At 40.1% G+C, this 144,179-nt stretch overlaps 6 protein-coding genes across 16 annotated transcripts; 2 read left to right on the top strand and 4 right to left on the bottom strand.

Moving 5' to 3' along the window:
• Positions 1–26,354: 26,354 nt before the first annotated feature.
• Positions 26,355–48,354, top strand: ppp2r3b (protein phosphatase 2, regulatory subunit B'', beta). 5 transcript variants are annotated; one of them, XM_044013749.1, is made up of 15 exons: positions 26,355–26,528; positions 27,974–28,367; positions 37,189–37,374; positions 37,757–37,860; positions 38,520–38,622; positions 39,963–40,037; positions 40,182–40,268; positions 40,579–40,735; positions 41,329–41,377; positions 41,481–41,570; positions 42,220–42,395; positions 43,961–44,079; positions 44,173–44,279; positions 45,294–45,335; positions 46,937–46,999. In XM_044013749.1, exons 2-14 carry the CDS (start codon positions 28,014–28,016, stop codon positions 45,310–45,312), a joined length of 1,626 nt encoding a protein of 541 aa, XP_043869684.1. In that variant the 5' UTR covers positions 26,355–26,528; positions 27,974–28,013; the 3' UTR covers positions 45,313–45,335; positions 46,937–46,999. The 5 variants fall into 5 exon arrangements, with proteins under 5 accessions (XP_043869684.1, XP_043869676.1, XP_043869669.1 ...); XM_044013741.1 differs by lacking the exon at positions 45,294–45,335 and having other exon boundaries at positions 43,961–44,073; positions 46,937–48,354; XM_044013734.1 differs by lacking the exon at positions 45,294–45,335 and having other exon boundaries at positions 46,937–48,354.
• A 122-nt stretch (positions 48,355–48,476) lies between these two features.
• On the bottom strand, positions 48,477–65,378 carry si:ch211-269e2.1 (cohesin subunit SA-2). Of its 2 annotated transcripts, XM_044013718.1 has the most exons (32): positions 65,247–65,378; positions 63,648–63,743; positions 63,453–63,540; positions 63,000–63,164; positions 61,917–62,013; positions 61,733–61,809; positions 61,578–61,649; positions 60,925–61,129; positions 60,685–60,830; positions 60,511–60,584; positions 60,283–60,406; positions 60,027–60,125; positions 59,001–59,080; positions 58,819–58,926; positions 58,605–58,725; positions 58,365–58,482; positions 58,114–58,217; positions 57,591–57,683; positions 57,367–57,453; positions 57,011–57,211; positions 56,225–56,301; positions 56,022–56,109; positions 55,832–55,912; positions 55,320–55,412; positions 54,974–55,148; positions 52,528–52,664; positions 51,846–51,947; positions 51,576–51,727; positions 50,489–50,617; positions 50,225–50,406; positions 49,601–49,676; positions 48,477–49,498 (listed from the first exon to the last, which is right to left on the bottom strand). In XM_044013718.1, exons 2-32 carry the CDS (start codon positions 63,695–63,697, stop codon positions 49,360–49,362), a joined length of 3,540 nt encoding a protein of 1,179 aa, XP_043869653.1. In that variant the 5' UTR covers positions 63,698–63,743; positions 65,247–65,378; the 3' UTR covers positions 48,477–49,359. The 2 variants fall into 2 exon arrangements, with proteins under 2 accessions (XP_043869653.1, XP_043869659.1); XM_044013724.1 differs by lacking the exons at positions 61,917–62,013; positions 63,453–63,540; positions 63,648–63,743; positions 65,247–65,378 and having other exon boundaries at positions 63,000–63,054.
• Positions 65,379–65,999: 621 nt separating this feature from the next.
• Positions 66,000–69,955, bottom strand: si:ch211-218d20.15. The gene is made up of 8 exons (XM_044049620.1): positions 69,515–69,955; positions 69,122–69,240; positions 68,421–68,481; positions 68,266–68,333; positions 67,847–67,949; positions 67,214–67,332; positions 66,975–67,120; positions 66,000–66,882 (listed from the first exon to the last, which is right to left on the bottom strand). The coding sequence occupies exons 1-8, from the start codon at positions 69,573–69,575 to the stop codon at positions 66,774–66,776; spliced, it is 786 nt and encodes a 261-aa protein (XP_043905555.1). The 5' UTR covers positions 69,576–69,955; the 3' UTR covers positions 66,000–66,773.
• A 949-nt stretch (positions 69,956–70,904) lies between these two features.
• On the bottom strand, positions 70,905–83,330 carry med14 (mediator complex subunit 14). 2 transcript variants are annotated; one of them, XM_044019006.1, is made up of 29 exons: positions 82,884–83,330; positions 82,392–82,418; positions 82,164–82,269; positions 81,403–81,576; positions 81,142–81,271; positions 80,890–81,018; positions 80,651–80,758; positions 79,703–79,835; positions 79,414–79,564; positions 79,208–79,319; positions 78,683–78,808; positions 78,401–78,479; positions 77,913–78,072; positions 77,567–77,758; positions 77,073–77,207; positions 76,906–76,982; positions 76,633–76,793; positions 76,324–76,470; positions 75,760–76,004; positions 75,083–75,352; positions 74,476–74,719; positions 73,875–73,997; positions 73,489–73,668; positions 73,125–73,363; positions 72,825–73,004; positions 72,512–72,619; positions 72,131–72,256; positions 71,834–72,023; positions 70,905–71,702 (listed from the first exon to the last, which is right to left on the bottom strand). In XM_044019006.1, the coding sequence occupies exons 1-29, from the start codon at positions 83,057–83,059 to the stop codon at positions 71,629–71,631; spliced, it is 4,302 nt and encodes a 1,433-aa protein (XP_043874941.1). In that variant the 5' UTR covers positions 83,060–83,330; the 3' UTR covers positions 70,905–71,628. The 2 variants fall into 2 exon arrangements, with proteins under 2 accessions (XP_043874941.1, XP_043874947.1); XM_044019012.1 differs by lacking the exon at positions 73,875–73,997.
• A 2,125-nt stretch (positions 83,331–85,455) lies between these two features.
• Positions 85,456–118,954, top strand: usp9 (ubiquitin specific peptidase 9). Of its 5 annotated transcripts, none has more exons than XM_044047989.1 (48): positions 85,457–85,924; positions 90,288–90,562; positions 91,815–91,960; positions 92,537–92,616; positions 93,177–93,289; positions 94,465–94,683; positions 95,416–95,531; positions 95,639–95,890; positions 95,984–96,119; positions 96,215–96,367; positions 96,825–96,929; positions 97,091–97,297; positions 97,390–97,526; positions 98,101–98,139; positions 99,354–99,487; positions 99,612–99,702; positions 100,444–100,557; positions 100,663–100,891; positions 101,156–101,251; positions 101,375–101,586; positions 102,278–102,518; positions 102,773–102,922; positions 103,106–103,226; positions 103,330–103,460; positions 103,791–104,069; positions 104,203–104,328; positions 104,485–104,622; positions 105,019–105,185; positions 105,317–105,425; positions 105,541–105,687; positions 105,834–105,980; positions 106,075–106,282; positions 106,372–106,592; positions 108,144–108,331; positions 108,413–108,586; positions 108,705–108,846; positions 108,942–109,698; positions 111,116–111,239; positions 111,324–111,549; positions 111,670–111,799; positions 111,936–112,121; positions 112,418–112,638; positions 112,726–112,814; positions 113,049–113,205; positions 114,009–114,221; positions 114,893–114,922; positions 116,221–116,319; positions 116,847–118,954. In XM_044047989.1, exons 2-48 carry the CDS (start codon positions 90,455–90,457, stop codon positions 117,090–117,092), a joined length of 7,854 nt encoding a protein of 2,617 aa, XP_043903924.1. In that variant the 5' UTR covers positions 85,457–85,924; positions 90,288–90,454; the 3' UTR covers positions 117,093–118,954. The 5 variants fall into 5 exon arrangements, with proteins under 5 accessions (XP_043903939.1, XP_043903924.1, XP_043903945.1 ...); XM_044047997.1 differs by lacking the exon at positions 85,457–85,924 and adding an exon at positions 85,974–86,014; XM_044048004.1 differs by lacking the exon at positions 114,893–114,922 and having other exon boundaries at positions 85,456–85,924.
• Positions 118,955–122,543: 3,589 nt separating this feature from the next.
• Positions 122,544–125,693, bottom strand: rpl8 (ribosomal protein L8). Its single transcript, XM_044019624.1, has 6 exons — positions 125,670–125,693; positions 124,928–125,066; positions 124,684–124,825; positions 123,342–123,560; positions 123,145–123,260; positions 122,544–122,741 (listed from the first exon to the last, which is right to left on the bottom strand). Exons 2-6 carry the CDS (start codon positions 125,063–125,065, stop codon positions 122,583–122,585), a joined length of 774 nt encoding a protein of 257 aa, XP_043875559.1. The 5' UTR covers position 125,066; positions 125,670–125,693; the 3' UTR covers positions 122,544–122,582.
• Positions 125,694–144,179: the final 18,486 nt, after the last annotated feature.

Here is a 144,179-nt window from a genome sequence, read left to right as displayed (position 1 = left end):
CAAGGCAGACCAAATCTAATTAATGATCATTAAAAGTTAAAGCAGCAGAAACGGCTGAGTCAATTTCTGCTACTGTGGTCTTAAGGCCTGATGACTCATGCACAACCATGCGGCCTTTGTTTTTTTGAGGAAGTCGTAGTGTTGCTCTGTGTGCAATGATGTGCTCGTGTTCAGAGAGAGTTCACAAGGACAAACCAAACTGAGCCATATGTCCAAACACTCTGCACATTAGGCAGCAAAATCTCTGCTCATCTATCACTGCCTTGTTTGAGTGGAGAGAGACTGGGCGACATATTGCAGCAACATATTGTTGGAATACCATCACACACAGAGAGGCCAAAGTGATATTTTTGTACTGGTATATCTATATGCCAGGCTCATATAACATCAACATACTTCTTTTGTGTTGTTGTGAAATGTCAGCCCTGTGTCCATTTGTTCTCTCTATTTGTCCTTTCTGTCCCTGTTAGCCACCTCCAGCCATCTGTGGCCCTTTCTAACCTTTGACCTATAGCAAAGGTCAATGCAGGTCAGGCGTCTCACGTTTGGTAATTGTTTCAGATAACAGGCAGTGACCGTCTCTTTAAAAAAAAAAAAAAACTTTTAAAAAAAAAAAAAAAAGCTTTGTCCTCACTGGCTGTGCAACTATTAACTGATTTCACTTTTAACAGTGGTTAAAAACATCTTGGTGATGTAACCATAATGGCTCGGCTTGGCTACACGGAGTGTTTCTGGTCACACTCTCAAAACAGAGATTTTAATAAAGTTGACAAATGACAAATTACATTAGCTGCACAATGGACCCAAAAAAATGTCTAGTCATAGGTATTGGAGCACTCTGGATACTTAAATAATCATCAGGGGGTTGCTCAAGAAGACGGCTATCCAATCTGTAAAAAGTCGCTGCTAAGGGTCCAATACCTTAGAGTAGAAGGTGATACACTATGATAAGTTAAAGAATAATTACTGTCAAGTTGCTTTATGATACACTGAAGCGTGAATCGAACAAAAATGTTTCACTTATAGTCAAGAGTAGTAGCAGTGAGTTAAGAGTCAGGGATGTTTTCTGCACATTATAAACCAACAGCAGCAAAGTTTGAACATTGCACCTAATGCTCTCCGAAACGACACTCAATCCCCTCTCGGAACAATACAATAACATTTTTGATGGTACAATTATCGTCTAAGGAAACAATGGTTTCAACGTTTTTCCTCAGACAATAACTGTACCCTCAAAATCCGCAATCATTGCATCCCTTGTGCCCACTTTCACAACATGCCGTGAATTCTGGTGATTAACATTTTACAGGATGGTGGGTCACAAAAAGTTTGTTCCATCCTGACCAAAGTAAATACCTAGAGAGCAAAAATGACTGCTCAGTGCAAGTGGAAGTATCAGGATATGCAATATGGTAATCAATCTACAAGAGGGAGGGAGAGGGGCCATGAAATCTGTGTTGTTATACAACCAAACAGAAGCCAAAACAACTCAGCAAAACACCACGGAAAAGTTGTCCATGGAAATTAGACAAACAAGCAGCCATACACCAACGAGGGAGCATGCTCAAGGTTTTCTTCCTCACTTGTCGGTCTTGCACATTTTGTTTTTCCATCACCTCTTTGCTGCCTTCCCTTTTTAGCCTTAATTTGTGGTTTACAAGGAAAGGCTAATCACTTGTGAAACAGGGCGTGTTATTTTCTTGCCCAGAGTGTGAATCCTAAGCAGGCCAGTCGCCCGCTCTATTGCTCCATCTCTCCGCTGGCTGAATCCTAATGGCTGGATGGAGGGAAGGAGCGCAGGGAGCGGAGAGAGAGAGAAAGGCTGACAGCGGGGCTTGACATGGGCATTAAATCATGCCCCGAGGAATCCTCCATCCACAGGCTCCTGACAGCCGCGCTGTCATCACGACCAGGCCACTTCCTATGCCTCTTGACAACACTGGAGCAGAATTAGTCAGAGCATCAGATGTAAATTGGCGCTGTTCAAGGATGATAATGAGCACCAAGATACATGTCGGTGTCACTGACGGGACGCCATCATGATTGGCTGTCCCTCACACCGCGCTCCATTAGGCCTAATGGTATTCAGGCCAGGTATGGGCGGAAGGCGCAAGCAGAGGGGAGCATGGATGGACAGGGAGAAAGTTTTGTGCCGTGATCAGTTTGTTCCATTTGTGCGTTGGTTTGTGTGGTCAGAGAGGGGCACGTTTACACAGGGTCCAGACACGCTCTACATTCAGCTGTCTTCTGTGTGTCTCTCTAAGATAATTCAACACTCACAGTTTAAATATACAAAAAATAATATGTCGGATACAAATGCTATAGTTTTACATATCACCGTGCCACATACTACAAACCTCCTGCCTGAGCAAGAGTGGCACAAGTCCTATCCGAGTCTGAACTCACATACACCAAGTCACTTCCAAAAAGATTTCAGCCCATTCAGTAAAACTCTTGGCTCGCTTGGTTCCTGTCTCTCAGTGCAGTATGTGTGCATGCAGTGTGTACAGCTTGCTAACATAATGCAGTAATAGTTGCCAGTGTGCCATTTTCCCTGCCCATGCTGAGGCTGAGCCAGCCAGAGCCGAGCCTGCCCTAGATGCATACATTTCCCATAATGAGGCAGGTGGCCTCGACAGACGGCTCGGTCGTGTGGGTGACACCATGTACACCGCAGCTCTGGGCATCTGACTGACAGACAGTGCCAGTCCTTTCCCTCCTCTGCTCTCTCTCTCTCTCTCTCTCTCTGTCTCTCTCTCTCCTCTCTCTCTCTTGCTGCACCTCTTTTGCTCTTTCTTCTCTTGCACAGTTCCTTTCTCTGAGTTTGTGCGAGTCTGCGCGTGTGTTTCTGCTGCTGTGTTTTTTCACTATGGGGTCTGGGTAAATTCCTCCGCTCCGTGGCAATTTCAAATGAAGATAGCTGAAGGTCATTAATTGAAGTGCCGCTGTTCTAACAGGGTAAAACTCACTGTAATTAAGAGTGAATAAATAATTGATTATGTATATTTTCTTTTAATTGGCTCCTCGTTACCCCTCTACATGCTGAATGCAAATTGATACTGGGAGTTAATTATCATTTCACTATGAAGTTAGCAGTATATCCAGAGAAATGTTAAACATTAACCACCAAGGTCCCACCGTGGCCATTTCAAGGTCAAGCCTCGCCCCCTTTTTTCCCAAAAATTAGCAGAAAATGAGAGGAGTGGTCAGGACATGCAGTGATACAAAATGCCCTGCCAGCCACCTAATTTGGAGTATTTAGCAAACTGGCATAGGAAGCAGTAAATGGCAAGGATTAAGCCAGAGGCCCTGAGCAAGAGGACCTATTAACAAGGATTCCCCAAGGCCTAACTAAAGACTAAAGATTAAAACTCCAATCTCAATGTAAGTCTAGCAACAGAAGCTGCTAGCTGGCTTTAAAAAACGGAAAGACATCTTTATCTTGAGATAAAATTACTGTAAGCCAGACAAAGTATTAGATATATTGATCAAAAGTGAGTCTGAAGAATTTAAAAAGCAAATGATGACTATTCAGACAGGTATCACAGGTGCCTATTGGACATTATTTTCCTTCTTTTTTAAAAAAAGAAAGAAAGAAAAGAAAACCATTTTGGAAATTAGCTCAGAGCAGAAATAATTGTTAGCTCAAACGATCTGATCAAAACTATGTTGTGGATGGATTTACAATGAAACTGTTGATTGTATGGCAAGACAGGATTGTGTTACTGTGTCTGATATACTGACGAATAATTATTCTGTTTGACCTAAATGTAAAGCTTCACTAATGGGAATTGGCAATAGCTGGCAATAATATTGGAAGATACTGATGGCTTTGGGTGGAAATGGTGACAGTCTGTTTCATGATCCAGCTTTACTTATCAATAATGCTCTACATGTTTACACTGCAGTCATATGCAAAGTATCATTTTGCATTAATTTAATATACCTGGCATACATCCAGTCCCTGGTATATATACTTAGGAAAGGAGGAAAAAGCAGGGTTTTCCTATTTTCTTTTTTCATTATTACTAACAGCCTCTGATGCAGGGGTGTCCTAACCTTTTAAGCAGGGCCAGATTTGATAATGGGAAGATTCCCGAGGGCAACTGGTCCATTCAGACCTTTTTTAAGAGTAAAAGTTACATACAAATGCACTGTTTTTTTAATAATAATTGTATTCTCCATGTCACAATTATGAGGAGTGAACAAAAGAAAATAAACTTGCCTTTCTTTCACATCTGGAGTCAGATAACATCCTTACCAGCTGAGCTAATGGGGATGACATGTGACCAGGGCCGATTTTCTGTCCCAGTCCGTCCCTGGCCATAAATAATACATTAGAAAACAAAATCTTCATGCTGTGTAAAATCTGACTGAGGGGAGTGATTGTTATTACAAAGAAATGAACAAAACTTACTTTTTTTCTTTTTTCATTTTTGACTAAATAAGTACAGACGGCAAAATCATATATACAAATCCCCAAAACTGAATACAAACATCTTAATCACCACTGAGTGCTGCAGTGTACATCTGAGTTGTTGGCCGACAATAAAGTCAAATCAAACACTTTCTGTTAATAATGCTGGATATTTCTGATCACTATTATGTATTGTAGGTTTTTTTTTCTCGTGAGTTCATCACAAGTTCAAAATCACAGTTTAAATCAATGCAATCATCAAACCACAAAGAGTGTTCTATATTTGTTTTTTCTGTGTCTTCTATGCAAAATTAAATAAAATGTAATAAATTCATGTTGGATACAATTGAATATCTTTCTCAATCTTGCATTGGAGTATAGAGTGGTTAAAGATCCAGTATGTAGAATGTTGGGGGTCTATCTACAGAAATTGAATACAATATTTAAGAATTATATTTTCATTACCTTACAATGATCCCTTTGTATTACAAAAGTGATTCTCTACCACAGTCCCCATGTCTGCCAGGGGATATAGTTGGTTGAAATTTACAACTTAACCCCTAGATGCCACTTAAATATTAATCTGATGCTGTCCTGAAGGAATTACATCGCAAATCAAATCACAATTGCAAAACCTGTCAGCTAAATCATAGTTACAGGATGCTCCCCAAATTGTTCAGCCAAATTTGATAACATGAAAACAGACTCATGATTGCTCAAGAAGGTATTATGAAGGGGACCTTGATACTGCGGCTCCACTCCACGATCACTAATGCACAGTCAGTGCTCAAAAGAAATACATACACACTGATTACCTGATGATGACATTATTTCTATTTTAAATCTAAATATTGCTGGGGGGCTTTTTTGTGAGGCTGAGTGAGTGAGCGAGTGAGAAATAGTTAGTGAGAGAAAACGAGCAGAAATCCCACACTTTTAACGTGTTGCTTGCTCAGGCAGAACAGAGACAGCCGTCGCCTTGTGTGTCAGGCTCCCTTAATGGAGTCTTAAAGTGTCCAGCAGTGAACAAAGACCAGAGACTCCTCTTCACAGTGTGTCTGCCTTACAGGACCCCAATCTGTCTGTCTGTCTCACTGACTGAGGTGTCCTCTGACTTGCCTGAATTAATTTTCTACAACAGGCCAGGCCTAGGGCAGCTGTGTCAGCATTTCATGAGCATGGCAAGGGCTGCGGATTTTAGCACATCTGGTCTATAGGCCTGAATGTACTCTGACAGTCCTGTCAGAGAACTAGAAGGCAGAGATGCTCCTCTGCTCCACTTACAAAAGCCGGTGTGATCAGCTGCCTCTCTGGAATAGCTTTCAAAGTATGGAAAAGCCAAGAAATGCTCAGTTGTGCAATGTCAAACATTGCAGCGATATTACAGAGATACAGAAACAGATTCACAAAGCAGCTACGAAATAACAGAATACTATGTCTAGGACTACAAAATGGTTAAATAACAATCTAAATGAGTCTATTTGCACTTATTTTGGCAAAATTCATGACTGCCTGTAAAATGAAATACTATCTCTGTTCCTAGAAAGACTACATTACAATGTTTGCAGCAGAAGACACCTGTGTTGTACTGTAGTGAGCAACATATTTTTCTTCTCTCTTCTTTTTTTTTGTTTTTGGATGCGTTGTTTTCATCTTTGAACGCTCTTTCCCTAGTGTCCTCCCGCTGCTTTCTGCATGTTTAATGTATCAGTCATTCAGGTGGGGAGTGACTGGTATGGCATTGTCTTTTAGAAGCGAAGCACTCTCTGTTTTCCAACTGCTGCTCCAGGTGTAACTGAAATTGACACGTCTTTCGATACATGCAGGAAATATGTTATTGGAAGAGACATCTTTTATTCTCGAGAACTTTACATCACACAGGATCTTGGCCAAGTGCTCTGATCTGAATCCCTCTGTAAATAAATAACGGGGAGGGGAGGGCTGCACATGTATGAGTGCAAGTAAGTGTCTTAAATAAATAAGTCCAAAGTCAGATCGATTAACACAGAGGAGCAGAAGTTTACTGTGGAAACTAAAACAAGAAAAAAGTTCTATGGCGCAACAACAATAGTAAAACTATATCAAAAGGAGGACAGTGATCATTCATGTTGCTGCTGTATATAGCATACAGCAAATTGAGCTTAAGTTCAGACTCAAAGAGGCAGTAAACTTTGTATAATTCATGTCTTCAGATTTAGAGATTGCAGGAACACTGCAGGTGCCACAAGTGAACATAAACATCCATTCGTCCTGTATCTGTACTGTACTCCAGCAAGGCCCAATCCCAGCGGATACAGAGTGAAGGTCACCAACCTCTTACAGGGTCAAACATACAGAGAGTCTCCCAATAACATAACCCCAAACCTACACACGCCAGGTAGAACATTCAATTCCTCACAGAAAGACCCTGGTCTAACCATGATTCCAATCAAAAAACCTCTTGCTGTGAGGCATCAGTGCTAACCACCCCACCACAATACCTGCTGTAGACATAAACATGGTATACAGTAGGAAATAATGGATTCAGACGAAAATGCTAAAAGAGGTCAAAAGGCAGGAAGAGAAAATATCACTCTGCAAACTCTGTATATACAGTATATTATACTAATGTTCAATTCCTTAAACATACTCTGAGTGAGTGTTATCAAAGCAAGATAACTTGCCTTGTTTCATGAAGCCACATGTGCAGCACCCCCAAAGTCACTGTTGTTCTCTGGGCATCAATAGCTTCAGTGCCTTGGGCTCCAGCCCAGACAGGCAAACACCTGGATCAGGACCTGAGCTGCTGAGACCGAGGCAGGTGAAGCAGGCACAAAATGAGAGGAAGCAATTCCTGGAAGAGTGACACTGCTTGGATCCACACACTGGTTTTCATCCCAGGATGTTTTAACATAATGGCATTCAGTGGAGGCACACTGGCTTCTATTACAGGCACGTCCCTGTTGGAATGTATCAGATCTCTTCCGGATGTTTTCTGGCCATGATCATCTTCCTTAGATGTGTTCTTTCTGGCCTAGTGAGTGTGAATTTATCTTGGACCAGCTTGATACATTTGAACGCAGGCTGAGGTGTTTGAACTTGAGTGCAGTTTGGCTTGGACCAAGGTCTCAGCTCAGTGTCATATACACACACATACACGACACACACACACACACACACACCAGTTTTCACCTCTCTCCTGATGTCACTCCCTCTGCTCCCTTGCGGCCCTTCATCCCTTTGTTGGAGTATGCATAACTGAGCCAAACTGAGATGCTGATACAGGAGAAACCTGTGCTATCCTTTTAATGAGTACACAGACACACACACCCACACACACACATACTTTCCACTGCTTGGCTATTAGGCAGGAATAGGAAAACTATTTGAAAGTGAATTTTAGATATCCGGTCGCAAAGCTTTGCCTGGGAGTGGCAGCCAAGCAGAGGTGCAAGCAGTGCAGGCACGCACACACACACACACACATACACACACACACCTCACTGTTTCGGCTCCAGTTGCTCTCGCACACAGCATGGATGATCAAAAGAGGCCAACGACTGCCGACCATTATGCCAATGACACTTTGAGTAAGAGTCCAGAGAGCACAGCGACATGACAGCCATTAGGGATTGAAAGTGGGACTTTAAAGGAGGGCTGAAGGATAACTGTCAGTGCAGAATCAAAGGCAGAAAGTGAAATCTTCATAATGTATTGCACTGGAAAATTCCTGCTCAAGCTGTCTCTCTCAACCGTCCGCTCAAAAGTATCCCATACACAGCTTTGCCATTCAGCGCCCCCCAAAAAACATGAAACAGCCAAGAACAAAGGGTTGATGAGGGGAGTACAGAGACTGGCACTCTGTAAATGAAAGCGAACAGCGGTGGGGGCCATTTTGCGGGTGGTAGACAGATAGATCATTAAGGACTGGACTGGGTTACAGTCAGAGCAGAGGACTACTAGCTAGCAACTCCAGCACTGCACCTCTGTTTCCCTGTAGCTTAGATCCAGCTGACAAATGTGACTGAACCAGTATGGCAGCACAATTACAGTTAATGGATCACACTCTGTGACAGTTACAAAGAGGTCTCAAACTTTTGTCAAAAGTGCCAACAGACACTTAAGTCACTACACGTCCAAAATGAAGTCTGTTTAAAATTGCTAGAGTACTCGAGAATCAATAAGCTGTGACGAGGCTAACTGCCGATTTCCCAAGTCTGATTTGTCCAATCATTGTTAAAAGTGACACACCAAGGGCAGCTTGTGTGCGCTGCTTTAGTGCTTTTCTTTGGCAAAAATCAATGCCTGCTGCTGGCACTGACCAAACATTCTGCTGCTTTCCCAGCTTGGCAAAAAAACACTTCTAATGTGTCTCTCTGTCACATAATCAAGGATTTCACACTCTTAATCTTTGATCTGGGAGAACCCTCTCTGATGGGAGAACCCTCACACTGCTACCTCACACACACACAACCAGTACCCACACCCCTCTCAGATCTCTGATCTCCCTCCAATTAATGATGTCAAATGAGTGTGTTTACAGGCTCATTAGATTACTGCTGCAGAAGTAGAGCACCGCCCCAATGCACACACACACACGTATGCACACACACACCAAGACTCTCCCTGTCTTGACACAGCGCTTGGATGGAAGCCTAATGGCAAAGCACCAAAGTGCTACTGCCACCACATAGCCATAGCTGTGTATGTGTGTGGTAACTGAGCCATGATGGCACAAGTCCGGCACACACTTTCTCTCTCCCTCCCTCCCTGCCTCTCTCTCTTGCACTCTAAATGTTCAACCCAGCTGGACCAGTTTGGAGGCTGTTCAGGGACAGTTAGGCTTCAGCCAAACAAATCCCCTGAAAGGCTCCAAGAGCCCAGAGACATAAGTTGAGGCCAAAGCCTGAGGACACACTGACAGGTAAGTGAGTCTACAAGGAGTCACAAAAACAAAATAGGATGTGAATATGAATGTGAGTACGTACGTGTGGATGGATATATCTATAGATGGATAACAAAAGTAAAAAAATATAGAAAAAGCTGCACATCTTACAAATTCCACTCCACAGTTATTCATGTTTTCTTAATCACTGTTCTCTTCATAACAGCTTCTTACCATACATAGCAGCGTGTAGCCTTCAAAAAGACCTAGTGCTCAGAGCTGTGGACACCATGCAGCCTGGGATCATCCAGTGCCCCCTACTGGGCTGGAGGTCAGCTTCAACCCCCGCGTGAGTGAGTGCCACAGGCCCACACTCTCACCTTAGTGTTCACAAAGGGGCTGTATCAGGCTCGTGTTTTTCAACCAGCGGTAATTAAAACACTAATGAGAAGAGCGTGAATCACAGTGTTACATGCAGCCAGGAAGACAGATTTGACATGCTGCTTCAATTACAGAACAGCCTATCTTTGTAGGGCCCAAAGACTAAAGGATGAGAGAATGAGGCATGTAATTCATATTTAATATCTGCGTCTATGTTTCACAGCACCTAGCAGGCCACTGGTGACGTAATCACCTCCTTAATTGGGTAATAATATTGTTAATGCATGAATCATGTCATGCAGCAACATTTCCCATGAGAAAAAAGCTTGAGTTAATATAACAAAAGCACAAACTAGTACCAGAGTACAGTGTTGTTTGAAAAAAATTGAGTGTGAGTGTTATTTATGGTTGCAGTGGATATGAGTTTGGCAGTTTTCTCCTGGAGGAATTCAGCTAAAGAAAGCATTTCTTGACAGCGTGTGTGACATGGTGACCTCCGCTAGAGTGACATAACCTGTGGCAAAGAGTGCTGGCTCAGCAAACGCCACAGTAAACAGTCACTCAAAGCATCACAGTGCTCACACGCCCTGAGGAAAACACTCACACACACACACACATACAAGAGGTGTCAGTGACAGTGACAAATACCTCTTTCAGATTTCACACTCAACTGGTCTACACTTCCACACAACCACACTGGGGGGGATTTGCGCCAACAAGGTGGCACACACACACACACACAGATCCGGAGCTGGTACATTACTATTCTACTGAGGTTTAACAGCACTACCTTCTCCTCCCTTTGGGAATTCGACAGGCAAGGAAAATCACTGCATTTCCTTCATACACACCACACACACACGCACAACACAAATCCACAATTTTCCTCTTCTGTTACCTTCCATCTTCCAGCCTTCTACCCAAAATTTCCAAAGAGTCCTCTCAGGCTTTATCATATTAGAGCCATTACTGCAGAGGCTTTTTTTGAGCCTGTATGTTTTATCTCGGGCATCTTTTTTCTATCCTCTGGTCCTCTCTTATCTCGTTACACACTCTTCAGGCTTTGTGGTTAAATTATGTATTAAGGTCAATGTCAAAACACGGAAGATGTGTAATCTGCAGGGAGTTTCCTTTTATTCATTATTACAGTGAAGGCTGAGCACAACTGTCAGCCAGCCACGGTTGTGCTCAGCATGGAAGCTTATGTGCTCAGCAGGGCCCCACCAAGCCTCTCTCCCTCACTCTCCTCTCCCCTTCTCCAACTCTCCCTCGGCTTCCCCCTACACACACCCTCTTCATCCTTCTCCCCCTTCTCCTCCTCCTTCTCTCTCTTCCCTCACCCGACGGACCCCTCATAGATTTACACGGCTAACCCACCTCACTTTGGGATCTCCCTGTTCTACAGTGCCAATCTGAGAGCTGTCAAGTGCACCTATATGGCAGTGTCATACATCTGAAGGAGAAAAATGTGCACGCCGGAGACCACGAGGGAGAGAGGAGAAGGGTGGGGGTGGAGGGTGCAGGGAGAGAAGGTGTGTGTTGGGGTAGAGGAGGGGGCTGTTGGGGTAGAGGTTTGTGCCATGCCATCCGCTTGTAGTTTAGGGAATTTGTCTAAACTGGAATCATGTCAGGATACAGCGCGGATATGCCAGACACTGTCTCACCCTCCCATGTGTATCCACACTGGTGCAAAAGTGAATGAGAAGAGGTACGATAGAAGGAAACATAGACAAAAGCATAGGGAGAGGTTGTCAACGTCTTATGCTCTTTGTTTTAATTCAAGGTAAAATGACGTTATGTGTTGACAGGACAAGTTACCATTATCATCTCCTTGGCTTCTGCAGTCCTCCACAGGGATTTGGATCTGGGGGGTTTGTGCTTTTCCTCTCTCCTGTCTCGCAACAGCTCAACACTTGACCCCTTGTTTTCTCAATTGCTGTCAGTCAACGTCAAAGCTCCTTTTCTGTGTCAGATATATCCTGACAGCTGTAACACAGCCAGCTTTGAGGTGTGCCGGACGCCTTTAACCTCACCAAGCTTGTAGATATCATGCTTTAATGGCTCACCAGGGCAGGAAACAGTTTGATAAATCTGGTCCAGCTTTGTCCCAGCCAGTGTAATTATCTTCCAATTAGATAAATGCAGTTAGTCCTCCGTTGCATTTACAACACTAACCGCATTCCTGGGAGGTGACCACTCTGTCATGTTAACCGTTGATGTAATTATGTCTCCAAGTGATAACAGTATAACAGAAAGGTAATATGCAGATTTACGTTACATCTAGGTATGGTAGATATGGTTGAACGAGCAAGAACATGTTTCTAAGGGGAGCAAAGAAAACAAAGTTTACAAGAAAAACGGCACAAGACAGACAAACAAAGCAGATAGCCAAGGTTACCGCAGATTCTTTAGTGAGTGATGGAGAGAGGTTAATGGCACCCAGACGGGGAAACAAGCAAGCCAAGGCTGGCTTTCTTTTGAAAAAGCATACACCCTCTCGCACAGTCCCTCATCTCTCTCCCCGGGTTGCATCTTCTCTCTCTCAACCTCACGTGTTGTGCTTAGGAAAATGCCTCCTGACTGGTGGGCCTAATTACTGGCTCCTCACTGACCCAGGCCGGGCTGAAGCCTCGTCAGAACACTGATTCAACATGAGCCCCGCACCGGCCAGCACCTCACACTAATGAATACTAATGAATAATTATCACTGGCTGGTTGGCGCGCCGGCCCACTGCAGGGACACATGTTAACACACCCGTTTGTGCAGCTGCAGGAGATGTATACAAGCCCTTAGCCCAGAAAACAGGCAACTCAGTCCATGCACAAGGCTATGCAGGAATGTGAAAGACTCCCAGAAGGGATGTAGAGAAAGCAGAGAAGCCCTCAAGGTTAAACAACAGCAACACTGACCTCTGTGAGGACTGTTTTGATTGTCTTGGTCTGTATAACATTGTATGCATATCAGAGCATGCTATGACAGTTGCTATAGGTTATTCGGACATTCAGAGGCTTTGAGCAGTAGCTCATTTGGTGATATATGAGTCAAGGGGCAATTTTTTGTCCCCTTTCCACCCTTAGACCTGAAGTCAGCAATGATCGCAGTATGTCAACGCCTTGTAATGGCATCAGAAAATCATTAATTGACAAGGGACAACATTAAAGGTCAGGTATTACGTCGTGCAAATATGGTTGTATCACTTCTTTGTAGCCTTAATATGGCTACCATCTTCTACCACCATGTACAACAAACAGATGTGCATTTCGTTTCAGGTTTCAGGTTTTGAAATGGAACCTGACTATGAAATTATATAAACCAATGAAGAAGAGGCAGTAAACAACTGAGAGAGTGCAGAGAGATGTGAACAAGTGTTTGCATCCTTTCTGGTATGCCCCTGACACACTGAAAGGGAGGATGACTATAGTAGTCCTCGGTTTTCTTGCACTAAAAAAACATTAGATGTCATTTATTCTTACATTCTTTCTTATTCTGAACCTTTACGTTTCTGGTTACATTTAAACATTATCATGTAATACATATACCAACAAACTCTGAACTGCGAGATAATTTTGTATCATGAGTATTTCTATTTCAGTAGAAATATAAAAGAGCAACAGATATCAACATTGAACTGCCATGTTGCCATTTAAGTTGTGCTTGTTCCATAGTAACAACATCTCCAAAATATGGCCATCACTGCTACCAATCACAAGATTTAAACCAACTAGTTGTTGTTCGCATCAGCCTAAAATGTTGGCTAAGGTATCAATCATCAAACAGCATGTTTAAAATGAGTAACATCAACCTTGTTCTATGTGTGTGTTCTCATTTGCATGTCTGTTTGTTTGAGGTTTGCACCAGGATGACCAGTATTTACTGCTTTGCACACAGGATGCCTCGGTAAAAGGCAACGTGTAAGGAGCCATTATTGAACTGTTGCCCTCAGGCAGGCGCTACAGGTCCATTAGAACCCGGACCAACAGACTGCGAGACAGCTTCTTTCCCCAAGCCATCACCAGACTGAACTCTCATGCGCACTAACCCCCACCCCCCGCAACACAACACACTACCTCACCCTGTATTATTAATTCTGTGAATTGTTCCTATAATACTGCATGGCATTGTCTGATTGCTTGTTGCTGTCGCTATTTAGGATTGTTTGCCAGGCAAACATATTTATATTTATGTCATATTTATGTTTATGTTTCACACCTGCGGAGAAGCGTCCCCAATTCCGTTGTATTTTTACCTGCATAATGACAAATAAAGGCTATTCTATTCTATTCTATTGGGACTTTGTAGCAAACCAGCAGTGCTGAATCAGGTGAATAGAAATAATTTACTAAAGATAGAACCAGCAATGGTGTCACTTGCAAAGTACGCAACCATTTGAAAAGGCATCTGCTATCACTAGTTAATCGGATCAATCCAAAACTCCTTTTAATTGCATGACGTACAAAAAGAAGACCTCAGATCATCCTGAAAAAGATAAGAGAGGTCGCCCAGAGTAGCCTGAACACAGAGTAGCCTAAACATGGCTCCTGGGAGAGAGTCACCTGCAGCAACAGGTCAATTTGCACCATAAAATGGTAAAATACTGCTATGTTATATTCAACTAAGTCATGAATTTAATCATATGTGAGAGAAATTGAAAAGCAAACACAAGACAATGAAATGGAACAGGCTCAATCTGTCACACCAACACTTTATCCACACAAACTTGAGAGTTGTAGTATGCAGGTTGCTGCAGACATTCTTGCCACTAAGTTGCGACTTGTGATTTCTGTGTAAATAATAATGTGTGATGTCAGGTTTATGTATCGAGTTCAAGTTAAATATTTGCTTCCTGCAAAACATTCCCTTCTCCTGTGGTTCTATTCATGATGCCGTAACAATTAGCCAGCCCTGACCTGACTTTCATCACATAACTGTTGACTTTAAAGTCCCCTAGTGCAACCCCTAGTGTCTGAGTGTGTGTACTGTATATGGGAGTGTAAGCACACTGGGGTTCCCCCCCCCCCATGTGAGGAACCTTCTTGGTGTGTTATTTTTCTCTCCACCGTTTGTTCTTTTGATCTGCGTGTACATTATCTCCAGCTCTTTGAATTTCAATTTCACTGTCATGTAAGCTCTTTTCATCACAGCCGACGGTTGCATCTCTAATAATATTCAACTTTTAGGTCACAGTGGAATGCTAATTACATTGCTATTTTAATTAATATGTCCCTGCTGGTTTCCATATCAAATCAGCTTTAACACTGTATTGTGCACTTTGAGCCAATAAATTACAATGAAACCCCAAAATAAAACCACTTCAAAAAAGGAGGGTTTTTAGGTGTACAGGAGCAGCACTCGTTTGAACTGTGTTTACATAAATTGCTTATTGTAGTTTAATAAACTGCATAATATTAAGCATAATGGGGTGTGTTTCAATAGTGGATGTTCATATTTTCTGTAGATAAATCAATACATGAACCTACTCACAGGATAAAAGCATAACTTAGCTGTTATTTTCAAGGGCAGTGCAGTGTTAAGTGTGTTTGAAACAGAGGGATGGAAGTGCAGGTGTTGTTATATTACAGACTGTGAGAGCTGAAACTGCTGCTGCTGCTGCTGCTGCTGCTGGCATTTAAGGACTTAAAAGTGCTTCGCTTTCCATCAGAGTGTCATTTGTCTGTCAGCATTTCTGTCTGTGTGCACATGCATATATAAGTCTGTGTGTGTTCTTGTATGGGTATCTTTGTGAGGACCATGAAACTTATAAATCACAGGGAGTGAGGACATTTTAGGAAAGTGAGGACAATTTGGCAGTTCCTCACCTTTTGTGACCCCCTATAAGAGCTTTGTGAGGGTTAAGACTTGGTTTTAGTGTTAGGGTTAGAATTCTGTGTGGTCGGACATTTAATTGTGATGGTTAAGGTTTGGATAAGGGACTAGGGGATGCATTATGTCAATGAGTGTCCTCACTATGAATGCAAACATGTGTGTGCAACTGTATTTTTTACCTGTTCAGGACCTTTCTCTGGCATAAACACTGACCCTGTCAGGACCTGTAGTCCTCATGGAGACCAAACCTGGTCCTAATGGGGCAGAACCTAATAGAATGAGAAATGTTGAGATTTGAATGGTGGTAAGATTAGCATTAACGAGTTAAGGTTAAAGATAACGCTTTGTTTAGGCTGTCCAAATAAATGGAAGATTAGGCAAATTGGACACTCTAAATTGACCGTAGGTGTAGGTGAGTGAGAGTGGATGGTTGTGTACCCCACCTTTTGCCCTATGTCTGCTGAGATTGGCACCAGCGACCCCCTCAACCCTCATGTGGAGGATAAAGTGGTAGACGATGAGTGAGTGAGAGAAATAAATGGAAGTCAATGCAGTGTCCTAAGAAGAATAGTTGTGCAAACCTTGACTTTCTATAGGTATGAGAAGTAAATTTGCTTTAAAACTATAATTGTGGTGGTCCTCACAAGGATTAAGGAATAAGGCATAAGGACTTGTGCATGCGTGTGTGTGTGTGTGTGCATGTTATACTATCATACAAATGAATTGTCTTGCCACAAGCAGACTATTTACCTTATAACACATTATAAGACCTGCACACAAATGAGCAAACTGCTAATATCTGAGGATTATTCTTTATCTCTAATTCTACACATTTTCTAAAAGAAAAAAAGGCTGTGATTAAAGTAAGGTTTTTGAGCCATTGTGTTCATTTCTATTATGCTGAAATTTCCATTACTGTAAACTTCTTTTTGGACCACATTCACAAACTGCTACTTTCTGCACATCAGAACAGGAGAGCTTTTGCACACTAACAAAAATTGGAATTCATGGCGGGGGGGGATGTTTATTATACTTTAAAATGAAGTGATTCGCATTGCACTGCCTGCGAGGTAATTAATGAGGGGAAATCTTGAATTAAAGATGTAAATCCTGACACTTTGGCAGGGGGGCCGGTAAGGGACAGTGGTCTCCATGGTCTAGATTATTCTTAGCATATACCAATTAACACCATGTATCTTCTTTTATGTTCACTTCAATTAAGGGCCTTTACAATTTTTAAGTTCTTTTCTTCTCAGTCGTTAGAGAATGTCAGAGAGACTGATCAAAGGCATTAGCTGCTGTACACGCACCATAGGTAATCTGCTTTGCATAAAGAAATCTGCATATTGCTATGAAGGTTTTCATTTCAGTTTGCAAGAATTACTGAGCCAGAGATGCTGTATAGTAGATGGAGATGGGGAGGCATGACTGCACACATGCACACAAACACACCATGCACTGAATATTCTAACTTCTCTGAATCTTAGAGGATTTTGAGTTCAGCACCATGGTGACAATATCAAAGATTAAAGTGAATCTGAGTTTTTTGGTTTCTATTTGTTGTTTCAGCTTTCGTTAAAGGAGGAATTGAGGCTACACCAGACTTCTGCTATCAGCTGTATAACTCAAAAAATAAAGAGAACTATTGTCATTAAAGAGTGAGTAATGCCACCCAGTGTTTTCAGATCCTTAAGCAACCACACTGCGATTAATGTGGGTGATTTTACTACAACCATCTTACAAAGCATTACTTCTTCAACAGACCTGCAAATAAGACAAGGCCTAATATCCTTCTCTCCTGTAGCCCACTGCTCTTCTCATTTGTTTTCTTAGCTTTCTTTCCTTCTTCCTCCTTCTACCGTCTGTGTTCAGTCCACTAGGGCACATCGGCATCACAATTTTAAACTATATCATTTGCATATTGCACAGGCTGCAATATTTGTTTTCTATTTTTTTCATTGTTCTATGTTCTAAAACAATACAAACAGTAGAGGTAAATGGTTGATACCTAAGTTCTCATTCTTGCATTAGAGCACCTATATCATGTGATAATGCTCAATCACTTTTCTTTTTTTTTTCATAAGAACTGCAAATTAAATCGCAAACACAAGACTGTGCATTGTCTACCTCTACACCAGTGTTGAAACTCGCAGTGAACAGATGCTGGGAAAACAAACAAACAACCTGTTTGTTTGCGATAATCACTGCTAGTTAATTCCATTACACTGTCAGATAAATCAATGAGCAAATGAACTGTCCGGCTTTTAGGAATAGCCCTCCACTGTTGTATTCTATTGATGTTCCACATAAGAGAGTTCTGGAGATATTGAATGCTCTTTAAGCATAGTGCTGACATCATAATAAAAGGCCACCGTGATCTGACCGCCTGTGCGGTTTGGGAGCTTAAGGCTAAAGAGACGAACGGCCTCTGAAGAAGAAGAAGAAAGGCAATTTTCAAAGTCAATACTGCAGCCAAGTGCTCTATGTGGTTGCATTTAGTGCACATAATGAAACTACAAATAGCCTCTTAAACAAAACACACAATGGATATACTAATACGAAAATGGTGCTGTAAAGTCACAATAATTATACAATAAATGGAATGATAAACAATGTGTTCAGTGATTTTTCTTTCACACTAATAGTGCCCTTGACTTATTTAGCAATATTTCAGTTAAACTGAAGTCTTTTCTGAGCTACAAAAAAAATATCAGATTTGTCGGCTATATATTCAAATTGACATTGCATAGAGTTTATTTTTAAATCTACTCAAATGCACTTTCACCTCAGTGAGTGTGCATCAGCATCTGACAGTACATTTAATCCATTGTTCATGACTTCATAAAAAAAGATAAGGGTTGGCAAACTCAAACATCAAAACATTAAGTTGGGTGCTATGTCTGTGTAGCTGTGTGTTTTCATAACCCGAGTGTCTCAAAGCATTATTAACAAATATCTTTCGCTCAGCCTCGCTATTCCAGGGCCAATGAAAGCAGGATAGAGAGGCTGCACTTTGGCTCATAGAAAGCATGCACAGCACAGACAGCCATCTAGTGTTGGAAAGGAGCAGATTCATGAATCCAGTGCAGAGGGAGAAGGCACTTCATTGTAGCCAGTACAATACGTTTAGACCATCACTTGGTTTTAAGGGCCGCTAAGGAAGGATGTTTTGGCTGGAGCAGATAAACAAACAAAAAACACTACCACAATAAACTAACAAAGCCTGGATTATATACTTATATATATATATATATACTAGTTATTTGTCGTATGTCATCATTATACCCATATTTGGTTGACGGGAAAAAAAACTCTGTAACTGCACTTTTATTCTCTAGAATGAGGCATAGGAGGTAGGCTGATGGTCAGAAATGTGTCTTTTCAGCCCACACAGAACACAGCGCACCATGGTTTAGCTTAATAGCTAGCCTGCTGCAAGAGCTTAACCTCTCCCAGGGATACGACTGGAATAACAAGGCACTGACTCAAGAGAATGTGTCCACCTCTTTTACGAGAAACCTGTCGTCCCTTTCACCTCGTAACCCCGTTTGCATTACAACCGCAAACAATATGTTTCTCTTAATGTATGCAACCCAAATAAACAAAGATTATAAACAAATGTGTGCTATTGTGTGTACATTGGGAACATGAATATGTATTTGCTGAGTGTTCAAACAAAGACACAAAGGGAGGCCCAACCTGTTGTCGGCTCAGCCCCTTTTTTCCCTGCTGTGAAAACCCTGCTCCCTTAATAATCACACATCATTATGACAATAGATGTTAGGCAAAACACATAAGCCACGTGCAAATCACACAAGGAGACAGACACACATGCAGACAAACACATAAATACTGTACACCATGCATACAATCACAGACTGCTTCATTTTATGCGAGAATAACTAATTCTGTCCTATTCAAGATCTAAAAGAAAAGCGCCCAAACACAGTTTTCTACGTCACACCCTGTTTTCCATGCTGCTGTAAAGGTCTTTGCCCCTGCAGTCACACACGTGTGGCTCTGCCTCCGCGGACTTATAATCTAATTGCTTTTCATTGATCCTGTCAGATCAGGTGCCTTATGTTCATTCTTTTCTGACACTGTCTCCCAAGTACTTCTGCCAGCATTAATCTGAGAAGTGTGCATCCTTTTCAGTGCTCATAAAACACCCTGGCAGAACAACAGCGAAACTGCGGTGGATTGTTTTCACACTGTGTGAAAGCTTTCCATCAAAAATATCTAGGTTTTGCGTGTGTGTTTATGTGCTTACACATGTACGTACATGGAACGGGATATCTCCTGGCCAGCTGTCAGCTCCCATGCAGGCCAAATGGTATTTTCTAGCTTTAAATATGTATTTAATGCATTGTGAACACGCTGCAACACTGAGAAGCTTCATTACCTAAAGATGAGAAGAGAGTTTGTGTTCCTTGGACAACAGAGAGCACAATAATGAGTCTGCTTATGTTGGAAAACAGACAATGAGGCTCATCCTGGAAGGTGAACCAAATCAAGGATTTTGGACAAAAATCCCAAAGCTCCTACTAAAGATTAAACGATGTCAGGATCAGAAGTGAAAGCCGATGTGTTGGCAGCCGTTGAACTGCAGGGCTTCTGAAGGATATTACAGATAGTATGACAATTAATGGACAACTCATAACTCTGAATGTGCTTTCTTTCTCTTCTTTTTTCCTTAAACTGAACTATAGCCATGCTTCTGCACACTGACACACACACACACACAATTCATCATCTCCGAGAAGCTGTATTACAGCATTGGTTTAATATGCAGGCCAGTTCTTGGTGGTATCAGATCAATGGAGAGTCTCAAATCAGACACAGCCGCTGAGACAGAAGAGACCATTATTGGCGCACATTAAGAGAACACTTTCTTTCCCCTTAAAGATCACAGTTGTTCTTTTTTTAATGGAACTATTGGGCAAAACTCAGCTGTCTGGTGATGCTTATTAAAAATATTAATGCAGTTTGTTTGTGTTTTAATTTTTTGGTCCTAATTGTGGGATAGGGTTACTTTGACAGTAATGGCCTACTTGCAGTAACAAAATGTGTTATTATAATAACCCATCTCTGGAAAGATCGGAAAAGGTAGCTGTGACTGATCTTTCAAAGAAAAAGGGGGGTGCTTTTAATACTTTTTTTTATTCCAAGAGTGACTCTGAGAATCTGTGGTCTTTTAGTCATTTACTGCACATTTTGTTCATATTATATATAAATTGCTTTGTTGTGGGTGTAAGTATCAGTTAGGGAACTCTTATCCTGAAAGTGTCCTTCCTTCTGCATGGCCTACAAACAGCTCACCCACACTCTAGTTTACCTTATAGTCTAGTGATGCAAAATCCAAGGCAATCCTGATCTACTTATCTCCCTCCATGTACACTGTGTTTCATATGTGGTATGAGGAGTCAATCCTCCGCACGGCTGCCGACTCCCTTCGAGCCTTTCCCTTGCCTTTTCCCGTACATTATTCAGTCTTTTCCTGAAGTAACAGCCACCCTCTACATGCAGATGTGCCAACCACTAACACACCACACTAATGTGATGTAAAAATGAATGATGAAATTCAAGGAAGCCAAATGAAAGCGAAACCAATGTGTGTTTATGTGTGTGCATGAGTGTGCGTGTGTGTGTGTGAGAGAGAGAGAGAGAGCAATGTTAGCCCTGGTGTAAGCTTGTGTGTGTGTGTGAGCAATGTTAGCCCTGGTGTAAGCTTGTGTGTGTGTGTTCAAAGGTTAGGCCTTGGGTGATGGAGAATAGGATTCCCTTCCCTCCTATACGTACAGGATAAAAGCCAGCTGTAATGACCTTGGTATAATGAAGGCCTTGCTGATTTCCATGATTTTCTTGCTTTCATGCCACAAATCTGCTATTCTATAGGAGGGGCAGGAAAGAAAAAGAGAGCTTTGTCTGGCCAAACATTAGCCGCCAAAAACATTTACCAAGGATCCAACACAAAATCTTGTTCCCATGTTCAAGTCATTATGTGAATGATTATTATCTCGAAGCAAATTTACAGATGAAACACATTTTTCTTAATGGGAAGGTTTTTTTAGGTGACTAATTTCCATGCAATTTCCTTAACTTACAAAGTTATTTAGAAAGTGATGTAATTCTTGTTTCTTTTTATCTTGAAAGTACAGACAGCATGTTGTCTAAGGCTGCTCAGCGCAACTAATATGGCACAATGAAAGGCTTCAAAAGAGCGTTTCCACTTGGAGCTGATGTAGTGTTGTGGCTGACCTCCAAATATGATTAGACTGCAGTAAACAAAACAATAGCAAACAATAAACAACTGGTAATTGGTGTCACCCTCTGTTCCAACAGATACTTTCTTGATTTGCTATGAATTATGAGCACTAATGTTCCTGTGCACCATGATCCTGTGAGGATATCAAAATGTCCCGTCTCAGTCTTCATGGGTTTGTCTCATTAAAAGAAAAAAGGAGGCAAATATGGGAAAGTGATGTACAGTACATTCATCTAAATAACTGAGTAAAACAAATGATTATTATACACAAGTGAATAATGTTAATGTGTGTGCATGTCTGCCTATGGGTAAGAAAGGGAAAGGTGCACATAGCCTTGACTCATCCCAGGTGAAGTGTGCCCTCTACAGGCAGCTGTCGCACACTCTACATCCTTGCATATTGACTGTACTGAATGTGTCTCAATACTAATATGGGGGAAATGTGCAGAATTTGTGAAGCACATCAGTGATTAAGTTAAAAATGTCTTGAGAAATGTCAAATAGCACGTTGATTAATCTGTCCTGCATCCTTGAATATAAAGGCATCCTTGCCACCAGGTTTTCCTGCTTGAGCTCTCCAACTCCATACATGCCACCTCTTTCATTAATATGTGATGAGAAAATCTCCAATGGCCCCAATAGGCAGAGGCATTGTTTCTCTTTTAAAGTAATCTCAAATGGAAGGAGCAAACTTCAGAGCCTCAGTGAAGTGTCTAATGAAAAAAGTCTCCTCCTCTGCGGCTGCTTTTCGCACAACGTATTAAGAATCTAAATGTTGACTGAAGACAGTTTGATTCTCTGTCTGTGATTTTTCTCAAGGAATAAAAACTGTGTAGCATGTTTACAGCGTAGCCATGAAAGAACTATGAGAAGACTCATCACTACCCGATGCCATTTTGGGAGGCGGAAAGTGAGGTTCACACCACAGTTCGTATGAAAGCAGTATCAAACAGAGAATGTTTAAGACCAAGATCAAAGCCATTTCTGGTCAAAAATATCACTGGACCAGTAACATTCTTTTAAAATTGCTGCTTTATGTTTGCAGTTACTTCAATAATGTCTGGCTATTATTGGAAATCAGGGAGGCGGGGAGAAATATCTACAAATCTCTTCTGTCTGTTCATTTTGCAATAGCAGTGTGTGCTGATGCATAGGCAGCGGCAAAATACAAAAGTTGAAATGACATCTCTGGACCACGGTGGTGGCAGCCTGTAATGGCCAGGAAATTATTTTTATCGCTCTGAGCTGTGCAAAACAACAAATTAAAGATAACACATTTCCAGCATCTGTTTGATAGAAATGTAACTAAACAAATACCGTAGGAAAATGTGTATTTGAAGAAGTACACAGTACACGTTTGCTTATAAGAATAGATTTTGTATATATTCCCGAAATTGCATTGTTTTTACTGATAATATTCAATGAGCAGGTCAGCACATTTTACAAAAAAATATGAATAATGTTTCAATGGGACAACAAATAAAGCATGTTATGTAAAAGCTCAATGGACTTCTTAGTGAGTTTTACAATTTTTAAACAACTAGGTTTACTCCTGTTTTCTGGATAATTTTTGTTATCTCCACTTTCCTACATTAGCAGTTAGCACTGCTGCAAACTTTCAGCACAGATATAAAAAAAAATCCTATGATCACTAGACTTAAGAATACATATATAAAAATGTCTGTCATTCAATGGAAAGGAATTTTTAATTTGCCACAAAATATAAAATTTAATCTTGTGAGGAATAATAGAAAAGTTTAACCATTTTTTGAGATAAGCTGTGAAACTCCCCTACAGTATCACACCTTAGAGTTTTTTTATATCCAACTAAAATGAATTTGAAACCTTTATAAAAACACCTATCAACTCAATAATCTCACATGTGTATAATATAACAATCCAAAGACAAAGACAAATTATAAAACAGTCATTCTGTACTGAATAGAAATAAATTCCAGAATAATCTGTATATACTGTATGTTTTACATTTATCTGTATTTAATCTTGACTCTTAAAGTGTTCAACTTTGCATTTTTGTATAGCTTATAACTATCAGATGTGTTTTTTCTGAAAAAGAGGACACTAGATGTTTGGTTTGTCTAATCTTGTACAAAGTGAGCTCAAACACTTTATCATATAACTTTGATGTGAAAGACCAATAAAAAGCAAAATTGAATCTAATTTTAAGTCCAAAAACACCAAAATCCCTATGTTCACTTATAGATATTAAGACTTGAAATGAACCAGATACTCTCTGAGATGACAAAAATCTGCCAGAGGAGTAGTAGTAGTTTGTTTGAATGTAGAAATATAAGCATTATAGGTCATAGGGTAAATTATCTTAAATAACACAATCCATCTATGTTTTATTTAATTAATTTAGTTATTACAAACAGATACACTAAATAGTACAGTTAGGTTCTGTAAATTCTTAAAAAGCATTCCATTCATGATGAACTTGATCTAAATAAAAGTAATATGAGAGTCAAAGTTAATATGAAATAAAGTTTACAAAGTTGCACCTAAACTTCTCTAATATGAAACCGACATAAACTTTAAATAACCATGGTTTATTGCCTAATCTACTATGTGCATAGAATATGGTACCATCCAAATAACTCTCTATAGTACACAGCTACAGCACAACACTTTCAACTTTATTCACTCTCCTTATTAGAGCAGATTGCTTATCGCCTACTTCACAGAGCACCCATATAACATAGCTGACAGCAGTAAGGGAGAGCTGCACACATGAACTCCTCACTAACACTTTCCTACACTAACCAGCTGTCCCCCTGTGGTTTCAGCCTCGGCCAAACCTTTGAAATGTCCTTCAAGGCATGAAAAAACAACATGCACATTGCTTTGGGTAAAATCCTATTTGTACACTGTAATTACGCTTTGAAAAGTAGCAAAGTTTCAAGTTTCGAGACCTTTGCTTTTTAGGCTCGCTGTTCTAAAGAATAAAAAGGTTTCTCATTAAGTTCGGCGCCTCAGACAACTTTGAATGTTTCAGATTTGATTTACTGGTGTTACCCAGGGAAGCAATCATGAAAATTCAGTCAATATTTCATTTTTTTTTTTTACCACTGTACAGCCACCATTCAGTTGCTCATAACAAGCACGCTACAAGCTCCTATTGGGTGTTGTAATGATTGAAATAGCAATTAAAAAGTGTCTGACATCACTCGTGCAAAGACACATATCAATTAAGTTCTTGTCAGGTCATTTTTACTGACTTTATCAAGAATTGTCATTGTTTGATGCATAATTGTCTTCAAAGATACAAACAGTATAATCCCTTGTGTCACATCGAATTTATAAAATATGAATTAAAAATAAATAAAAACAAGCAAAATAATTAAACACATTTTTTTTTACTAATTTTACGAACTAATATTTTTCTACCTGAGAATATCAGTTTTAATTTTACATGTTAGTCACTCAAGTGCAACCACACTGTGTTTCCTCATCAACTACATATACATTTTTATTTTGATTATTTTGCTTCAAGTGTCTGTCAAGATCTGGTGACAATTATTTAGACTGACCTTTCCTTGTGTTGTTTGATATCTATGCTGGGGATGCAGTGAGGGAGCCATGATGACACTGACCACTCCTCCCTACAGTAATCAATAAATATGTCCAACTCCATACACACCAGTTGCACAGCCCAGCTGCTTTTAAGATTGTGGGCACGAGGAGAGAAAGGAGTAGAATCAGGCACAGCTGTATCATTGTTAATCATGCAAAGACAGTCAGGATCAAGCTCATAAGCGGCTAAATTGAACATACAGGAATGTGTTTTCTGCAAATTAGTGCTGCAGAGATGACCAGCTCCACTTTTGATTGTCAATTGCAAAAAGCCAAACAATCACAAATTAACATACAATGGAGATGGTAATCAGAGATTAGAGGAAAACAGCATGCATGAATATAACTGTGCTTCAACAAGCAAGTGCCTTTGTTGTTGTGATGTTGTATTGCACTGTATTATATTATTGTATTGTAACTGTGGAATAAAGATTTCCACATTGTAAAATATAAATATAACACACAATAGATGATGGTCATTTCTCAGTCTAAAACAATTGGTATTGAAGTGTTTTTATGAATGAAATATTGAGACTCATATGTAAATTTTAGCGTTTGTTATGGGTTTGCACCACTTACCACTTTCCTCTTCTCCCCTGTGGTGAACAGGTTGGTTGGTTGAATAGTCCTTGCCTTATCTCAAGCTTAGTAGCTATTACCTGTGGGCAGAAACATAATACATACCTTTATGGTGTGTCATATTCTATTTAGCTTTGGTTGGTTGGGTGATTTGCAGTTGCCACATTAAAACAATATGAATTAAGTGTTATCACAACGCAAAAACACCATCCAACATTTTCAGTACACTACTGTATACAATTTATATTCAATAAAACACAAAATGCATTTTACAAGCAAGTTATATTCTCAAATGGGATTCACACAGCATTAATAAATCAAACATTCACCATCTGTAAAACTATGTGAAGAAACCGCTACCACCGTTGTGGGATCACAGATGAACTCCCTTGCGGAAGATCTCGCGTTATTTCTCTGTGGTTACCAGGGGAACGTGATCCTGAAAAGTTGCCCAGCGAAATGAACACAGGAGATACCACAGTCTTTAAATACGTAGTTAATCAACAGGTATACATGGTCCTACGTAACACAACTACTCTTAAGAGGAAAGAATAAATGTAGAGCAATATCGACGCATCTGGAATTACTGTCCATACACTGCAAGGTTAGTGTCGTATTTACTTAGTAAGCTAACGTTAGCTTGCTAAAGCTATCGTAGCTAACACACTCCTAGTTTGTATCGAACACCGAGATAACTAACTATATTCACCCCGATTGGTCTAATTTGACCGACAGATTTACACAACGTCAGTTTATTACTATCTGGCGTTAAACCGGTTTGTGTTTGACGGCGGAGTTTAAGATTATTGCTAACATTACACGGCTCGGTGGTGTTTCACGTTTACTCTACAGTGGGTATTTGGGTAAAGGCATTGACAGTTCGCGCTAAAATTCGTAACGTAAGCGAGTATTTGTTGTATAATCAAAATAAGGGTGACTGTCCCCAAACTACTGAAAGTGCCGTTTTCTTTTTTATCAATAGGTGACACTGCATCTAAAGTAGCCACCTTTTACAGCGTCTGCTTTTGCTGTATTTATTCTACCAGTATTTATACAGCCATGGCTATATGTGTACATTAAAATATAAAAAGCTGCAACAATAACAACACGTATAATAGATTATAAATGATGAATAACAAAACAAAAAAAACAAATATCCAAATATAATCCCAGACTTTTTAGATGGGGACTCATTTTTCAAAGATGACAAATCCTTGCAACCCACTTTATAATATAATTAATGTCAAAAGCAAATTTGTTCTGCGTAACATAGTGTTTGCTGTCCATTTTAATGCATTTCCTGTGATGTTTTGCATATTTCATGCCAGTGCTAATGATAACTTAACAGTAACCAACAGTAGTTAATTTATAGTTTTTCTGTTATGCTACCTTCTGCTCTTCTTCCTTACAGAAATGGCAAAATAAGGGTTTGACTTTTAACACTATACAATTATCAATAGAAAATGTGGTAAGCATAAAATTAACTTATGTGGAAGTGAAATTATTTTTAATAATGAGTGAATTCAAACAGTACACTACATGATTAACACATAATTAATGTAGATATGATCCAATGTGAACTGACAAACACCATGCTGAAGGCCTGTGTGTTCATGGTGTGAAAATAGATGGTACAGATGGAGTTCCTGGGTGTATGTTACAGAATGTGCAGGCCACATCACCTGTATCTCACCAAAATGGCTTTTGCAATCTCTCCAAAGAATTATTGTTAGGATGAGTCTGTGTTTTGTCCCAACAAATGTCCTGAACCATGTAATTTAAGATTGCAATCACCTGTGGAATATAAATACAGTACATTTGAAACGGCTGCATATATGTATATTGTTTTTGTAAGCAAAAAACTGCAGGTGTGTATAAGAAAGTGTACAGTACTGGTTGTAAACAAACACGTGTGATGTTGGGCTATATAAGTAAAGGAGACTTAACAGGATTTACGCTTAACTTAAAAACACTTGAAGAAGCTGGCCTGTAAATACAGAGACAAGGGTGAATTGCTTTGATGTTAACCATCCTTTCATTTTTGCACAGGTTCAATTGTCAACATTCCCAGTAAGTGATACTGTGTACAATGCCATCTCCACAAGTCCTCCAGCCAGTTCTTCAAATGAAGGTGGATGAACTCTTTCTCAACTGGTTGAGTGATCCTGCAACACAGTCACTACTCAAAGATTATCTTGACCTAATTAGAAATGGACAAAACATTGAAGTGGGCGATGGGGATGCCGAGGTCAAAAGTTCACTGAGTTTCAGGGACAACAACAATGTGGCATCACAAAAGAACCTGGCAGAGAAGAAGCCCACTGCCCACTGTACTCCCTCAAGCCCGACATCAACCAGTACTCTCCCCTCGGGGAGTAGCAGTAACACCAGAATGACAGGACCTAATGGCAGAGTACTACGGAAGTCTGTCAGCACAAAAAAGGTAAGTCAGCCCATCCAAACACTTTGGAAAAGTTCAAATAATGAGCATTTAGGGCCCATACACACAAGAACAAGTTTTACCCTTAATCCAGCTAGACATCACATTACAACTAGCTTTGTGCACATGCTCCACATCTTCTCTGTTCTTAGTGTACTTCTGTGGCAGTGTTACAGCACCTCATACAGGCCTGGCATTTATCGTACAGTACTTAAAGTTGTTTTGTGGGGGTTTGTGTGTATTAAGACATTTCTGAAACAATGCTGTGTTTATGTAAACTTTTCCATATAGGGAAGTTCTGTTTCAGTGTGAATTGCTCTTAAAAAATAATGTAAACACTTATGTGATTGGTCTTCATTATCAAACCTTATCCAAATTATTATGAAAGAGTTTGACAGGTTTGAACAAGATTTAGTCTTAAGCCAGCACCCCTCAGGGTTTTCATCTAAGGGTAGTGTATTCAATGTCAAAATCCAAGGTGTAGCCTGGTGTTCCACCCTTTTTGTGTCACCTGAGGTAAATGTAACTTAGAGTGTGTTGCAACTTTACAGTTTACTGGCCTGGAATTAATTCCATGGATTAGGCAAAAAGGACTGTTGAATTTGAAATTTTGCACATTTGCAAAAAAGTATTGAGTTTTCCTATTTTTATTTTAGAGATTGAGTTTGCTGAAAGATTTGAAGGTTATTAACAAGATTAGTGATCGCTGGTTCACATCCTGGTTTGGGCAGTCCAAAGGCATGCAGAGGTATATCGGACACTCTAAATTGACTGTAGGTGTAAGAGTGAATGGTTGTTTGTCTTTGTATGTTTGCCCTGTGATGGACGAGCAAATTATGTCAACTGGCATTAGCTTCAGCCCCCCAGTGCCCCTCATGTTATTGGATGAAGTAGTAGACTATATATCACTATAGTAGTGACTATATAAATGAATTGCTTTCAGCTGCTTTTCTTGATCCTGAAAAAGTTAAAATGTGACCACTGTGTGAGGTTACGTTGATGCTCATACTTTTCTCGGTGCATGTCATCATACCATAACATCCAACAGTCCAGTTAAAAATGTATGTAATTGATTGATGAGTTACAGAGATTATTCTTCTTCTTTGGCTTAATCGACACAATGGGGGCTTGAGTCAGTTGATTCAGTCAATGCTGATTTTTAAAGTTTCAAGTTTCTTAACACTGGTCCCACTTTTTTCTCTGCGATCTTTTTTTCCAGGCAGACCACAAGCATCAAAAGCAATCGGAGATTGTCCACTATGCACTGTCATAGTGGAGTCCCCATGTCTGTAAGGATATGTACAATTATTCATCAAATATTTTCCAAACAATCCGGCCTCACCCATGAGTTAGTGTGGTATGAGATGTAGGAGTGTCTGAACCTAGCCTATCACTGTCGCCCTTCATTATTCCCGTCAGCCTGTGCTTCAGAGCTTGTTATGCTGTGACCATGAAGCCTATAAATGTGTAAGAACTTGGCTTTGGGCTGTTTGATTATAAAAGAAAGAAAACCAGCAGCACAAAACTGGTTATGAGGCCCAAAGTTATTTGAATATCTGATTTAAGGATTCTCTACTCTATCAAGATGAGAAGTGCAACACGACTGCCTGGAATAGTTATAGACTGTGGATATTAGTGAGTGTGATGACAGTGAGGCAGCCAGACAGCTGGTGGCACGTGCTCTTTGAGGCCCCGCCTCCTGCATGTTGTTGACATGTTAAAAAAAAAAGCATTGGGGAGGCAACTGTTCCCTGTCTCTCTCTCTCTCCGAAGCACTGATACTGCAGAAATTGACCCAGTGTTGGGCTCAGAACATGGTATACTGTATGTTTCTTGATGATTATAAGGGGTATTGATGTCTTTTTCAGAGTTATGCATACAACCACGCGTAGCCTACATGAATGTTTAAGTCACTATAACATTAATATGAATCATATCCCAAATTGAAGTGCCCTAACTCAGATAATCACCTTTCAGAACTTTTTGTCCAATTAAAGGTCTATCTTTTCTATTCTTTACATACCTAAATAGATCACAAAATGTACTATTTCTTATCTTTTAAGTTGTTTATGTTAGAGTATTTCACGTCAAGGTCAAGTTACAAACATTTGTTGCTAAAATAGCCTGACCACAAGATGTAGACGGAGTAAAAAAGGAAACCATTGGCGCAGCATGCTGGTCCCCAATGGAAGGTTTCATCGTCAGTGTTTGTCACTGAAGAATGGCTTTGATTCTTTAATCAGTTTTTTTTTGATTGACACTTGAAAGGCTGGACAGATAAACATCCCGATTTCTTCCTTCCTTTTTCTACTAATGCCACCCATTATTAAAGCAACTGGTTTAATGATTTAATAATACAGTCTGTGTAGTCTGCTGTGATGTGTCATGGCATTTGTCCACTCTGTGTCACTCATTATTGAAGGGAATGTGAGGTTGTATAAAGTAATACTTCTATTTTAAGACAACAAAATGAATTCCTACGTACAGATGCATTCTTTGAAGGATTATTCAAAAATTCAATTTATGTCCGACTGATGCAGTCTAGAACAGCTGGTCCGACTTTGACATCAGACACTGATATAGATAGCCTTAGTTCCCTTGTGTTGGCATCAGTTACCCAGAACTCTGCAAGTGAGAGGAGATGTGGCAGCACATTTATCCTATGTGTAATTTACTCTGACGTTGCCACCATTAGATGCTTCTCATTGTCAGAATATGTTGTCATTTATCTTTTATTTACTCTTAGTACAGTAAATATCACCCCACTAAAGATGTTTAGCTTTCAGTTCTGCTGTCCTACTTGCTTACTTACTAAACGCTGTAACAGGTGACATACACAGCAGTTTGAGGAAAATAGAGCAGCAGAAATAAGTTTCCTTTGAGAGTTGACTTTTTCTTCTGTTACATCTACATTTAAGTTCAATGGTTATTTCTCGAGATGTCTTTTTATAACATGCTTAGTTGGGCTCAGTAACAAAAGCTATTTGAAGCTGGGGGTCTAGGGTCGTGTTATCAGTTGCTTGCCTTGTCAAAGAGTGAGCGAGTGTTTAACTGTTTCCCACAAGTGCTTTATTTGTTGTGCCTTGGCAGCTTGTATGTTAAATGTATGATTGCAAAGTTTGTGTTTTGGCATAGAATCTGCTAATCTAGGCCTATTTGAACCATGGCACAAAGAAAAAGAGAGATGTCGATCCATGCATGCATTTATTTTCCTCATCCAAGATATCTTACTTGTCCCAATTCATCTGCTGTTTGTGCAACTTCATTAATTTATAGTTATATTGTGAAATGAGGTAAATACCTGAAACCTTTAACTAAAGCCACATAGCGTCCTGCTTGTTCATTTTATAGCCACATTATTTGGGATTTATTTGAAAATCCTGGAAACGAAACATTGATTTTTGTAATATTACAATGGTTATATATATATATATTATTTTTAAATTTTTGACCTTCAAAAACAGCTGTGACTAATAAATAACTAAACTTTGAATATTTAGTTAAATATGTGTAATAATGTGTCGGGGGTGTCTTGTGAGCGCTGCTTATCTCTGCAGCTTCCTTCTTTAGTGCTTTGTCCCCTTTGCTCCACTTCTGCTTACACATAGACTACATAGGTTTTTCAACAAACCTCTAAAGAGACAGATAGGCAGGTGCTTTTGCACCATTACTGTTGCTCAAGTTAGCAGATGTGCACATACCATGTTCTGTTTTGGATAAAAGTCTTGTTTGTGTTATTTCTTATATGTGCAGCTTCTTCCTTTGGTGATCTGACCATTTGCTCCACTTCTAGTGACATGTACTGTAGAGGTTTTCAGCAAATAATTCTGATGGGTTGTGCTTTTGCAATATTGCTTTTATGCAAGGAAGTTGATTTGCACACATCATGCTTTATTTGTTGGCCTTCCCTGAGCCCACTGTGTTGTCAATCAGGCTTGTTTTTGGCTCACATTCGCATGTATTCCAAAATCCCCTTCTCAGACGTCCAGTTGTGATGGATTGAGCTAGAGCTTTCTGGGTTTTACAGTTGCATGAGTTCTGTAGCCATGCTGTGACTTGGTTGTAGCTCCACTCCAGGGTCGTGATAAGTTCACCTCTGGATGGACATAGTGTGGTACAAAACTGGTTCAATCACTTCAGCAATGCACACAGTGAACCCAGCCAAACATATCATTTGTGGGACACCACGTACACCATGTATGCTCATATTGACAGTTTGGCAGATGGGCCCTTAGGGTATTTTTGATCAGGTTTCCCCCCACCCTTCTGGTATTTCTCTCCACTGTAGTTGCCATCCGGCCTTGCTTGTTGACTCTTAAATAGCTCAGTTTTAGAACGGCACAGAGCATCACTTTTTTAAAGTCAGCTCACTAACTCCAGACAGTGTGCTTGATAATCACATCAGTTGCATAATCAACAAAAAAAAATACCAGACACATGTTTCTGTACAAATTAGACTTTTTCAATAATAGAAGCAAGCCTAACCCTTAAATATTTCCTGGTTTCTTTGCTCCGTGTAACAGAGAAAACATTAAAACTGAATAATTTTGGTTTGTGGATAAAAATCATTTCCAGGTTTAGTAAACGCCCGAAGATGATTTGGTTAGTGTTGATCATTGTGGTGTTTGTCTATTTGGGTTATATAAAAGGCTTTTGTGCTGATGTTAGCCATGGCAAGAGGAATAATGGTTTTGGTTGCGGATCCACCTATACACCTGCAGTTTTATATTGGTCTTGGTACTGTTGGCACAAACAGCTTATCAAGCATGTGCAGTGTCCTGCGTGGAGGATAACAGGAAACTGGGTTGAGCGTAAAACAGTGGAAAAACGTAGACATTGTGATCCTGTCATCTAAAAATAATATGGGTGTGCTTTCACCTTCCGTGGTGCAAACATCTCTATTCCATTTCTTTTTAATTAATCTTTACATCCGGTGGTGATGCTATAGGCATACAGATGTTGGGCTTTTCCTGCCTACAGTCACTGTTGTAAAGGCAAACTCAGAGCTGTTAGATCAGTATATTTATGTGGAATTGATGTAATTGCCATGCTTGTAGGACAGCAGCAACCAGATGCAGGTGTTTATTTGTTTGTGGACTAAAGATGCATTCTTGTTTCTCCAGAGCTTGTTTCTTAGCTCGCCTGAATGGGCTTGAGCTTGCTGGTGCTTTTAATAGTCACAGACTGGTTCGGTCATCGTTCTTTGAATTTGACATGCACCCCCTCCCGTCCTCCCATTGCCCATCAACTATAATAAGATATGGAATGGCTGGCAGCCCAAGCTTGCAAAAGGAAGGCAAAACAAAGAACACTATAAGATATGATGTAGAATAATTGAATATATTGTCTGTAGTTGTTGTCTGTGTATTATCTGATGATTTGACCTTCACTCTTGTTATCTATTATTGAGTAGTAATACCTTAGTTAATTGTTTATTGGCTCACACCTCATATTTTTTTCTCCCAGCTGATGAATTTGATTTATACTGTTAAACAGAGAGTTAGTAACAAATATAACTAATTCAAATAGTTAGTTATGTATCTCAGCTGACAGGGCTATAGGTTCTGTGGAGGATAAAGCAGTAGAAGATGGATGGATGGATAGTTATGTATCATTGTAGCTTTCATTAAAGTCCATTGCTTCAAATGTCTGGATGAACTGACCAAAAGAACAGATTTGTCCATTTTAAGGGTTCACAGCATAAGCAAAACATTCTCTGAAGTATATGATTGCGTGGGAGCGTATCAGATATGAAGCCAGTGAACATGAGCACCGTGTCATTGTGGTATTGAGGTGCATCCTTCCTTTGGCCCTGTGGCTGCTGCAAGCTGCAACAACAGGTCTGTCTCTTTACATAACCATCCATGAGCATGGAGGAATGCAAACTGGAAAGAGCAGATCCATTGCCACACACCCCTCCCATCCCACACATACAGTACACCGAGTGACTCCCACACACTCAGTCACTTATTATCTTCCCAGCAACTTTAGGGCAAGGGCTCCCTGACCCTGTGCTGTTTGTGCATGTGTGTGTGTGTTGTGTAGAGACTGAGACAGAGCACCAGTCAGAGCTGAGATTGTGCGACCAGATCTGGAATGGGAGAGAGAGCCACAGTTGCAGCTGCTCACTTGCATTAAGAGGCTCTTGCTCTGACAGAGGACAATCACAGGGACACAGACACACAAGACTTCCACTGTTGCTGCCGCCTTTTGCCTACAGTGTTGACTGCAATTGAGTGCTTTCTAGTGGGAGGAGGATAACACCGGATTGAGTGTTGTGCTTGTATGTTTTCCCCATCCTGTCTGGCGCAAGGATGAGGATGAAGGAGCTGTCTCTGCGTCAGGACCCTGACCTGAGGAAGGAGTTGGCTCTGCTGGCACGTGGCTGTGACTTTGTTCTGCCATCTCGGTTTAAGAAGAGACTCAGAGCTTTCCAACAAGGACAGGCAGGTGTTTGTGTCAGTGTGCCTTTAATTAAACAGACGTAGCTGGCCTGTCAGCCAGTGAGCAAGTCTATTAATGTGCACTGGTATTTGTGGACTCAATGTCTTGGCATCCAAAATGCATTGTGGAACAGGCCTGCTGTTATGTGGACAACATATTCCTCACTGTTGTTCATTACAGAGAGGCGCTATAGGTATTATATGATATGGGTCAGTTGCATATTGGGGAGGTGAGGACAAATGAGAAGATATGTCTCTCTCTCAAGACGTACTTACACACTGCTGCGTCATGTGAATTGTGACAGTTGTGCTGTGGTATCTGCTCATTACCTGTTATTTTGTTGTATTTCATGTCTTATACAAAGAGACATGAGTTGTGGGCCCTCATTATACTGTTGGTAAGATGTTTCATCATGTGTGGTATGTTGGTATGTATGCTCACCGTCGCCTCTCAGACCTCATCATTGTCGTTGTGCAAAATGTCATGTGGCTTACCAGTTGTGCTCAAGAGCTCTGCTAGTGGTTAGCAGGAAAGTGAGGGAGAGAGAGGAGGGACAGTGTGGGTCAGGGCAACAGGAGATGTTTATGTCCTTTTATAGCCATGGCTGACACCAACACACTGGGCAGAGAAGAGTAGAGGATCACCAGCAATTATCATTCAGCAGTGTAAAATGAGCAGATTACTGCTGACAGAATACAGTTAAGCATTTTCAGTCCATGCTGACACCCACACATGTTGAAATGGACATGGATAGATTTAGCCCTGTTATTTCAACCACTACACAGACCTGACGTTATATGTAGAAACTCTAACGAGAGGTGTGAACAATGAGAAGAATGTGTTGAGCTAAAACAAACGGCAAAATGAAATGTATACCTCTTATGAAAACACTGGGTGTATTTATGTGAGAACTAAAAACCAAAGAGAGAATTGTCCACTCTTGTAAGTAGTTTTTGAATATGAGATGACGTTTGAGAGAAGCACACGCTCAAGCTGTTTTTAATAACTGGCTAATATGAGCAACATATTGTGTCCTCAGGCATTCTGACTTGTTATATGTGGCCTTTGAAATATCTTCACTGATTCATTTCCTACACTGCCTGTTTCACAGCAAGGCATGCAGTGTCATTTCTGTCAATTATTATGATCTTGTCATTGTCGTGTCAACTGTGCTCAATTGGTACGTTAAATCATAACAATTCGATTTATCATGAAGGCCTGGGAGTCTGGAACCAGTGGGGCATAATGTTTTTGTTAGGAAGCATTCCAGCTCTGACTGGAAAGCCTTCATGTACAAAGCTGGTATTTTTAGGTACTAGGTTAAAAGGACATAAATACACAGATGTGTCATGGTTCCTGTGTTAATAAGAGGTGTGGCATTTTGGAATGACACCGTTCCACTTGGCTAGAAATTAGTTGAACCAATACAGAGTGTAAATATTTGGCTCCGCTTTGTATATAGTCATGACTCCAAGTTAGTGAAGTCCTTTAGACATGACTGTAGCTGCAGTTCAAAACTAACATACACTCCTCAGGAACATTATCTAAACCAGTCATTGCAAGACACTGGCTTTGGTCATACAGATGAGCATGGGTGATCACCAAAAAGTTACCTTTTTGTCAGCCTTGTACTTCAGATGAATCAAATAACACAAGGTTTAAATAAAGTTGTGATGTTTATCAAACATCTTGGAAATGTGTGGTTACCAATTGAAAATTATGTTTAGTGTTATGTGTCAGAAATGCTACATTATGTACAGCTTTGTTCTTGTTGTGATTTAATGCTAAGAATGCTGAATTTTATTTAGCTGATGAACATAAATACTGGTCTGTTTTTAAGTAAAATGTTATTTGTGTCTAAAACTAAACAGAAGTAAGTTGTTATCATGTTAGAGCCACCATTTTGTTCCTAATATGTTCTGCTGTCAAGAAATAACTAAATAATTGAATATATACAAACATGTTCAAGTACTTTTACTGTGAGTGGATTACCACATATAATGTTTTCTTTGAATGAGCTATATCAAGTTTTGCTGTTTTTTCTGCCCTCAGATTTGTTTAGATATAATTTGATACACAGGTAATGCTAACAAGTTACTCACAATACTGGCTTACAATCATAGCTTTCAGCAGGTTTTTGTTGGGTAAAATATTCACCACTTATTATGACAGCTTAATTTAATCTTAATTGAAATCTATTACAGAGTGACGATCCAGTAGATGCTAATATGTATCATAGACATATCATTTCATTCATGGACCTTCGGGTTGAGAGGTGTGATTTCATGGTTACAGCAAACTTGAGCTCATGCACTGCTTCAACTGGGAAGTGTTTGCTAACATTATTGGCTAACAGTTTATGTCTGTGTGTTTGTCTCAGGCCCAGGTGAGGACGGAGGAGCCCGTCACCACTGCGCTCAGTGAAAGCATTCCAAAGTTTTACTTCCCACAGGGCCGGCCCCAAGCCAACCTCAACATCGACGGTCTCATTTCCAAAATTGAGAAAACATTTTCCCAATTTCCAAATGAAAGGGCCACCATTGAGGACATGGGGCAGGTTGCCAAGGTGAGAATGTGATTTGTAGCATGGAGATTCAGCTGCCACCCAGCAAATTATTTTCATTAGTGCCATTTAGCTCCTGACTTAACCAATGTTTGCTGATTTTGAAAACCCAATGGAAAATATTATCTCCTACTCCTCAAGGAAGGTAAGCACTGGCCTGAGGGGAACCTAAGTGAGTGAAATGACAGCTAGATTTCCTTAAGGAAGTTTTTTAAGTGACGCACCACTGCTTTTGAATCAAAACAGAGTGGTTTGTTATTGTGCCATTAATTTCTGCATTTGCATGTCACACATGTTAAATGCTGATCTATTAGTTCATCCATACACTGTGCCATCTCCTTAATATCTGCAACCCACATTACACCATCTCTCCTTGTCTCCTCAGGCCTGCGAATGCCCTCTGTTTTGGAAAGTGCCTTTGTTCAACTCGGCTGGGGGTGACAGGACGGGCTTCGTGTCCGTCCACAAGTTTGTCGCTATGTGGAGAAAGTAAGACAATAGATCCTCTTGTTCTCACTAGACCACTGGTACACTCTCTCACAGCCAAAAGGCCCATACAGTCTCCTCGGGACAATGATGACCACTTGGTAGGGATCACAGACACTGCATGCAGTTTTCTACTACTATTATCTACATTTTCCTTTTTATTCCTTAACAAAAATCATTGATCACTAATCCCTCACCAACACTCAAAGGAGATAGTCTCTGCGAATAGTACTGTATATAAAAGAAAACATTCATTCATTCATTGTATTTCTGTGTGAAACTGAAAAGAATGCCATTGGGCAGTTGTAATGGTGGCTGCACATTGTGCGTTAAATGCGGTTGCATCTTGTAGGCATGGTCTTGTATTAATGTATGAGCCTCCAGAGAACTGGACAGACCTGGCCTTTGAGCCCTTCTCTGATGAGAGGCCACACCACACACGTGCATTATTTTCACATTGCTACCATAACACTCCACACTCATAATCACCAGGCTGTGATACAGAATCCTAATTTCAGAATGTATTATGCCTGCACTTACTCTGCTATATGGAACACTTTAAAAGTTGCGTTTCCAGAAGAATGATTAAAAAAAATGGAGAGAGCGTACGCGCGAAAGAGGGAGTAACCTCACAACCATCTGTTCTCTCTTTTCTTCTCCAGAATTCTGCAGACCTGTCACGATGACGCTTCTAAATTTGTGCACCTCTTGGCCAAGCCTGGCTGTAATTACCTGGAACAAGACGACTTTATTCCATTCCTGCAGGTACTGGCTGCAGCACACCCAGGGAGTGGGCTGAACTTGGCAATGTGGGATGGCAAAATTATATTGGCTTGGGTGGTACGATCTGGACTTGTGCTTTTCATGTGGCAGAGAACTAATTTAGGGATGTTACTGTAAGCTGGTAATATAGTGTGGGAGTTTACGGAACCAGTGCAGGATTCAGGCTCAGCAGAAATTAAACAAGGGGAGATGGAGATGAAAATAGATCTCATGTCATACACATGTTATAGTCCCAAAATAATCCCAGGAAAAACCTGCTCTCATATTCATCAAATTATTTCCTGAGCGTAACGTTGTTGACCATTCTCACCATGTGGACCTGCTGTGTTGGCTGTTTGTATTTTCCCTTCACCTGATAATGTGTTGGTTCTCCACACTGACCCCACCCCACACCTGATTCATTTTCATGCTGGCAGCAGGAGCAGCCCGGACACCCGTTAGCATACCAGCAGAGATGCCTTGTGGCACTTACTGTTTAATTTGTATGGTTCCGCGCGGTGAATTGCCTTTGACTGTTTTGATGAATGAAAGGAGGATTGCAGTGGAGTAGATTTGACTGTCCCCGCCTGTTTCCTGTGCTCTGTGATTTATGTGTTTCTCTATGATTTAATTTCTCACAGTAAGAGTCAAAGAGGCACGACGGCTGCCCTGAAATAAGGCCTTTTAATTTCATTGCCGCCTTCGTATTTATGTCAACAATTCTTTCCTCTGGCAAAAGAGAAAGGGGGTAGAATAAAGAAAAGGCATGAGATAGTTTGACGGTAAGAATATAACTATGGTTCATTCGAAATGCAGCACCACCCCCTGTGTCTTTATGGCTTGAGGAAGGAGAGAAGGTTACGAGCAGTTACTATCAAATGTCCTTTCACTGGTCTCCCACTACTGCTCTGTTAAAGCTGAAAGGCTTTTGCTCATCCCAAAAATGTTTGAACTTGTTTTTTCTGACGTCAAAGAAACATTTAAGTTTGATAGCCTCCCCCTACAATGCTTGGATCCATTACTTTACATAGCACAATTTATAAAGCATATGGTATGAGAAAGTGATATAGATTGACATTAACAACTGTTTTCATTTATATTCTAGTCTGAATGTCATGTGTTCTCTCGAGCAAAAAAAGAGACAGATGTGGTTTTTGTCTTTTAACTCCTCTGTAATTGTAGCTGGAGAATTCAGCTCAACATATGCATTTGTAGTTGTAGATCAGCATGTCACTGAGTTGTTGTTTTGCATTTCTGTTTATTAGTTTTGTGGGCTGTGTTTTGGAAAATAGGCAGACATGCAGTAGAAAACAAAGTGAGCTGAATTTACTTGATGTTTTCAGGATGTGGTGAACTCGCATCCAGGCCTGGCCTTTCTGAAGGAGGCACCAGACTTTCACTCACGATACATCACCACAGTATGTCACCATTATACACATGTCATCGCATTAATACAGCAAAACTGCAGATTGCCAGTCATTAAAATGAGACGACGCAATAGTTAAGTTTTGCCCGTGCATTGGTTGAATTGTATGTGATCAACTTGTCAACTGTTTTCCCAGGTGATTCAGAGGATATTTTACAATGTGAACCGGTCGTGGACTGGAAAAATAACATTTCATGAGCTCAGGAAAAGTAACTTTCTTCAGGTATCTGACTAAATTTATTTATTAAATGTATATTAATTTAAGATTTTACTTTGAGTGTCTGTCTGTTATTTAAAAATATATATAGTTTTGAGTGTTTTTATGAAATGTTTTTATCTCTCAAATCTATAAAAAAAAATATGTATTAACTTTTGGTTGCATTTTAAAATGTTGTTCTTTTGTCTCTATGCCGAACCATTTTAGTTTGCCCTAAAAAATTGATTGAAAAATGTATATTAGAAGTCATCTATAAAATAATAGATATCCAGAAAGGTAGTCTACTTTAACTGACATTTTTTTCCTACTGTGCCAGAATGTGATGCTGCTGGAGCAGGAAGAAGACGTGAACCAGTTGACTGAGTTCTTCTCCTATGAACATTTCTATGTCATCTACTGCAAGTTCTGGGAGTTGGACAAAGACCATGACCTCTACATAGACCCGAGGGACATGGCACGGCACAATGACCAAGGTGCAAAATACACAGCCCCACTTTCTTTGAAGAAATATTCATCTTATTATATTATTCTTGAGTGAATACTTAGCTGGAATCCACTTAACTCTACGGTCATAGTTACAATTCTTCAAAGTTACGTAACTTACGTCATCGTAAGCACAGTCGATACATAAACAAACTACGTGTAACTTAAAATAATTATTTGTACATGATTCAGGAAAGGTCCTTGATGCCTCTTCCCCACACACTCCACACCACATGTTCTTGGTTGATGGTCTGTGAGTGAGGCAGGGGAAATGAGATTCAAGATCAATGAGAGAGCACCATATTGTATACTCTGCTCCAATGACGCCATGTCTGGAACAATTTCTACCACTATATGGTCAAAATTATGACTGTAGGATTTATAGTATTGTCAAGATAAAAACAATGAGCTGCACTCTCCAGTCTGGATTTACAGTCTGCGGGAATGGATTACATGTGTTATGAAAAAGTTTTACATTAAGTGAGAGCGCTGTTGTCTAAGAGAAAAATGATAATGTTTTTCCCAAAAGTCTGGATTGTAAATAATCTTTTTTTCTTTCTTTCTTTCTTTTTCTTTTTTTCAGCCATATCGCAGAAGATGATAGAGAGAATATTCTCAGGAACAGTAACAAGGCAAGTCACCATGTCTTAGAGTTTAAATGATGCTCATTAAAACTAGCAAACATGGTTTAAAATTTGGTTCCACTGCTGGTTTTAATACCTTTTATTTCTCCAGGGACAGACGGGTGTATAAGGAGGGCAAGCTGAGTTATGCTGATTTTGTCTGGTTTCTCATCTCTGAGGAAGACAAGAAGACTGACACCAGGTATGTAGACACACACACACACTGCATCCAAATTTACTCCCAATTTACTGTCTACTACACATACAGTCCAGCATTTTTTAACATTCTAAGCGTGAGCATCGTGCTCTGGATAACAAAACCTCTCTCATTGAAACAATGGGCTAGTTGCCACGGGAATGCTAATTACTTTGCACCAACAGTGCCACAATACACATTTTGAACACATGAAAATGACAATCAAATGACACTATGAAACAAAATGACACGTGTCACTACATGTCCAATATCTGAACTCACTTTTCCTTACAGAGTAAAGTATTCCGTGTCTACGGACCTATTTAATGAGGTTATTTTAACCCGGCACTGTAGGAAAAGCACAGGTGTAAATGATCAAATTAACTATGGCGGAATTTTATTTTGCTGCGTCACTTTCAAGGTCCTGAAACTAGAACTTGTTCGCTGTCAAGTGTCACGGTTTACAGGGGCATTTGAATAGAACAGCGCCGTCATTAATGTTATTACTAACACCTGTGCTTTTCCTACAATTACTACTCAATGTGTCTGCTGAAAAAGCCTACTTTTCTACGCCAATTACATGGTGTACTTCTTTGCAGCCTTTCAGTCTAACACGTTCAACTGCCTGCCCGCCGCTTCTTTTATCTGTGTCCAGTATAGAGTACTGGTTCCGCTGTATGGACCTGGATGGGGATGGCGTGCTCAGCATGTACGAACTGGAATACTTCTATGAGGAACAGTGTCAAAAGCTGGACGCCATGGCCATTGAGCCGCTTCCCTTCGAGGACTGCCTCTGCCAAATGCTTGACCTTGTCAAGCCTGAGGTCGAAGGTCAGACCCTTTTTTTACATTTGTACACACTGTTAGGTTCACACTCTGAGTGGGGCAAGTTCCACCATTTCCACGGTGACAGTGACGCACACATGTTCACATTTTCAGCCCAGGTCATTGACCATTAGCTGAGAGAACAGTTATACATAGATGAGGAACTGACTGACTGATGTGGACTGACTGCTGCCAGCTGCTCATGTCAACAAATTCCCTTCAGCATTTAGCTTTTCCACTATGCCATTTGAAAGACACTAGTCAATGTTGAGGGTGTGCCTGTGTTTAGTATTGATAGCCACAGCAAGAATGCGACCCTCAGTTGACCTGGTGGTCAGTCGAGCTGTGTGATATAACATGTAATTTGAGCCGTAACAGCTTCTTTACAGTATTTGAGGCTGATATTGTACTCAACAGTTAAAATAACCTTTATAGTTTGAGCGGATTGATAACTCTGTTAAAGATTCACATTCAATTAAACGTTCTGAATGAGATTTGGGCCGTGTGAGTTGAGAGATGTTGCATCTGATGACAAGGAGCAAGCACAATATGCAGATCAGAAGAGTCTGATGGAGGTTTCATAAACACGTAAACAGATTCCACTGTCAGTAGATTTAGAACTTTATTCTTTCATCAATCAAAAGTCTCTTTTCTGCGATTTCAAAAACAGAATTTAGGATGTTTGACTGCTTCAAAGATATAAAAGCACATCAATCCATCGTAGGCATCACACAGCAAGTTATCTGCCGGGTGTAGAGATTGCCTTAAGATTTTATACAGCTGTTTTAAAATATATTCAGTAGATGTACTACATATAGTCCATTTAATGTGAAAAAATAAACCTATTAGTCTGTTCAAATCTTGGCACAGGCCTGAAACATTAAGTAAAATTAATTGTAGTCTTGTACCTAAATATTATTCTCTTGTGATGGTGTATTATTTACATAATTGGTTGTTCTTTTCTTATTATTATTATCATTATTATATATTTATTTATATTTGGAATGTGAAGGGGTAGTTTTCATATTTTTTGGCAGAAAAGGGGTAATTTTACTATTCTGATGAGTAGTCCATACTTTTAATGGTAGAAATCCAAAACACATCCTGGAAAAGGCTTCATAAATACAGACATGTTGGTCACTTTTCTGTTTCAGTCTTTCAGTTGAATAAATTGCGATATTTTTTTTTTCTTTAACTTCCACAACATAAACAATGTTAACGACCTCATAACTTGTCACGTACGATTGAGTTTATTGGAAAAACGAGCGACAGATGAATGGACTCATGAAAGTGATCATTAGTGTCAGCTGTAGCTTCAAATATTGTGCGCTAACTGCTTTTTATTTTCATCAGTAGTTGGATGAGCTTAGCCCCGATGTGCTGCCAACCCAACCAGACCCAGACATGAATTAGCCTTTAACCTCAGACTCATTTTCAATGCTTAGATTGGATGGAAAAACCAGGCAGAAAAGTCTAAAGTAGTTTATTACTACCTATGCTATAAATTATGTGTCAGTAAGTAGGTCTGTGTTTAAAAAGCCATCTGAAGTGACTGTCTTAACATTATCCAGGTAAGATCACGCTGCGGGACCTGAAGAGGTGCAAGTTGTCCCACGTCTTCTTCGACACATTCTTCAACTTCGAGAAGTACCTGGAGCACGAGCAGAGGGACCCGTTCTCTGTCGTAAGGGTAGGGAGGGTTAAATCCTGATGGGATGCCGCCAGATGTGAGTCGACTCTGTGGAATCATGTGGATCTTGTAATTTGTCATGTGTTTTTTAAGGAGGTGGAAACAGACGGCCAGGAAGTTTCAGACTGGGAGAAATACGCCGCAGATGAGTACGACACACTGGTGGCGGAGGAGGCTGCCAACGAGCAGTGCAACGATTTGTAAGTCTGATTTTACTCCATGGTTATGTCACATGCAGCTGCAGATACAACTAGGGATGGGGCAATGCACTGGCAAAGTTGTCGATGGATTGTGGTGATTGTTTATTGTCAGGATACCTGGGAATGGAAAAAATAGAGGGACTAGAAACTCACCAAACACACTTTTAGGGATTTATTTTGAAGTGCAATGTAGGCGGAAGCTGCATCTTTCCAGTCATTCTTTGTAATTCATAATAATTTCTTTGTAACATTAGTAATATTATTTTTGTATTGAGAGCTTACAGATACAAACAAAATAAAGAAATAAAGATGAGCAGAAAGCCATGCTCATTTATGAATGTAAAAACAACTTTCTTTTTTAAAATTTACAATGATCACAATAATATCATGAATCACAATTATTTTGGTCAGGATAATCACGATGGGACATTTTTATATATCGCCCCATGCCTCAATATAAAAATGTACTGCTGAAAGTATGATTTTATCATAAATAGGAAGACAAAAGTAAAAATCATTCTCTTTAACTGCCACCACAGTCTTTAGAAAATGAAGAGTATTAAAGAAAATGTTAGATTTAAGAGAACTTCATGATGACTGAACAGAAAACATGGATGTGAACACAACTCCTGATTAATGTTTTGGAGTGATTGTTTAAATGTACAGATAATAAGATAATAATTCGTGAGCTGATGCAATAATATACTAGCTATACATATATATATATATATATACATATGTATTTATACTAATATACAAATCTTCATCATCAATATCTAAATGTGGAAATTTCTAATTTATTCATATGTCGTTTCTTTTTCTTTTACATATTACACATGTGAAGCTCAGGTTTAATCAAAACTTCTATCATGCCGTCAGACAGTGACATTTGCCTACATCAACACACACACACAGTAATATTTAAACTGAGGATTATGTTCAGCGCTCGAGTCCGTGTACGTGAGTCAGTGATAGAAGAGGCCGTTGACGGGTGTGTTGTGTGGTGGTTTTTAGGAATTCCACCGACTCCTAAAGACAGACGTCTAACCAGAGCAGGTAAGACACATAGCGTAAGCAGCAGGGACTGTGTTTCCTCCACCACCACCACCTCCTCTTCCTCCTCCTCTCTGGGCGAGTCTAGTCCTAAACTCACTCCTGGCTTCAAACCCAAACCCAACCGGTCTTAGCATGATGTTGACAGAAGATAGTTTTTTGTCAGTCAGTGCAGTGTCATGTGTACGTGATATCATATCTTAGAGCTGGGAGTCTGTTTCTGAACCAGACAGCGTCTGTGTTGTTGTTTTTTTCCTTTATCTTCTGCACAAAAAACTCCCGCACCATCTCTGTCCATGCCTTCATGTGGTGCTCCTGTGGTCGTGCATTCTGGTTTGCAAAAAAAAAAACCCTGTGTAATATTTTGACATTTATGAAATACAAAGAATGTTTTCCTCTTTCTCACCATGAAATTGACTGTAGGGTAAATATGATTCTATAACCGTCAACAACTAAACAATCCCTTCCTCCCAGTTCAGGATCATTTTACTTGATGCATCTGTCCTCACACCATATATGTGAAATCCATTTAAAGCACAAAAAGAAACGTGCTTTTATTTATTAATAAAAAAAAAGATGTAATATGTAAATAAATATATCAAATAACTAAAAACATTTCAAATGCAGATTTAAAAAGTACAAACTTTCAAAATGTATAATGGTCTAAAGCTATAAAAGAATCCCATGTGAAAGTCCAACATCAGCACCTTTAGTCATTACAATGAATGTGATATTCATCTGTTATCCACAGGAGGTTTTTGAACAATATGTAGCATATTAATCAACAGATGGAGGATGTTGGTGGATTGTATTTTGTTATGTTGTGTTTAGACGGAGCCACTTTGTGCTTGTGCTAAGCTACGCTAACTGGCCACTGGTTGTAGCGTCATATTTGCAGTAGAGACACGAGTGTCGTCAATCTTCTCGTCTATATCTGAGCAAGAAAGTAATAGAAAGAAAATAATTGTATTTCCTAAACGTCAAACCATTCCTTTTATGGAGTTATCCTTCAAGAAAAAAGTATTCTTGGCTCTTGTTTTGTTTTTTTATGACCTTATCAGCCATTTTAAACATCTCCATGTGTTCACTAAAATATTCTTTTATTTGCTGTAATTTTTCCATTTGTTCACACTATCTGCTACAAGATCCCTTCTTAATGTTCTTCCATTGAAAGAAATGGGGAATAAAAGCCACAGTCCTTGTTCTATTGTGAAGTTTATTTGGCGTAAATATGAGCCTTCAGCAGAGTTTTGACAAATCAAGTGGGTATTTTACTGTTAAAAGTGACCGTCCTCTCTCCCTCAAGTCTCCACAGACAGACAGAAGCTAAGAAACAGCCATTTTGTCTTGTTACAAAAACTGAACGTTTGCAAGTCTCTCTCTTGATTTGTGCAACACGTGCAGCTGAAGCCTCAGATGAACTTCAGATAAACTTTGGCGTGCATCTCTGTGGATTTATTCCTCCTCTTACTTACATTAGCAGTGGAAATGGAAGGGGATCTTTTCAATGGTTATTTAGGAGCAGTGCTCACATGAATACCTGACTGTTGATCAATACAGTTTTTTGACTGATGTATCACTGATCTTCTCCCCCATTTGTTTAGGTATGAAAATCCTTGTAGCCCGTTGGGGCAGTACATCTCCACCGGTCTGAGAAAGAAACACTTCTTTGAGATCCCCATTCCACACTTCGACGTGGACCTGGACGATGAGTATGAGGATGACTATGAATGACCCTCAGTCCTGTAGCGTTATCTCGCCCCCTGCTGAGCAAACTGCGCTTCCAGAAATGGATCATAAACAAAGGTGTTAGCTACTGCGTCACATTAGGGATGAACTGAGACAAAAACTCTGTATTGTCTCGGTCTGATACTGGTCAACATTACTAGATCAGAGAAATAAAAATGTAAAATCAGACACTATCCAAAAACCCTAACTATCACATACATGCTTCACTAAGCTCAGTCTGTAAAAATGTGGCTGTTTAATTTTTTCTTGGAGTGTTATGTTTTAAATGGCTGGCTGTGACTAGGTGGTAAATGCATCATGTTGTCAACAGCTAAGTAATTTAAACGATGATAAAATACTGTATCAGAGCAATATCAGTATCGGGAGATGCTCTACTAGGTTGTGATCTCGGTATCGGTCAAGAAAAAGTGGAATGGAGTCACCTCTCCTCTCCACAGCAGGTCGGGGATTTGCAGCTTCAGGCTCAGTTTCTGTCCTGCACATAAATACACACCACATCAGAGAGCAAGTGCAAAGCCAGGAGATACAGTCAGAGGTCTGGCAGAGTAATGGACACTTTATCACACACGTGACTAAGAGGAGATGTGAAGTGGCCTTTAGCAGAAGGCAGTTCCTCGCAATACTCAACCAAATGTTTTCATATTCTCACCAGTTGTTGACTTCATGGCGTGACAAGCAGCACGTTTCTAAATCCCTCCTCGCACACAAAAAAGCAGGGGATGTCGTGTTGTGCATGTGGAGCTTTGTGTTGTTTTCTCTGAACACCAGCGTTCAATTTTTATATTCCCATGAGTTAAAACCATGTTCTCTGCACACACTGGAGCATCCCGTGTCATCTCAAGTCATTGGTTAATTCTACATTCCAGTGATCACAACGGAATGTTTTTTCTCTGAAGCTGTAAATTCATTCATGGTTCTTTTGCTGAAATGAGCGGTCACTGTAAATGCTAGACAAGCCACCGTTGTTGAGTCTGCTGTACACACAGATGTGTATCCATTATGACGCAGACTTCGTGTGTGTGTGTGTGTGTGTGTGTGAGATGAGGTCATAAATTATTAGAGATGGATTTATTAAGAACTGTAAATATGTCTTTGGTGCTTGCTGTGTTGTAAATGATTTAGGCAAGTGTTATAGACAGATTCTTTTTTTTCTATGTCATGAAGTAAATAATTTGAATGTACTTTGACAGAACAAAAGGAACCAATTTTAAAAGTGTTTTGTTTTTCGTTAAATTAATAAAGCCTTGGTTAATGGAAGAGAAAAGAAAACAGATGCTGCACTTTAGTTTGATTCATTTGGTAAAAAACACGTTCTTTCAGAGTTGACTGTTGGATTTTACGTACAGTTAATGTGTGTCCACTCCACATGGAACATTTACAGAATGGAAAACACACTTTGTTGTTGATGCTGCACACAAGTGTACACACATTTAATTCCAAATCATAACGACATACATCAGAATTAATAGAACCCGTTTTGTAAAATGTCTTCTTTAATATGATATGGTACAAGGAGTTTAGATAAGTGAGCATGTAAAAAAAAAAAAAAGACCAGCCATTTCCTATAAGGAGTAATAATAAAGAAGCAGGTAGCACACAGTGATTCTCATCAATAGACAAGAGACCAATCTTAAACCTGAGTGTGAACCAAAAAAATAAATAAAACAGTTGGACCAGTCGACGGTAAAGCGGGAAAAAAAAAGTTAACTCATAACGATCCAGTTTCCCCTTATATTAAAACATTATTTTGAGTAAAGCTAAAGTAAGATTATATATTTCTCTTATTTCTATGATACAACATGTGAAAAGACGACAGCTACTCTTTAGACCTAAGCCCATTTGCACCTCAGTAATACAAGTCTGTAAACATGAATCCCATATATACTGTATAATTTGGAAAAGGACAAGTTGTTTCTTCATCTGAAGTTCTTAGCAAATGTTATTTCCAGGGACTATTTTCAAGAGGCGGATTAATCCATATTTGGTGCTGCAATAAATATTTATGGCAGAACACACACAAAAACACATTGTCTATTGTAATTAAAGAGTGTTGATTTGCACAGAATAATAAGTGTTTTGGCCACTTGGATAAAACTGACAGAAAGAATACCACCACAGTTATCCTTAAAGCTTAAATAGAACACATTTAGAGACTTGTATATAAAAGTGGGTCCGACACAGAAGACAAAATATACAGTACACGAAAACCATCGCTCACAAGTTTGAGGTTTTACCGTTCGTGGACGAGCACCAGTGTCCCCCCCCAAACTCCTCGTATTTAAAGTTCTATCTCCACAGTTTCATCGTCCACCTCGTTGCCATTGTTACCAAGGACGGATCCCTCGAGGTCAAGTCGTCTCACGGGAGGTTCCAGTGGAACAGAAAGCAGATCCACGTCAGTTGTCCTCTCCTGAAGGCTGAGGATGTTACAGGAGTTAATATGAGTGAGGATGAAGATTTCATTTGTTACCAGTCTAATAAAAACTTTGAATATGGGAAATCAACCTTCAGCCTCTCACCTTGGCCTGAAATTCAGTCTGTGACCTTTACCAACTCTGGAGTCAGCGGGGCTGAAAGGACAGGGAGACTTGCTTCCTGAAAACATAAAGATACACACGTGACGTAGCTGGTACATCGTGACCCGTTTTGAAGTGTGAATGTATGAGTAATGGACACAACAACACCGACTGAACCACCCTGGGAGGCGCACGCTTGCTCTCACCGAGAACATGACTGCCAACACAGTCAGAAGGTAAAACAATACCTTAGCAACATAAGGCTCACCTAATAAAATCTACACCTTCTTACGTCTATGATATATTAAAAATATATTGGCCACTTTTCCTGGCCATTAGTCGGGCTTTTGAGGCTGGAAACCGAGGTTTGAAAACTGCTCATTCTCTGCACCAAAGGCCATTATAGAAAGTCAACAATTCTACACCACAGCCCACAGGAGTTGCTGATCCACTGCTGCCTCCGTCGTTAACTTATTCTCTGACTTTTGGGCTTGAAATCCTTTGTTTCAGACAAAAACTTACCAAATGAGGCAGCGGTAGAAAAGAAGTAAGAGTGGGTGTTCATTTGTCAATACCTCATACAACCACACTTCAAAAACACCTAAACTACCCCTTTAAGTGCTGTACCTTCTGGTTTTTGTTTGGAGGAGGGCGAGCGGGTGGGCTTCCTGTCAGAGCTGATATAGGACACAGCATCCTCCCCTTCAGCTACGGCCAGTAAAGAAGCACGATAGAAGACGAGTGGCTGCCATCGCTCCTCTCTGAGATTGATAACGTGCTCCAATGTGTGTTTCTGCAGGTAAGAGAACCTGCACAGACACGAACACACTTTGAGAAACGTCACGTGGCCTTGTTTATTAAGATATTTATAAACCTGTTCAGAGCACTTACACTGTCCTCTTGTCGGGTTTGAGCAGTTTGTTGGAGAACTCACTGAGGATGGTCAGGTAGGAGAGGTAAGGAGGTGTAAGCGTCTCTGGAGTCTGGCTAAACTCTTGAAACACAAACTCTATGCCAGTCCTGAAACAAAGTAACACAGAAACACAGTTTTAAAAAGGTATGCTGTATGTAAGAAATGTATTATAGTAAGACATAAAATGACCATGATGTGTCATCAGAGATTAAAGAAATGTGACTTCACTGATAACAATGGTGCAGCCAGTATATTCACGAAAGACATTTTCACTTGCAGGCTGCAGAACTATGGTTTTTGTTTTGGTCCTTGAGGCTGTTGCAGCACCCACCGCCACCCTATAACACAGCTCATGGAAGCAGAGCAGCTAGCTGCTAAGCCTCGGAGACGGTGAACACCAAAAGCCTGAGTAACTCTCTCAAAAAATGAAGTCTGCAGGGGAGACACATTTAAACAGAGAGAGCTGAAAGTTGATGCCAGTGAGGACACTTTTCTCCCGGACAAGGCAGCAACACAGGGACCGTTGGTAGATATTTAACATTTATAACATTTTCACAGTCCATTAATGCCACCTTGTCATCTCCTCCTGTGATAATTATCCATCCATCCCTCTTCTACCACTTTATCCTCCACATGAGGGTCGTGGGGGGTGCTGTGCCAATCTCAGCTGACATAGGGCAATAGATGGGGTACAGATCGCCAGTCCATCACAGGGCCACATAGAGACAAAAACCATCCACTCTCACTCTCACACCTATGCTCAATTTAGATTAATATAGATATATTAGAGTGTCCAATTGACCTAATGCCCAAATCTGCATGTTTTTGGACTGTGGGAGGAAAACCCACGCACACACGGGGAGAACAAAACAGACACATGTTTAATCTAATAGATTCAATGTAGATAAAAACCAATGTTGGTAGTGATGTGTGTATGTGGTTGTTCATGGTGCAAGTGCAGTGCAACCTACTCAAACCACGCCGCTGCATTATTTCGCACTGAGAGTGGGGCATTTTACACATATCATCATCTTTAAAGACAAACCCCTGAGAATCTGCGCCGACCTGTGGATCAAGACGACGCATTCGCGGAACTTGACGAGGTCCGTGAAGGTGAGAGCAAAGCGCCTGGCCAGCTCCTTGATGCTGGTGAAGGTCTGGACTCCTGAGTGAGCCTGACCTCCGCGCTCCTGCTCCCTCTTTAGACGCACGAACAGCTGTGCAGCAAAGACACAAAAAAAAAAAAGACACCACGTCAGCATCTTTTTTGCCTGCTCGTGACGGCGAGTGGCTGAAGTAGATTCTTTTCAGACGTGTGGAGCGATCGTCGCTTACCTGCTGCAAACAGAGCACCAGTGTGCGAGAACTCTCGATCTTATCTATCTGTCTGGCCCTGCACATCGTCTCCTTGATTATGTCTCCGAAGTCGTTGTAATACTGTGCGGGAACAAAGAAACATGCTTATTCACTTTCCCGCAAACTGCAACTAACTGACCAATCTGTCTGTTAAATATGGAGCTGAGGTCAGCCACAGTTAGTGTACTCTTATAGCTCTAGCTATTTAAAAGCTTTAAAATACAGTATATTTTCTCCTGGAGATGATTTGAGAACAACAATACGTGTAGCTGAACGTATGTTTGGGTTATTCAGGGATAGGTGTTTTTTTATATTTTTGAAAATGTTGGTGACATTTGGAGTTGTGAGGCCACTGGAGCAAGCAGCCAGTGAGCTGAACATAGAATAAAGAGTGGAAACAAGGCAGAACATCTACCAGCATCTCAAATGTCACTTGTTAACATTTGATGAGTTTCATTTAATTCATAAAAAACCCAGGAGAATTTGCGGAAGTTCCGTTTCGAGCTATTTCTAGATTAGTTGCTGTGATGTAGCAGAGTCTTATATTCCAGGATATACATCCATGTAAAAACACATCCTCTACTCTTCACAGTCACTTTATGAGCGGTTCAGTTTGTCACTTGATTTGCCATTGCCTTGATGTCTAAATGTTGAACTTTACCTTCATGTAGTACATGAAGACTTCAGCAGCCGTGCTCATCTCCAGCACGCCGTGCACTATCAGTTTGCAGAAGGCCGCGAGCAGATTTCTGCGTTTGTGAAGGTCCTCCAGCCGCTCCACCTCAGAGTGTTCGCTGACTGACGGAGCCAGATGGGAGGAGAAGAAGTGTGCGGTTGGATGTGAAGTGGAAGAGGAAGGAGGGTGAAGCGAGGAGAGTGATTAATCATGAGAAATCATATAACAGAAAGAAAAGAACAAAGCACAGGAGGGAAAGAGTGTTTCACTTTGTTTCGGGACAATGGCTTTAGCAGGTGGAAATCAAAGATAACATAAGACTAGAGTTATGGTTGTGACACCATGTGGCTTCAATCTTTCACAAGGCTAATAAAATAGGCGCGGAGGTGAGCCAGAGTTAATGGAATTTTCTCACGAAAAAAGATTGCCCTGATTTTATGATTTAACGCGGTGCCCTTGCCCTCCGAGTGATCTCTGAACTAATAGAAAACACTGTCTATACAACAAAACTGTAACCAGGCAAATCCAATAAAACAACGACTTTTTATTACATGTTCAAAAACCAATAATCCTGTATTGTATTTGGTTGAACATTTAGGAAATTCCCACCAGGACATTTTATTGACTTCTCTGGACTCTGCCATGTTTGGAAGCAATATGTTTCTGAAAGTAGAAGCTCTAGTAAAGCTAATAACATATTTTAGCTATAGTGAACCTTGAATGAATTCATAGGTTTACCTGCAGTACTGTGGGACGAGAACACCCTCCGATGTATTACCGACGTGTCAATCTTGTTTTTCACAATTTAGATCAGACAGGAGCATACTGTCCTCATCAATTTACAAGCCGCATCACTTTACATAACAAAGTGGAACATCCTTTCATTCAAATGAGTCAACCTTGTTTCAGTCTGAAGATATTAACAGGGTTTCCTTTGTAATTGAGGGTCAATTGTCAGGTCAGGTTGCAAATCAGGCTCCATTTGCAGTCAGCAGGCAGCTCTGCGGTGAGTTATTAAGCCGAACGTGTGGCCGTGCATTTAATATCTGCATGTTTTTCCCCGCCGTGAGCAGCTACTCTGAATCAACGCTTCGCTCTGAGCAACAAAGAAACAAGAGGGAGAGTGCCATCTACTGTGCAACGCAGCGGCTCGTTCCCTCCTGTGTGACCCAAACGCTGCGAACATGAAGCGTTTCTCTTTGCTGTGCAGCAGAGCTCCTCTGAAACGGACATAATACGACCGGGACGGAGAAAATAAAATTCAAAAGGAGTCCTGCTAGACTGGGTTTTAACACGCATAACACTCTGTGTAACGTAATCAAAACATCAATTCATTTCTAAAAGGGGACTTTTGCACTAGACACAGTAAATGAAAGATATGCTTTAAAATTAAAACTGTTTTAATTTAATAATAATTCCACTGTAAAAATTTAAACATAAAAATAAAATAAAAAATCTGCTCTGTCTTGGAGCTCGAAGGCTCAGATGTGTATGAGCTTTTAACATCGGAGACTTTTCTTTTACTCAGATGGTGTCAGTTAAAATAACTGCTCAAGAACCAATGGGATGAAATTAAAGATTAGTGAAAAGTCTGAAATGTTCCTTCTTTCTTTCCTCTCCCATTAACCTTCAAACACCACAGATTTATTTTATTACCCTGAGCTGGGGGCCTGACCCATAAACTGGAAACCGCCACACTAAATGACCTTTCTTTATAATGAATAGTCTTGTAGTAGTAGTTAAAATTAGCATCACGCTGAGCAGCCACATCAGTCAAATGCTTCTTACACATCAGTATGAAAGAATCTAATGATGGACAAAATAGCTTCACAGCATGTAATAAAAACTATTCGGCTTGCAATGCCAATTGCTGTGTGTATATTTTTTACACACATAATTAAGCTTTCCTCTTGCAAATCAGATGGTATTTTACTGTTATAAGTTATTTCATCAAAAGACCTACACAAATTCCACATGTTGCTACAGCTTTAAAGCCGGTCCCTAACTGATTTCATTTAATTTTAAATTACCCACATGGATTCACTTTGTTTAACGGTCCTGCTTGGTGGAAATTAAAAGTATCTTTAAGTAAATGTCCAGTGTTTCATAGCCTGGTGTGTGTTTTGTTGTGAAAGACAAAAAAATACTTTAATAATTTCCACTACACCTGAAAATGACATGTTATCAATGAAAACCAATCAATGTTTACCCCTTACAAGCAAATCCTGTGTATGGGAGAGTCAAAGAGAACATAACTAAAATGTTTAATGTATTTTTGAATGTATTTAATGTATTTGACTTCACTTAATGCCAAATATTTCCTGGAATTCTGCTAAAAAAAAAAAAAATACAGAAGCTGTAAAACAATTAACTACTGCCACATCTACTCCTTCTCCATGATTTTATATTAAAAAGCAGACTGCAGTCTCACCTCTGCTCTGGCTGTCACAGTCTGGACCAACAAAGACGTGCACACATAGAAAGGTGGATAGCGCCCTCTGCAGTTTGGGACTGAGCGTGTAGACCAGTGGACCACAGGAGGTGGGATTCCACACGTTGAGCTGGTTTGAATGAGCCGTCAGGACATCGCACACACCAAGGAAAGCCTAAAATGTAGAGAAGATTTTGAACAGACAAATGAGAAAAGAGTGAATTATGATTTTTCTTTTCTTTCTTTTTTTTCTTAAATCATACACTGCCTAAAGCTTCCACCTGTTTGTGCTGCTGCTGCTGCTGCTGCTGCTACTGCTGCTGCTGCTGCTGCTGCTGCAACCTACCTGCTGTCGTACACTGTGGTCAGAGTGGGACAGACAGCGATGACTCCTCTCACAGAACACACGCAGCTGGAGCTGCTGGTCCACAGCCTTCTCCTAAAATACAAACACACACACATCAGTCACGAGCAATGTCAATGATGTACTACAACTGATGACTTTAAAATAACAATTATCGGTAGTTTTCATTACATTTAATGATTTCATAAACTGTTTTAAGGAATCCAACCATCTATACAATATGTACACAGTTATATATACAGTAAATGGTATGTTCACGGTAAGTGTCTTGGCTTGTCTGGTTTGTTTTGGTTTTATATGCATCTCTATATTCAGTGGTTTAATATATGTTAAATAAATAATATGAAGAATTAATATGTTGTATTTAATTGTTTTCATTAATTCAATTTCATTTTCTTATTTATGGAAGTACATAATGAAAAATGACAATAACAGAATCACATGTCTTGTCTTAATAACCTGTTTGAGGGCTAATTACAGCAGCTATAACTCACTCTGGAGGTGAGAGTTTCCCCGCTCATGTTCAGAGACCAGAGCATGGAGAAACACAGACACTGCAGAGCTTCCAGCAGCACCTTCACACACAAAAGACAATTACACAGTAGACAGACAATGGATAAGTAAGAAGAAAACATCCAAATGAGCCGTGGCTACATGTGGTTACTCAGAGGGCAGTGCACGTACCTCGGGTGGAGCTCCTTTCTGGCTGTTCTCCACGGACAGGAGAGGAGAGAGAAGTTCAAACAGACTCCAGCGAGCAAGGTCGTGACAGCTACAGCAACACAAAGAGAGAGAAAACTTTCATTCGATGCACACATTATAGTTAGAACAGGATCAGGATGATGATATGCGTTCACACGTCATTATGGATCATTCGCAAATCTTACTTGTGGAAAGCTCTCAGTTTCTTCAGTGTGGCTAAAATCTCGCCAGTTTTCTCCTCATCAGCAGAGAAACTGTCGTCCTAGAACAGAAAAAACAGCCATGGTTCCAACCCTCACCACTTGTGACCTCTGTGACACAAAAGAGTGATTTTCTTTTTGTCTTATTTTGGAGATGAGGTGAAAAAATTCTACTAAAAAGGAAAAAGTAGATAAAACCTGAACAAATGTTCATTACTGTGTCAAGCGGTCCATGTCATTTGCCCTGGGTTTAAATGTACAAACACAAAACAAAAAAGAGTGTGAGCGAAGGGTCTTTGCCATGTGGATGTTTCATTATTTAAGAATGATTTATTTCATTTTAGTCAAACGATGGATTTCTTGTGAGGGTATAAATGTGTTATGAAATACAATTTGACGTGAATTGTTGTAAAACATTGCAAAGACGAGGTATGGTGGAAAATACAAAATACAATATTAAATAAAGATAATGATACATATTTCTTAAATATAATGTATGTTTTATTCCTGGCTTGTCTTAAGAGTTTCAGATTCCTACAAAGGGAAAACCTGCTTTGTGAATATGTTGCAGTGTCAAGAGTGTTGATTTTGATTTTATTTGGTTTATTTTGCACAATAAAATGCATAAAAAAAGATAAACATAAAGTAGATATAGCGCAGGAAGAAATCGTCCATTGAACTGATAATCAACAGTGTTCAAGTAAATAAAAGTATTCTTGAATAAACAAATAAAAAATGTATTTCACTGGTCCAAATTAACTTGCATCTCACCTTGAGAGCATCTTGCAGCAGGACCGTCAGTTGCTCCACCCACTTCTGGACCAGAGAGTCTCTGGCACCGCGGGTCGTGGAGCACCAGCTCGTCTCCTCGCCACACAGACTGAGAAACGTGCGTGAAGCTGCCTCCAGAACAGCCGAGCCCGAGTGGACGTCCAAGACAGCTCGCATCTCTACCATCAGGCTGGACAATGCCTGAGCACAAGGACAGAAACAAGTTGTTGTGTGTCATTTTTAAATATAAACAAATGTCCAATACATTCAAACCATGGTCAAATGAGTTGACAGGATCATAACCTTCGTCTAACACCACACGGTGATTTTTGCGTCATCGTTTTTCACTGACAGACCTGTGAGTTTTCTGCCACAGGACACTCAGGGAGGAAGAACTGTGGAATCCTCATCAGGGAGGCAACAACATCCACATGGCTTGAAAACTGCGTGAACAACATCAGAAACGACAGGAATTGTAAAGCAAAGTATCTGACTGTTCTGCACAGAGTAAAGATGTTAAAACGTCTTCACAAAATGAAATGATATCACATTCGCTTTTATTTATGTGTGAGATAAAAACCTTGGAGAGTAAATCTGGAAGCACAGGAAGGAGATGTTTCGTGAGTTTCATACAGTCCTCAATCTGGATTTTCTTCTCTCTGGCACTCATGACCTAGAATTAAAAAAAAAAAGTATATCAACATTTTTATTAAATTAAAAAACATGAAAAAAAAGCATGATAGCAAGCTATTTCTCTATTGCGATACAATTACATTGATTTAGTATTCTTCAATGACAAGAGGTTGACCTGATTTTTAGAAATCAGGGCAGCTGATGGCTGATTATTGATGCAGAATGTTTGCAAATACTACAAAAATGCTTATCTTCGGAAATGTATAAATATTTAACCACACACTAATGGTCTGTCTCTCAGATCTACATTTTACAGTATAGTATAAGTATAGTATATAGTAGTATTACACAGTACAGTATGTATAAACTAAATATTCATTACACTAAACAAAAAAGGTAGCTAAAAATTGATGAAAAAACATTATCAAGTTTCTGAGAACAATCCGATCAACTCTTTTTTGTTCACAGACCTTTTTGGCTCCACTCCTGCCGGCCAGAACTGGTCCCTCTGCGGCCTGACGAACTGACGCCACCAGGATCTCTACAAGCACCGATTGTTCTGCCAGTGTAAGACCTACACACACACACACATAATAATGACATGTTGGGTGTGGCTGGAAGAGCAGAAATATAAGAAGCATCTGGAAAACAAGAAAAGCTCACAGTGGCCTGTTATGGATGAAACAAGCTTTACTGAAACACTGACTTGTGACAAACCCACCTGCACCATGAGAGGACGCGTCCTGCAGGAGCAACGATGTGAGTGTGGCCCAGTCCTTCAGCAGAGCTCCACCACAGTCCCACAGACTGTCCACCAGGTACACCACGTGTTCGTGCAGCTAAGAAAAACACACACGCACACACAAAGCATTGTGATAAGGAAATACATCGACCTTCTACAACACAACTTGGCACAAATGGTTTACTTTTCAGATGAACGGAGAGAGCAAACATGTTTCACCTGAGATTCCTGGTGGAACTGCAGCAGAGCCTTCACTCTGGAACAAGTTTGTAGTTTATGAGCCTCCTCCTCATTGATTTCATCCTGAGTATCGTGTGCATGAGCCACAGTGTTGAGCAACCTGAGAAACAACAACCAAGAATATCCAGGACATAATTAATAGCTGCTTTTGTGGGGTGTTTTTGTGTTATTTTGGTCTCAAAGATTGATGTACCTTGAGTAGAGCAGCTCCCCTGCAGCGGCAGCGACCGGTCGCTGTGAGGAGTAGACAAACTGGAGGAGATGCTTGTAGTCCTCAGAACTCAGCACATCATCACACGTTCTGCAAATCATTACAGTTATTACACTGAGGAAGGCTGCAAGAGGACGAGAAGAACAAACATGTTGGTGACTAACTTGGCAATGAGAACCAGAAGTTTCATGGTCTGTACTGCCACCTCATTGTCCTTATCCAGGGTCATGGAGATCATCCGCTCCTGCAACACAAACACCTGTCACGGTACTCAAATGCTTTCGGAAACTGTAGCGAGAGGGAATTACAGGAGGTGGTGGCCTCTCATGACAGTCTTTATTTATAATGCACTTTTCTAGTTTTGATGATAACTCAAAGCTGCTTTTTCTCTCACACATCTTTCATACCGACTGTATTTGCACACTGCTGACACAGCCGTCACGGGCAACGTGGGGTTAAGTGTCTTGCCCGGGGACACTAGTGGAGTCGGAAATCAAACCCTCGACCTTCCATTTGAAAGAAAACGCGCTCTACCACTAAGCCACCATCACCCTTCATGTCACCATAGATTCTCAGGCTGGTACGGGGATGTGTAGGAGTGGAGGAGGTCAGACAATTACTAAGGAGCCAGGGTATGAGGGGGGTTTATTGACAGAAATGTAATATACTACACATAAGTGTGTTTGTATATGTATATAATCTCTTTAAAATAAATAAAATAATAAAATATATTTGTGGTTTCTAGCCTCATCTTATACCACCATGTTTTGGTAGCAGTCTGCATGGATGGAACTCCAAGAGTCACAGTTTTTGTGTTCTAAGGGAAGGAGCACGCTGCATAAACACAGAAGAATGATTTCCTTTCTGGTCCTAAAATGAGAAGTCCTCAATTAGATGTTACTGACTTATACACTAGAACTCACACTGGACCTTTAATTATGTTGCTCATGGAGTCAAAAGAAAAATGTATCACCCAACTCTGCAGCTCTCTTCAGTTGTTTATTTTGATTTTATAGGTTGTGTAGTTAATGTATCAAATGTATTAGATGCAGCTTTGAAACAGAGCTCCAAAAACTGGATTTCCATTTGGTGGCCAGTGTCTGCCTGCTTTTTTATAAATATATATAGATATAATTTCCTGCCCCCAGTGTCTACAAATAATTGACGCAGCTTCACGCGGGTCCGCTTACCTTGAAACGGCTGGTGAACAGGTCAAGTTTTGGGAGAAGCAGCGGGTCTCCATACAAACCCTGCAAACCTGACACACACTTGAGACGCACATCTGGAATCTGAAAGGTGAGACACACATTAGTGCACAAGTTTGTACAGCAAAGAACTCGTTTCCCATCTACAGACATAAAACATTTGTAGCTGTAATCACTAGTTCGGTTACACTAGGTCAGAGAACATGATGCTGCATCGCGTGTCGCCGTTGCTGTTATTTACTTTGTCGTACATCATCCAGCCCATGTATTTGAGGTAGGTATCATTGAGAAACACAGAACTGTAGAGCTTCATCCACAAACCCAGCTCCTCCACACAGATGGAGCGGATTTCTGGAAGCACATCCCTGCACCAAAACAAAAACGCAGACACATAATTGAATACAAGCTAAATAAAATAATACTGTGATGCACATTCAAGGGTTAGCTGAAACGACAGATGTAACCTTACCTGTATCTCTTGAGAAAAACACCTTTGAATATAATATCCATCATGTTTTCGATCTCCACCCTCTTCTCCTGCAGCTGGAGCATGAAGAAAGGCAGAAAGAGGCAGAAAAGTGAGCAAGAAGGATAAAATCTGAATTCCCATGTGCACAGTGAGATACAAACTCATTCGTCTTACCTCTGTGATCTTCTTCTGCATCCTCTGTGCTGTGCTTTTCTGTCTCAAGGTCTTCGTCTTTTGCACCTTGTACAGTTTCTGACTGTTTTCAACCCCAACACTCAGACTCAGAGCCACGCCCACCAGAGAGCTCAACGTCTTCACCGCTTATTTAAAAAAACAACAACAGAGAATTGTTCCGTTTATTCAGCACATTTGTGTATGCCTATGATTAGGGTTAGGGGTTTTATGATCCCTTACCTGCCAACACGCAAGTGTGTCGAAAGGCTCGTATGTAAGAGTCTGAAAGCTCTGCGAGCAGCGAGATCAGTGTGTTCATCAGGTACCCATCAAAGATGACGCTGTGCTGACACTGAGCCACCAGCACCGACACAAAGTCACAGAACTCGGAGTGAAACCAGCGACCATACGGGCCAGACTGTACGAGAGGATACTCTGCACTGTCCTACAGAGCAGACAAGAAAGTGACAAAGAAAAAGTAGAGTGTTTAATCTAACAACTGACGCACAAAATTGCTTATATTTCAAATAAAAATAATGTATAAACTATGTGTTTATCCACATTAGCTGCCACTGAGGTTGCAACTTCTCTTTCTGAAGTCCAAACACATCAGAACATAGCCATGGAATAAAATAAAATGACATTAAAAAAAAAAAGACATAGAAAAGCATCGGTATGGAAGCATCTTTACTTTACTCAAATTATATAAAACCCAAGTCAAAATCGAGTGAAAGAAAGCATGAACAAATATGATATATCACGTTTCTGGTAACTGCATTTGGTTGATTAGTGAAATAGTAATTGAAATTACCATACCAATTAATCCAATTAGTCTACCTCTGTCAAAGACAAGAAAAAAGATGTTGTGTGGAAAGTTGGTGCATATTGCTGACCGTGTCCATGGGCCATGTGACTGTGAGGATCCACGGAAAAACCAGAAACTTTTTATACTGCAGACTTGCAACCTGAAGGAACACAGTTTCAGTTTTCAGTTCAAAGTGTCCGATATGATGCAAGAGTGAGAGGGAAAGAGGTGACAATGTCTTACCTCATCCAGCTCCTCGACCATCTTACTCATCACATCACTGTCCTCTTTGCTCTGACACATCTCTGCTGTGACCACGCCTGGGAAACAGAGACGGGGAACGTTCATTAGACACGATGCTGTGTGTACTCTCCATGTGTATGTGTGGCGTGGCGGTGTGTGTGAGGGTGTTCGAAGACATGCTTGCCTTTGCACCCACAGCACTGAATGAAAAAGCTGATGAGGTCAAGGAGAGAGGAGTCTCTGTCTGACACATATGCCTCAATCCACTCATCTATGACCGCCTGCACAAGCATCCCACAAAGAGTCAGAGTGAGTTTATGAAAAAATTCTGAAAATATAGCTCATGTCAATTTGTCTTAGCTGGCATCATCAGGTGTTTTGAAAGTGAGGGTATGGGGTTATTTTAAGTCTTTAAGGCAGAAGAGGAAGAGTCAAAACAGACAGAATATTAAGGTATCTATAATACCTATTAACCAAAAGATCACGCCATACACTATTATTACATATCAGGATGAGTAATAAGTAGGTAAAGCACTTAATGAAATACAGCTCCTTTACATTAAAAGCATCAAACAATTATGATAGTAATAACAAAGTTATATTTATAAATTAGCAAATAAAATCAGCATCAAGAACAAAACCGACAGTACAACATGGCACAAAGACAGCAAATGTCCTTGCTCCCTTGTTTCAAGTTGAACATCAAGTAAACACTTGTCAGCTGATCTGAGAGACAGAAATAAACTCAAGGCCTCAAAAGTGAATCAAAGCGCTTCCTGACTCTTAACCTTGTTAAACATCAGCCTACAACCCCCTCGATTGAGGCAGGATTGTTATGAATCCACATAATCTAGTCAGGAAGATGCAATCGCTGCGAAGCATTTTTGACAAAACATATCTGAACTCTATTGCTCTGAATTATATATCGTTGTTTAACTCTGCCCCAGTAAATAAAACATACATTATTGTTTTATTATTGACATACTGTATTTTGTAGATTGAAATGTGTTTTCTAAATTATTAGTGATGTAAAGAAAACACCGTGTGGTAGAGTGGCAAAATGATAAAAAGCACAGTGTGCTCACTAATTGATGCTCCAAAAATATTAAATTACCAGACCAAGTGACATTTCAGCCCCAAGCCACTCTTGACCAAAAGGTCTGAAGAGACTACTATCAACAATTTTGATTTTCAAATTACAGGACAAAAATAGAGATGTAGATAAGTCATCCAAAGAGGTGTTGATCACAGAGGTTCACTATCTCACCTGCATGGCATTCCTGCCCATAGTGACCACCTCAAACAGGGTGACGGCCTCCACATGCCTCCATTTACTGTGGCGGCCTCCCGCTCTGCTATCACTGCTGCAGCCGGCTTTGGCATTTTTCCCTTTGACATTCTCTGAGCCTTCGTGAGCTCTTTTCCTTCGTCTCTGAATATTTACATTAAGAGACACAGAAATGACTCACATTCACATAGTGTGGGACAGCATAGTGGCCAAATACAATGATCATTTCAGGCCTAAGAAGCATCTAAACATCCCCAATAAAAGGCCTATAAATCTTTGTTTAATCTACTGTAAAATGTCATATAGTCTCCTATGAAAAACTGCCTATCATGATCTACACATGCATACAATATCAACATAACTGCATCACAGGATTGTGCTTTCCCTCTGTCATAGGCTCGACCATGTGAGCGTGAGAAAAAAAATGCTTACCACATTCTTCCGTCGATTCTCATTCCCCGACTCATCCTCTGAATGAGTGACAGCACGGGAGGAGTTTGCCTCATCATGAGTGTTCTTACTGCAAAAACAGTCAATTAAATGACATGATTAAAAAGTCAAATAATACCAAACAAGTCGCTATTCATAGACACACGGTCACACTGTGACTGTCCCCAGGACACTCACCTCCGCTCTGAGGACCTGGTTGCTGCTGCAGCTGTGGGCTCTGGTATCATGTCACTGCTCAGATTTCACACAGGGCTCAGGTGTGCGTCTCTGCATCTGGAAATAAAACATCAAATGACTGATACCACTGATATTATATCTTGTCCAGAGCACCAATACAAATATCAGGAAGGATCTGTTCCAGTATCCATCACATGTTACATCTTCTCTGTGCTACTATATCAATGTATTATTACCTCCACCAAGGAGTTTATGTTTTCATTTGTCTGTCTGTCTATTTGTATATTTCTTTGTATGTGTGCAGCATAACTATGGCCCAAGGAAGAAATGATTACAATTCGGACATCTTTCAATATCTCATGTCTAACTTAACTCTTGCCTTTGCAGCAAGAAGACCCTGGTCGGAACAAGGGCCTTTCTGCATGGAGTTTGCATGTTCTCCCTGTGTGTTTTTGTGTTTGTGGTTCTTGAGTTTGCTCTCACATTCCAAAGACAAGCAGATTTGGGTATTAAGAAAATTGGACACTCTAAATTGACCGTAGTGTGATATGAGAGTGAATGGTTGTTTGGTGGCCCTGTGATGGACTGGCGACCCGTCCAGGGTGTAACCCCGCCTATCGCCCTACGTCAGCTGAGATTGGTACCTCGTGTGGAGGATAAAGCGGACGAAGATGGATGGATGAATGGATGAATAGATATCTAATTTAAGGAGTTAATCTCATCAGCATCAGTGATGCAGCATGCTGTTTGACCAAGATCCAACATAACATGCTGTCTCGACATGCAAGAAGTTATTTTCAGATCTCATTACCAGAAGGAAAATATGAAGAGTGTGTGAGTGTGTCTATGTTGTGTATGAAAGGCTTTTTAATGAATGAAGGTATGTCAAATAGATAATAAAAGTGAATAGAATAAATATGACAACAAAAAAGTCTGTGTTTGAGTGCAAAAAGATGACCCGGCCGGCTAAAATTAATGAATTTTGATTTGATGTACAGTTTATGTCATTTTTTGTTAATAAAATTGATATTGGTCAGGAATCGGTCTAAAGTGGATAGCAATACCTTAGCAAAAAATGTACTGCTTCAAACGCCTTGTTTTATCTATTAAAACCCAAATACATTCAGTTTTGAAGATCAAAAGCATCACAACTGAAAAGCAATAAACAGTCAATGTTTGATATATTTTCACTTCAATGAAATGACCTAAATGTTTTTGATGTCAAACAGCTGCAACTTAATATTCTGTTGAATAATCGATTAATTGTTGCATCATGTAATAAATAATGACAGCTCATGTGTACATAAGCAGCTAATAATGGTGAATGCATTACTGTGCATTGGATTAAATAAAATGTACAGTGGAGAGTGGGGTACCATGGTCTTTTACCTGCCCCCTCCACTGGGAGGAGCTGTTCGTTGCTCGGGGATACTCATACTCATGATCACAGTCCACGCGGCTGCTGTTTCACTTAAACAGACCACATCTATATTGATATAATACTCAAATATCAGTGATCACTTCCTGAAGTATCCCTAAGGTGTGACAGGAATCAAAAGTGGTAAGCGCAAACAGACTGCTTTAACTTGTCACACTCACCTTCTTAACGCGCCGTCATTCTTCTTCCGTGTTCACAGCTGGTGCCTGAGTTGAAATAGTAAACCTGTTCGGAACAATTATAACTCAGCTGCCTCCATGAATCTCCTCCATATTTACCCCGCCGCTCTCACAGTCAAGTTACTGAACAGCCTAACACCTGCCTGATTGGCCGGTGTTCCCGAGTCGACTCATGTGATTGGGTCTTTAGAAACGTCAGTCATAATTAAGTACCGCCCTCCTCCGGCTGTGACAACAAACCATGCGGGCGACGCCGTCCGGTCGGTGTGGTTTTTGTGTACAGTTTGTGTATGAACATCTGTAATAAAACACTTCGCACTTGAAACAAACATCGAAATATAACACACATACATAACAACGTGTTGTAGTGTCCGCAGAGAGAAACGTACCACCGACACCGACGTGTATTTTTAATCAACCAGGAAACAATAGTTACTTCAGATTAGAACTGAAATGACGTATGTTATGTTGATGTGCTATGTTACAAGATGTGTCCAAAAGAGGGCGCTATCTACTTATAATCGCCACAGGGAAGCTGACACGTTAAGGTGTAGTTACATGGTTATAATGGAAATATTCTGCCTTAAAATATTAGTTACGAGAGTATACCTGTAGTCCACTTGGTTACAATAGGCATTACAATATCTTATTAATGCACCTTTATATAATAAGTACTTTGTGCACAACAGTACACTTCATAATTTGAATGGAACACGAGACTCGTCAGACAAAGTGTAATATTTACTATTGTATAGTTTATTTAATATAAGTTTCATGTTTTGACTGGTGGTAGGACAAAACAAATATTGTGTGGACATTAATTAATCTGGCTCAGGCTCAAACCAAACAATGTATCTTTCTTTTAACATTATCAGAAAAAAAGAAACAAACAAACAAATAAAGAAACAAAAAAAGAAAGAAGGAAAGCTTTTATCTGTTAGCAAACCGAATATCATCGGAGAATATCATATGTATATCATCGGTCAGTGGAATAAAACAGGTAATCTGAATACATCCTCCAGACTATCTACTGACTGATCCATAATGTGAACAAGCTTTAGACGCAGCCCCACATCTGTGTTTTACCTGCCATGACAAGAACAAATGTGTGCATGATGTGATGACGATGTTAATCACTGAGGTGAGGACAATGACAGTCCCACAACAGGCAAACACACTATTGCATTCAATTTTATTATTTCACCATAGGTTAAAAAGTGGTAACAGTAGTTATTATTAAGATTAGTGCAAGAAGGAATTCAACTGTCTTGCATTAATTTCTAAACAAGTGAGGGTGTGACAGGCACACTCAACAGGAAATATAAAACCTACAGTATCGGATTTAAAAATGAAGCAGCCTTTCAAACTCCATCATCGATCAGTTGATTCTTCTCATGTAGCACCTTTTTTTTCACAACAGCATGTTATCTAGAAGCAGGAGACTCCTGGAGAAACCTGGAGCATCAGAGCATCAGGGTCTGTTGAGTCAGACGTGGCCACCACCATGAGTCAGGACAGGAACTGCGACACGAAGAACACAGCCTGGTGAAGGTCGTTTGTCAGTTCCTCTGGTAGTGACAACACCACCGATGTCAAGCTTTGAGTTATTTCTAAAATCCTACCAAGAGAATAACACGGGGATTGTTAGCAGGAGCTGCTTAATTCACTATTTTAATCTCCACCAGCTGAATATTTTATATTTTCACCCACCAGTTGATGTAGTGAGCAGCCAGTTGAGGCTCATGCCGAGAGCCTTCAACATTCACTAGAGACTCTTTCATCTGTTTGAAGTTGGCCTCAATATCTTTCTTTATTTCAGTGAAGACCTGAATTCCCCTGAAAGAGCTGATGACTTGCTGCAAAGAAAGAGAAATGATTAAAAATCACACAGCAGCTTTTGGTGGTAAGGAAACATACATGTCATTAGTGAAAAAATTAATTCTCCTCACATATATCACAGAGAGCTGGTGGGCAATGTATTTATGACTTCCAAGATGCCTGACATCCTCCTCTAGTTGTTGACTCAGCACCAAGAGTTGGTTCAGTTTGGCAATGTGGAAGAAATACTCTGCAATAGAAGCACCAGTGTGTAAAAGACTACTCTCTCGGAACACAGGGATGTGTTTTGACCATACATCATATCGAAATTCAACATCATGTGCTATTGTCACATGATTCAGTAAATTGTTACTTTGGTCTATGGTTTTTATTTATTAGATTGTACAAAAAAAAACATACAAATCCAAATTTGAATCGCACTCGGGGCTGGATAAAAGCAACGAAATCCAAAAAGACAAGAAAGGTCCGCACACCACCTGAGGCTCCCACAAATGTTTTCATTAACGCCCCAAAATCACAAAAGGAAAAAACTTCCACATTGACTTCGTACGACAGGTGTGTAAAGATTTCTCAGAGTTAATCATTAAGTAGCAAGTAGACGTCTGTCCAAACTTGCAAGAATACTTTTACTGCTGCAGCGTAACAAAAATGCCTTTAAGCCGAATAACGGCATCTTCAGCATACTTAAAACCACAACAGCCAGAGAAACAAATGTTGTGCAGTGGATTTATTTCTTCTCTTACCATCCATTGGCGGCCTCTCTAACATGTCCATGGGGCTACCTTGAATGAGAAATACCTCCACTCGAGGAAACATCACTGACAGACCTATCATGTCCAGGTAGTCCTGAAGAAACACCAATAAAATATAAATAAATCACAAGTAAATAAATGATTTATAGGTTATCCAAAACTCCTCATTTGTGATGCTTTGTTATACCCAGCCATCCTTTTTACGACAACTTTAGAAAATCACTTTATTTTCAATAGTATCATTACTGTCATTGTGTGTCATTAACTTGATCTTTATTCAGTTTTTTTAGTTAGGGTAGCTGTAATCAAACCCAATTGCAAGGAAATATTAAAAATGAATGATGCTAGTGCTTCTATATGAGGTCATTCATTCATGTTTGAGTAAGAGATATGATATACAGATGTGATACCTCCAGCTGTGGCATAGGTTTTGGTAGATGTTCAAGGCACTGCAGCATCTGATCAAGAATCTCCGATCCTGTAGGAATATAGCAGAACAATGTCAGACATACAGCAGAGATGAAAGTCAAACTAAACTCTGAGAATGATCCTTCACCATCCATACCTTGAGCCTGGAAAGTGTCTGATTCCTCTGGGCTGCAGCCTTGACCTAACTGCTCCTGGAACTTTAACATATAAGCTCTGAATCATAAGGCAAAGGGAGGGGTGTTGTACACAGAATGATGTGAAATACTTATAAACACCCGACTGATCATAGTGGACTTGAAAGGCCTGTTCAGTGACCTTCAGAGGCCAAATGTTGCATTCAAGTGCTGTTGTGAATGTCCCAGTTACGGGCCAGGTTTACAGAAACATTTGTGAGAGAAGTGGAAATGACTGCTACTACTGCTGATGTGAAAGGCTTTTACTTTCTATATTTTATAGGCATATTATTGTGATGTTTTGTTTGGGTAGAGACACTAGATGTAAAAATATAATTAAATACAATGTATTTTTGTTGCCAATGCTTTGTCCAAGTTCAAGTAAATATTATGAATTGTAGTCATTATTTTAGGCGTCTATGATTACTGCACATTCCTGTTTTTGTTTTGTTTTAGGCTGACTGTGTTTATTGAGTGTGAATTGTGCATCGGTTACTTCCAAGATGCCTGTATATTAGCTTTGATACAGCTGATAGAGATGCATATTTGAATGATCAGATTCATTTCAAGGGACTGTGTCACATTCTCTAAATGCCTTTATTAGACGGTTACATGGAAGTCAAAGATACTGTGTCGCATGTAAGGCTCAGGTTACCCTACCTACCTGCTGCATCTGTGCCCTGATGAGAAGGTCCAGTTGCCCACAAAGACACAGCATCTCCAGGCCCACCTGCTCAGGACTCAGCTGTACCGGCATCAGCGGTCTCTTCACCTGTAGATCCACTGACCACAGACAGAATCCACATCAGTATTTACTTGTATGTTATATCCTCACTTTCCCTTCATTGATGTACACAAAATACATCCTATATGGGCTTATGTCATGTATCTTGCAGGTCTAAAATTAGGAGGGGCAGATGGGGACTGAAGGGGAGTGGTCACTGCTCACTGTGTTGAAATTAGTTTCTGCAGGGCACACTCTTCCCAGAGAGGATTTATTTTAAGCATCAGACATAGAAATAGTGAAACAAATCTAGAATGCAAAGCTGGGACTTACCTTTGAACGCCCCATTGTAAAAGCACGGCTGGCAGAGCGGTTCTGATGCGTTCACTGCCATATCTGACTGTCTGGATGATCACACCCACTCACCCAAACCTGCTCTGCTGATAAAAGCCATATGAAGCAGAGTAACAAAGAGTCGACTTATCCATTTGAAAGCATCTTATCGCAGGTGTCTGACTGCACTGAGGTGCGTTCAAGTGTCCAGTGTTCAAATGGGACGAAGAGACGACGACACGGTTGTTGATCTTTATCCGTGACTCGATGATTCCCTGCAGGTGACGATGATGCCCACACGCATCCGCAAGGTGTAGAACACATCCGCTAATCCGGGAGCATCCATCCACGTAGCTATTGAAGCCAGTGGAAATGAAAACACACCACTGTATCCACGCCCAGTTACATAGTGATCACCACTGACACTCTCTCTCTCTCACACACACACACACACACACCGAGGATCAGGCTTTCTCGATGATGTCATCTTTTAGGGATGCGGTGAACAGCACCACTTGTTGGGATGCACCTTGAATCACAGGTTTAAAGGGATAGTTCGCGTGTTTCGAAGTGTGGGTCTCGTACTTATACACTGTCGGACACCAGCTCAGTGAAACATGGCTGTGAGTGGGGACAGAGGGGAAAATTGATTTTAGTCACTGAAAACTAGTTTTCTCTTTGGACTTTGGTTTAGGAGAGTGAGCAGCTCACAAAGCAGCACGATGTTCACGTGCCTTTGCAGAAAATAAAGTGTCTGACGGAGAAATTCGCAGTGAAAATGTTCTTATGATACTGTCTAGCTAAAGCTGGTGCAGATTTCAATTATGTGAGCTTTTTTGTTAAGTGGCTAAAATCTGCCATGTTTTCACCAGGTTTGCAATCATGTCTCAGGCTGGTTGTTGGCAATGATTTATTACCTACACAACCACATTTCAAACAACCTGAACATCCAGAATCATTAAACAGTAAATAAGTACACTAACTCCAGTACTTGGCCATGTTCATGAACTTTTTCCTTCATTTCCATTTCAAACTAATTTATATTTCAGTGTATTTTTGCTCTAATAAATGTATTCAGCTAATTACTCATCCGTTATTCTGTTGAATATTTTAAATTGTTTTTGATACATCGCCAATTTAAAAATATATAACTATTTTTATTTATTTGCTTATTGGACAAACAAGACACTTGAAAACATCAACATAGCAATATAACAAGAACAATTAATTATGAAAATAATGTCAGTTGCAAACCTAAAGCATAAGGGGGTCAGAGTATGACATGATGAAATGTCACTTTCACAATAATAAAGATCTGTAGCACAGTGGTGGGTGAAACTATTCTACATAAAGAGTGAATGTGAATAATGTGATTATTTTGGCAGTGGAAGATCCTCAAAGCACAAACCAACCGTGGGCTTGTTTTATTTTTAAATATCAAAGTCAGACAGGATTTTTCAAATCTTTCAATCAAGACTCAAAATGCATCTTAATAAAATACAACTGGCGTATAAAGTCTGTCACAGTTTTACAGTATCGAAAGAAAATAGCCTGAAATAAAAATCCAGAGGTCTTTTGACAGTGTAAAGGCAGGGAAGCATTTAAATAGTGTGCTGAGGAATACATCTCCTGATACTACAGTTATATCAGTATAGCATTGTAAAAAAAGAAACAAGACAGACTAGCAAAATTGTAACTCATTCGATTCTTCTCAACACTCAAATTTACAACAATGTACATATTTTTGTAAACAACAATAATTTCAATAGATAATCTTGTTTACAAGTGCACCTGGAGGAAAATATAACATTTTATCCCTTTGCAACAAATGGGCCACTTGTCCAAGATCTACCTTAGAGCAAACCTTGTTTCTAAGCATCTATAAAGAATAAAGAGTGAGTGGTCCATGGCTGTTCTTAGCTTACTCCCTTTCAAAATAGTGAAATTAAACAGGGCAATAGTCCAAAGGCAGAAACAGAGGACACATGCTGGGGTTTTAGTCTGTGGATGATTGTTGCTCTCCTGTTTCCTGTTTCTCCGTAGTTCAGACATGGACCCGTGCTCGGCCATAAAGGGACTCCAGTTTAGTTCCAGTACAGATTCCGAAGCTGCTGTTACTGACGAGTGCCGGGGGGTAACGTGAGGTTGGCCATCAATTCATGAACTGATGCAAATATCGTACACTCACCTGAAAGAAAAAATAAACTCTGCGTTATTAAAAACATTTAGTCTAAAGTGTATATAAAATGATAGAAATTGATCCATGTATTAGTAGAGTCAAATATGAATCATCCATTATCTACGAGTGCAGTGCCTCACCCTGTCTTGCTGGGTGCAGCTCATTGAACCTCTTGAGGATATTAGAAACCATTAGTGCTGCAGCCCCAGAGGAGCTGTGCTGTCTGGGGATGTCAGCCTGCTGCGTGAGGCCTGTAGCCATGTCGTACACAATAGGTACAATAATGCTCACTGGCTCCTGGGGCACTGGGATACGCTGGGTCAGCTGCAACTGTGTGACAAAATAGACCACATACGGAGTGGGGTTGGTTTTTTGTGTCAGGTTAAATAGTTGTCCTGGCTTTTGAAAACGCAAATTGAGACACTGCTGAGACTTACAAAGAAGAGCATCTTCGACTTGAGGACCACAGCGATGGTCCCTGGTGGGGCGATGGGAGGAGCACTGGGAGGGATGGTGAGACAGAACTGGACGTTCCACTTGAGCTGTGCACCCTGGTCAGGGAACTGAGCAGAGACATAAGGTTATGAATATGGCACACTTAAAACAAAGAAAAACAGTCAAGAGTTTACATGAGGTAAAGAAATGTGCCCTAGTAGGATGTTTCAACTGCCTCCACTAAACACGAGAAAGATGGGAACATCTGCACACAGGGCGCCATGAAAAAAAGTTCAAAAAAATAACCATCAACTTTCACAACCAATCTTACTTAAATATGTGAAAACGTGTAACTAACACTCATAGATTAAGACGGTACCCACCAGTTCAAGCTTCATGATGCGCACACAGTCCCTTAGGATGTTAGTGGGTGCACCCAGCAGCTTTGTGAAGGCATTCAGAGTGTTGTATTTAAAGGGAGGACCAGCAACCTAAAAAGTTGACAACAGAATGAGAATGAAATAAACTAGTGACAGGAAAGTTGTGGGTGGAATCACAATAAAAAGACCAGCAGATTACAACACTATAACAATAACACTACAAGGTAAATCATGAGCAGCAAAGAAGAGGTTTTTCCATATTATTATAAGAGGTGTTTCAATAATTATTGATTTGATGAGAGCTTTCTTTACATACCCGTGTCTCAAAGAACTTCTCCAGCACCTGAAGCTCCTCCTGGGACCAGGGACCGGTATTTTCTGGAGTGACTTTGAGCTGCAGTGTCTGGTAGTTCTTTGGGTTGAGAGCAACGCGGCATTTGAGGACATCTGTCTTGAACATGATGACCCCAGGTTCATTGGAGTTCACAATGGACAACTGGAATCATTTTGATAAAATAGGAAAGGTGAGATGGAAGTTAGTGGAGAACAGAACTGAAAGGAACAACAAAAAGGAGGATAATCATGTCCCAAGCAGAATGATTCGAGCAACACTCACGTTGGCTTCCTGCTGGATAATTCTCTGCAGGTGCCGTCTCATGATCACTGAACCCAGAAAGCGCTCCAGTGGCGAGCAGAGGTAGCTTCCTGCCAGACCTGGCACCAGGCAGGGGGTGGGCGAGGGTAGTAGAAGCACATGCAAGGCATTGTGGGTGAGAATAGTTGGAATGGAGGCAGCCCAGGGGCGCTGAGGTAGCTTGCGGGGAGGAGGCATACTAGTAGGCATGACTTGTGAACCTAAAAAAAAAAGAAAAAAAAAAGACAGAGATACTTATAAGAAAGACATTTTATACTCAAATCTGAATGAACACAACATGTTGAATTGTTTCTTAAATAACATGAAGCAAGACTACAAAACTTACTGGTCCCAGCACGTGGAGAATGAGGATCAGGGATAGGTGAGTGCAGTGATGGATTACCAGGAGACATGCCATGGATTCTTGCCCCAGGAGAAGGCCCTGAGACCTGGTGGGGTGAGCCTGGCCACTGGCCTCTATGACTGGGAGACACCATGGCATATGGAGAGCTGGGGTCCAGAGCACCTAGGTGAAAGCAAACACAGCCATCAGCCACATGGAACTATTCAAAAATAATCAGTCAGATGAAAACACCACTTTGTGCCCAACCTTACAGGCTATTTGTCATAGGCAAGCTACTAATAAAGATGTGAAGTTCAGCCCGTTCCAGCCCTTGCCCAGCAGACCACAATTACCACCAAGTGAACATTCAGGGCCACCTTTCTGCTTACCGTGGGGACTGGCAAAGCTGGACGGGCCCATGGTTATGCCCAGAGAAGATGGAGAGGGGGTGGGCCCAAAAGGTGAAGGTGCCCTCAGAGCCCCACTAGGGGAGCCAGAGGCATGGATGTTCCCTGCATACACATACATACACACACCAGAGGGGCTCGTCAGAAGTTGACAAGTTCTCCTTACACACACGCAAACATGCGCGCACACGCACACACATACACTAAAGCTGGGCGGAAGGGCCATAGTCTCTTGCTGACAGGCTGAGATGGCGAAGAATGGAGGAGCAGGACTAAATGCATGCTTCATTCCCTCTTGGCTTTGCACTGTGCAGTATTGCATGGAGAACAACTGACATTATGTTTTAACAAAATTAAAATGGACACAATGAGCACATGTTTGCTGTTCCTCATTCTCTCTGACATACACACAATATGCTCATGGAACAAACACACAAGTCAGCAGAAATGTTGGTGACAGTAATGCGACATATTCCAAAACAATGGTCACAATGCTGAATGGCAGCTTGACAAACAATACAGGAAATCATACAATCACTCTTTCACTCACTCACACACACACACAAATATCAAGCACCATTACCTGGTGACTGGGTGGGCATCATGGATGGTGAAGGAGTTACATTAGCATGGTAATTTGGTGGGGAGGTGAGAGGATATACGCCTCCCGCCCCTCCTCTCATTGCCTGTGGCGGAGGTTGAGGCTGCAGCGGGTTAATCAGACTGTCTATCACATCTACACCCACTGGCGAGGGCGGGTTGTCGTCTTCGTTGACAGAGCGTCTGCGAGCATCCTGATTGCTGTCGACAAACATGTTCAGGAATGTCTACAGGAGGAAACGAATGGAGAGATAATGGTTGACATATAAGTAGACCAAAGACATTTCAGTTGGCACTGAAATACATTTAGTTTTGCAATTCAAATGCATTTCTTTATCGTGCTGATTACAAAGAAATGCTTCAGGTCCAAAACACCGTGATGGCAGGAAAACATGCAGCTAGCCTGGTTTAGCATGAAAGTGGAAATGTGGCTGAGGATATATCTAGCCTGGCAGTATAAAAACAACAAAATATGCCACCTAGCTCCTTTAAATTAAAATCAACACTACAAACGGATTAAATCTGCACAGAAAATGAAGTATCGAAATCTGTTACTTAACACCACAACTGTCTTTCAGAGCTTGGCATACCTTGAGTCCTGGAGCAGGGTAGAAGCCCTCAACAATCTTAGTGTTGTCAAAAAGACTGTAGGCTCCATCTCTGATGGCCACCACTCCACGGCTGCGGCAGTAGATGTCAATGCAGTACATGTTTCGGAATGCCAGGCGGATGTGCGTGGGTGACTGGGGTAAAATGGAGAAGCACTGGTAGGCAGTGTTGGTGCGCTGGGTGAGGCCCAGCATGGGCACTGTTGGTAGCTTATTGATTGCATTCAGAGGAGCCTGTGTGTCAAAAAGCACCTGGGGACAATAATAAATAATTTTGTTAGAGAAATGTGAATAAAACGGAAAATTATGTGTATGTGTTTATATATATATATATATATATATATATATATATATATATATACACACATATATATATATATACACACACACACACACATATATATATATACACACACACACATATATATATATATATACATATACATATATACATATACACACATATACATATATATATATATATATATATATATATATATATATCATATATATATATATATATATATATATATATATATATATATATATATATATATATATATATATATATATATATATATATATACACATATTATTCATAACTTCTAAATCTGACAAGTACATATGCATGTTGTGAGAACATTTTAGCTTATATGTACCTGCAGCAGCTGCAACACACTAGGGCACTTGTTGAACATCTCCTGTAGCTGGTGGAGGATGATATTGTGGCAGTTGGAGCAGCCAGAGTTTGGCCCCACAGTGCCCAGACTGAGATGGAAACGTTGGCTGCTGGAGTTCCACTGGATGGTGACCGAGCTGCCCTTGGTGGTGCCATAGCACAGCACCAGCTTACGGTAATTATATAGCCGCACCTCTGAAAACAGGCTCAGGTAAGACGGCATCTCTGGAAGAAAGCAATCCCAATATGCAGCTGTGTTAGGTGGGTGTGTACATTTTGGCAGTAACTGATTTAGTACTGGTCATGGGGGATTCACTAAATAAAATGAATGCTTCAATCTAAACTTCAAATGACTTCCATGTTTTCAGCACAAAACATTAAACCTGGTCAATAAAACTATGCTTGCTTTTACTTTTCCTGTAGCAAAACAGCAGTTCCCTAATTGATTTGCTTTAAAAGGACTGACTGATCACAACAACAACAAAGTCATTGATTTAGAAGTGAAGTGCAATATCTGTTTTTCAGTCCACAGCTGTGTTTATACCTGGCAGGGCACGAGCGAAGTTGAGGACACACTGGTAGAGCTGACTTATGGCGTTCCAGTCATTGAGGAACATCTCAACCACCTTCCGTCCACCCACCGGCTCCGACAGTGGGTTTTCATAGGTCAGATACACATGCCGCGTGGATGCTAATAGAGGAAGTAAATCATTTAAGCAGAATTTTCAGCAGATTTAAATATATTGGTAATTTACCAATAATATATATACGGTTTACAATGTGACTTGAGTTTTTTGAAACTTGATGTTGATGCAAACAGTTTTAATTAAGAACAGTGTGTGTGGTGCATTACCTTGCTCCTTGCTGTGTGTGCTGTTGAGAGGACAGTTGGCTAGCATCAATTCTGCCACCCAGGTTCGGTTGTTACGACCCTGCAATCGGAAGGTGCAGTCCAGTAGGGAGCGATCTAAAGCTCGTCTCGTCTCGTCTCCTACTCCCTTACAAGAATGAATCCTGTGGAATTAAAACACTCTATAGTTAAAAAAGCAGGTGCATCACATTTAAAAGACAACTACATTTGGCTGTGCATGGATGTAGTGCATTAATGTATGTGAGATTGAATTACTTCAGCAGACGTATTGCATGACTGCTCCCATCTCCCTCCACTTGAACACCCTCGTTTGGAATCTCCATGTTGGAAAGCTACTCAAAAAGAAGAGACAAAGATGCAGAATTAGCCAGAAAGCACCTGACTAATTGTCCTGCCCGACAGGTCTGCGTATTGTCACTAACCTCTGTTCTGAGGCCAATGAAAGGCATGTTGGTGTCACACATGGCTACCAGATGAGCAAGCTCCTTGTTGAAGGCACACATTTCCCCAGAGCGCTTAGGCTTTTTTGGCTCTGGTTCCCCTTGATCTCCAGATACCTACAGAGCAGCAGGGGAAAGAAAACACACATTATGGTTTTCCACATTTCTTTCTTGCAAAGTTTTGCCACACACAAGGAAGACCTGCACTAACAAAATGTGAATTTATCTTTAATTTAATATGTATGAGCTACATCAGACCTGGGTTTTTTTTTTATATTAGGCAGAAATATTATATTTTTAGAATGGGATCACTGTCAATATATCTTGTCAGCTGAACCTTGTGGAAAGGCAGAAAATCATCACTTACTTATTTTTACCCACCTTTCCTAGATGGCCAAACAGTCTAGTGCTAAACTCTACACAATAGCAGACAAAAAAAGAATTTATGTTTGGTAAAGTAAAATATGCGCATCTACCTTTCTTTTGGTTCCAGGTCGAGCCCCTTTCCCTGTAGCATCCTGAACAAGATGTTCTAGATTAGGCTTGAAATGCTGCAGTAGTTGGGCGCACATGGGTCCATCCTCTCCTTCCAAATGAGATACAGACAGGAAGGAGTACTTGTACTGCAAGGCTGTGGGACTACTAGGCACCTCAAGCATTTCTACCACCTAACAAGCAGACATGAGAAGTAGGAAAGAAGAAAGGTTACACAATAATGCAATAGTGCAAAAGAGTGCACTGGATATTATAAAGTTTTCAGTGGAATTCCGTTTAATTAATTTTTATGTGGCTCTTTAGAATGCACTGGTTAAAACAACTCACAATGTAGTACTGTGGAAGACGTGTGAGCTTAATGAAGAGTTTGTGCTTAGACAAATTGCCAGCAGGGTGAGAGGCTATGTTGGATAGGTGGAGGACATCAGTGCAAACAGTGGGAAGGTGCTTCACTGACTGTCGACAGCGCTGCTCCCCCAACCAGAACCTGACCACAGATAAAGAAAAAGAAAAAAAAGAGTCAGTCTTCTAATAAAAGTGCAAAACGGATTTATAGCTTATCCTCCTTATACCTCATAGGATTCATCCTATAACACCCCTGGTAATTCATCTCAACACCAAGTTTACCAACTGCTTCGCTAGGTGTAGCTTATTCTACTGACTTGTCAGTTCTGACAAGCTGTAATCAGTGACAAGACTATGGCTCCAGCGTTTAACTAGTCTTTCTCCATTGCTGCCGTCAATCAAACCTGACATTTGGCGGTGAATATATAATACTCTATGTTCATAATATGTTCATGTGGAGGTAGACTTACTTCAGCTGTTGAAGCCAAGATATAATCCGCTTCATATCGTCGTTGATGGTCTTTTCAATGTCATCCAGCATTGGCTGGTCTTTAAAGAGAGCAGAACAGGGTTTTACATTCATAAAGCCAAGCACACATAAAATGGCAAAAGCAGAATTAAATAACAATTTAACAGCCAGGTTTCATTACTTTCTTGTTAGAGAAAATAAACTCCCCTTTATAAAATTTACACACAACATAGTGGACATTGAAATTAAACAATTGTTGTGATTTAAGTTTGCTTGTGCTTACCTAATCCATACAACATGGGCTGGAACATGCCAGAGTGCAGGTCTACAAAAACATGTAAGCACTCTGACCGACCACATGGCTCAAGTATTGGGATTACGAGTGTGGGAAGAGCCGTCTCAATGAATGCTGAAATAAACAAACACACTTAAGTATTTTGTTTCACTAAATGGTTAGAGTACATCAGGTCAATTTAGGGAGAACTGGAGACTTATGAAGAGCACATGTCGGAAAGCTGATGGAAAATATGTAGTTCCCTATAAAAAGGGTAGATTCACAGTTGACCGCCAAAATCCAAGATTCATTCAACCTAACTATATTTAATTTTGGACACAATTAATTGCTGTATTTTTGCATGACACCTTCACTGTCTAAATTAAACAAAATCAAATGAGTATTTCATGTAAAATTATTTTTATGTTTCTCTCCCCATGGTCTTCCTACACCAGAAAGCACTTTGCTGCACTTTTTACTGCATGACATGAATAAATGTTAAGTGATTGTAATGATGGAAAAGAAAATACGCACAATTGTCACCAGGATTGCTGGTCTTCAGAATGGCCTTCAGTTCCTGTAGTTTTTGATGGGACCGTGCATGTACACTGTCAATCAAAAGTTTCTCTACTGATAGATGATCAATCTAGAAGGAGTAAAAAAAAAAAGTAAAACTTTACGCATAATGTTCATACAAAAAGCCAAAACTGGATGTATTACATTAAATACATCCACTTCACCTTCATAGCTCGCTCCATTAGTTTGGAGTCACAAGCAGGAAGAGGAGGTTCATGAGAGATTTGTAATGGCTTAGATCCGTCTGACTCGTCAATCTTTATAGTGACTTTATGGACTGACGCTGTACCAGTTTTCCTACCCAAAACCTGTTGGCTGAAGACACAAAAAGAAAGGAAGCCAGTGTGAGTTACGATTAATATAGCATATTTTTGAAAACATAGTGTAGAATCACTCTTTGGTCATGGCAATAAAATCAATGTGTTACATTATTTTGATTCAAATAGGTCTTACTTCCAGACAGCCAGTGTGAGGTATTTTGCAGGCACATATCGCTCCTCCTGCACCAGGTCTCCCCATCTCTCTCTGATCAGCATCAGAGTCTGAGAGTGGAGCACCTCTAGCTGCAGTGACAAACAGAAAGAGTCTGGAAACAATGTGGTTAAAGAAAAGAGTCCAGGTGAGCAGAGATTAAGTATCACACAGCTTTCCATTAACATTCAAAACACATCCACACACACACACACACACACATATCTTCAAGACACATACACTTTCATGGTAAAAGGGCTTCTTGTGCCCCACACAGACTACTCATTGACACATAAAACTGCAGTGCTCGCATTTTTGGGGGAAAGCCAGAGCAGAGCACTGATTAGCACTGTGATTATTGGGGTTGTGCTCAGTTTGCATGCTTGATTAGGGTCTTTGATGTTAGCATGAATGCTGACAATCTGTTGTTTGTTTCTTGACATTTTCATTTCATCACATACTGCCGAGTCTTCTTAAATATGTGAGTATCAACAGTGTTACTAATGTTTCAATGTTGACTGATTGCGGCATTTATACATTTAAAATTGAATTTAGCAACAATCTTATTGGGTGTAAAAAGGTACTATCTTATTGGGTGTTGAGACACATCTCCACAGGGAATTAATCACATTTCTAATGGCCTGGCAAGGTGACACATCGTAGCAGAAACAGTCCCAATACAAAAGGCAGGTTTTTGTTTGAGAATTAATGCAAAATAATGGGATTTTAAAAAGATGCAATACTGCAGCTGTGTTTCGTATTGGAATGCTGCACTTGTTTGCTTTACCAGTCAATACTCTGTATGCTCTGACACACACCACAACCCTCCTGCAGTAATTCACAGCAGACTGGGACAAAGGCCAAGGGGTTCAGGCAAGACATTTACAAAATGCCCATAGATCTATCCAAACAGACAAACACAAAGGATACGCAAGCAGTTGTACATGTCCTGTAGGGGTTTTTCATCCGCACAGAGACGTGCCTGAACCAACTCATGGATGAAGTTCACCTGTAAACTGTGGACCAAGGCTCGGCCATCTGTCAGTATGGGGGGGGGGGTGTAGCACAGAGTGAAAGAGGAAAATCATCAGCAATTAAGAATTCTGTCAATGTGCTAGTCAATGACACCCACTAAGTTGTGCAGGAGACAGGATGAGGGACAGTCTTACCTCCTGTTTCTTTGTCTTCCACTAGAATCTCTAGCTTCAGCAGCCTCCAGGGAATATCAGGGTCATCTCCCATCACAGTCAAAGTGGCCTCAAACTCTCCTTCCACACGAAACTTCACACGTCCATTAGCTACACAATATACACACAAGCAAATATAGGCATAACATACTCCTATACAAGAAACCGCCTATAGAATTACACAAATAAAAAACAATATACAAACACCACCATCAGTCCCCACTAGCTGCTTACCAACTGTGAGGTTTGCTAACTGGGGTGGTAAGTCTGTGGTGACCAGGCGATGTCGAAGAATCTGATTAAGCTGGTTCAGGGTGGTCTGCTTTTCAGCCTTAGTAATGGGATCTGGAGGAATGATCTTATCCTAACAAAATGGACATAGACAATGCAAACAAATACAAGAGAAAGGTGAATACAGTCTCAAGATTGATCTCCCTAAATTATATCATACATAATACAACAGTTTAGCAGGTACAAAAAGAACTTCAAACTCACTCGTATGCAGGTGGGCAGGCGTGGGTATGACCCGGTGGTGAGCACATCGATGGCAAAGGGGATGGCAAAGCTGGGCAAACGGGCATGAACCAGCGCATCTCTGGCTAGTGATGCCAGCCTATCAGCTGTATCCACAAACAAGATGGTCTGCTGATCCAGGAAGCTGGAGATCATCTGTTACCACAATGGCAACAGATGATAATAGATGAAAGAAAGAGTGAGTAAGGGGATTGACAGCACAAAAAAAAAAAATCACACATTTTCCTTTTTAAGACGATCTATAGTTAGCTAACAATTCACCTTAATACAAAAGACTAAAAGTAAAAGAAAGTTTAGATGAATAATTACTTTCTGGAAACACATCCTTAATATCAGACATTCAAATGTCACTTTCAACTTCCAATGTTTCATTGGATTTTAAATAGTCAAACTGTATTGCTCCAGTGTCTCTGTGTACTACTTTTTTTTTAAATACAATATGTGACACTTCAAGAGTTTAGATACAGGCAACTGGACTTGCTCTAGTTACGTTGAAGATTTAAAGAGGCCTCTTGGATAAGATGTGAAATGTCTTCAACTTAACTTAAGCAATTCCAGTTGCATGCCTATATCTAAACCCCTGAACTATTAATAGGTTGCTTGAGAACATTCAAAGACACCTGACACCTATCTAACAATGCCAATTAGCCAGGTCTCTCTTTAAAACACAATATATACCATGAGTTGAGCTAGTTTGAAGTTAAATCAATTAAAATACATACCGCACACTTCTCAACTTTCCCTGCATTGCTTGCCCACTTTACCAGGGCTAGAAGACGCACAAATAACTGCCTGGTTCTACTGGCAAATTGGACAATTTCGATTTTTCTGAAAAGAGAAAATGTAAGGTTATATGTGGTACTTGTTCAACTGAGGCGTTTTAACAGCTCAACACAATTAATGATTGAAATGGATACATTGATAAATAATTCCAAAATAAAGACACCCACCTCTCCATGTCCGTTTTTCTTGGAAGTCTGGAAAAAACAACAAGTACAATTTTTACTGCTAATAATCTCTTCTAAAAGTAGCTAAATTAGTTAACATTTTGCCAACCAAAATCAGTGCATCCATGCTGGGTCTGCCTCTGTTAAAGTAGACCGATGAAAATGATCCATAATCAGTTTCGTGTCACACAATCAATCACACAATCTAAAATATGCAATAACTACCTTTAGCTTTAGGACCTGTGGTGTGACTTGTACCGGTACGCCCCTTCACATCACACTACTTTTCTGTGCCGTCTGCTTTGAAATAACTAAGCGGATAAAGGGTATCCACACACTTCTCGATCACTCACAAATGTATACTATAGATCATTACGTTAATGTTTGTTTTGCTGTCGGGATGAGCAACATCCTCCTGGTTCAGTGACGTTAGCCGATTAGCCCGCCAGGTCACCAAGTTAGCTTTGAGGCCTACAATGCTAAAATGATACTTACAGTTCAGCCAGCAGGGTAATTTCATGGTAGGTCCTCTGGAGAAGAAACTCAATCAGCAGGCTCAGTCGGATACCGTGCGTGGCCGGGGCCCCAGGTGGTGGAGGCTGTGGTCCCGAGACCACCGGACCTCCGAGTGGGACGAGCTGCCCATCTGACCCAATCTGCACCGGAGCCATTTTACAATGACGATAGAGAGCAGTTAGCTACGGCGGTGCACACTCAGCACTACAACAGGAAAACGACCGGGCTGTAGTGACTCCTCGCGAAGATATTGCCTTCGTTATCTCACAACATTTCTTTCATAGCAGTAATTTCTCTGCGTGGACTTGGTTTCCCTGTTCCGCAGAAAACTCAGCGCATCCACTTAAGCTGATATTTCTTTACGGAGTAGACTCAGCGCCGCTCAGCCGCCATCTTTGCTGTCGGGAATGATTACCATAGATGCGGTGGGAAAGAAAACCCAGATAGGAGCCTTGAGGAGCAGGGGTCACAGAAATGCCCCTTTTAGATCATGCTGAATGGGCTAACTGCTGGACAAAACATGTGTGTCAGTCTAGGTTAGATAAAGTGTGTGAGAAAGCTTTATCAAGTTAAGTGTGTGTTATCATCACTCATTTATTCATATTCTCTCATTTGGTGCCCTGGTTACACATGACAGTCTAATTTAACCACATCGGTTGAGCAGTTATTCAGAGAATTAACATAACTAAAAATAACAAATGCTAAAATATATATGTAAGTATATTTAGGGAATATTTTTATTACATAATATAATGCAAAGTTATTGTGTCTGTTAGTATACAGAATAAGTCATGCTCGTTCTTGTTCCGTGTATACAGTGTATATTCTAAACATTATGATAGTGTAGTGTATCAGATGATATGACTATGATGGATATATTTGTAAAAAAGCACCCCATTCCCTTGCATTTCTTATCCAATGTCAAAGTCGGAACTGCACACATCGGTGCCCTGAGTAAGTCACCTGCCAAGTTTCAAGCCTGTCACGCAACCCATTTGACAGACATGCGATAAGCAGACAAAAAGTCAGACATCTCTTGCATTTCTTATCTCAACAAAGTCAAAGTCGACTGCCTACACGGGTGTGTTCTTTTAACATTCACGCGTCACATGTCCTCTTCTTCCAATAAGTTCAAGCAGGTTGTATACAAGCAACCCTGCCCTCTACATTTCAAAGTTCCCAATCAAATTTTGAAGTCTGAAATCACAGTTTGAAGTCCTTTAACACAGATCAACATTGCCCTACATTCCCATTCTTATTTTTTTCCCATTCCTGGATTCAATCTGCAGCTTCCCATCACTGATCAAAGTTTGTCTTCTTTTAAAACATTTTTCTGGCACTTCATATTCTTACAAACCCGAAACATTGTTATTGCAGCTAGTAATGTACATGCATTAGGAAATGAATTCTGCATGGTCAGTATATCATGCAACATATTTTTGGCTATGAAATATTTCAGGGCTAATACATAATACACAAAGGAGAGAAAACATTGAGCATGGGATTGACAGAAGCTGAAGCAGGCCTGTGGCCTCCACATATGATTTATTTTAAAATCTGTTTAAAAACATTTAAAACACTGAACATCATGCTTGTTCATACTTGTCATTAACATATGTTATTCTTATGTGCTTTCAGTGGATGAAATCCACAGGTCTTGTTTGTACAGAAATACAGACTACAGAAATATTTGAAGCTACATGGCTCCTTTAGTCTCAATTCAGCTTCACTGTAGAAGTTCAAGTTCAAAATGTATCAAAATAGGATTACATATACCTTGGATCCCACTAAATCCAGCTACTTACAGGCTGTGGGTTAGAACTTTCCTCTGTGTTACTCAGAATACTTATCTGTCTCAAAAATATAAGGTATATCATATAATGTAGCTCCTGGTATAAATGAATAAACAGAATGCAATAATAATATGAATGTAGACAATTAATTTGTAACTTGACCATGTGCATTCCCCAAGAAAAAGCAGTTGTGGAATGTTGTGCACTCTCGCAATGTGTTTTTCTGTTCGGTATGTTCTCTCTGAATTTCTATCCAAATGTGTGAGATGACGAGATAGTGACTAAAAACAGTGGATAATTAATAAGTGCATTTCAACTGTACAAGTCCTCTGACCATGTGTGTGCCCATCTGTCTCCCTTGATGTGTGTTCTATCTGCCTTACATCCCTTTGATCTGGGCAGGGGGGAAAACACTACATAACCTTAAATTCATTCAAACTCATTCAGGACATCCTCATTACGATTTAAACCTTTTTCTGGAACTTTTTCTCCGTAGGAAATTAATTGAGGCTGCAGATCAGTATCGGGTAAGGTTGTAAAAGTCACAGGGAACAACAGCATTGAGTACTCATCACTGGATATGAAGAATACACATACATCGCATTTTATTGTGTAAATTCACATGCTCCAGTTTTTACGTCATTCTCCATTAATTTTATGACAACTCCGTACGACAGGAGGCGCTATAGTCAGGTGGGGTTAGTTGCTCCGCCTTTTCTCGTTTTGGCTTTCACCAAACTACGGATCGGGATGACTGCTGGAGCCGGAGTCACTTATCAGAATTTAAAGGGGTTTTATGCCTTTCCATTCAGCGGCGGTTGTGTTTTCCGAACTGCGCTCGGCTGCGGCGCAAATTAGCACACAGACAACGCAGACCGCTGGAGTTCACACTGTCGCCTGGCCTGTTTTTACTGAGCAGCATTTATGCCCGACTGCGCTTCCGCCATGTTGAACTGAATCAAGTTGTGAGTGACTGCTGGGACCTGAAGTGACAAGCCCTAGGAATCGAACTAGACAGGGTTAGGGGGGCTGTTACCGCGCCGGTGACGCAGGAAAAACACCCAAAAGCAGAGGGAAACCGTAGGAATTAGACCCTGTTAGTAACAGGTTTGTATGTCCTCCGAAACTGTCAGCGACATAGGCCACGTTTATGTAACATACGACGACACCATCGTTCAATGCTGGACGTAGCCTGTGGATAGAGGAGGAAGTCATATCAAATTCCTGGTGAGTTGTTAGCCAACTAGCTCGGTACGCTGGCTGGTGATTGTTAGCCGACTGCTGCTAGTCTTAGCGTCAGCTGGTGGTGGATGCAAGGTAACATAACTGTATTTAGCTCACTTTTGTCATTTAGCCAATAACTGGGTTATCTCCGGTAGCTGATGCTCATTTAGATTGTATCAGTGTCAACGCCAGCAAAGTACAATTATCAATCTTATCAATACGTGATGTTTCACTAGCTCACCCCGCTAGATTCCCCGAAGCCAAGCTACCTAAGCTAGCTAGCTAACCCGTAGATTGTCCTCGGCGCTGTTTACGGATAGCAGAAGAACATTTCCTTCAAACGTATCATGTTTACAAGTTATTGAAATGTACTTAGCCTCTTATCGTGGTAATTAATATTTGCACAAATACTGGCTTCATTGAAATCACATTGCTGTTAACAGTTTATTCTAACTCAGGCTCATAAGATTTTGTTTTCAATGTGTTGGAGTTAAGTTATATGTCACCGTTAGATGTTACAGGTCAGATAAATTCCAGGAAATAGACGACTCCCCTGTCATTAACACATTTAATGCTGTCGTCAATAGCTAGCTATATTATCTTATTCCGGACGCTGTGAATGCCGCAGACCAACATTAGAAGCCCGATCACAATGTGTTAGATTTATAAATGGGAAATTGATTTAGCTGTCGAGTCAATTCTGCAAACCCCTGGTCATAATACAATCTTTGGCTAACGTACGCTCAGGCACTTTAGCTAGCGGCTACCCAACTACTGCTGTTTATCTGAGTGGCTCCTCGTTAGCACAGTGGATTGTCATCATAGTTTGTTCATAATAACGCCGGATAGCGTGGCGATCGACTAAACATTACTTTTAATTATAAGTCAATGTCTCTGTGTGCTTGAGTTAGACAGTTTGAATAACCAAGCTTTGTTGGGCAAGTGAAACGTCAGGCCCGACTGAATAATGAGGCCTGCGTGTCTCAGCGTAGTGGGCTTTGGACGAGGCCTTCACTGCTCTGCTGTCTGGGCGGATCGCCTTGTAGGCTAACCTAATGTTAGTTGCCGCATCTAGCTAGCTGCTTGTGATAACTGAATAAACCAACTGTTAATGACTGTGAAGGTGCTGTGTGCATTGGTAGTTACATAGTGTCACAGTGTCCTGCATTTAGTCATGCAATATCTTGAGAGTTAAGATGGTTGGTTCTTGGCAATACAGTGTGCACCGTCTATAAACTGGTGTCTAACACCCAACGTCAAGGTTCCGAAGCCGGTTCAGTCCAAAAGGCCGCACTTGTACCTAGCGCAATTTTTGTTTTAATGGCTTCTGTTGCCGCGTATGTAAGATTTATACGCTGCTTATGAGACGTAACATGTTTTCGGTGCGTCATGAAAATAATCCACCCTTTCCCCATCTAGTTGTCGTTTAGTGAGTTAGCGATTTTACTGTTGGTTACATCAAATACACTGACATTTCGTTCAATGGAAGCTGAAGACCATTTTAATAATGGCTGTTGCACTGTTTGTACTGACAGCTGCAGCCTTAATTGCTGAAGCTGAAAACAAGTGTCACTGTCCACCTTTAATATAGGAAATACGTTGGTTTCACTACCTTTTAGATACACAACACTGTATCAGCTGGAAAAGCTAATTAGTTCACCAAATTCTCATTAAAATTCGTATGCATACTCACAAAATAGTCATTTGGTGACCAATAGACAAATCTGCTAAATTGTCTTTTCATGTGAGCTTGCTGTTGCCTTGCAAAACAGACTGTTGCCTGAAGCTGTAATAACCATTTTTGTCACTCATAAGGGTCGAATTTTATTGTTTAGTTTTGGGTTGTGTTTATTGCACATATTTGCATATTTGTGAACCACTCTACTTAAAGTCTGGTGTTATTTAGTCAGCTGTTGATTTGGTAAACTCTTAATAATGACTGGCAAATATAAAAATGGTCTGTTTATAAATTAGTAGACATTTAAATAATATACTTTATAAACCCCTGTCCTCCGAAGCTTGTTTGGATTTTATAATGTGATTGTCAGCTCGACTGAAGCTTGTGTTTGTTACATAGCATTGCATATGTGTTGATTTTTCTATTGTGTTTAGTAGTATTCCATATTTAATGGTTAGATGTAGTGCCCTATTGTCTTCATCACAGCAATCACTGGGGAGGTTTCTGGAGGAGTCTGGTGACAATGCCAATCTATGAAAGTAATGTTGTCCTTTCCCTCGATCTGAAAAGTTTTAGCACCAACTCTAAAACCCAAGTGTTAAGTTTAAAGATTGAAAGTAATTTGTGGCTTCCTGCAAATCACATTGTTTTCCCCGTTGTTGTTTTATTGTTGTCCAAAGGTAAGCTTTGGACTTTGTAAGTATCACAAACGCAAAAATTCTTTTCTATATCTATTTTCTCATAATGGTATCACATTTTATCATAGCAGTGTATCCACAGGTCTGTTATTGCATTATAATATTATGTGTCTGTGACATTATCAGAATCCATTCGTTTTGTTTCTACACTCTTTTGGACACAAACTGAAGTATGCTGCCTTTACATTGATTTGCAGGAAGAAGCTACTTCAAAAGGGATATAGTTATCAGGTTTGCTTTTGGTCAGTGCTGAATTGGCTGGCTGTATTCACCTGTTATGTTGGCAATTGGCAGTTTCTGGGTTTTCTTAGTTTTAATGCTTCATCCCTGTAATTACATTGCAAATGCTAAGTTAATTAGGAACAGCAAGACTTCACTGAAATTAGGTCAGGTGGTGCAACTGGACAATCAGTCAACTGTTATTGCCTAATAATTTATTTTGCATGATTTGTTTCTGATTTTCTTTATTTGGCTGTCATTATTTAGACAAACAAACCTTTGGTTTGCAAGACTTCCAGCAGACAGTTGATGATGATCCAGCATGAAATAAGGTTCCGCAGCCAGAATTGATCCATCCATAGCAGTTGTAGCTTGTACTATTATCCTTCTAAAGTATTGGGCCATTGGATGCCCTGATCATGCAGTCAATTGGAAAAAAACCAAAAAAAAAATGCACCACAAAGATTAGCATTATGTCTTGTTTTAATAATTTATGTAAATGTGATACATAGCCATTATAAATTGTCTTACAAAATTCAGGAAATCAGTATTTAAGTTTGGCCTGGTGTAGCTTTATATATATATAATGTTTTATGATTACAAGTGGGCCTAGGTATGTCATACCCTCTCATAAAATTTTCAGGTTATACCTAATCTTGCAAAAGCTTAACTTTGATTTCATGACAACAGCAAAGTAGACCCTCAAATTATGTTAACATCCCATCTCACAGAATTGACATGGTATTTGGTGGAATTTGTAATACATTTGGAAAAGCAGTGAGCATAATGTTCCGTGTTGAGGGTCTGTGGTTGCAGTTATTAAAATGTGTCAGCACTGAAATTAAAACAAAAATACTGATGTCATCCAGTTTTCATATCTGCTGTGACAAAAATGTAGTGGGACTTAAGATATGGACAGCTTTATTATTGTAAGGCTAGAGGTGCCACTAGCCCCTGCAGTGTCTCCCGATTGGATAATTTACATTGTCATGGAATGTAGATGAGATGAAGAAATATCCATTAGGGTCTAACGGATACATTTCTGTCCATTATTGCCCTTTCAAACAGCAGCTGCTCGTTGCACAGACCCATAGATAGTCATTTTGAGAGGCATTAGAGATAGGTTTAGGCTAAGGGTGGCGCTAGTTTACAGGATGCAAGAGGCAGTTCATAAACATGCCCACTGATTCTGTCAATGCTGCAGGCATTTACCTACTGTTTTCACACATTGAGTCAATTGGACATTACACTGACTGTACAAGGCAGCTGGCAGTCCTGTAATGTTCACTTAGGATATTTTTGTTCATACATACTGCTCTTACTCAAAAAGTTTAGTGAATATCAGGGTTGCAGTACTTTTTTGAAACCAGCTTTAGTTGTATGATGTTTGACCTTTGAAACTTCTTCATGGTAATTAGCATGTCAGTGCAAGAGCCATATCTAGAATTGTAAATGTAAAACTAGAGGGAGCACCTACAGAGTGCAAGCCTCTGCCAAGTCTGATCAATTTCCCATATTGTCTATAGAGAACCATGGCCAAAAATGTCGCCTCTTTGCCAGAAGTAATAATGCAGTTGCTTACCTTGTTAGTTGTGTCTTTAGTTTTTTGTTTGTTTGGTAGGTTGAAAGAGAATGTGGTTGGCTAACAAGCAGAGCCCAATTCGTAATTAGTTGTTTTCATTGATAATTGCTGCAACACATATTATTCATTGTGTTACAAGGAACTTAACCAGCTGATAATTCTGACCTTTACCCCTCCTCCTGTTTCCAGGTTATGCAATGGTCTCAGCAGCACGTCCAGATCTCCAGGTGCTTGTGTCCCTCTCTTGTGTGTTCGGGCTCTCTTCCCTCTGCTATACAGCTGAGGTGGCTGTGATTTCCCACCTGGCCAGCACTCCCTAAGAGGCCAAGATTGCCAAGATCTGCCCTGTGGCGAACATGACAGCCACCACGCGTGGCTCTCCGGTGGGGGGCAATGACAGTCAGGGCCAGGGCCAGGGCCAGGCACCTGATGCTCAGAGCCAACCCCCACTGCCACAGAACCAGGTCAGCATCATCTTTCCAGCACCCACCACATCTTCATTCATTTTCTTTGAATATTTAATTCTTTCCTATTGTATTTGTTTTAAGATCAGTCACCCTAGCTGACAGTGCACGCTGTTAATTAAAGGAGGAAGGACAGTTGTCCTCAAACCATCTACATTTTTGTTATATTATACACTCCAGCATAGTTTTTGCAGATATTCTGCTCATACCTAACTGCACACAGGTGCTCAAGGGGATGAAAAGGGAGGGGAGGAGGCAGCGGAAAAGCAGAAAGAAAGAGAGTGAAGAAGAGGCATCAATGAACAGAGCCTCTTGAGTGATGGATAAAGGGTGTGTGTGTGTTTGTGTGTGCATATGCAGGCCTGTGTTGGTTAGAGATGAGCCGTGGTAAGACGTGAGAGGCAAGCTGCCTATGTAGGTCAGCCAAGCAGAAGGAGCCACACACCCCCACATTTCATATTTCTCATTTATGCATCTCTTTTGAATATCTGTAACTGTCTTTACTCTCCCATACATTGCTGCTAAGGCCAACATTGATGTTCAAGGGGAGATAAGCCTTTAAGAGTTACAGTGATGCCTAAAAATACTTTCATAAATGCACCTGGTTGTCGTTGTTTTATTTGTTTATTTTTACTCTCTGGCATCCATAATCTCTGTGTGACAGCACAGTTTCTGAGATACTCCCACATACTGACACATTTAAACAACCATGTCAACAGTTTCTTCTGTTTACCCCAGCCACATGGAGAGGAAAAGAGCATTACTCTGTCTACACAAAATTATGAGGATTTGACTGGCTTTGTTTATGGGCTCTTTATACCAGCATGTATACACAGTTCAAGAACAATAGAAACCCTAACCCCCACACAATTGTAAGCCAGACACTTTCACCAGCACACTTGGCTCTAGTAACAAGTGTTATCCTGACAAATCAATAAGTCAATTTTGATCCTCAACTTTTTGACACATTGTTTCAAGTGGAGTTAGTTTTCTTGCAGCTTGATGTCTGTTTTTCCATAGGTTTATATGAAGTTTGCTGTTTTTTATTTATTTTTTAAATTTATGTTTCATATGTAAATAAAATATACAGATTTAGGCAGATATATCCAGCTAACTAATAGTTCTTGGCTTTTTGTGTTTGCTAGTACAACTTCATGGTCTGACGTACTATTATTGGTATATTTTAATTGGGTGATGCAGCTGCATAGATCAAGAGATATTCTCTGGTTTTGATTATCTGTGATTTTTCCAGACATCATCTCCTAACTCATCTAATGAGAACTCTCCAGTAAGCCCACCAGATGAACCTGGTCAGGGGGACGGGACCCCTCAGCTGGAAGAGGAGGAGCCCGCTTTCCCTCACACTGACCTAGCCAAGTTGGATGACATGATCAACAGGTATTTTCTCACATGCTCACACAAAGTCACATATTGTTAGCCATTGCACTTTTGCATTTTCTACTGGGAAATGGCAAGTATTACTCAATAAATGTATTTCAGCAGTATTAAGGTTGCAAAATGGCTGTGAATCTGTTCAGGCTATTGCTTGATATTCAGCTTAATATGGACTTGTTTTTCTTGAAGTCTGTCTTTGGATAGTGTCTACCTGCAGTTTAATTAACTAAATTAAATCTTGTTATCTCTGTTACATTAATTACATAATTCATTTCCTCCTCTTTATTTCCTAGACATTTTACTCCAATGTGTTGTCAGGGTGGCTGTTACCTTTTAAAAGTTGTGTTCTAATGTTTTTGTAAAGTTATTTCTGTGTGAAAGGTACGTTTGCATTTTTTTGTCTATAGCATGTCTGTCTGTTAGTAACTCGGAGAATGAATCAAATCACCAAAATTAGATATTTTAATAGATCTTATATACTGTGTATATATATATATATATATATATATATATACACATACATACATACATACATGCACGCACACATTTTTTTATTCCTTTGCATTTTTTTTCTTGCAGGCCCCGTTGGGTTGTTCCAGTTTTGCCAAAAGGAGAGTTAGAAGTTCTCTTGGAAGCTGCTATAGACCTGAGTAAAAAAGGTAAGGTTCTGTAGTTATTAAATACAGTATCTGAGATGATTTTTGTATTATCATCCTCACCATTTGGCAGAAAGGGCAACAATTTTTCAGGCTTCTTTCATGTGGCCGACATTGACATGCTTTTCCCATGGGATGCATTTTACTGACAATATCAGTGTCTTGTGGATCTGTAAAGACAGCTTTTAACATGATTGATTTTATTTAAATATCACTGCATCCAGTGCCAGCCGCCATTATGCTCTTGGGATGCCAATCAAAAATAATGTGTGGATAAGGGTGAAGAACAGCACACAAAGACAAACAGCCTGTATCCCCCCTCACCTTACCCTCTGCTCTCCATCACCCAAGGCACTCGGGGAATGTCTCTGTCCCAATCAGGAACTCTGTATATGTAATTTTGTGCCTCTAGCAATGAACATTGCCTTGAATGGTGCTGTATAAATATGCTTGCCCTGCATTTAGCTTTGTAGCAAATTTTTTTTTGTTTTTTACCAAAGAATGTCTTTCATTTTACAGTGTAGCAGTGTATGGTATTTAATGAGGGATGTCTTTCTTTGCAGGACTGGATGTGAAATGTGAGGCATGTCAGAGGTTTTTCCGGGATGGTCTGACCATCTCCTTCACAAAGATCCTGACAGATGAGGCAGTCAGTGGCTGGAAATTCGAAATTCATGTGAGTCTTAATTTTTGCTCTTTTTCTATACAAAAGCAATGGTTTCTGAAGGCCAAAGCATCACTCAAATGTTATACTTGTTGGGCTTTTGTGTAAGCATTTAATGCCAGATGGTTTAAATGTATAATAAAAATCAAATTACAATTTTGGGAAAGCCTTGCTTAACAGAAGATAGCCACGGTTGGAATTTGGCCCTGCTTTCTGTTCTAACAGAGCCTCAATACTACTGCTCAATACTGGTCATCTTAGCTTTATTTGTTGTTTTGACATCTTTGTTATCCTTTATCTTTATTTTTTGTTGTTTTGACATCTCTTATCTAATTCATTGCATGCAATCTTCAGACGTGGGTCAACCTCTGAAGAACCTCTGATCAATGACCTGTTAATTAGAAGCAGCCAGTGCTGGCTTGTTGTGCTGTATTAACAAGATTGAGCTCTGGAACCTTTTCATGATAAACCAGTAAAAAGAGGAAGCATAAGAATGTCTTTCTTTCATCTGGTCACGTTATCTTCAAATGAGGTTGACTTGTGTTGATGAAATCGTATTATAATTGACATTTCACTGTCAATTGCTCTTCAGTGCTATTGTCAGTAATGATTTAAAAATGTTAGGAAAGAAAAATCCTTTCTGGAAATCTCATGAGTCAATCTCATTGATTACTCATATGTGGTAACCTCAGACCTGCAAACCACTCAAGCCATGCAGGAGGAGCAGCTGATGGCATTTTAGTAATAATGGTAGTGAGGTGGTCTTGTGTGTTTCCACCATTTAAAATGAGATTGCATTAAAGGCAATTGCAACTGAATAGAATACAACTGCGTCATCATATTTTGTCTGACTGCCCTAATGTACAAGTCGGTGATAACTGTTTCAGGACTTCATGAGATACAGATGAGAGTGATCATTACAAGTGACACACACCTGACTTGTTAGTTTTGATGCTTTTGATTTTAAGGTTTTAACATTACCTCTGGAAGAGTTGACTGTGGCAAAAAAGTGCATAAAACACTGCACGTTAAGGAAATTGGTTCCATTTATAGAACAAGAAATAGATCACAGTGTTTCTCTGTTTCTCTGGCCAGGTGGCCTTTGAATTCTTAGTACTTTCGTTCTCGGTCTCTCTTGTCAACTAATTGTTAAATTAATGTTTTTTCCCTAAAACCCTTCTCCTCAGAGGTGTATCATTAATAACACACACCGGTTGGTGGAGTTGTGTGTGGCCAAGCTCTCTCAGGACTGGTTTCCACTACTGGAGCTTCTGGCCATGGCCACCAACCCTCACTGCAAGTTCCACATCTACAATGGCACACGGCCCTCTGAGACCGTCCCTGCTGGAGCCCAGCTGGCTGACGATGAGCTCTTTGCCCGACCACCAGACCCACGATCTCCTAAGGTGAATGCCTGTAGTGTTTGACATGAAGATTGTAATGGCCTTTTTTGGACTTAATATGTCTCTTCCCATTATTTAAACTCCCCAAATTGTACTTTTTCTTTGTGCATGTTGTTACTTACCAATTTTATTTTAAAAGTTGCATGACGATTATTTGGCTGCGTCTAAAGTAAACAATCATCTTGATGGGAAGAATCCTCAGAAACCAGGCTGTTCTGGAGGAGAGTCATCCCATCTTTCTTCCTTGTCAAAATCCATAGAATGGCATTTTAGTTTTACCCTGGAGGCCATTTTGAGGCAAAGATGCCCCCTCTGTGTAGTAGTCTGATAATGAAACATGTGGAACTTACAGTCCATTAGACACTTAGTGCTTGTGTCAGAAAGCAGATTGTATGAAAGAGAAGGTGGATACACCAGGGAATAGGAATCATATAATGAAAGTGTGATGAATAAAGCGTGGGCATAGGGTCAGTGTGAACACTGCTGCTGCTCTGGTTTCCTGTCTGCCTTTTTTGGCAGGGGGCCCAGAACTACTAAGGGTTCCTTAGTAGTTTACTGCAGTGCAAATTTCATGGTTTCATGAGCCTAATATTATTTAGTGGCTAAAAAAAAGAGCATTTATAAGTCCCTCCCCATGGCCTAGTGTCTCATGCTCTGATGAGATAAGAGTGAGAGGAAAATATCTGAATATTCTTTTAACTTGTTTAATGTTTTTCTCCCATTTTCTATTCACAGGGCTGGTTGGTGGATTTAATAAACAAATTTGGCACGTTAAACGGGTTTCAAATATTGCACGATCGCTTCATGAGCGGCCAAGCACTGAACGTCCAGATCATCGCTGCACTTATCAAGTGAGATTGTTGTCCCTCTTCTGCACTATGTTAATAGCCTATCCTTTACATTTTATGGTCAGTGGTATGCAATGGTCAGTTGGCTGATTTTTCGTTCTTTTTTGCAGGCCTTTTGGCCAGTGTTATGAGTTCCTCACATTGCACACGGTAAAGAAGTACTTCCTTCCAGTCATTGAGATGGTTCCTCAGTTTCTGGAAAATCTAACAGATGAGGAGCTGAAGAAAGAGGCCAAGAATGAAGCCAAAAATGACGCACTGTCCATGATAATCAAGTCTCTGAAAAATCTGGCGTCTCGTGTACCAGGGCAGGAGGAGACTGTGAAGAATTTAGAGATTTTTAGGTTAAAAATGATTCTTAGGTGAGTGGAAATTAAATCATGTCTTTATTTGAATTATTGTCATCAAATAACTTAAATTATTGTTTTAAGTTAACACTCAATTTCTGTCACTAGGTTATTGCAAATTTCTTCTTTTAACGGAAAAATGAATGCACTAAATGAAGTTAACAAGGTGATCTCCAGTGTGTCTTACTACACTCATCGACATAACCCAGAAGAGGAGGAGTGGCTGACTGCAGAGCGCATGGCGGTAAACTTACCACAGCTCTATATTTTTGTACTCAATATGAAAAATTATCTTTCTTTAGAATCAACCTCTCATTGTGTTGCTTCATACTACCTTAGGAATGGATCCAGCAGAACCACATCCTATCCATTGTGCTCAGGGACAGTTTGCACCAGCCACAGTATGTCGAGAAACTGGAGAAGATCCTTCGCTTCGTTATCAAAGAGAAAGCTCTTACAATGCAGGATCTGGACAACATCTGGGCTGCACAGGTACACTTCTATTGACAAGAGTTTCACTACTGTACTATGCCTGTAAATATTTAACCAAGGCGAAATATATTTAGATATGTCTAATGAGGCTTGTTGAAATGATATGACTGCTTTGTGTCATCAATATTTACATAATAACACTGCAAGTTGTTTCTTTTCATTCCATAGTCTGAGTATGCTGTTGTATAATATTTCCTCTTTGATCAAAATAGGCACAATTGGAAAAGCTCCTGTAAAGCTGTTTCTTTAACATTTAACAATGTAGTGTTAAATGAGATTTAAAATGTAATAAATGAAAATGAACATCCAAATAACTTGCATGTCAAGTCGGAGTTCACTTTTCTGTAACTGACACAGTTGTATAGTGCAAATAACCAAACTGCTGGAAGGAGCCTTGCGGTGTGCATTCGACATATTTTGCTAATCCGACAATGTTGTTATCTCTGTACATCTGCAGGCTGGTAAGCATGAGGCTATTGTGAAGAATGTACATGACCTCCTGGCCAAGCTAGCATGGGACTTCTCACCTGAGCAGCTTGATCACCTTTTTGACTGCTTCAAGGCAAGAAACACTTATAATCGAGCCAATCACATATTACGATACACTAAATCTTTCCATTCAGTTCTGAGTTAATGACATTTCAGTTGGATTCTTAAATCACAACCGCATACTGTCGTAGCATTAAACCTAAACCTCTGGACTTGGTTATCCCTACTGTGCAGGCAAGCTGGACCAATGCCAGCAAAAAGCAGCGTGAAAAACTGCTGGAACTTATCCGGCGCTTAGCTGAGGATGATAAGGATGGTGTGATGGCTCACAAAGTCCTTAACCTGCTGTGGAACCTGGCACACAGTGATGATGTACCTGTAGACATCATGGACCAGGCTCTTAGTGCTCACATCAAGATATTGGATTACAGTTGCTCACAGGTACATACGGGGGTGATTTCGGTAGTTCCCATGCAAAATAACTGACAAAAAAAAGCCGAAACAAATTATTGATGTTGAATTTTCACTCACAGGACCGAGACACTCAGAAAATTCAGTGGATAGATCGCTTCATAGAGGAGCTGCGAACCAATGATAAATGGGTGATCCCTGCCCTGAAGCAAATCAGAGAAATATGTAGCCTCTTTGGAGAAGCGCCTCAAAACCTTAGGTAAGGCCATGATGAAAAATCAATTCATTACATTGCAAAACACAAAGGATGATTGTCATGTTGGCAAGGTTTTAGTCGAAGTTGTTAGTGAGTATTTTGTTTTTGCATTTTCACAAGAGCTTACATTACATTACATTACATTAGACACACTTAATTTCCCTTAATGTTTGGTGTCAACTTGAACAACAATTAAACATCAGTACTAATCAGCAAGGTTGAGCACTACACCAAATATTTACAAAATGTTCCTACTGATATTAAAAACTAAACTTTGCTCTCAACCCGCACACTTTGTCTGTTCCAGTTTTTCCAATAGCACATCATACTGTTTTTGGTCATGAGACCCTCTTAATGAAGCTTTACGGATGGTTAGCCACAGTTCATTTTAGTTATGATGTTTAAGACCAGGGATTTTTTAAAGTACACTGACATGAGCTGAAAGGTGCAGTTACCCTGTCCAGTGAAAATTGATTTGGGATCATATTGTTCAGTGTCAATTGAAAATTGTTTTGAAGTAGTATTTTTTTCTAGTCACTGTAGAAAATATGTAGTATACATGCCTGTTGTTTTTCAGAAAGAAAATGCCAATTAACATACAAACGAACTTAGTGGGGTAAGTTGAGAGCTAATTCCAGGGTTCTACCTATTTCTGTGTTGTATCAAGTCTAACTGTCTTTAACATATTTGCAATGTATATTATATAAAATGTAAATCTTTGCCATGAATCTGCTGAAGCAATTCTTTCTTGGGTGTCATCTCAAATGACTGCTGCTCATTTGAAGCCCCTTCTCAAAGTCCTGCACATGTATACGCCAGCAAAGCAAGAGAAAGACATACTTTCATTCTAACTTATATCAAAGCATGTGGCTAGAGATGTTGCAGTGGAACATGAATATAAATTACAAACTGTGTGTTAACAATCACAGTAATGACTCTTAGTTATATTGGCGTCATGTTTACGCATGGATTATAAGGTATTATGATGAGTCATGTATGTCAATTCAGTGTAATTGTCATTAATAATCATTATCAAGTGCATTTACAAACTTAATGTAATCAGCACACAAATGTGTTCAGGTTCTGTTCAAATTGTTTTGTGTTCCTGAACCATATAGATGTGGTTTTATCCTTTCTGATGCTTGGTGTCTCAGTAATGAACATGGGTGAGCCCAGTGCATATACAGAATAGTTCTCAAAACTAGTTGGCTGTGCAGTGAACTGAAATGTCCTTTGAGATGGAGCCCAATTTTTTCTGATGCCAGCGCCTTTCAGCTCAAATCATTAAAAGCAAGTCAATATCAGGGGTATTTCATGCCTTTGACCCACGTATTCTAACATTAATTTAGATTATTGACTAGAGAAGTATTGTCTCCAGAATGTTTTGTAGTCGTTAAGCTATGGTTTAAATAGCTTCTAATTACAAAACTTCAAAATCCAACAGTTTTTGCGCCATCATTGTCATAGGTAATTTTAATACTTTTATTCATTATTCAGATTCCTTTTGTGGCACTGTGTAGTAGCCTTTATCCACCAAATTAAATAATCGAAGCATCCTTCAGTGTGGGAACAAGGCAGGAAATACCCTTTGTTGATATGACTCATGTCTCCTTCTGCTAGTTATTCTATGACATGCAAATGTAAAGTACACACAAAAAACATGGAAAGCTGCTTTCTTTATGTATTGATATAAATGAATGAGAAATCTGTTATGCTTTCGTTTTTCTAATCAGAAATTGTGTTTCTAAAGGTGTTTATAGTCAGCTTCATTCACACTTTGTTTTTCATTTTTTTACTTCCTCATGTACTCTGTTGATGTTTTTTTTTCAGTCAAACCCAGAGAAGTCCTCATGTGTTTTACCGGCATGACCTGATCAACCAGCTACAGCATAATCATGCTCTGGTGACCCTAGTGGCTGAGAACCTCTCAGCCTACATGGAGACCATGAGGCAGTTCTCAAAAGGTACTCTGTCAGGGCAAGAAATGGTTCAGTGTGTTAGTCAGACAGTTGATTTTCATAGATGCAGCAACTGGATGAGGGATGTGCACTGTGTGCAGTCTGACTAGACATATGTGTGCTTTTACAGAGGAACAAGCTGAGTTTGACCCCCAGACGGTCAGGCCAGGAAGCCGCTACAGCCATGTCCAGGAAGTACAGGAACGGCTCAACTTCCTGAGGTATATTCAATCAAGTATCTAGGCAGAATTTGACTTTTGCACTGGGGGTGTCAAACATTTTTTTAACCAACAGTACTCAATGCAACATAGGTTTAATCAGTTTCTGACCACTTTTATCACGCAGCCACTGGATTTGAGTTATATGGGAGCCGAGTGCACATGAAAGTAGTAAAGTCATACATCTTATCTACTTTTACTTAATTGACGAAAAAATCATCGTAAATTCCTTTAGAGCCACCCAGCCATCATAATCCTCATTCAAAGAACAAATTAAGGTAAATATTTAAAAACCCTAATCCCTAATTACTATTTGGTATGTTTTGAAAGGGATATAAGATGGAATGTCACTAGTATTATTTATTTATAATATTATTTAAAGTAAAACAAAAAAAACTTACCCCTCACAAATTTCCGTTTGTTATGTACGTAACTGAATTCAATACAATATTCATGCATTGTTACATAAAAGTGAGGAATATACAGCACTACTGTAATATCAGCTTTATATATTCAGTCACTTGCAGTGTTGCAAGCTCTACAGTTTCTCCAGTCTTGTCTGTTCACTAAGATGCTTGACTAAAGTACCTTGTCCAAGGACAATTGAGGATAATTAGGAACAAGCAATACTCTGACTTCACTCCGCCAGTTAAGATGAATGTCTGGGAAAGACAAGCATGTTTTCTCTAATCTTTAAGCCACCAGTGTCCACTATTGACTTTGTTTCTTATTTTTTTGTGTCAGGTTTCTGCTCAAGGATGGCCAGTTGTGGCTATGTGCCCCACAGGCCAAGCAGATCTGGAAGTGTCTGGCTGAGAATGCAGTATTTCTCTGTGACCGTGAGGCTTGTTTCAAATGGTACAGACTCTTTTGATCACCTCTTGCCTTTGACTTGAATGAGTTCTCTTGCTTTTGTTCATTAGCTGACGTGTCATGTTCTGAATACTGTATTCATTTCCACAGGTACTCCAAACTGATGGGGGATGAGCCTGACCTGGACCCAGACATAAATAAGGACTTCTTTGAGAACAATGTTCTGCAGTTGGACCCGTCTTTGCTGACAGAGAATGGTATGAAGTGCTTTGAGAGGTTCTTCAAGGCTGTCAACTGCAGGGAGGGCAAGCTGGTAGCAAAGCGCAGGGCCTACATGATGGATGACCTGGAACTAATTGGCTTGGACTACCTCTGGAGGGTGAGTTTTGTTTCAGGAGACGCTTTGAAATGAATGTTTTTGTTCATTTGCGGAGAGAGAGGCAGATGTAGAGTTTTTTTTCTTTTCCTTCACAAATCTCAAAGACTGTGAATACGTTCTTCATTTAGTTAGTTTGAGGGTTACTTTAAAGCTTAAGTTGATGTCCGAGTTTCCCATACGCCGAGTGTCATTTTACACAAAGGGGTTTTGATCTGTTCGTGACTATAAAATATAACACTAAATTTATATTCTCGTCTTAAACAGGTGGTAATTCAAGGAAGTGATGACATTGCCAGCCGAGCAATAGACCTGCTGAAAGAGATCTATACTAACCTTGGACCAAAACTTCAAGTCAATCAGGTACAGCAATTGTCATGTTTCAAAGCTAAATTGGAGGTGATTTTTCTTTTGTGTGTTGGCCGACAAATCTAATGAATAGAGGTCAGTTAAAAATAATTACATGTACATGTTTCCTTCCGTTAGGTCGAAATTCACGAGGATTTTATCCAGTCATGTTTTGACCGTCTGAAGGCATCCTATGACACCTTGTGTGTGTTGGATGGAGATAAAGACAGCATCAACTGCGCTCGTCAGGAGGCCATCCGCATGGTGCGAGTTCTCACTGTGCTCAAAGAGTACATCAATGAGTGTGACAGTGACTACCATGAGGAGAGGACTATACTGCCAATGTCCAGGTAATAAAACGCATAATAACACATCACTGTACATCAACTGGCGAAAGACAACAAAGATATCCTACAGTATCATCAGTTTCACTTAGCTTATATGCACAGTTTAGTTGAGCTAAGGCCGTAGTCCAACTAAAACAGGCAATCGGACAACTTGCAGAGTTTGAGAATACATGTGGAGGGGGAAATTTATTGGCCTTGTTATCTGACTCCGCCTCTGCTGTATCAACCTATAAGCTAGTGCATATGTAATCAGTTTCCTGTTGACCTTTACGTCACAGAAAAACAAGCAGTGAACTGTGTAATAAAACGCATAATAACACATCACTGTACTTCAACTGGCTAAAGACAACAAAGATATCCTACAGTATCATCAGTTTCACTTAGCTTATATGCACAGTTTAGTTGAGCTAAGGCCGTAGTCCAACTAAAACAGGCAATCGGACAACTTGCAGAGTTTGAGAATACACGTGGAGGGGGAAATTTATTGGCCTTGTTATCTTACTCCGCCTCTGCTGTATCAACCTATAAGCTAGTGCATATGTAATCAGTTTCCTGTTGACCTTTATGTCACAGAAAAACAAGCAGTGAACTGTGAGGTGGATCGCCACTACTATTTTTGTAACAAAGTGTGAATATGTCTAGTGAGATGAACAACATAGCAGTTTCATATCTCTTAATTCCATTTCTCTTTCAGAGCTTTCCGTGGGAAACATATCACATTGATCGTACGCTTCCCCAACCAGGGGCGCCAGGTTGATGACTTGGATATCTGGTCACACACTAATGACACAATTGGCTCTGTTCGGCGTGGCATCCTCAATAGGATCAAAGCTAATGCTGCTCATACAAAGATAGAGCTCTTCATTGGTGGAGAAGTTGTTGATCCAGCTGATGACAGGAAGCTGATTGGACAGCTAAATTTAAAAGACAAAACGGTGAGAGAACTTGCCCTTTTCTGGCACTCTGAGAAGAAATATTTTTAATCAAAGGCCTGTGTTTTATGTACATGTATTTTCATACTTATTTGCAATGCATGCAAATGATATGATTCCAGCCACTGTGTTATTTTAGATTTTTAAGCTAGAATGATGTGAATGTGTATTTTTAAAGTCAAGTGCTCAGTGCTTAGTTTTCCACCCATTAGATCAGCATTTACTGAAACTGTCAGTCACTGTCTTGTTTTGGATAGCTGATCACAGCCAAGCTGACCCAGGTGAGTGCCAACATGCCTTCAAGCCCAGACAGCTCCTCCGACTCATCTACTGGCTCTCCTGGTAACCACGGCAACCACTATAGTGATGGGCCTAATCCTGAGGTTGAGAGCTTTCTTCCTGGTGTGGTGAGTTTATGGCACAGATATCAATTGTGCCCAAAGCTATTTTCATGTGATCTCCATAGTCAAAACTTCAAACCCAATTTTAGCCTCAGGGGTTTTGTTGAAACTGAATTACAAACTGTCTTTAGTCATTTGTTGATCAGTGTGAGCAGCAGTATTTAAAACACCCTATGCCATATTTTACAGATAATGTCGCTACATCTGCGCTACATCTCCTTCCTGTGGCAAGTGGCAGACCTCGGCTGCAGCCTCAACATGCCTCTGCTTAGAGATGGAGCTCGTGTTCTCATGAAACTTATGCCCCCAGGTATTCATGCTTCTGTACTTAAATGTGTTTTTAATCAATTGATTTAAAATATTCAAGTACACCCTGACAATGGTAGCTCAGTGCCATGTTTTTGTATCCACAGATAACACTACAGTGGAGAATCTGAGAGCTGTTTGTCTAGACCACGCCAAACTTGGTGAGAACAGCCTCAGTCCTTCACTGGACTCGCGCTTTTTTGGCCCGTCTCCCTCACAAGTGCTCTACCTCATTGAGGTGAGTTTTGGTGTATCTTTGTTTCACAAGCTCTGATACTGTGCTGAAAACCTTATTTTTGCATTCATATCCTAATTAGCCTAAAGTATTGTGTTGCATTGTTTTTTATTGTGGTGTGGGCAATCTCATGACCCCAGTAGCAATCATAACGTAGCACATAAATATTTAAGTTGGCTAGAACGAGTAAATCCACGTTCCACAATAAATTTAAACTTAAAGTCCAGAGCAAACACAAAACAACCCAGTATTCCTGCTGTATACGGTGAGGTCCATTGCTTCTGTATCAGTTAATTTATAAGGTGGTTTACATTATCTTTTGCTATGCCCCAGGTTGTATATGCATTGCTGATGCCAGCCATTGCCACGCTGGGTGAGGATGCAAGTGACTTCCAGTATAACTTCTTGAAGAGTGGCGGGCTTCCCCTGGTGTTGAGCATGCTCACCAGGAACAACTTCCTCCCAACAGCAGATATGGAGACACGACGTGGAGCATACCTCAATGCACTTAAGATTGCCAAGCTCCTCCTGACTTCAGTGGGGTTTGGACATGTGAAGGCTGTGGCAGAGGCCTGCCAACCCAATGCTGAAGGAAACATTCCTGTTTCTCCGGTTAGGCCACACACAAAAGTCACACAGAGATATACCTGTATATCTAGTTCTCAAATTTTTGACTGCCGTTCAGATGTTGACATGTCGTCCATCTTTCTCCACACTCTCATCATCTACCTTGTATTGTCCTCAGATTAACCAGGCCACTCATGACCAGGCCCTGGTCCTCCAGAGTGCCCTGCAGAACATCCCTAACCCTGCCTCAGAGTGCATGCTGCGCAACGTAGCCATCCGCCTGGCCCAGCAGATTTCTGATGAGGTAACAGAGATTTAAATAAGCCTGACTAGTAAGAGTAAATCATTTTAATTAGACACTGTATGACATTTTGTGATGTAATGATTACAATATAAACCGTAATAAAAGTATATGCCAGTCCTTAAAAATTGATATGTAACGTTATTTTTATTTGTCCAGAATTTTTTTCAGACATCAAAATACCTCCCAGACATATGTGTGATCCGAGCAGTACAGAAGATAGTGTGGGCTTCAGGCTGTGGTACAGTGCAGCTCGTCTTCAGTTCCAATGAAGAAATCAGCAAGATATACGAGAAGGTAAATATTGGTTTCTATTTGAAGAGTTTTTTTGCTAAAGCTTTGTTGACTGCCAAAAAGTCTACGTTTTTCAGAAACCACCACAGTTATAATTAGTTGAATAAGAAGGGGAAAATTGGGAGTAACACGTCTTTAACAATGACATTAAGTCTCTGCTGCACAGCAGTTCATAATAGGTGTTGTTATAAACCTATTGTAAAACCTCAGAGGCAGGCGTGACTGACAATGGTGCCACAATTAACAAATTAATCTGTATTGTCATTTTACAGGATGTACAATGAAACTTTGTTTGACTATTCTCTGTGAAAGTTGGACAATATAAAATATATAAAAATGCCCATTGTTGAAAGCTGTTTATATTTTTTCATGTCTTCCATTTTTCTTTTTCCTTATTAGACAAATGCTGCGAAGGAGCCAGATGGGGAGGATGAGCAGGTGTGTTGCGAGGCCCTGGAAGTCATGACGTTATGTTTTGCCCTCATGCCCACGGCTTTGGACACACTCAGTAAGGAGAAAGCCTGGCAGACCTTCATCATCGACTTGCTGCTACACTGCCATAGCAAGTACGTAAATTGCTTTGCTTTCCAACCAACTGCTGGACCATAAATAAATGACAGAAATGGAGAGGGTTATCAATATGTACAGTTATTTGTAGTTTGAAGAAAATGATGATGTTCATATCCTACTTTGATAGATCTGTTCGTCAGATGGCCCAGGAGCAGTTTTTCCTAATGGCAACTCGATGCTGCATGGGCCATCGACCCCTCCTCTTCTTTATCACCCTCCTCTTCACTGTGCTAGGGGTAAGTGGTTATATGTTTCATGTCCTTTTAGAACTCATGATTATATGAATTATAATGATATCAATGATATCATGACACATTTAACTTATTTCACATTTTCAATGTTTATGTCCAGAGTACAGCCAAGGAGCGAGCCAAATATGCTGGGGACTACTTCATTTTGCTCAGACACCTGCTGAACTATGCCTACAACAGCAACATCAACCTGCCAAATGCTGAGGTGCTGCTCAACAATGAGATTGACTGGCTGAAACGGATAAGGGTAAAGGTCTTTGACGCCTAAATATTTTGAGCAGTGCGCTGTAGTATGCCAATTAAAAAGACCAATTTGCTATCTTTATACAATTTCCCCCCTCCTTTTTAGTGAGTGTTAATGGTACAAATAAAAAAACATTTCATATTTCAAAGGATGAGGTTAAGAGGACAGGGGAGACGGGTGTGGAGGACACCATCCTGGAAGGCCACCTTGGAGTCACTAAAGAACTTCTAGCCTTCCAGACACCAGAGAAGAAATATTACATTGGTTGTGAGAAGGGAGGAGCAAACCTCATTAAGGTACAATCAACATACTGTATGAAAAGTTGGTAATATACGGAGAAAAGAATGTCTTTTTGACATAACTAACTAAATTTCTCCTTCTCTTGTTTAGGAGCTGATTGATGACTTCATTTTCCCAGCATCAAACGTGTACCTGCAGTACATGAAGAGTGGAGAGTTCCCCACAGAGCAGGCAATCCCAGTATGCAGCACCCCTGCTTCCATCAACGCTGGCTTTGAGCTTCTGGTAGCACTGGCTGTCGGTTGTGTTCGCAATCTTAAACAGATAGTGGACACTCTGACTGACATGTACTATTTAGGTAGGAACATACCAGTGTAGCAATTTAAAGCTGAATTTTCTAATTTACGGTTTGTATGACTGTGCTTTTCTCCTTCCCTGTCTTTCCAGGGTGTGAAACATTGACAGAGTGGGAGTACTTGCCTCCTGTGGGGCCACGGCCCAACAAAGGCTTTGTAGGTCTGAAGAATGCTGGAGCCACCTGTTACATGAACTCTGTCATTCAGCAGCTGTACATGATCCCTCCTATTCGCAATGGCATCCTGGCCATCGAGGGCACAGGCACTGATGTGGATGATGACATGTCAGGGGATGAGAAGCAGGAGAATGAGGTATTGATTGTGTTTGTGCTGCAATATATTACTCGGGGTTCCCACGGGTCCGTGAAATCCTTGAAAGTTTGTAATAATTGGAATTCATGGCCCTTGAAATATTAAAAAAATTGCCCTCAATAGACATGTGTTATTGAAAGTGCTTGAATTTTGTGCAAGAAAGAAGTTAAAGTTTGCCATTTACCTCTGTAGACCACCACAATTAATTTGAAATGAAACAATCATGATGTGATGAAAGTGCAGACTCTCAGCTTTAATTTGAGGGATTGAATAAAAAAATTTAATTAATTTTTTTGCCAAATTATAAGCATTTTTATACATTGTTGTCCATTTTCAGGGGCTCAAATGTAATAGGACAAACTTAAATTGTGATAAATTAAAGGCTTGTTTTAATACTTGGTTGAATGTCCAAGTCTGAAACACATGGACGTCAAATGCCGAGTTTCCTCCCAGGATATGCTCTGCCGCCTTCAGTTGCTGCTTGTTTGCAGGTATTTCTGCCTCCAGTTTAGTCTCTAGTAACAGAAAAGCATGCTCTGTTGGGTTGAGGTCAGGTGACTGACTTGGCCACCGAAGAACGTTCCATTTCAATACCTTCAAAAGCTCTTGTTTTGCATTTGCAGTTTTGCAGTATGTTTTTTCATTATTTATCTGTAACGTGAAATGCCGTGTTGTCAATTTTGCAAATTGGCCGAATCTGAGGTGTGGAATGGTTTTCCTTCTCCACACTTTTCTCAAGAATTCAGCAATCATCCACTTGTCTTGGAGTTTACCAGTGGATTTCTAAGAAAGCCATGAAGCTGCTTTTTAGTCAATTGAACAATTATTTTAGAGCCCCTGATAATGGACAATTTATAAAAATGTATAAAAATTTATAAAAATCCTTATAATTCCTCAACGGTTATTGCAATCCTTTTGTTCAATCTCTCAAATTAAATCTCAAATTAAATTAAGGTGGCTGCAGTAAAGGCCTGTCCTGGCATAGCATATCAATGGAGGCAACTCAGCAGTTGGTGATGTCCATGTGTTCAGGCAGTCATTGACTGCAAAGGATTACAATATTAAAACAAGCCTTTTATTTATCATGATCTTGAGTTTGTCCTATCCATTTTGAGCCCCTGAAAATGGACAACAATGAATAAAAATGCTTATTTCTCAAAGGTTAATGCAGTTTTTGTTGTTCAGTCTCTCAAATTAAAGCTGAGAGTCCAAAATTCAACCAGATCTTGATTGTTTTCTTTCAAAGTGGTCGATGTGGTGTACAGAGGCAAAATGACAAAATGTGTCTTTATCCAAATACATATGGCCCTAACTGTACGTGATGCCTGGGAAATGCAAATTCCAAGATCTCTCGCTCGCCAAAGAAAATTACAAAGACTGGCTTGCCCAAGATTCCAAGGATAATTACTTGGCCAGGTGCAGAGCTTGCTGCAAATCAATAAAAGTGGGCGCCTATCGAGATGATGTCATGATAGCTGAAAATGTATTGACAAGTGTGGACTCAGTAAGACAAGTTTTTATGTTTCATCTGCACATTCATTTTGTCTTCAGAGTAATGTGGATCCTCGGGATGAGGTGTTCAGCTACCACCATCAGTTTGATGATAAGCCCTCCAGTAAGTCGGAGGACAGGAAAGAGTACAACATTGGGGTCCTTCGCCACCTACAGGTCATCTTTGGCCATTTAGCTGCATCCAGACTGCAGTACTATGTCCCTAGGGGATTCTGGAAGCAGTTCAGGTATTTCAAAGCTTCACTTGTTGTGAAGATTGGCACTGGTTTTATTCAAAAATATCTAATTGAGTGTTGCATTGTTATCAGGTTATGGGGTGAGCCAGTGAACTTGCGAGAGCAACATGATGCTCTCGAGTTTTTCAATTCTTTGGTGGATAGTCTGGATGAAGCTCTGAAAGCCTTGGGCCACCCCGCAATGCTCAGTAAAGTGCTGGGAGGATCATTTGCTGACCAGAAGATCTGTCAGGGATGCCCCCACAGGTGAGTGCTGTCTTTTTTTCCCTGGTTTTGCTCAGAGGAAATAATTGATTTTATCAGAAAGGAAAAATTGTAAAGCATCCTGCAGTTCTTTTTCCCTAGTAATTGTTTGTGTTGTCAGGTATGAGTGTGAGGAGTCATTCACAACGCTCAATGTAGACATCAGAAATCACCAGAATCTGTTGGACTCCATGGAGCAGTATGTTAAAGGAGATCTGCTGGAGGGAGCAAACGCCTACCACTGTGAGAAATGTAATAAGAAGGTGAGAAACCTGGTAGCTAGCCAATTTGCCATGATAAAATATCAGTCATTTTTATAACGGACTAGAGAGATGATAATATTTGGTTTTCTTGTCAGGTGGACACAGTGAAGCGCCTGCTGATTAAGAAGCTGCCACCAGTCCTGGCCATCCAGCTGAAGCGCTTTGACTACGACTGGGAACGGGAGTGTGCCATCAAGTTCAATGACTACTTTGAGTTCCCCAGGGAATTGGACATGGAGCCATACACGGTAGCTGGTGTGGCTAAATTGGAGGGTGATGACGTCAATCCGGAGAACCAGGTGATCCAGCAGAATGAGCCCTCTGAACCCACACCTCCGGGTAGCTCCAAATATCGTCTGGTGGGAGTGCTGGTCCACTCAGGCCAGGCCAGTGGCGGACATTACTACTCCTACATAATCCAGAGGAATGGGGGTGATGGTGAGAGGAACCGCTGGTATAAGTTTGATGATGGTGATGTGACTGAGTGCAAAATGGACGATGAAGAGGAGATGAAGAACCAGTGCTTTGGAGGAGAGTACATGGGGGAGGTGTTTGATCATATGATGAAAAGGATGTCGTACCGGAGGCAGAAGCGCTGGTGGAATGCCTACATCCTTTTCTATGAGCGAATGGACTCATTGGACAAGGACAGTGAGCTTGTGAAATACATCTCAGAGCTGACCATCTCTTCCACCAAGCCACATCAGGTCAAGATGCCTGGTGTCATTGAGTGCAGTGTCCGCAAGCAGAATGTCCAGTTCATGCACAACAGAATGCAATACAGCCTGGAATATTTCCAGTTCATTAAGAAACTTCTGACCTGTAACAGTGTCTATTTAAACCCTCCTCCAGGTAAGCATAATTTCTGTGTGAAGTGGGTTTTTAAATGTAAAACATATGCAATGGCCCTTAATTATTAAAATAAGGTAGTTTAACTGATCAATCTAAACTAAGATGCTGGGTCAAGGGTATTGAAGTGATGCAAACATTTTTTTTCATGTGTAGCATTTATCCTAAATTATACTATTAACAGGCAACTGACAAATCAGTCAATAAGAATCCGATCAATTGTTTTGAACATGGGTTAATACATCATGGTATTTAACAATGTACTTGTTAAATAGTGCTTGAAACTCCTATAGTTGTTCAAAATGTGTGTGTAAATTGTGTCTAACATGCACAAGGTCATGTAGCCAACAAAATAACAGTAAAATACATATTTATATATTCCAGCTGATGTCCCTCTTCCAGTTATGACTCTTAAATCTAAATCTATTATCTATTCTCACAAATATTGTAGCTGCTTTTGTAATTTCATCTGTTTCAGACATGCATTTCTCAAATTTTTATTATGGCCTGCTGGGAATATGTTAAATACCAATGAATTATTAATGCAGCTTGCACCAATAAGGTTATATTATTATGTTCTATAACGGGGAATTACTGTTTTAGTGCAGACCCAGCACTAAAGTGCTTTATTTGGATATAATGATTCAGATAATTATGAATATGTCTCAGTGTAAGTTTAACTGCTTTGTACACAACCAATTGCTCACTTTTAGGCTCTCCCCTTGCTGTAGCAGTGACATTTTTATTTTCCATCTGAAAAGACCCAACTCCTGACCTAACATAATGACCCAGTATGATGTTATTGATTGGCTTTACTCAGACAATTGACACATTGTTTTGGAGCTTGCATTCTCTGAGCTCCAAAGCTGCTGTGTCATTCTTAGCTCATTGTTACCACTAGCTGTGCTGCCATTTGTGTTTAGTTTCATCTCAGATTATGCTTTTAGAAAAACAGAAAAGGATCAAATGAGAATGTCAATGCTTCACTGTGTTTTTCTGGAATCCAGTATCTCTTATTACACAATAGGATGTATGCAGGTAGTCGGTATGTAGTATGACTGTCACATTTGTAATTGTGGTGACTCTGCACTCTGATTCACTAGAGTCAAAATTAAACAAGGGCAATGATATTAAGTTCCAATTTTTAGTTTCAGCTAACTAGCTAGTTTTACCACAATGAGTTTATTTATAATCCTCTAATTAGGTGACACAGTTGCAAAGGACAAATGAAAATAAATTCAGAATAAATAGCCATGGAGCTCAAAGTCTGCTCTATGATGTCATAGTGATATTTTTATTGCAAAACCAGTGTGCACTTTACACATCCAAAAAACACTGTTCTGCCCGTTGCAGGTGGCAACGTGCATTTGTGATAATGATTGTCAGCTGATGTTGTGTTTCCTTTTTTTTTTTTTATCAGGACAAGACCATCTTCTGCCAGAGGCAGAGGAGACTGCTATGATAAGTGCTCAGCTGGCTGCTAGATTCCTCTTCAGCACAGGTTTCCACACCAAGAAGGTAGTACGGGGTCCTGCCAGTGACTGGTAAGCTCTGTCTGCCTCTGGATTTTTGAATTCTTTCCTTATTTTGCCAGTCTCTAAAAATACTCTCCTCATATTCCCCTGTAGGTATGACGCACTCTGCATCCTGCTGAGACACAGCAAGAATGTACGCTACTGGTTTGCACACAACGTTCTGTTTGCTTACCCTAACCGGTTCTCTGAATACCTGCTTGAGTGCCCAAGTGCTGAGGTCCGTGGTGCATTTGCCAAGCTCATTGTCTTCATCGCTCACTTCTCTCTGCAAGATGGCCCCTGCCCCTCCCCCACTGCCTCGCCTGGACCCTCAACTCAGGTTGGTGTCTGTATATAATAGGGCTGGTTGAAAAGTTAAAGAAAGTTGCCCAGCAGTTTCTCACCATTTAATTTTGGATGATATAACCCAGCTGTGTTGTTTTCCATGTTTGTATATCAGGGCTGTGATAACCTTAGTCTAAGTGACCACCTTTTAAGAGCTGTACTCAACCTGCTCAGAAGAGAGGTTTCTGAACACGGCCGTCACCTGCAGCAGTACTTCAACCTCTTTGTCATGTACGCCAATCTGGGTAAGGAGCACAACGTCATTACCCACCTGTCATGTACATCTGTTTCCTGTGAATCGTTTCCGGTTTTTACGTCGTATGATTTGTATTTTATGGCTTAAAATGCTACTCTCTTTACTCACTACTCCTTCCCCCACAGGTCTGGCAGAAAAGACTCAGCTGCTAAAGCTGAATGTCCCCGCAACGTTCATGTTGGTTGCTCTGGACGAGGGTCCTGGCCCTCCCATCAAATACCAATATGCTGAGCTGGGTAAGCTCTACACTGTGGTTTCCCAGCTGGTCCGCTGCTGTGATGTTTCCTCACGCATGCAGTCCTCCATCAATGGTGAGTGTGTCTGAGTCTTTAGCCACAAAAAATGTGATCTGAGCTCAGCTGATGTCGAACAGTAATAACTTGTGTAAGAGTGTGGTGTAGTGGTGTTGACAGTTTGAGCCCAATGAAGATTTTCATCCTTGCTCAGGATGTAGTGACTGACAAACTAGCTTCTCTGAGTTTCTGTGTTGTGTAACCAGAGCTTGGAGCTGAGGGCTTTCAGAGATTAAGAATGAAGACATTGGCTAAATGGATTTATTATGCATTTCAGATAAGAGTTTCTCTAAATGTCTTTTCTACCCTATCAGGTAATCCTCCTCTTCCTAACCCATATGGAGACACCAACCTCACAGCCCCAGTGATGCCTGTGCAGCAGCTGGTGGCAGAGATCCTGTTTGTGAGGACCAGCTACGTGAAGAAGATCATTGAAGACTGCAGCAACTCTGAGGAGACGGTGAAGCTGCTTCGCTTCAGCTGCTGGGAGAACCCTCAGTTCTCCTCCACTGTGCTCAGTGAACTGCTCTGGCAGGTAAATACCTAGTTGATATTGTTGACAAACGGGACATTCAAATTTCTGTTGGTGTGAAGAGATCAGTTATACATGTGTTGTGTGCAGGTGGCGTATTCTTATACCTATGAGCTGAGGCCTTACCTGGACTTGCTGCTGCAGATCCTCCTCATCGAGGACTCGTGGCAGACACACAGGTCAGACAAGTTGATAAGCTGTCCATTTAAATTTCGCAAAGGTGATTGTGTTGAGTTTGGTTGTCAAAGTTCAAAGTCGCATACTGCACAAGACATGAGGTAGCTAATAGGATTAATGAGCCTCAGTCTTGCAGCAGAATACATTTTTTTGTGATCAAATTTCTATTAAATAGTTGAGTAGTTTTGAATGCAATCTGAGTTGAAACTTCCCCTTTATCGCTTTGTTTTGTGCAGGATCCACAATGTGCTAAAGGGAATACCAGATGATAGAGATGGGCTGTTTGACACCATCCAGCGCTCTAAGAACCACTACCAGAAAAGGGCCTACCAGTGCATCAAGTGCATGGTGGCTCTGTTCAGCAACTGCTCTGTGGCTTATCAGATCCTTCAAGTACAGTACTCACTCATGGACATATTTATGCATGAATGAAATCAGGTTCTCAGGTTTATGAATTTAGCCATTTTTCTACCAGGTGGAATAGTTTGGTTTTGTTCCATACGTATCTTTTTGCTTTTTCATTAGCAATATTACCAAAATAAACGCCCCCAATATTTTTTGGTACCTTCCCCTTGGGGTCTCCAAGTAAAATGATATGGTGCAGTCCAGACGGAGCAAGACTGGCCCCACTCATGGCAGTCGGCTGATTGATCGCAAGAGTGTGATGTTTCTCTGTCGCCCAGTGTTTCTTCAACGCCCACTGTCTATTTTCATGCAAAGCTTGACGACTTATTGAAACAAATGGCCACAAACCAAAAATCTGCTTGGTTTGTCCTCCATTGTTATCCATTAAGTTGTCTGCTGTGCCGCATTTTTTGTCACCACACACATATGACATCACACTACGTGTCTCACTGACCCAGCCATCGGGCACAGCCCACACCATGCCTACCAAGTAAAGACACTGTTCTCAGTCGAAACGCAAACTTGATCCAGGGCTTTAACGTTCCAAACGGATCCGCACCATGATTGAAACACACTTATAATGTGGGACCATTCTTGCAGAAAAAGTATGAACCAACTATTCTAGATGTAGGTATCTTTTATTTATTTTTCCCCATACTCACAATATGAGTATGTGCATCTCTACAAACTATTAGTAGATTATTATTATTACTGTTATTAGAGTATTCTGAAAAGATACAATGTCTACTGCATCATGTGTACTAATCGAATGTCCTGCATTGTGCTCACAGAGTAATGGTGACCTGAAACGAAAGTGGACGTGGGCAGTAGAGTGGTTAGGGGACGAGCTCGAGAGGAGGCCATACACAGGGAATCCTCAGTACACCTACAACAACTGGTCTCCTCCAGTTCAGAGCAATGAGACCTCCAACGGATATTTCCTGGAGCGCTCACACAGTGCACGTATGACTTTGGCAAAGGCCTGTGAACTCTGTCCTGAGGAGGTAATGGCATTGACATTGTAACTTTTGCACATATGCACACACTGTCTGAGATTTATATTGTCTTTAAGTGTTAAGGATTGTGCTTTAAAAAAGCCTACTATCCAAAGCTTTTTCTAATCTGTAAATAGACATGTAATTAAGTGATGTACAGTAAAAAGCATTAGACTTATTGGATCAAGTCTAACATCAGTATGGAGTTTGGATCTTTCTGTTACATACAAATTAAATCAAATAAGATTTCATTCATTTTGAAAATAAATGAATTCAAAATTGCAGAAAAGCGTATGTATCTGACCCACGTAATGGGAACATGTAAACAATGATGTTAAGTGATGAAAGTAACAGAAAAATCACATTGTCAATACTGAATGACAGAAAGTCAGAGGAGCTTTAACAACCTGGAGCTGATGTGTACCACATCATGACAGGACATGAATTTACGTTTTCAACAAACCAATAAATGTAAATCATATCCAGCCTGAGCTATAACCTTGTTTACTGACATGTTTACTATGCTGAAAATGTTTTGTATCAATAGCTGCAGTTCACAATGCATTCAAATATTTTTTATTTTTTTGTTTGTATTATTTAACTTAAAAGAAGTAACTTGTATTTTTATGTTGACAAATCCAGTCAAATGACACACTTCTCCTGTAATATTCCATACACAGCTCAAGTGTACTCAGGGAAGCCCAGGGAAGGTCAGTATTCCAGGCACCACGACATTAAGGAAGGAAAAAATACAAATTTTTACTTAAAGAACTAGCACGGAGGCAATTAGTGTTAAGGCAGAGGCTAGGAACATGTGCCATGTTGAGTCAATAGTTTTACCCAATTTTTATGTTTAATTCCTTTTGTTTTGGATACAATTATGATATAAGATGTTAGAATAAGGCTTTGTTTTTACAAACTGCTGGAAAGATGAATGGTAGCGGTAATCAGCTACCATTTTGGGACTCTAAAGCTTCAGTATAAATAACCTGTGAATTTCAAGGGGACAGAGAGAGGTGTTTTATACTTGGTTAGCACAGACACATCATCAGCAGTGGCAAAGCTGTTACTGTTACATTACTTTTTCCTTTTGCATATCCCACTGTTGGGGCCTTTGCGCAACAGCCATTTTGACAGGTCACAGTGCGAAAATCACATGTGAAAGTAAACAATGATGGCTGACTTCCATTCAGCTTTCTCAGTTTCAGAGTGCATGCTGGTTCACTGTCACACTGTCCTGACACACGTGAGCTGAACAGAGCTGAGTCATTGTTAATGTGATCAATAACATCGGTGCTAAAACATGTGAAAATGGCTGCTGTGCAAAGGGCCCATAGCTGCTGGTGACAGGAGGCAGATGTTATATATTGCAAATGGCTTAAGAAAAAAGAAATCGTGTAATTCAGCTGCACAGATCTTTGTTCTTCTGTTGCCCAGTCCTACTTACTTGCCAAAGCAATAGCAACAGTACTTACTAGGTTTGCCTTCCATCCCAGTTTAATGCTGTGGTTCCCTCTGCATCTGAAAGAAATCCTAGCTTCAGCTTAACTTAAGTGTTTATTAGTGGTTACAGTTTTTGACCAGAGTGGCAATGGCTGATTATTATGCACTATATGTTATTTAATAATGTCATACTGCATATTACTTCAGTAATTTATTAGATTTTGACTCAGAATTCAAATACAAAAAATGCAGTAAATAATTCATGAGCATTCAATCTCTTGGTAAAGATTACTAGCAGCTCTCAGGTGTAGAATCCACACACACACAATCAAATCTCATTTAAGCCTCGTTTGCTAGATAATTAACACAGTTGGACATTTGACTTTTTCCCCATGCAACCATTTCTTACTAAAATGATGAAGCTTAAAATCACATGCACTGCTTTGTTCAAATACTGAGGAAAGTCCTACTTTATACACACTTACTGGTGATTGTTTTTTTTTATTTTTAATTACTCTCAGTGAATGTTGAAATGAATTGGTGATATTTCTCTCACATCCTGCAGGAGCCAGATGAACAGGAAGCACCTGATGATCAAGACTCCTCTCCACCCGAGGACACGTCTCTGTACCCACATTCTCCTGGAACCACCCAGTTTCAGCAGGTGCTCAGTGATGTACTCTTTACTGACCCATAAAAGAAGAACTGAGTATGAATATGAAAAAGAGATGTAGTCTCACATTGGCCTTGAATGGTGCCAGTAACCATGGAAACGATTTTTTTCCCCCAATGGCCTCATGTAGCACTAAGTGCTCACACAAAATCCATGTGTAGCTCTTTGATAGTGAAGGTGCAATATTATGAAATGTTTTGTTTTTTTTATGAATAGAAGATTGAATATTTAATTTTTGTTTTGGATGAGCATGAACTGATACTTCATACCACATAGCCTGTAAGTGATTTTATTTGTCTTCCCACACAAATGAGCCAAATCATTGATACTGATGTCATATCTACAATGCAGGTAATGTAATCTACACTAAGAATAAAAATAAAGACTTATCACTAGAGAGCAGACTGCTTTTGAAAGGAGGCTCTAAACTGAGACATACCCACAACTTGTGGCTGTGAAGTTGTTTTTAGTCACTCATTATTATTTTCTTTGTTGTCTGCTTCCCTCTGCCAAAACAGAACAACCATCCCCATGGGCAGCCGTACACCGGGCCTGCTGCTCAGCACATGAACAACCCCCAGCGTCCTGGTCCTGCCTCTGCCCCGACTCCTGGCCCAACCCAGACCCCAACCCCAGGCCCTGGTCCCACTCCCGGTCCAGGCCCGCGAGCACAAGAGAACTGGGAGAGCACCGAGGAGGTCACCCCAGCCCCAGCCACCACCTCCACCTCGACCGCCCCAGCACCTGCCCCACCTAAGGAGTAACATGCCCTCCCCCTCTGCTGTGCCTCGAGCCTCCATCGTCCTGCTCTCCTTCCTCTCATCCTTTGGTCAACAGAGCTCCACATCGGCCTCTATCTATTTCTCTCTCTCTCTCTGGCCCCAGGGCAGGGCAGAGCCAGGCCTCCCACCCCCACTCCAGGCCGCGTCTCTCTCCTATCAGCATGAGGGAGGTGCTCTTCCCTGGCCTGGGGCTGCCTGAGCGTGTGACATCGGCCTGCTGGTGGCTGCAGAGGCCAGGGAGTGGACAAGAGTTCTAATAATGAAAAACATATTTAGTCAGAGCTGACGATGCTGATGCGCTTGTCTACACGACGAAAAGGTGTACATAGTATCTTAATGTTTTTGACTGTTCAGGTCCCCCAGTAGCATAACTCTGTGTGGTTTGCTGTTGGGAGATGTTGCAGATGTTATGAAAAAGAAAAATGGATATTATAAAAAAGAAAAAAGCCCAAAAAAACTGTAAAAAGACAACAACTCCTCTTTGTTTTATCACCCATGCTCGGCAGTAAAGTTTGTTCTACCATCGGACGGTTACTGGTCATTCAACTGTAGAAAGACAGCATTGTTATTATCATAATTAATATTATTCTTAAGCTCCTTGGCAACTTAATGACCCATGCCAAATCAACTCACAGGCTGTGGTTGGTTTTATTGTGAGATATGGAATGGTTGGGTGGACTTCTACGGTGTTTGGTTGATGTGAAAAAGCAGTGATGCAACATTGTTCTGAAACTTCATTGCCTTTCTTTTTCTTTTCTTTTTTTTTTGTTCTGGTAATTAATTCAATCCTTTCTGAAGCTCTAGTTAATATGCTGTAACATTTAGCATGGCTTCTCACCAGAATAGTGTAGCCGAAGGGAAGACTTGTGATCATAACAACCTGAAGCTGTTCTTAATCCACATCTCTGGAGGGGTGTTGTTACCCTCAGGTTTTTTGTTTGTTTTTATTTTCTACTCATCTACCCTATCTACAATGAGGGCAATATTTTGAATCAATGTATGAATAAGTGGCTTTTCAATTGCTCATCATAATCCTACAACTTAACATTTGGCAACCAGTTCTGATGGGATAGACAGCTTAGCTTTCATCTATAGGAATTCTGAGAAATGAAACACTTATGCAACAGAATCGCTGCACTGGGCTATCTGGTGTATAATAGACTGTGTGTGGTTTGCTTCTGTCTCTTCAATAGAGCCTAGTTGTAGACAGATTTGTTGCCCGTCGGCTTCCTCTCTGTCATGGAGCTGGTTAGGTTTGCCGTCTGGCTGCGGTTCGGGATGCAGTGTCTGATCCTGAGCGGCAGTGAGACCCTCGTCCTCTCGCTCCATGGAGATCAGGTCCCATCAGGTTGCACCGTAAGAATAGCAGCTGGTTAGTCATGTTGCAACTCGAGCTAACTTGTAATTCTGTAGGAGTAAAAAGGTAAACATCAGTAAATACTGTATTTAATTGGTAACTTGAATGCGTGTATTTTTTGAATTTTTCTTTTCTTTTTTTTTTGTCTAAAACATACCAAATACTCCTGCAAATGAAAATATTCTGCCCACCGTATTATATTTAAATATTTTGCTCTTATTTTATAGAATTTATTTTGTTGTATTTCACTAAAAATAGAATTTGATTTAAGAGGAACATTTTTGTCCTTGTGTTATTTTTAAAGAAGATATTGACTGTACAGAGTTCTGCGCCCTGTTTTTTGCCGACTTTTGTTTTGGCCATGGTGTGACGTTGAATTCTGGAGCTACAGTCGCGATGTGGACTTTCACTTTGTGAGGTTTTTTGTGCACAGAAATATAACAAAAAAAGCATTGCGCCCTTAGCAAATAAAGAACATGGAATCTTGCCTGCGTCTGATTTTACTTGTGGATTTCCTGAAACAAGCAGCAGCTGATACTGATTTTTTTTTTCATGTTATTAAAAGAAAAATGTCTTGCTTGTTGATGTTTTGCTGTTTCATAAATGGGGCATTTTCTTCCAATTAAATTCAAAAACTAGATGTAACAGAAAATGTAATACCAAACATCCACTTTGAAGGTTACTTAATGGTCCAATGTGTACATTTTTGATGGAATTATTTTCATTTGACAGAAACTGAAGATCAAATAGTAATGCTTAATTTTTATAAAAGTATCGTCACCTGATTGTATGACTTTTGTTTTTCATTACCCCCAGAATGAGCCTTTTATACTTATGTTGGGAGCCAGGTCAGCTCTACACTCAACAGCGCTGCACAATTATTAAGCATGTGAGCATTTTCACCTTATTGTCATTTGAATGCATATCCACAACCTCCAAGCTAGACATACTTAAATGCTAAATGGATGGAAGCATTATCAGGCTATGTGTATCTGTGTAATGAGAGAGGGTGTGGCCTAAAGTGATCAACGCCCTATGTCAAGGTGTGCATAATTATTAGGCTCTTTACCTCAGACAAAATGGGCCAAATTAAAAGAGATTTATCAAAAATTATGTCTTTCAGAGGAATGCAGCACTGGTTAAGTAGCTAAGCTGTTGAGGTGTAATTACACCACAATCAAACGTGTGAAAAAAAGAATCCGCTCTATTGCACAAAGGCAACCTACCTGTATAGAAGTACAAGGTATCGGTGCTCAGAGACATGGTCCAGGTGAGGAAGGCTGAAACACCACCACTACTGAAGAAGACTTTTAAGTTGAAACATCAAGACTGGGCCAAGAAATATCTGAAGACAGATTCTTCAAAGGTTTTATGGACAGATGTAATGAGAGTGACTCTGGATGGACCAGATGGATGAAGTATGAAGACCGCTCCATTCGAATCAGGTGTCGGTAAGGTGGAGGTAGGGTACTGGTATGAGCTGCTGTGTTTAAGGATGAGGGAGTTGGACCTTTTGGGTTTGAAGATGGACTTGAAATCAACCCCCAAATCTACTACCACAGATTTTAGAAGATACTCTGTGGTACAGGAAAATTCAAGAAGTACTTCACTGCATGGTTATCCAGCAAAAGCCTTGAATATGACAGAATATTGACATGGCCCCCATTCCTCATACCTGACCTAAACCCTATTGAGAACTTGTGGGCCCCTCTTAAACATGAGATTTGCAGTGAGGGAAGAAAATACACCTCTTAGAAAAGCATTTGGGAGGCTGTGGCACGAAACAGTGATCATCAACAGATCTAAAAACTAACACTCCATGGATGAAAGGCTTTTTTTTTTAATGTGGTAAGTGTTTATTTGTACATTTTGAGTTGTTAGCTGCTGTTTGCTGTCTGTTTGTCTCTCAACTCTGGTCCTGGGGACCTACTGCCCTGCATGTTCTACAGGTTGCCTTGCTCCAACACACCTGATTCAAATGGTCAGCTCGTCTGCAGAAGCCTAATTACGACCCATTTATTTGAATCAGGTGTGTTGGAGCAGGGCAACATGTAAAACATGCAGGGCAATGCGTCCCCAGGATTGAGAACCCCTGCTCTATAGGTGGCAAGAACACGAGGAAGTGACCTACTGGCTGCCATTCATTTGTATCCTCTAAAGCAAAATATAGATTTATTTATACTGTTGTTTCTAAAAGACTGCCTTTTTAGTAGAGAGAGGTGATGCAGTGCCCCATAATATGACCTTGCAACGTTGTTTCCTGTGGGTGTACCTTCCAATCAGAAAAGGTGTAGTTATGAAGTTCCCCACTGCCCCTACATGACAGTGTCCCAAAGGGTGTCCTTTATCGAACATGACCTTCAGTGCTGTATAGAAAATGCCTGTTTCTGTGATAGAAAGTGATGCTGTGGTGTAAAGGATGTCCTTATATACGTATATGTATGAGAACATGAGAAATGATATACTAGTGGCGGCTGCCACCCACCAGTGTGCAGTTGGTGCCCTTTCAATTTTTCACCCTTGCCCTTCCAAATGTCTGTGTACGCCACTGTTGATGTGTGTACATGGGTCAGAGTTTCTGTGAAGGACCACATGTTTGTTTGTTTGTTTTTTAGAAATCCCAAACTTAGCGTACAAAGTGGAGCACACCTTCTTTTGTATGTATGCAAGCTTTATACATGTAGAAGAGTGTGCGCAGGACCTGCTCACAACAAGTATATACGTGTAGAATTGTTCAGATTTATAAAACCTGTTCCTTTTAAAACACCTACATGAACATTGAGCGGACATGAACGAACAACTCGCCCACGCCCCTATTCCACACCCCAATTAATATGCAAATGACTCTAAAGCGCCCTCTGATGCCTTCTTCCGGAAGGACAATGGCAAACGAGGCATCAAAGGAAGAAAAAAAAAGAGTTTTTTGTTTTTTTTACCTAATATGCGATCGATGCATTCATCTATGATGACGAAACCTTGAACTTCCTTTATGTGGTTTGTTTTCTGGAATTGATAAAAGCGAAGGAACTGCGTCTGTCAACTCAGCTGAAGTGGCTGAGAAAAAAAAATAAAAAAAATAATTCAGTTTACTTTTTTTTGTTGTTGAAATGATCTGTAAATTATTTACAGATCATTTTAACAATCTGTAAATGAGTCAGTGATATGTGTCCTGATCCAATTACGCACATAAAGGTTCTTCAATGGTCTCTCTGATGTTATCCACATATGATCAAAATCTACATGACTCTACAGAGTCGTTAACACTGATTGTGGCCGAGGTTTGTGCTAAATTGCACCTGCTTTGTACGTTTTGGGTGAAGGGTAGTTTAAAAAACTGAATGTATAGAAACACTGACTAGGAGCTGAATACTGTTGAATACTGGTAGTTTCTTCTGAAGAGTTATATTCTGTTTAACGGTGTACACTGCCTGTTTACCTTTGGTCATGGCACACTTCATTTTGCAATCAACACCATTTTACTTCTTTGTTAAATACATTTTATATCACCCAAACTTGTTATTTAGTTGCAGGCTGGGTCGTAACAGAATATTTATTCACTGACCACTTTATGAGACACCCGACCAACACAAATAAGATCAGCTCATCACATGGCAACAACTCAATGCATTTATACATATAGACATAGTCAAGGTGACAGTAAACATTAGCAATATAAGATACTTGAGTCAACAAATGTAATCATACTTTGTATTGGATGAGTACAGTATTAGTGTTTTATGTATTCTGCAAAGCATAAATTATTTCTCATGGAGAACAACGCAGTTTAGAAATTTGTTTTAGAAACAATTTATGCACATTCCCAAGCCAAACATTGGGCTGAGTCTGAATCAAGCCCTAAAGGCTTTTATATTGCTGTATAGAAAAAAAACATTTATTGCCAGTTGATGCCATATAATTTCCGCTCACTTTCCCAGAAACACCTGCTCATTCATTCTCTTATGTAGTCAGCCAATATCATGGCAGTCCCCCAGACACAGGTCACTCTAGTCTTTGAGCACTTCAAATACAAGTAGTTTTCTTTTGAGTCTTCCATCAATGAGAAACCAATAACCAAATTCTTTTTGGAACATGTTTTATTATCAAGAAATTCAGATTTAGTTCTCCTTCTCCTGGACGGTCTTTGTTCCACGCAGTCTGCCTGTACGACGGGCAGCAATAAGACCGACCTTGCGACCAGCTGGTGCGTCCCTCCTGATTGTTGAGGGTTTGCCAATGTGCTGATGGTTACCACCACCGAAGGGATGCTCAACAGGCTGCAGGGAGACAGATAACCGACGTTAGTCTGGGAAACCAATTTATGAAATAACAAGATCCTTCATCCTCTTTCAGTGTTGACAATGTAGTCATCTACATTTACTTTGATCACCTTTTTAACCTTATATACACACACACACACACACACAACATGCTTGACGAAGAAAAACAAATGCAGACATCGATATGTAGGATATAGCTATATAGGTGCAAATAATTTATGTCTTTGTTATGAATCAAAGAAACCAGAAAATATTTAAGAAATCAGAACCTGTTAAATTAAACCAATGTTACAATACCCATCAACTCAAAACTCCCTCAAGTGAAAAACAAATTTTTTTTTGCAATGTTAGGTTATAGCACAATGATTAAGACATTCCCTGTATACTCATGTTCACTTACGTTCATAGCCACACCACGGACACGTGGCCAGCAGTTCCTCTTGGCCTTGTATTTGTGGTAGGCACGACCGGCCTTCAGGATGGGCTTGTCAATACGACCACCGCCAGCAACCACACCTTTCAAACAGAAGGTCTGGTCAGCACACGGTTCACAGATGCCATATTAACCGATGTGAGGAACACATTAAAGGTTTTTACCGACGACAGCTCTGTTAGCAGAGGCAATAACTTTCTTGGCGCCGGAGGGAAGCTTGACTCGGGACTTCTTGGTCTCTGGGTTGTGGGAGATGACTGTGGCATAGTTTCCTGAAGCACGGGCCAGTTTGCCTCTGTCACCTGGTTTCTCCTCCAGGCAGCAGATGATGGTTCCCTCAGGCATTGTACCAACGGGCAGGACATTACCGATGTTCAGCTGAGCTGTGGGATTAAAAGATGGTGAGACAAAGGCTCAACACTTATTAAAGAGGAATCAAATTCAAATTAGTTACAATGCCTAAAATTCCCAAAACCATAATGATGTCATTAAGCGCATTATCTGAAAACTGGCCAATTCCCAGAAAATTGCATTTACCAATACACTTAACAAAAAGGTGAGAAATTCACACACTAAAAAAACTTGGAAGTCAAAAATGTAATTCTATACAAACTCCTGAATTTATCAGTGCAGTACAAAGAACAACGTATGATAGAAACACTGAGGCAGCATGAATGAAGGCATACAACGCCAAACTCGAGGCACTTTAACGTAAAAAGGTTGTCTGACTCAGTAAAGATTCAAGGCCACAGTATTAACTCAGACATCAGAATCCAGATAATTACAACAGTACAGTTATTTCATGACCATACATTTCACAACAGCTTGTCTGGGGATTCAACATGTCAGTCTTGTCATGTTTGATTTCCTTTTAAGATGAAGTAGCCCCCCTACATTAAGCACCACTTTCTGCTAGAGTGTCACTGTAAAAATTTCACACAACCATTAGTATCAACAAGCTACTACTGAATTTCACTCACAACTTGCACTTCAGGTCAGAACTGAAGAAGCCTCTTGGATAAGGGGTGAAATCTTCAAATATCAACCCTGTCAACTTAACCATAACTACACTCTTGAAGCTAAACACTGAATTGAGATTGTTAATTTTACTTCTCCATCTCACGACAGTGACACCGATTCAAAACTGTCTGGTTTGTCTGAGCTCTTTCCAACACTTTGCTCTGCCATAGATCGTTCCAAAGAAACATTTGTCTACCAACACTGCTGTACAAGCACAAGTGGACTGTGGTGCTTTTGAAATCCCAAGCACATCAACTGTTGTGTCCAAATGATCGCTAAACAATTACAGCAACACTATTCTTCCAGGTAAGCCATCATCCAATTCACATCAAAATAATCTTAAACATTTAACAACTATGGTTCAGGGACAGGGAAGAGCTTAAAAACTTGATTACGATATCGTTATCTGGAGAAAGGCTGTGAAAGTTAGTGTTCTATATACTTTCTTTGCCAGAACAGTGACAAGTGCACTTGTGACACACTTACCCTTCTTGCCGCAGTAGATGAACTGTCCAGTGTGGATGCCCTCAGCAGCAATGAAGAGTTCCGTCCTCTTCTTGAAGCGGTATGGGTCACGGAAGGCCACCTTAGCCAGGGGAGCACCACGGCCGGGGTCATGGATAATATCCTGAGAGGGCAAACCGACACAAGAGTAACATCACTGACATGCTCAGACAACCAGTGCAGCTTTAGTCTGCGCACAGAACAAGTAGGTTAAAAGTCAGTTTACCTTTACGATTCCCTTGATGTAACCATGGCGTTCAGCGAAGTCAATGTGACGGAGCTTGGCAGCACCTTTCCTGTGCTTGACATGGGCTTTGAAAACAGAGCCCGCACCTTTTCTCTGTCCCCTGATTACACGTCCCATCCTGCACAGAAACTGAAGACTTTAATATTTCAAGACTACGGCGAGACATTCATTTTAGTTAGTCTACATATAATCACAAACTTCTACTGGAAATGTGTTTTAAAAACACAATTCATTTTAATACATGTAAATTAACTGTTACAAAAAAGTTCGCACACGTTCCCAGCTATTGCTAAGTTCTCAGCTATATTTAGCTTAGCTAGCTAACCCACTTAGCATCATATTTGACGCGAGGGAGCAGTCGTTGTACAGTATGACGAGACTCACAGACCAACCTACCGCTAAAACAGATATGTATGTTAACATTAAATTCTCCCCAGCTTCTCTTTTTGCCCCACATCAGACACATCATTGTCCGGTGTGAAGCGTTGGAACAGGCCGGGTCGGCATCCACTACACACCGCTGTCTCTACGCCATGTCATCAATGAACTACACTTAACCAACAAAATACTGCAAAACATACATCTGTAGCTAAAATAGTCAGTGGGCCTGATTGTTAGACATTTAGAAAACATATACACATGACAGTACGACCCGGATGGCGTGAAAAAATAAAGATTTAGAACAGATTTGTGGAGAGGAATCCGACATTTGGTATCCTACCTAAACTCCGTTGACGGAAAGAGAAAGGGCAAAGGAAGTAGCAGGTTTTCTTCCGGAGAAAATACAGAGAGGCATGATGGGAGTTGAAGTGTAATCAAAAGCAAATAGATGACGTGACCAGGAATGGAGAAAATACAACCTGTCGCTTACGTTTTGTCATTTATTGTATGATTAATTACACAACACTTATTTAATAATCGACATCTGTGGATGTCCAATATACCCAACATTTAGTAATTTACTTACACATTTTCAATATCAATACATAAATATTAACAATTTTCTGAATATGAAAATATAAACTAACTACGTTATTTTATTTTACAAGATAGTCATTTTTATAATCGAACGGGAAAACAGCCTGTGACCCATGTTTGAATGAATTACTTTCAGGAAAATAGTTGCCTATTATTTTTTGTATTTATTTATTTATTTATTTATTTATTTATTTATTTATTAACAGCAAATACTTAAAGCCATAATGAACTGAGGCATCTTTAGATACCTTAAATCTGCCAAATATTCAATAATATTGTGGATTTTTATTGTTAAATATTATTTATACTATATACTTATTTTATTAAAATTCAGATGTGTTTTGGTCTCTCTACGTCTGAATCTTAATCATAAAGGAGTAGTTTAAAAAATGTATGTTTATTGCTTCCTGTCTCTGTATTGTAAAGCTCCTCTACTCCTCATATCCATCCCTCCTCAGTAAAGTGGATAGATGGGGAAATAACTGACCAGCTCTTAAATACTTCCAGAAGGGGGCAGTAATGCAACACTAAAACTGAAATGAAGACACAATAAGGGAGAAACAGGTCCTTGGATTTTCACAGTAAAACATACACATATACACAGAGAAAGCCAAGTTAGTACAACTTTGTATTATATTTGTAATGTGTTATTGTATTGAACAAGGCAGTGATGGGGCACACCTTCAGTTGTGTTGTCGACAGATCACTGTTTCGTAGCATTTCACATGTAAAATTGCAGACCTCTGCTGGACAAAGCCCTGAAACAACAACCAGAGGTCTTACTGTTACTTCTAATGGCAGTTTTGTATAATAAATATAAAATGTGATCTCTAAAAATAACAATATCATCAAACTCTATATATGTTTGTAGAGCGCAAAGACATATCTTTCAGTAATTCTTTAAAATTGTGTGTGCGTGTGTGTGTGTGTGCATGCAGTGTTTATGCGTGTTATACCTGTGGGACTGTGTAAAACAATGCAGCATCATAATAACTGAGCCACATATTTATCACCTGCAGTGTCAGCCAAGTATGTGTGTGTCTTCTCATTAATCACAGTAGCGTTGTTACTGCAGCAGGACGCTCTGATCTCAGGAGGGGAACAATCTGTTGCTCAACACCTTTTCTTCTTCTGTGGTGAGAAGAAGAAACACCAAACATCATCAGATATTGGCGGAGACAATCTAAATTCAATGGCTCATCCACAGCAATATGCTGTGCATAGTGTTATAATAAACATTTTCCTCAGCAGATATTATGAAACATTATATCATATGTTTGTTCCAGTTTGTGCTAATGGATTTGTGGATTTTATGTAACACAGGTTCATACAGTAGACCAGCTGCGGCTACACCTTTGCAGTTGGATGGATGTATGTTTTTTATTCGCAAATATAAATACATTTCCAATATGATTACTTTAATGACATTTTAGCTCAGAAAAATGTGATTATTGATATTTCAGTCAATACTGGTAATACCATCTTTTTTCCATAGTAATATCAGTGAACAGTTTCACATTGAAACTAAGGATCATGCGTGAGACATGCAGCAGTTTCCTGGAACTTACATTACATACAAAAATAAGATGTCATTACCATAATGCTACCTCCTGATTATACCCTATTGTCACCATGTCATTCCCAAACTGTAATGTGCCAAGTTTAAAATGATCACAGCATCATTATAAAGTGATGTTATGTTAGTTTAGTAAATTGGGTTTTTGTGTGGTCTCTTAAAGTAACACGGTTATATTTCCTTTTCAGAGAAAACACATTCATGACATATAAACACATGAACATTTATAACAAAGTTTCATTATCTGCACTAATATGGCAGAATAATTTTTTTATACGGATGCAAAAAAGTCTATTGTAATTTCCATTAAAGAAATGTTTAAAAGCTTGTGTTACAGTATTTGGCCAATACATATCTGCATGCAAGCTGCCTCCATCCTTATTTTTAGAGAATTGTCAAGCTTGTAGCTTGTTCCTGTCATAACTTAGGTAGTTGGTTGTTTTAAACCCTTGAAGGCTGCACTGCATAGGCTACTACCGTTAAAGTTGATTAATGGTGGAAAGGAACATGTCTATCTTGAAAAAAAGAATATCTGTTGGCGGAGTCATAGAAAAACGTTAAACGGATCTGCTGATCCTCAGGGTCTGCTGCTCATCGTCTGTACATTTTCAGTCATACACTATACGTCACTACTCAGTTTATATACACTCATGTCTTCTGACTTCTACTCTTTACACTCAGCTGATAAAAAAAGTTCTTAGTTTCCTCACAAAGACAAACAAACTGCAGTTACACTGAGACTCAAGTTTAAACTTTTAAACATCACAGACAGAGAAGCCGCTGTGGGACTAGTGGTAGGTGACCACTGACCTCTGACCCCCCAGTGGTGAAATAACCTGTGACCTTTGTGAGAAGAAAAATGCAGAGCTGCAGATGTGACAACAGAGCTCCATTCTGCTGTCCAACAACTAAACACCCTATATCATGCACGCGTGTGTTTGTGTGTGAGGCTCTTTATCATTACTATGGTTAGCTTTGTCAGATCTGGGACAAAATAGAACAATAGAGCTAAAGTACACTAACAACGCACAGGAAAAAAACTGCTCTGTATATTTTATAGTTTCATGTTCTATTTTCATTCCAATTCAACCAGAATTTGTGTAGCAGTGATTCTGTCCTACTCCTGCTGCTGCTATTGAGGATGCTTCTAATGAGGAAGCTATGAAAGAAAACAAATGTAAGCAGAAAGAAAAGTATTTACAGTTTTAGCATAACAGTGGGCTGGCTTCTGAAAGCTGACAATTCACAATTACAGAAGATAAATACGAAGATACTCCATTGAGGAGGTGGGTGAGAGAAGGATGCTATCCAAACTAACATCTATCATGGACAACATCTCTCACCCCCTTCATGTCACTGTGGGACCCTTAAGCAGCTCCTTCAGCCACAGACTGCTGCACCCAAGGTGCAAAAAGGAACGCTACCGCAGGTCGTTCATTCCAACCACAGTCAGACTGTTCAATAATACAACTGTGTTAACTGCTGTTTTAACTACCTCTAACTAAAGTGCAATAGTCAAATGCAATGTCTGTGCAATAATTAGCAGCATAAGCCACTTTTGTAAATACAATCCATATTTTCTGTACAGTATTCAGTTTCTCTACATATCTAAACACATAGTGTTGATGTGAATTGCATATTTTATTTTATTTTATTTTATTTTATTTTATTTTATTTTATTTTATTTTATTTTATTTTATTTTATTTTTCAATGTTTGTTTCTTTAGATAATCTATGCCATTCTGTTCTGTTCTGTCCTTTGTAACATGTATGCTATACTGCACAAGTGAATTTCCCCATTGTGGGATCAATAAAGTACAATCTATTCTAAACTAATCTAATAAAACTGCATTGAACACACCTAAAACAAGTCCAGATTTGTAAGAATAATCCAGTGTATGAAAGCAAATGAAAAGGATACAGATGCAGAGAAATGCAATGAATTGAAAATATGATCAAACAAACAACAAAAGCCATTAAAGTAAAAGTATATGTTATCCCTTGCTTGTGCTTTAAGAGTCCAGTGTGTAAGAATTAGTGACATTTACTGGTAAGACTGCTGATTTTAATGCCCCTCCCTGCTCACCGCTCCCAAGTGTGTCAGGGAACTATGGTGGCCTTTGCATACCTTAGGACATCTCTCCTTCTTAGTTTGATCAGTATTCTTCTACTTCCATACGTTAAACACACACACACTTAAGCTGGTTTGTCAGGTTTATACATATATATGTATATATATTTATATATATGTTGCTCTACAAAGAGAGCAGCATAGGTTTGTGTAAAGACCCTTTCCTAAAAGTATAAAATACCTTATTCTATTCTACCTCATCCTGAGGCAACAAAATATTGTTTTTATTATAAAGTGATAGTACCCACATAAGAACATACTTGCCTCCTGAATGTTGCACACTGGACCTTCATAGATTTGATGGTCTCTCCCACGGTCACTATGGGAAATGCGAACAGGAAGGATAAATTTAAACTTTAATTAGAGGCTGTATTTATTTACCCACACAGACATGCACTGTACGCACACACACACACTGATTCATACTTTACATTTAGCCTCTTTGTTATCTATCTATCTATCTATCTATCTATCTATCTATCTATCTATCTATCTATCTATCTATCTATCTATCTATCTATCTATCTATCTATCTATCTATATAATAAATGAATAAATGATTACACATAATATTTTTCCCATACCAGTAATTTAAAGTCAGTTAAGGTTTCATTAGCAATTGGACCTGCAATTCACAATCTGTCCATTAGAGGGCCTCCAAATATAATCACCTGTCTGTCACTCCTGATCGTCACCTGTCTGTTATTGAATTGAATTGACTTTATTCCTATGCCCCTTTTAACCGATACACAATCAGGCTGACGAGTACATGCAGTTGTTGTCAGTTCATTACTGTTGCTGTGTGCTTTTTCTTCACATACCTGAATCTCCAAATCTCCCTCTTCCTGCCTGAACGCTTTACTTGCTCTCTTTCTGTTTACCTGTTTCTGGTTGGATTAACCACCTTCGCCTGAAAACCTTTGTGTTTTGCCAATATTTAAAAAAAAAAAAATAAATCTTCTCCTTCCTGCCTTTTGCTGCCTTGTCTTCACCCATGACCTCTGCAGCAGATGTTGACATTCAGTGGTGCAAAAATGTGATTATGGACTAAAACCTGGGGCTTGATCCCCTCTGGATCTTGGACCTCCTGGGTGGTTACTGACTGATCTGAGTGATAAGACTTTCTTTCCATCTCTCTGTCTGTCTCTGTCATTTTGTAAGACTCTTGCCTGTGGACAGAACAGCTGTTTTGCGCCACAGAATTTGTGGGTCTGTGTTGCTGTGGCGATGCCTCCAGTTACGCCAGCTGTTCTACTTCCTAATGTCAACATTGCTATTGGCAAATACGATGAAAACAACAATGTTTTTCATCAACATCATCTCTACAAGGGTCCCATGCAGAGATGTGAATATGTTTGTCAATTTTTATATGATTCCAGAACTGCAATTTATCTTTGACATAATATGATTTAATTATTTAATCTGATCAATATACTTACTTTACAAGAGTCAACATGCACACATTCTGCCTGATGAAATTAAATTAATCAAAATCATGCTTTTTTTATAAACTAAAAATGTTTCATGACTCAGATGAAATTATGATAATACATTACTCGGACCACGTGGCTGAGTGATGTCTAGCTCTGTTGCCTTGCCACAGAAAGACATGGGTTCATGACCCGGTCTGAATAATGGCCTTTCTGCATGGGTATTGTATGTTCTTCTCTGTTTGTATGTCTTTAAAATCAGAATAATGACGTAATATGAGTAGTATGATTCCAGGACCAACTATAAAACACATATATACAATACACTCATTAATGCATCAGCAATAATCATCTAATAATCATCATCTCCATCACAAATGGAGAAATGTTCCTGTCGGACACATTGCTTTAAATCTTATTTATAAATATAAATCTTATTATCTTTAAATGATTAAACTTACTGTATATTGTAATTTTAATTGTGCTTAAATATTAATACACTCTTATGTTGGTAATATCTCTGATGTAAAGGACGTGAATACTTCTTCATCTGTGCATCAGACATCAGAAAACAAAGTAAAAAAAGCATGCATTGGGACATTGTAATTTACATTACTTTGGACAGCCTACACATAGCCTTATCTGTAACCTTAACCATAACCAGTTAATGCCTATCACTAACCTTAACCTGCCCACTATTTAAATCTTGGCCCTAAACTTAATCACTTCCTTAGAAATGAGGTTCTGTCTCATTAGATACAGGTTTTCCATGAGGTTTACCGGTCCTAACAGTATCAGTGTTTATGCCATAAAGGGTCCTAAAGAGGTAACAGAGACAAGTAAACACACCCTCTGGCATCAGACAGATGTCTTATTATCAATAAAAATCTGATGCAGTTTTTAGATTTTCCCTCCAACAGAAAATGACCTCACTGTAACTCTGGTTTCTGACTGGAGATCCTCGGTGATGCTCTTCCTCCACAGGACGTCCACTTCCTGACATTCTGTCTCACTCCTTGTTTGTTTATTTTAGACGAGCAAATAAACAGCAGGATATGATTTTTAAGTAGTGTGTTACTATGGAGTGTACACACACACACATACGTGCACGCAAACACACACACACTCACTGTGCACAGCTGTCAGCTGGTTGAGAAGACTTCCTCATTGTTTGGGGGGAGATGAGTGAACAGTAGGGATGTTGTCAGAAAAACATTGAACATTATGTTTTAAATGTTCCAGATGAACAGTTCAGAAGTAAAAATAAGACTGAACAGAAACAAAGGAAACACAAAGAGACCACTACCTGTTTTTTGATCTTGTAGGGGACTCTCCTGCAAGATCAAAAATTCCCACTGCATTTATAAAAGTAGACATATAGACCTATAAATATTGTGTGTCATGATCATTTTGATGAATTAATCGGGACTTTACAAACTTTACACAGACCCTCTGGCAGGCAAACACCTACATTTACACAAATATTTAAATGCAGTGCTGACCACTGTTTTTCCTGTTTTATTTTGGTAATTATTTTGATAGCATTCCAGCGCTTTGTTCATACGGCAGTGCATGATGCGTTTTATTCTTTTATACATTGTGTCACACAATTGTGAGGTCATTACAACCACAATTATTCTCATTTAATTGTCCATTAATGTGCCTCTACTGGATGGAGGAACAGTTGGTGGAGGAGGAGGAGGAGGACGGATGGAGGGACCATATAGGGCATATATTTTGGTTTGAAACATTTTGGCTTGTTTTCGCTGTGGGACAGATCTTCTAAGGGCTGTATAATAATTCAAAGTTAATTGTACTGGTCAGAAATAATGCTATGGTAGGGTAGGAGCTGTTAGGTATTTGCAGTAATTCATGAAGTGTAATTGTAATGCAGAACCTACAGAAAACATGTGTACATGTGTGTATTTGTGGCATGTTTGTACAGGATGTGTTTTTTTATCCCCCACAATCAGTGGTGAAGGACAAAACTCTTATTTTGACAAGTCAGGATTCAGTCTGTTTTATTTTGATATCCTTTAGCAGCGAAGGCCTTGACAGAGGTGAACGTCCTGTGACAACAGGGGGAGGGAGTAGAGGAAACAGAATAGAGTCAACATCTGTCGCTGGGGGCAACGTGTTCCTTAACCTCCCCAATGATGGCAGAGTGCCAGTGAGTGTTGAAAAGCAGAGAGGAAGCTTAGTGCAATCGTCATGGTTACAGAGGATTTCACAGCCAAAACCAACAGAGAGGAAGCAGCAGTGATGACCTCAGACCTATGAATCACCAAAAACTATATGTAAAAAAGTGACTACTATGGGATTTCCCAATCGTGTAGATGTTACTTTCATGGACTGACATGACTGTGTGTGTGTGTGTGTGTGTCTTCCCCATGTGACGGCCATGTTGCATTAAGGTCATCATGTGATTCTGTGATCCCTGAAGGACTAAAACAGAGCGAGGTCATTTCACTGTTGGCCTGCTCAAAAAACACAATGTGGACTTCAGTCTGTCTTCAGTCATGTGTGTAAAGAAGACTAAATCCACTTTTTTTTATATACAGTTGTACTTGTGTATTTTATCAGTGTTTTTGTTATACTGTTACTTTGTAACCCACTTTAGGATTAGAGATGTAAATTAGCTTTCTTTTACTTCTGATTATGATTACTGATGATTAACATTCAACATCAAGCTTTAGGGTTTTTGGTTTATTTAAAAAAAAAAAACAAAAAAACTTGAAGTTGCCTGTTGTAACTGAATATCTTTCACCTAACCTTTCCCAAACCTAAATGGTTAGCTTCAGTTATCATTAAAACTCTAAAGCTGTTGAGTTTGTCCATTAAAAACATGGCGGTCCAGTATGGCAGCCTCCATAGCAAAAACCCACGCCTGACGTACAAAAGCCTCAGTCTGTGGTAATGAAAACAATATTTTATACGTTCAGGTTATTGTACTGTCAAAAATGTATCATTTATTTTATTATTTGAATGATTTCACTTAGCCCTAGTACATACTGAACCTTTAAAAGAAGTGTAAATGAAAGTTTCTTTTAAAAAGTCTATGTTTTGGAGGGTGAAGAATTTCACAGAGCTGCACTTGCTTGTTCGCACAGAAAAGGACAGAAATAGTTGTGTGAGGAATGAAAAAAGAAAAAGAAAAAGTCAAACCACATCTGCACAGCTGGGCAGTCACAGTGTGAAGTGAGTGTTAATGTCAGCTTTTCCGTTTTTGCAAAGGTACCCTCTGACTTTGAACTCTCCAAGTCTCAATCATGAAGTGGACTGCAGTGACCTGGTGTAGCCTCACCATGTCACATGTTCTGAGTAGTTTGGATTTTTTGATGAAAAACAGACGTATGCATCTGCATCAGATAACGCTGAGTGTCAAAGCCACAAGAGACAGAATTTAGGGGACAGACAGGCCGAGATAAAGCATCATGTCAGGGAGAGGAGAACTTCACCACCAGCTGAGTCTGTTAATGAATCATCAACAGTTGGAAACCAGTCAGAGAGCAGTGGGAGACCACACAGCTGTTAATGAGAGAGCGTGTGTGTGTGTGTCTGCAGTGTCAGTGTGTGCGCAGATAAAGCCCCAGTACGACATCACACTACAGTCTCTGTCTAAACGCTGACATCATTTTCCATCCTAAATGAGGGTTTGGATAGAATGAATGTATGAATGAAAGAGGCAATGAAAATAACGTCTGAGACTCCACTCTGCAGTTTTAAATGATTTCATGCACCCTTTTCCATTTCCTTGCCACATACTGACCCCGAAAACTACATTAATCATTGTAAATGTATGACTTTACAAGATGTAGTTAAAGAAAAAGATGGATACAAGATGCCAGTCGTCGCTGTATGTGGGCAGGGAGTTATGAATGCAGAGATTTAAATGAGGATTTTATGTGAAATGTCTTTGTGTTGGAACTCCAAATTATTGGGCACATGAACAATTCAATTCAACTTTACAGAGGAGAGAAACCCCAAAAGTTTACACAATGAGTAAGCACTTGTCATCACAAGTGAGAAAAACTTCTTCTGCTCTCAGACAGAACCATTTCCATATGTCGTGTTTCAGTTGCTTGGGGTTGAAATGACCCGTCTGTTTTTCCTTTCTCCCTCTGACTCTACTTCCTGTTGTAATACAGTATTGTCCTAACAATGCATCAGAGGGTGTAACGCAATGTGTGCCAACATTGTCTTTGTCCGTACAAAGGACTTTTTGGTATTCCACAGCACAGATAGTGTGACACATTTAAGAAATGTTTGATTCAACTTTTAAGACTCCAACAGTTTTTAAATCAATTATTTAGTAAATTCTTCTCACCCTGACAGTTAAATACTTACCTTCGTACAACAAAAAGTTATTCAATAAGACATGAACATTTTAAATTTTAATTAAAATTGGTGTCTTGGTGTGGTAAAAGTGTTCTAATGAGAAAATTAACACATCACAGTGAGCTTGTGGTGTTTTTTTTGCACTGTGCTTTCATCAACACCCACTCACACACACACATACAGAAGTCTCATTAAGGATGATTTTACTGAATCCGTTATAGCTTCCATCCCCCAACACACACACACACACACACTCACGACAGGAGGTCACTGATATGAAGCCAACAGCTGGAGAGAGCACACACACACACACACACACACACACACGCACACACACACAACTGTCCCACTCTGGTATCCTGACAGGAAAAGGTATGTGTGCGCACATGTGTGTGTTTGTATGTGTGTGTACACGTAGTTGTCAGAGATAAGCGGGTCAGGACCACAGAGAGATATGAGGGAGGAGGATGAATTCCTCCCCCCACTCCCTCCCCACATACTGGCCCTAACGGCTTTTTGAACCAATCAGATTGTCTCTCAGCCTTTAGCTCGTTAACAGACATGGTCGTTATCAGTTTCCCTCCAGGAGAGATTTAAGCAGCAGCTCATCAACATAATTAATTGGTGCTCGTTAGCTTAATGAAGCCGCAGGTTAACAGGCAGGAACAAAGTCCTCGGTGTTCATTTAAGACTGACACAGCAGAAGAGTTCATTTAACGCTCTGTGAGTCTCATCAGCTCTACGTTGTAAACAAATGACATTATAAACTGTTAGTGAAAGATTTGCTCTCATTAATGATGTGACAGTGTTGGAAAGAGTTCAACAACAAGGTAAAGGATGCAATAATGATTCAATCCATAATAGCAGTTCTTGGTGATGGTTTTGTTTATATTTTGAGTTATGTTGATTCAAATATCCCTGAACGATGTACCTCTTTACAAACACTGATCTGTGGACATCAGCAATTTGTATCATGTGGACTAGCCCTCTAACAGGATCAGATGTGTTTGTGCTGAGTCATTTCAAAGACATAATTCTCCAAATGATCTATGCATAGTGACGCATGCGATATAGGATTCTTGGATTGTATCAGACCAATACCGATACTGGTCAATGCCATGCCTAGTATTTTTAGCAAATGTGAACGCCCAGGGATGGGCTTGATTGAGAGCTTGTCCACTGCACATCGTCCACCCCCGTCCACTTGCAACCAGGAAAATGTTTACTGATGTTATAAATCAAGTGAGAGGTAGGATCATTTTCTCAAAGACTTACATACAAATGGACGTTCTACTGGAGTCACGTCCTGGTTGACATTCAAGAGAATACAGGCTTCACGAACCTCTGAATCTGCGTTTTTTAGTGATTATAACCTGGATGAGGCAGAGTTAATAACAATACTGCTGCCAGCCATAAGGGGGTGAAATAAATGTTTGTTTTGTTTCACTTTTCAAGTCTATGGTTGGACCATGTTGTACCTCTACACATACTGAATCATTTAATTAGACAGACAGTAATCTTACCTGACTGTGTTGGTGTGAACATACAGTGACTAAACACTGCCGACTCTTCCTGTTGAACCAGTTCCCCAGTCACTCTGCACTGGCTGACCCTCGGGAGGGAATAGTGGGTCATCTGTGGGAAGTCCACTTCCTGGCAAGCACAATAGCTGTTGTTTCAGACAGGATGTGACATCATCATCAAGGACTTTGGGGACAGGATGGAGCTGATGTGGGTGAAACTCAAGTCTCCTCCTGCCAAGTGGAGAAATACAGTGTCATATCAGTTCATGTATTTGCCGTTTGACGTCCGGGGGACTGTTACAGCCGAGGTCAGAGACTCATCCAGTGCAGAAGTTGATTTGACGTCACTGAAGGATCTGCAAAGATAGATGTGTCGTATGTTATCAGGTCATGTTTGAATTTGGAGAAATCCTGTTTGCAATATTTCATTCATTGATAAGAGGAACAATGATGATGAGAGTTAGGTTCATGAAGCTTGTTGCTTGAAGCTTGAAGCTTTTATCACAGGTGATAAAAATTGTTTTATTTCTGTGACAATTCATTAATTAATTGGTTACAATCGGAGTGTGAAGAGGATTTTAAGCAATACAGTAAGAACATTCTCCAGAAAATAATGTCCCACCCCACCTTTAATTACATTTTAAAACAGCATAGAAAAGTGTATACATGTGTAAATAACCAAAACAAGACAAAAGAAAATTATTGTTGAATTAGTACAAGTTTGACTGGACTAATATAACAGTTTTAAAACAACTGTAAAATACAATATTCCAATATTTGTCTTTTTACTGCTTATTATATACTTTGCAGGAGTTTAAATCTTGTGTTTATTTATTTTGGTCCCACACCACTGAGTTCTTTTCCTGCCGCGAGTTCATGTTCAATGGTCAAAAGGAACTTGACAGATGTGAGGAGTCCCAGCTGAGCAATCACAACTCTCCTGCAGTGCTCATGTGTTGTTACAGGTTTGAGCGTGAGGAGCATCAATCCAACACTGTTTAGTTACACGTGTGAAGGCTCAGGCATCATACTCTGTTTGTTCTGAACCTTAAAAGACTTAAAAAAATACTGAACACACACACACACAATATGAAGTCAGACACAAACCAGACTATCTGCTGTTCAGGGTGACAAAAGTCTGTTTAAATGGTGAGACATAACAAAGTGTGGGACACTTAACTCTCAATATAAATGTGCAGTGTTTTATATGTCTGAAGCAGCAAGTCTGGTTTTCTGTTTTCCATCCATTCATCTTCTTCCACTTTATCCTCCACATGAGGGTCATGGGGGGTCTCAGCTGACACAGGGTGAAAGGCGTGGACAGACACCCTGGACAGATTGTCCATCACAGGGCCACACAGAGACAAACAACCATTAACTCTCACACTTGCGGTCAATTTAGAGTGTCCCCATATTGCATGTTTTTGACTGTGGGAGGACCTGGGGAAAACCCACACACCCACCGAGAGAACATGCAGAAAGCCCTTGTTCCAACCGGGTCGCAAACCCGGGTCCCAGGAGTGCTAACCACTACACCAACCATGTGGCTCGTTGTCTGTTTAATTAAGTTTTACTTCCTGTCCTCTCATCCCTTTTGACTGCCCCTCCCTGATGTGATTCACCTCTTATTAGTTTCACCTGTGTTTGATTGTTAGGTCATTTTGTTCAGTTGTTTCCATGTTTCTCATGTTAGCATTATTTATTTGTTTTGTTTTGTGTTTTATTTTTTCATTTGTTGTAACATGCATTTGGATCCCCCATTTTGCACACAGTGACAGTAATGTTCTTTCTTTTACTACTACACATCATATTAATGTAAAGGCTGCAGATCAATTAAACTAATATGTTGGTCTTTTAAAATAAACACAATACATGTTTTTCCACATACTCTAAGTGACAGAATTTCTGCAGTGAATATTTAAGATAGGGTAAGATTCTTTATTGTCTTTGTATAAAACATGCAATAAAATGCAGGTGTGTTTAGGGCTCAGGCTCAATAAATAGTGGTTAAAAACCCCTAGAGGAATGCATATAAGAACGTGCTCATACTCACAGCAAACAGCACACACACCACAACATGTCGCACCACTCTCTACACTCTGCACACCACAACATGTCAACATTTAACCATAAAAGAAAGTCTGTTTCACATAAATGTGGAAAGTGTGTATAATGACAAAGTGGCTATTGCAAATGAATGGTTCTGTATGAATGTTTCGTTGGGACTGAGGTAACATAAAAGCACATGGCAGACAGGCTAGTGTTGCTGGCTTAGTCACACACACACACACACACACACACACACACACACACACACACACACACACACACACACACACACAAAATCACCAAAACCAAATATAGGATCAGACCTGTTTCATCCTCTTTATACCTACATTTTCTTGTGATCTGTGTGGATGAATAATGAAAAAAATAAACAGAAAATTGTAACTTTACATAAAGAATATCAATTTGATATCATAATAGATATTTATGTGGGTAATATGCAGAAGAATAACATTCATAACTTCGAGTAACTATGACTTGAGTGTAAATCAAATCAGTTTATCTTTAAATGCAAATAGCTACAATGATGCACCAGCCTTAAAAACCAACATATGGTAACCACTGTTTTCTGTTTCTTGTTTCCTTTTAACCATGAACCATAATCTTTTTCAAACTCCACTAAAGTGGTTATGGTTGTACACAATGGGGAATATTATTATCACAAGTGAAAACATGACTCTTTTTTTTAACCAAAACCTAACCAAGTTCCTCATGTGTTTTAAATGTTCTAACAACATTTGCTATCATAAAACTGATATATTTATCAGCAGTGATTTATAGCCGTTTTAAAAGACACAGAGAAAGTGCCAGTTGTGACCTTAGATAAGACGCAAAGTTCACTATTGACGATGTGTTAAAAACATTTTAAACTCCTGACTTTTGTCACCACTACTCATGCATGAATATCACTCACTTCCTGTAAATGTCATTAATGAATTAATCCGTAATAGCTGGTGAAAACACATGCTGTTCGCTCATTGTTTGTCTAAAACAGTATGCAAATATTTTCCATGACTTTCCATGATTTGTAAGACATGAAGGTGTAAATCTATTTATTTTACTTTTTTTGGATTTGACTGTGCATAAGAGGCATGTGTTACTGTGCTTATAGTTATTTGATCTGCATGTGTGTGCGCGCGTGTGTGTGTGTGTGTGTGTATGAGAGAGAGAGTGTCCGAAGGCATCTTTTTCAGTAACAGCTTGTGTTGCCTGTGGGACAACACACATACACACACAAACACACACACACAGTGTAAATGCTGCAGGCTTATAGCTCATTAGTGATTCAACATATGGCTACACATACACACACACACACACACACACAGAACTTGAGCGTAGCAATTAATTGCTGATGTATTAAAATCATATGAACCCTGGTCCTGTTCATTGGACTTTTACAGTTGGGACTCTTGCGTCCTTCCATGATCACATTAGCAGACCATCGTTTGGTTTATGAATCACTCAGGTGACGCAACTGTCACTGTGCCGTTGTAGAAGTCACTATCTCATCCCATCTGAGAGGCTTCTTCAGTTCCCCTGCCTGGTGAAAAACCCAAGTATAGACTTCTTTTTTTATTTAATCTATTTTTGGATTCAACCCCCACCCCCCCAAATGAATCCACCCTGTCCCTGCAACATCCCTTATGATGCTCCTTGTCTCTCTGAGAGTCTGGACTGAAAACCGCTGCAGTCACAGAGGTGTTCATCGTAAGAAATGTAATAAACTAATAAATGTTGATGTATTATTATAAGTTATGATGAGATTTTATTGATCTTGTGGGGGAGACACAACTTACCAGTAGTATAATAAGTAATCTAAATTACCCCCACCTTAATTATCTGTATATTCATTACACTTAAAGCATATAGTAATATAGCATTTTGATTTTCTACAACATTTATAAGCCGATTTCTCTTTTGGATATATACAGTATGTCATCTGGGTGATGTTGTGGACACAGGTCACAGTTAAGCTATATTAGAGTTGCTGAGGTGTGAATTGGTTTGCTACCTCCTGTGAAAGGTGTCAGAGGCACATTTTTGTTCCTGGCCAAACATCCACATGTGAAGTGACTGCGCCCCGTTTTTTACAGCTGCATGTTGATGTTGTTTTCTTGTGTTTGCCTCCTCACACTCCCTGTATTCACAAACAACAGTGGGTTCCCTTTTTGCTCAAAGCATGGTGAGAGAGGTGGTAAAAATAGCTTTTAATTTACTTGAAACACACTTGTAATGACTACAATCACAACAGAGCGCACACACACGCAAACAAACACACATGCACACTTATATACACACACACACAGGCTTGCACAACTATTCTTCGGAAGATATTGCATTGACTTCCATTCATTTGGACAGCCTAAACAAAGCATTATCCCTAACCTTAACTATAGCCAGTTAATACCTTACACTAACCTTAACCACAGTTCAAATCTTAACCCTAAACTTAGCCAGTTCTGAGGTTCTGCCTCATTAAGACCAGGTTTTAGGCTCAATGAGGTCTACTGGTCCTGACAAGGTCAATGTTTATGCCAGAAAAGGCCTTAGAGAGTTAACAAATACAAGTACGCACACACACACACACACTGGCCTGATGGAACCAATTAGCAGACGTTATCATGGCCTGGAGATGTCACAAGCTGTTCAGACACCCCAACCCTCCCCAGCTCCCCCTGAGGGGTCTGTGAGTCTGTGAGAGAGCAAGAGGGAGGAACGGCCAGAGATTGTGTGAGTTTGTGTGTGTGTCTGTGTGTGTGTGTCACTGCACATACATCAGTGCTAAAATATTTACAGTCCTCCCTGCTTTACAGTTTATTTTACTGACCTATATTCATGTGAGTGAGTGAGTATGTGTGTGTGTGTGTGAGAGAGAGAGAGAGAGAGAAAGAGAGAGAGGGAGAGATGTCATGGCTAACTAACTGTTAGTGACCTCAGCCACAGGAACATGTCTATATAAGGCAGTAAATGCAGAGCTTCACTGTGCCGCTAATGTTCAAAATCTGTTTTCTCTGATATGTGAAGTGCATCTGTTTACCGCCATTGCTAAGAAACGGCTCCAGCATCTGTTTTTGATGTACACATATGCAACTGAGAACAATAAAGCTGTAATGTGGCATGTGGGAACAACTTAGGACACCCCGGATTGCTATGACTCTCTTGGTTAAATCAATGGGACAAAAGAACAATTGTGTTAGAAAATGCCTGACTCATTTTAAGTCAAAGGTACCAGGTTCTGTCCAAGAAAGACCTTAACTACAACTCTCAAAGTGCATTTTGGAGAGCTTAAATCTATGTTTCTCCTTGACATTAAACCAACAACTCTGCATTTGAAGTTTAAATTAGTTCAGCAAGTCACAAAGAGTTTTGAATCCATCACTGTTATGATTTGCACATCTAACTGGTTTCATCTCTATGGTAATGGCAGCCAAAGCTCCTGGTATTCTGAGGCAACTGCCAATCTGACAGACGCCAAGATATGTAAAATAAAATTGTTGGCGAGCAATAAACCAATTTGTTACAAGAGACAGGGCTGTCCTCTTCAGAGTTTTTATAGCTGCTTTCAAACATCCACTGAAGTCCGTACATGTTACTGAAATTGCCCACATGTGAGAAGACAAACATCAGTAAAAGTCATGGCATTTTTCAGAGCTTCTCTCGTCAGATCTTGTCAAATCTCCAGATAATGTGCAAGTGAGGTCATGAAAGAACACAGCTGGGAAAGGTTGATAATAATTAATAATCTCACTTTCTTGCCCAGGGTTAGGCTATGTCCAGTGTCCACACGACCACTATGCGAGTTTTCAAGCTCTAAAAATTGAGTAATCTGCATTTACTTCTTGATTGGCTCTCATTGGCCACGACTTGAATATCAGTGGTGAACAAAGGCCTCTGTTAACACGTACTTCCAGAGACTCATAACATAAACCCTACTTTTCAACTAAGTTTCTTGTGAGTAGCACTTCCTGAAACGAAGTGAATAATTATAGAGAGGAGAGTCTGTTTCCCGTTTCACACTGGAACTGATAACTTTTTTTTTTTTTTAGATAATATGGAATAAGATTACTGCTGATACAGAGCTAAAACACTCATCCGGATGCAGATAATTATTATTTTTTAAATCGACACTTTCTTCAAATGAAAACATTGTCATATGGATGTAGCCGAAGCTAACTGGCTGGTTGTTGGGCTTGAAATGATTGATTTTGAGGGACCTGTTGAGATCTTGTGCCTGGGCCCACTTGAGATGTATGTTAATTCCATGTCTGACCTGTCCAAGACAAGAGTCAGAGTCAGTTGTTAAAAAGAATCTGCTTGACCTTTTTGTCCTGCTAATGACTAAGTGGTCTACCAACTGCCTCTGCATGTCCTCATTATGTTACCAAACAGACAGTTTCCAGCCAATCAGAAACAAGTATTTTCTGTGACTGTGAGTGAGGCAAAAGGCGGAAAACTTACATTCACTGAATCAAGATGCGTGTGTGTGTGCGCGTGTGTGCGTGTGTGCGTGCATACAGTGGAATAAACAGTAATTTCCTTCCATTTTCAGTAATGTCAGCAGCCACGCCTTCTTCATCCTCTTCTCCTCTTGACCCCACACAGACTGCCCCTCCTCACACACACAGTGGACACACACACACACATACAGACACACACACACACATACAGACACACACAAAAGATCAAAGCCCTGTATCTGGATCTGATCTGACTGATCCGCGATCAACTGATGTGAACACAGCGGGGATCACCCGTCTAATAGCATACCACAGATAACACACACACAAACACACTCTCTAATCTGTGAATGTGTTTGTTTTCATGAGGAGCTCCATCAGCAAAGAAGACAGACACAAAGACTTAACATTCTGGAGGCTGCAGTTTGTTGAGTTGCTGAAGTTTATTAATTGTGATTAAGCTGCTGTTTGAGGCTAGAAGGAGGACTGACAGCCTCACTCACCAAATTATTATTTTATGGTCATAATATCGTCCCATACAATCAACATGGATACAGAAATTGCAATTAGCCTCTTTCACACTTAAATTAGCAGATATACCCGAGATGAAGCCACTAAAAAGGGCCATTAACACCAGTCTCATTGCCATGGTTGGTCTGTTCTGTGGTGAGTCACCATGCATGTGGCTTCTCAAACACGCCGGAAACAAAACAAGTTGGAGGAAAAAG

The sequence above is a fragment of the Solea senegalensis genome, linkage group LG2 (genome assembly GCF_019176455.1).
Source record: "Solea senegalensis isolate Sse05_10M linkage group LG2, IFAPA_SoseM_1, whole genome shotgun sequence".
Taxonomy (NCBI): domain Eukaryota; kingdom Metazoa; phylum Chordata; class Actinopteri; order Pleuronectiformes; family Soleidae; genus Solea; species Solea senegalensis.
Note: the sequence above shows the minus strand (reverse complement) of the source record. Positions and strands in the feature narration are given on the sequence as shown.

What these genes read in the sequence shown, in the direction of transcription:
- rpl8 (XM_044019624.1), bottom strand. Translation starts at nt 125,065, where the DNA reads ATGGGACGTGTAATCAGGGGACAGAGAAAAGGTGCGGGCTCTGTTTTC. An exon ending in ACATCAAGGGAATCGTAAAG is followed by an intron (nt 124,826 to 124,927) that starts GTAAACTGACTT and finishes TTGCCCTCTCAG; the next exon opens with GATATTATCCATGACCCCGG. An exon ending in TCCGTGGTGTGGCTATGAAC is followed by an intron (nt 122,742 to 123,144) that starts GTAAGTGAACAT and finishes GTCTCCCTGCAG; the next exon opens with CCTGTTGAGCATCCCTTCGG.
- med14 (XM_044019006.1), bottom strand. Translation starts at nt 83,059, where the DNA reads ATGGCTCCGGTGCAGATTGGGTCAGATGGGCAGCTCGTCCCACTCGGA. An exon ending in CTCACACTGGCTGTCTGGAA is followed by an intron (nt 79,565 to 79,702) that starts GTAAGACCTATT and finishes TTGTGTCTTCAG; the next exon opens with CCAACAGGTTTTGGGTAGGA. An exon ending in GCCCATGTTGTATGGATTAG is followed by an intron (nt 78,480 to 78,682) that starts GTAAGCACAAGC and finishes CTCTCTTTAAAG; the next exon opens with ACCAGCCAATGCTGGATGAC.
- usp9 (XM_044047989.1), top strand. Translation starts at nt 90,455, where the DNA reads ATGACAGCCACCACGCGTGGCTCTCCGGTGGGGGGCAATGACAGTCAG. An exon ending in CGTGAGGCTTGTTTCAAATG is followed by an intron (nt 100,558 to 100,662) that starts GTACAGACTCTT and finishes TCATTTCCACAG; the next exon opens with GTACTCCAAACTGATGGGGG. An exon ending in GACTGACATGTACTATTTAG is followed by an intron (nt 106,283 to 106,371) that starts GTAGGAACATAC and finishes CTGTCTTTCCAG; the next exon opens with GGTGTGAAACATTGACAGAG.
- ppp2r3b (XM_044013734.1), top strand. Translation starts at nt 28,014, where the DNA reads ATGCCATCTCCACAAGTCCTCCAGCCAGTTCTTCAAATGAAGGTGGAT. An exon ending in GACAAGAAGACTGACACCAG is followed by an intron (nt 41,571 to 42,219) that starts GTATGTAGACAC and finishes ATCTGTGTCCAG; the next exon opens with TATAGAGTACTGGTTCCGCT. An exon ending in ACCCGTTCTCTGTCGTAAGG is followed by an intron (nt 44,080 to 44,172) that starts GTAGGGAGGGTT and finishes GTGTTTTTTAAG; the next exon opens with GAGGTGGAAACAGACGGCCA.
- si:ch211-269e2.1 (XM_044013718.1), bottom strand. Translation starts at nt 63,697, where the DNA reads ATGATACCAGAGCCCACAGCTGCAGCAGCAACCAGGTCCTCAGAGCGG. An exon ending in ACCAGGTCCTCAGAGCGGAG is followed by an intron (nt 63,541 to 63,647) that starts GTGAGTGTCCTG and finishes CTGTTTTTGCAG; the next exon opens with TAAGAACACTCATGATGAGG. An exon ending in TTCCAGATTTACTCTCCAAG is followed by an intron (nt 57,454 to 57,590) that starts GTTTTTATCTCA and finishes TTGTTCACGCAG; the next exon opens with TTTTCAAGCCATGTGGATGT.
- si:ch211-218d20.15 (XM_044049620.1), bottom strand. Translation starts at nt 69,575, where the DNA reads ATGGCAGTGAACGCATCAGAACCGCTCTGCCAGCCGTGCTTTTACAAT. An exon ending in TCAGGGCACAGATGCAGCAG is followed by an intron (nt 68,482 to 69,121) that starts GTAGGTAGGGTA and finishes TATATGTTAAAG; the next exon opens with TTCCAGGAGCAGTTAGGTCA. An exon ending in GCTGCTCACTACATCAACTG is followed by an intron (nt 66,883 to 66,974) that starts GTGGGTGAAAAT and finishes TTCTCTTGGTAG; the next exon opens with GATTTTAGAAATAACTCAAA.